Below are 114,001 nucleotides of genomic sequence, written 5' to 3'. Positions count from 1 at the left end.
AGGGGAGGGAGAGAGAGGGAGGGAGAGAGAGAGAGAGGGAGGGAGAGAGAGAGAGGGGGGGGCGTCGGGTCGGGTCAGTGGGGGGGGGGGGAGCGGGTGTCGGGTCTCGGGTCGGTGCGGGGGTGGGGGGGAGCGGGTGTCGGGTCTCGGGGCGGGGGGGGAGCGGGTGTCGGGTCTCGGGGCGGGGGGGCGGAGGGGAGCGGGTGTCGGGTCTCGGGTCGTCGGGGGGGGGGGAGGAGCGGGTGTCGGGTCGGGTCTGGTCGGGGGAGGTGGGGGGGGGAGCGGGTGTCGGGTCGGGTCTGGTCAGGCGGGGAGCAAGAGCTGGCCGTGGGAGGAGCCCCAGTGAGGCCATTCAGCCAGGGCTAGGGGCTGCGTGCTTCGGGCCCCTCCCACACAGTTCGGCGCCTGGAGCTACTGCACTTGCGTGCCGACTGTAGCGCGCATGTGCAGAGGTCCCGGCACTGTTTTCAGCGCCGGGACCTGGCTCCGCCCCCCCACAGCTCGTGCTGGCTGCGCCGAGGGCCAGAGGACCTGTAAGTAGGTGCAGACTACCGAGGATTTTTTTAGGCGCCGTTTTAGGCGCGAAAAACGGGCGCCCAGCTCGGAGGGGCGCCCGTTTTTTTTCTTGTGGAAACTTGGGCCCTATGGAGGGATTTATAAATAAGGATGAGACTTTTGAAATCGAGGCATTGCTTAACTGGGAGCCAATGTAGGTCAGCGAGTACAGAGCTAATGGGTGATTGGGATTTGGTGTGAGTTAGGATACGGGCTGCCTAGTTTTGGATGACCTCAAGTTTACGTAGGGTAGAATATGGAAGGCCAGCCAGGGGTGCGTTGGAGTAATCAAGTCTAGAGGTAACAAAGGCATGGATGAGGGTTTCAGCAGCAGATGAGCTGAAGCAGGACTGGAGGCAGGCAATGTTATGAAGGTGGAAATAGGCGGTTTTAGTTAAGCCCTTACCTTCCCCTCCTCCTGCTGAGCTCCTGACCTCCCCTTTCCCTATAATATGGCTATTATTAGATATTTTGGTGGGCGAGTACACTGACAATTCAAGGAAAGCATCTGCTGCTGATTGGACAGTTTAAAGAGGACTGGCTGCTGATTTCAAAGAGAGGCGAGAGTGTCACATTACAACAGTGACTACACTCCTAAAGTACTTCATTGGCTGTAAAGCACTTTGAGACGTCCGGTAGTCATGAAAGGCGCTATATAAATACAAGACTTTCTTTTCAATGCAGGAAGACGTTTAATGATCTCACATGAGTTGTCAAGGTGAGTTCATCTTCAAATGGCATATCCTACCATGGCTGAAGCGTTTGCAACCATTTTCAGCCAGAAGTGCCAAGGGGATGAAATATATCGGCCTCCTCTTGAGGTTACCACCATTACAGAAACCAGTCTTCAGCCAATTTGATTCACATCACGTGATATCAAGAAGCAGCTGAACGCACTGGATACAGCAAAGGCTATGGCTCCCGACAACATCCCGGCTGTTGTGATGAAGACTTGTGCTCCAGAACTAGATGCATCTCTAGCGAAGCTGTTTCAGTACAGCTACAACACTGGTATCTACCAACAATATGGATAAGTGCCCAGGTATGTCCTGTCCACAAAAAGCAGGACAAATCAAATCCGGCCAATTACCGCCCTATCAGTCTAATCTCAATCATCAGCAAAGTGATTGAAGGTGTCGTCGACAGTACTATCAAGTGGCACTTACTCACCATAACCTGCTCATCGATGCTCAATTTGGGTTCCGCCAGAACTACACAGCTCCAGACCTCATTACAGCCTTGGTCCAAATGACAGAGTGTGGCATCAAGGAGCCCTAATAAAATTGAAGTCAATGGGAATCAGGGGAAAACTTTTCACTGGCTGGAGTCATACCTAGCACAAAGGAAGATGGTTGTGGTTGTTGGAAGTCAATTGTCCAGCCTCAGGACAGTGAGGAACTTCAGCTTCAGCTGCTTCATCATAAGGTCAGAAGTGGGGATGTTTGCTGATGATTGCAGTGTTCAGTTCCATTAGCAATTCCTCATATAATGAAGCAGTCCATGCCCACATGCAGCAAGACCTGGACAACATTCAGGCTTGGGCTGATAAGTGGTAAGTAACATTTGCGCCACACAAGTGCCAGACAATGACCATCTCCAACAAGTGGCATCTAACCACCTCCCCATGATATTCAGTGGCAGTACCATCACCGAATCCCCCACCATCAACCTGGGGGTCACCACTGACTAGAAAGTTAACTGGACCAACCACATAAATACTGTGGCAACAAGAACGGGTCAGAGGCTGGAAGAGTGTAGCTCCAACAACACTCAAAAAGCTCGATACCATCCAGGACAAAGCAGCCCGCTTGATTGACACCCCATCCACCACCTTAAGTATTCACTCCCTCAACCACAGTGCACCGAGGCTGCGGTGTGAACCATCTATTAGATGCACTGCAGCAACTCACCACGGCTTCTTCGGCAGCTGTTCCCTACCACCTGGAAGGACAAGGGCAGCAGGCGCATGGGAGCACCATCAGCCTCCACCCTGACTTGGAAATACATCGCCATTCCTTCATTGCCGCTGGGTCAAAAACCTGGAATTCCCTCCCTAACAGCACTATGGGAGTACCTTCACAAGAACTGCAACAGTTCAAGAAGGCAGCTCACCACTACCTTCTCAAGGGCAAGTAGGTTAGTCGTGATGCTATCGAGCCACTTTAGGTGATAGGACATTGAAGTCCCCCACCCAGAGTACATTCTGTACCCTTGCTACCCTCGGTGCTTCTTCCAAGTGGTGTTCAACTGTTGCATGAATTGCAACAGTTATACATCCCTTTCTGGCGTAAAAACACAAAAGGAAAAGTGGCCCAATCATAACAAAAGAAATTAAGGATAGTATTAGATCCAAAGAGGAGTTATACAAAGTTGCCAGAAAAAGTAGCAAGCCTGATGATTAGGAGCAGTTTAGAGTTCATCAAAAAAGGACCAAGAGATTGATTAAGAGGGGAAAAATAGAATATGAGAGTAAACTTGCAAGGAACATAAAAACCCGAATGCAAAAGTTTCTACAAGTACGTAAAAAGAAAAAGATTAGTGAAGACAGATGGAGGTCCTTTACAGACAGAAACAGGAGAATTTGTAATGGGGAACAAGGAAATGGCAGAACAATTAAATAAATACTTAGGTCCTGTCTTCACGGAAGAGGACACAAATAAAGTCCCAGAAATGCTAGGAAACCAAGGGTCTAGTGAGCAAGAGGAATTGAAGGAAATGATTATTAGTAAGAAAATAGTGTTGGAGAAACTAATGGGACTGAAGGCAGATAAATCCCCAGGGCCTGATGATCTGCATCCCAGAGTACTAAAAGAGGTAGCCATGGAAATAGTAGATGTATTGGTTGTCATCTTCCAAAATTCTATAGATTATGGAACAGTTCCTGCAGATTGGAGGGTGGCAAATGTAACCCCACTATTTAAAAAAGGAGGGAGAGAGAAAAAGGGGAACTACAGACCGGTTAGCCTAACATCAGTAGTAGGGAAAATGCTGGAGTCTATTATAAAGGATGTGATAACGCCACACTTAAATAATATCAATGGGATTAAACAAAGTCAACATGGACTTATGAAAGGAAAATCACATTTGACAAACCTACTCGAGTTTTTTGAGGATGTAACTGATAGAATAGATAAGGGAGAACCAGTGGATGTAGTGTATTTGGATTTTCAGAAGGCCTTTGATAAAGTCCCACATAAGAGGTTAGTGTACAAAATTAAAGGATTGGGCGTAATGTATTGGCATGGATTGAAAATTGGTTAACTGATAGGAAATAGAGAGTAGGAATAAATGGATCTCTTTCGGGGTGGTGGACAGTGACTAGTGGGGTACCACAGAGATCAGTGCTTGGGCCCCATCTATTCACAATATCTATAACTGATTTGGATGAGGGAACCAAATGTAATAATTCCAAGTTTGCTGACGACACAAAACTAGGTGGGATTGTGAGTTGTGAGGAGGATGCAAAGACGTTGCAAAGCGATTTAAATAGGTTGAATGAGTGGGCAAACACATGGCAGATGCAGTATAACGTGGATAAATGTGAAGTTATCCACTTTGGCAGGAAAAACACAAGGACAAAGTATTATTTAAATGGTGATGGCTTGGGAGGTGTCAATGTACAGCGGGACCTGGGTGTCCTTGTACACCAGTCATTGAAAGCAAACATGCAGGTGCAGCAAGCAGTTAGGAAGGCAAATGGTATGTTGGCCTTTATCGCAAGAGGATTTGAGTACAGGAGCAAGGATGTCTTACTACAGTTATACAGGGCCTTGGTGAGACGGCACCTGGAGTATTGTGTGCAGTTTTGGTCTCCTTACCCAAGAAAGGATATACTTGCCATAGAGAGAGTGCAGCGAAGGTTCACCAGACTGATTCCTGGGATGGCAGGACTGTCGAATGAGGAGAGATTAGGTCGACTAGGCATGTATTCATTAGTTTAGAAGAATGAGAGGGGATCTTATTGAAACATATAACATTCTGACTGGGCTGGATAGACTGGATGCAGGGAGGATGTTTCCCCTGGCTGGGAAGTCTAGAACAAGAGGTCACAGTCTCAGGATACGGTATAGGAAATTTAGGACTGAGAGGAGGAGAATTTTTTTCACTCAGAGGGTGGTGAACCTGTAGAATTCTCTACCACAGAAGGTAGTGAATTCTACAGGTTCACTGGGGCATTGGAACCGGTTCTGGGGGAGGTGGGACCAGTACAAACCGGACGGTCTGCACCTGGGCAGGACCGGAACCAATGTCCTCGGAGGAGTGTTTGCTAGTGCTGTTGGGGAGGAGTTAAACTAATATGGCAGAGGGATGGGAACCAATGCAGGGAGACAGAGGGAAACAAAATGGAGACAGAAGCAAAAGACAGAAAGGAGATGAGTAAAAGTGGAGGGCAGAGAAACCCAAGGCAAAAAGCTAAAAGGGCCACTGTACAGCAAAATTCTAAAGGGTCAAAGTGTAATAAAAAGGCAAACCTGAAAGGTCGGTGCCTCAATGCGAGGAGTATTCGGAACCCAGGAGAGGGCTCTGAGCTAGTTAGAGTGGGTGAGAGTTCAGATGAACAGGACCCCAAGAAAGAATGCAAAAGGCAGGAGGAAACAGAGCAGAGTAGCACTGGGATAATTGTAAACCACAAGGTGATAGGAAGGGACAATATGTATGAATATAAAGGGGCTGCAGGAGGGGTCAAAACTAAAAATCATGGTTTAAAAACTAGTATTAAAACACTTTACCTAAACGCACGCAGCATTCGAAATAAAGTAAATGAGTTGATGGCACAAATCATTACAAATGGGTAGGATTTGGTGGCCATTACAGAAACGTGGCTGCAGGGTGGCCAAGACTGGGAATTAAACATACAGGGGTATCTGACAATTCGGAAGGATAGACAAGAAGGGAAAGGAGGTGGGGTAGCTCTGTTAATAAAGGATGATATCAGGGCAGGTGTGAGAGACGATATTGGCTCGAATGAACAAAATGTTGAATCATTGTGGGTGGAGATTAGAGATAGTAAGGGGAAAAAGTCACTGGTGGGCGTAGTTTATAGGCCCCCAAATAATAACTTCACGGTGGGGCGGACAATAATCAAGGGAATAATGGAGGCATGCGAAAAAGGAACGGCAGTAATCATGGGGGATTTTAACCTACATATTGATTGGTCAAATCAAATCGCACGGGGTAGCCTTGAGGAGGAATTCATAGAATGCATACAGGATTGTTTCTTAGAACAGTATGTTACAGAACCTACAAGGGAGCAAGCTATCTTAGATCTGGTCCTGTGTAATGAGACAGGAATAATAAACGATCTCCAAGTAAAAGATCCTCTCGGAATGAGTGATCACAGTATGGTTGAATTTGTAATACAGATTGAGGGTGAGGAAGTAGTGTCTCAAACGAGCGTACTATGCTTAAACAAAGGGGACTACAGTGGGATGAGGGCAGTGTTGGCTAAAGTAGACTGGGAACACAGACTAAACGGTGGCACAATTGAGGAACAGTGGAGAACTTTTAAGGAGCTCTTTCATAGTGCGCAACAAAAATACATTCCAGTGAAAAAGAAGGGCGGTAAGAGAAGGGATAACCAGCCGTGGATAACCAAGGAAATAAAGGAGAGTATCAAATTAAAAACCAATGCGTATAAGGTGGCCAAGGTTAGTTGGGAAACTAGAAGATTGGGAAAATTTTAAACGACAGCAAAGAATGACTAAGAAAGCAATAAAGAAAGGAAAGATAGATTACAAAGGTAAACTTGCGCAAAACATAAAAACAGATAGTAAAAGCTTTTACAGATATATAAAACGGAAAAGGGTGACTAAAGTAAATGTTGATCCCTTAGAAGATGAGAAGGGGGATTTAATAATGGGAACTGTGGAAATGGCTGAGACCTTAAACAATTATTTTGCTTCGGTCTTCACAGTGGAAGACACAAAAACCATGCCAAAAATTGCTGGTCACGGGAATGTGGGAAGGGAGGACCTTGAGACAATCACTATCACTAGGGAGGTAGTGCTGGACAGGCTAATGGGACTCAAGGTAGACAAGTCCCCTGGTCCTGATGAAATGCATCCCAGGGTATTAAAAGAGATGGTGGAAGTTATAGCAGATGCATTCGTTATAATCTACCAAAATTCTCTGGACTCTGGGGAGGTACCAGTGGATTGGAAAGCAGCTAATGTAATGCCTCTGTGTAAAAAAGGGGCAGACAAAAGGCAGGTAACTATAGGCCGGTTAGTTTAACATCTGTAATGGGGAAAATGCTTGAAACTATCATTAAGGAAGAAATAGCGGGACATCTAGATAGGAATAGTGCAATCAAGCAGACGCAACATGGATTCATGAAGGGGAAATCATGTTTAACTAATTTACTGGAATTCTTTGAGGATATAACGAGCATGGTGGATAGAGGTGTACCGATGGATGTGGTGTATTTAGATTTCCAAAAGGCATTCGATAAGGTGCCACACAAAAGGTTACTGCAGAAGATAAAGGTACGCGGAGTCAGAGGAAATGTATTAGCATGGATCGAAAATTGGCTGGCTAATAGAAAGCAGAGAGTCGGGATAAATGGGTCCTTTTTGGGTTGGAAATCGGTGGTTGGGGTGGTCTTGGACCTGGCCTGGAGAGGGCGAAGGTTGAACAGGTTCCCACTGGTTTTGTAATTTAGTTCCACTCCAGCGGGGAGCTTGTTGACTGTGAGGTGGAGCATGGCAGCGAGGAAGATTGAGAAGAGGGTTGTTCGGTGACGCAGCCACACTTGATCAGCTCCGCTGGGCAGGCCACGTTGTCCGCATGCCAGACACGAGACTTCCAAAGCAAGCGCTCTACTCGGAACTCCTTCATGGCAAACGAGCCAAAGGTGGACAGAGGAAACGTTACAGGGACACCCTCAAAGCCTATCTGATAAAGTGCGACTGACACCTGGGAGTCCCTGGCCAAAGACCGCCCTAAGTGGAGGAAGTGCATCTGAGCACCTCGAGTCCCATCGCCGAGAGCATGCAGAAATCAAGCGCAGACAGCGGAAAAAACATGCGGCAAACCTGGCCCACCCACCCTTCCCTTGGCGAATATCTGTCCCACCTGTGACAGGGACTGTGGTTCTCGTATTGGACTGTTCAGCCACCTAAGAACTCATGCTAAGAGTGGGAGCAAGTCTTCCTCGATTCCGAGGGACTGCCTATGATGAAGAATTCATGATCATTTTAAGTAGCGCTGGTGGGGGGTCGTTAAAGCGGTCCTTTAACGTTGCGTTCAGCTGTGTGAGGTTAAGCATGGCGTTAAAAAAAATAGTAGCGCTGGGGTCGATGAACGTTGCCCACTGACTGACGGTATAACTGCCGGCTCTGTGTGCTGCCGGCGGTTGTTCGGTATGCTCCAGTGCCAGCCCCTCTACCAACATGGCGTCTGGCACACTTCCCGTTGGAACTGCGCATGTGCATCTCATATGTTAGATTCGAGCCAGGAAGCAGATTGAGCCCAATTTTTGACGTGATCTTCCTGAAAATACCAACAAAAGAAAATCTTCATGAATGCGTTTGCAATGTCATTATACACAAGTACTAAAATTGTGAGCTCCTGCTACCAGTGCAAAGTCTTGCTCAACTGGAGTGAAGATCTGAAAATCGGGTGTGGAGTTCAATTGATTTTAATGGTTGGGCAATCAGCACAAGCCAAGCACACTCATCTCCACACCGGATTCTCCAGGCTCACAATCGTCAGTGCCGCAATTCCCCTCTGTCTTCTATACTCTTGAATGCCTTTTCACTGTGTACCTTACTCTTTCCTTTTCTTCTCACCTCCCAGGGAGACTTAAGCCAGACTCAGGACTTAGATCCTCTGATAGTTGCAGAAAGTGGTTGGAGTGGGGCTGGGAGGGTGGGGCATCTGAGGTCAGGGGGGAGCAGAAGGCAGGGGTGAAGACTTTATAGTGTAACTACATCTTCTGTCATGGTATAATACAGTGAAACCTTCACTAGCTAAAATAGAGCAAAACTCAGATTATAAAGTGAAACTAATGGACAAATACACTCATTATAGCCCGATAAGGAGCTCCAGAACAGGACAACATACATCATTTTATTAATAGTGAATGAAAGCAATAGAAAGTACTTGCATTATATATATATTTAGTTATATACACTAGAGGCGCAAGGTAAAGTAGGTTATTTGCTCATGTTGGTTCTCTTGCTACCTGCCGCAAGCCCAGTCTGGCAGGTATGTCCTTCAGGACGTCAATGGTAGCACTACTGAGCCACTCTTGGTAATGGACATTAAAGTCCTCCCACTCAGAGTATAGTCTGTGCCTTTGCTACCCTCAGCGTTGCCTCGAAAATGGTGTTCAACGTAGAAGAGTACTGATTCATTGGCTAAGGGAGGGCAGTAATCAGCAAGTTCTTGAAGTGTTAGTCTAGATTATATGCGTAATACTTGGAGTAGGGCTGATACCCACACCCGTCTGACTCAGAGACAAGGGTGCTTCCACTGAGCCATGGCTGACACTTGTGCATTGATATACATGCATTTGTTTGGATTTCTTGGTTCTACAAATGCAAGGTTAGCTGTTTACAATTGATAAATTTCAGTCATCCCAGGTTGATATAATACGACTTGGCAGCAGTTATTCATGTGATGCACAAAAATGGATGGGACAACCCCGTCTCTAAAAATCATCCTTCTGGTTGGTTAATATATATCACTATTGACTACAACTGTATAGCCCACAATGCAGACCAGCCAGCACGACAGTGAAGGAGTATTAAAAAATTCTGTACCGGCTTTTAATTTCATTTTAAAAATCTACTGTAGCTCATCAGAGTGAATGTAATGTAAACATGATTCTTATGTCTAAACTGTGTTGACTTCTGATTACATGAGTGGCAGTAGCTACTATTCATACGAGTCTTAATAAGAACATAAGAAATATGAACAGGAGTAGGCCATACGGCCCCTCGAGCTGCTCCGCCATTCAATAAGATCATGTCTGATCTGATCATGGACTCAGTTCCAATTCTCCACCTGCTCCCCATAACCCCTTATCATTTAAGGAACTATTTCTGTCTTAAATTTATTCAATGTCCCAGCTTCCATAGCTCTCCGAGGCAGCGAATACCACAGATTTACAACCCTCTAGAGAAGACATTTCTCCTCATCTGTTTTAAATGGGCAGCCCCTTATTCTAAGATCATGCCCTCTACTTCTAGTCTTGCCCATCAGTGGAAAACTTTTTCTCTGTATCCATCTTGTCAAGCTCCCTCATAATCTTACACATTTCAAAAAGATCACCTCTCATTCTTCTGAATTCCAATGAGTAGAGGCCCAACCTACTTAACCTTTCCTCGTAAGTCAACTCCGGAATCAACCTAGTGAACCTTCTCTGAACTGCCTCCAAAGCAAGTATATCCTTTCGTAAATATGGAAACCAAAACTGCACGCATTATTCCAGGTGTGGCCTCACCAATACCTTGTATAGCTGTAGCAAGACTTCCCTGCTTTTATACTCCACCCACTTTGCAATAAAGGCCAATTTTCCTGATCACTTGCTGTACCTGCATACTAACCTTTTGTGTTTCATGCACAAGTACCCCCAATCTTTTTCCATTTAAATAATAACTTACTCTTTGATTTTTTTCTGCCAAAGTGCTTAAGCTCTCACTTTCCAACTTTATACTCCATCTGCCAACTCACTTAGCCTATGTCCTTTTGTAGATTTTGTGTGTCCTCCTCACACATTGCTTTTCCTCCCATCTTTGTATCAGCAAACTTGGCTACGTTAAACTCAGTCCCTTCTTCCAAGTCGTTAATAATGACATCATCAAGCTACTTAACTGTCCGGGCATAACTATCAGACTCCTATCCATAATGGAAGTCTACTCATGGGCATTTCGAGAAAGCTGCTGGATAGCAATCAGGAACATGAATGGTGGCCAATTCCCCCTCCCTTCCCCAGAATTGTTAATTAAAGCAACCACGTCCTGGCAGCTGAAACTTTCCTAATTTGTTACGGCATAAACTTGAAGTGTCATTAGATGCCACAGTTTTGTGAAATTATAGACAACTGCCCTTGTTTTCTAAGGTTCCAGTACATATACTATTTTTTGTTAATTTTTCTCTTTAAAAAGCATTCCCTAAATAAATAATTAAAACACCTAGATTCATTTTCAAAGTCTATTTATTATTCAGCTCAATCTTTGCATTGTGTGTGTGCATTAGTGCATCCATACATGATGTCAATAGATGGAGATGATCCCATCATTCTTCACAACTGACCTTAATAGAATTATTTTGCTTATTGTTGACAATTATACAGATCATGCTGAATAGGTTTGAAATGTTCTAATACCAATTACTTCGGAGAAAAAGAACATGAAATAATGTTGTAAGATAGACTCTATAAATATCAGCTAATCACTGTGGGCCTACACTTCTGAATGTTTTTCTACCACTATGTAGAATCTCATCATCAGAATATAAAACCTGAAGCAAGAAAATAGCAATTGGGCCATCAAACCTCCTCCATCCAAAGCCCAGGTCCAGTTATATCTTCACAGATTTTTGTTCTTGCATCGCCTATTGATTTCCTAATGGAAGGGGGAAAATATTAAGCAGTGCTATTGATATTTCTAATCCTCAGTTCCTCTAGACATTGATCAAGATTCAGAATATTTCAAACTGTTATTGCATTGTCAATTCTGGACATACTGTAAAAGATGCAAAATCACATCAATTTAATCTGTCCATAATTATTCTGTATCAAAAAGTAATGGAAATTCTGATTCCAATAAGGAGCTTCAATACTATTTCTTGTGTCATTTCAATCCAGATACATATTCTATCTTTCCTCTGCATGAACTACACACACAAATGCTCAGCTAATCAGGGTAAGTGGACAAGGATTAAGAAATATCAAGCAATCCAATAGTTTGCTGTAACTCAATGTTACTTTGTAGTTTTCTGCATTGTTGCCTCATTCAGGACCTGAAAATAATACAAAACCAAATCGCTGAAAGGGAGCTAATATCTTGTTTACATAAAATGTGCATTTATATTTCTGAAACATTTAAAAGATGGCTATTTTCTATAGCAACTATGCACTGTTCCATCAAATGTTACACAGGATATATTAATTGGTCGTTCCCATTTTAAACTGAAAATCCCAATAACCGTTGGTTTAAAGAGCTTTCTCCCTGGCTATCCTCTTAACTAGAATATTAAAAGACTGGACTCTCAAATAGGAAACCCAAGTTAAAATGCAATTCTATCATCACATTTGGATTTCTGCAGGGAGTGATTCTGCCAGCTTTGGCTAAGGCATCTGGGAAAAGGAGGGAGTGAAATGGGAAACTTATCCCAAGAGCCATCTTTTCCTCAATTACCAAAGTACAACTTTAGTAGTAAAAACAGAAAATGTTGGAAATACTCAGCAGGTCAGGCAGTATCTGTGGCAAGAGAAAGAGTTAACGCTTCAGGTCGATGACCTTTTGTCAGAACTGGAAGAGATGTAACAGATATTAAGCAAGTCCAGGGTCAGGGAAGAGGAGGAAAGAACAAAAGGGAGTGTCTGTGCTAGGGTGGAAGGCAAGAGTGATTAAATGACAAAAGGTATGATTGTACAAAGCAAAAGGAGATGGTAATGGGACAAGTAAAGAAACAAAATATGGGTCTAGAAGAGGGTCAAATGGGAATAACAGAATCAGCAATAGCTGCCGTCCAAAAAAAATAGGGGCAGAGGTTATGGTCTGAAATTGTTGAACTCGATGTTAGAACTAGGAGCAGGCGTAAGCTACATGGCCTCTCGAGCCTGCTCCGACATTCAATAAGATCATGGCTGATCTTCCACCTCAACTCCACTTTACAGCCCTATTCCCATATCCCTTGATTACTTTGGAGTTCAAAAATCTATATCTCAGCCTTGAATATACTCAATGAACGAGCATCCACAGCATCTTGGGGCAGAGAATTCCAAAAATTCACAATCCTCTGAGTGAAGAAATTTCTCCTCATCTCAGTCTTAATAGGCCAGCCCCATGTCCTGAGACTGTGCCCCCTAGTTCTAGACTCTCCAGCCAGGGGAAACAATCTCTTGGCATTTATCTTGCTAATACTCCTCAGAATCTTGTATGTTTCAATGAGATCACCTCTCATTCCTCTAAACGTCAGAGTATAGGCACAATCTTGCCTCATGGGACAACCATCTCATCCCAGGAATCAATCTAGTGAAACTTCGTTGCACCACCTCGAAAGCAAGTATGTGCTTCCTTAAATAAGGAGACCAAAACTATGCACAGTACTCCAGGTGTGGTCTCACCAGAGGCTTGTACAATTGTAGCAAGACATTCTTACTCTTGTACCCCAACCCTCCAGCAATAAAGGCCAACATGCCATTTGCCTTCTTAATTGCTTGCTGTCCCTGCATGCTCTGTGCTTCTTCGTACCAGGACACCGAGGCTGAGAAATTGGCCTCCTTAGCACCTCCCATTATCACCTCCGGAGGGCGATAACAGGGCGCTCAGCACTTAGTGACCAGGCGCAGTGAGACGATCGACTCCCGCCATATTCGGCGGGAGATTTGCAGCGGTGGTATGGTATTGCGCCCCAATCTCCTTCATCTGCCGATCGTGACATTATCGGCGTGCGCATCACCTCGGACCTTTCTTCCGCCCCCTGCAGCATCACCGGACAAAAACACCGACAGCTGCAGGAAACGTTCATCGGGAGGCAAGGTGGCCCAGGTAAGTAAGAAAACATTTTCATACCTCTCTTGATTTTTTTGCCAGATCTTCTTTGCCCGCGATCGATCAGCCTGGATCGCGGCTGCCATCGGGGAGCAGGTAAGTTTTTATTTTGCAGAGCCCTTCCTTTAAGGGACGAAAGGAGCCTTCCAACACGGCAGCGCGGCACGGGCCCTTGTGCAGCGATGCCCACCTACCGTCCCCCGCCTGCTGCATTCCAGGAAGGAAGTAGAGTGCTTGATTTAGCGCTCTACTTCCTTCGTGGAGCGCAAACACCGAATTTTTTAAAAGTTAGAAAACACTAGCGCCTGCCGCTAATTTTTTCAACTTTTCAAAGTTAACGCCCCAAATGGGATGCTGCTGAATTTCTTTCCCCAAAGCTCTCTGAACACCAACATTTAGTTTCTTCCCATTTTAGTTTCTCTATTCTTCCCACCAAAGTGTACAACCTGACATTTCCCCACATTATACTCTACCTGCCCGCTTATTGTCCACTCACTTAACCTGTCTATATGCCTTTGCAGGCTATTTGCGTCCTCCTCACATCTTACTTTTCCACATAGCTTTGTATCGTCAGCAAATTTGGATACATTGCACTTGGCCCCATCTAAGTCACTATTATATAGATTGTAAATAGCTGAGGCCCAAGCACTGATCCTTGCGGCACCAGAGCCCATGTTGAGTTCAGAAGGCTCTAAAGTGGCTAAACGACGTTAGTAGGTTCATCAAGAGGTGACATTAATGGAGATATCAATAAGCCAGATTGTTCCACCCCTCCAATGTCAGCTTAGATCAAGGAAAAAAAAAACAATACAATATTTAAAATTGCATTTGCTCAGGCAATGGAATTCTGCAGATGATAAAGAAAAGTACGGTTACGGAATTAGGGTGATCAGGTGTTTTTTTTTGCTTTTACTTTTCCAAACACCTTAAAACAAAATATGGGAGGACAGTAGATTTGGTATTTTCAGAGATAGAAAAATTCCACAGGATTTGTACATGAAATGGATGCAAAATATAGACAAAAGATAAAACTGGTTACACCAGTTAATTGTTGGTCCATCATTAACAAGTCGATTCCACACATAACAATTTGAAAAATAAGCACAAATCTCATTCATATGTTTGAGTTTCTATGCAGATCTATCCATTTTGAAACTTCTAAAAGTTATTTAGAACACCCATGCAATCTTTCCATGATATACAGGGATCATAATGTACACAAAGGAAAGTATGAATCTAATACTTACAGCTGAAATGTAAACATTAGGTCAACATTTGTAGGCCCATTTAATATAAATTGAGAATGTAATACTTTTATACGCAATATGTTTAATGCTGAAATCATCCATTTTACGGTTACTGACAGTTCAGATCTTTTATTTCAAATTTCTGTTCACTGGTCCACATGAGAAAAAGAAAACTTAAGAAAGCTGTTCCAAATGAAATATATAATGTGCACAATTCTGCAGTTTTTCTTAAAATAAATATACTATATATAAAACCCTTGGTACATTGAAGTGTCATCGCTCCTTTTCTGTAGTTCCAGGCAGATGTGTTTCTGGATTTGGTCACATGATATAAGTACCATCTTTTAAATATTTTACAGCTTCCATTTGTTGTGTCATAGCGAGGATGTCCTGGAAACCTGCACTTAGGCCCGACATATGCTGGAAGTACGACTCCTTCTCCACCTGAACTGACAAGTTGTTTACGCCAACATCTTTTAAAGCAGCTGTCACCTGATTGCATTACAAACAAAGAAATATATAATCCATAAATTAAAATCTATTTTATAAAATAATTTTTCAAAGTTCCTTGCTAATCACTTTGTGTTTACTGCAAACACAACCAAAAATTTCTCAAAATTGAGGCCAATCCTATTATCCAACAGACTGAAGAGATTGTATTTATTCTCAGGATATGGGTGATGCTGACAAGGTTGCATTTATTATCCATAGTTGCCCTGAGGTGGTGGTACTGGGCCTTCTTGAACGACTGCAGTACTTGTGCCAATAGTACTCCCATGATTGTGTTAAGTAGGAAATTCTTGGATTTTGAGCCACGACAGTGAAGGCACAGTGATATTTGTCTGAGTGAACAACAACTTGCCTTTATAAAGTGCCTCTGATGTAGGAAAGAGGGAAGAGGAAGAGGGGGGCGCGGGAAGAGGAAGAGGGGGGCGCGGGAAGAGGAAGAGGGGGGCGCGGGAAGAGGAAGAGGGGGGCGCGGGAAGAGGAAGAGGGGGGCGCGGGAAGAGGAAGAGGGGGGCGCGGGAAGAGGAAGAGGGGGGCGCGGGAAGAGGAAGAGGGGGGCGCGGGAAGAGGAAGAAGGAGGCGCGGGAAGAGGAAGAAGGAGGCGCGGGAAGAGGAAGAGGGGGCGCGGGAAGAGGAAGAGGGGGCGCGGGAAGAGGAAGAGGGGGCGCGGGAAGAGGAAGGCGCGGGAAGAGGAAGAGGGGGGCGCGGGAAGAGGAAGAGGGGGGCGTGGGAAGAGGGGGGCGCGGGAAGAGGAAGAGGGGGGCGCGGGAAGAGGAAGAGGGGGGCGCGGGAAGAGGAAGAGGGGGGCGCGGGAAGAGGAAGAGGGGGGCGCGGGAAGAGGAAGAGGGGGGCGCGGGAAGAGGAAGAGGGGGGCGCGGGAAGAGGAAGAGGGGGGCGCGGGAAGAGGAAGAGGGGGGCGCGGGAAGAGGAAGAGGGGGGCGCGGGAAGAGGAAGAGGGGGGCGCGGGAAGAGGAAGAGGGGGGCGCGGGAAGAGGAAGAGGGGGGCGCGGGAAGAGGAAGAGGGGAGCGCGGGAAGAGGAAGAGGGGGGCGCGGGAAGAGGGGTGGGAAGAGAGAGGAAAGAGGGGGAAGAGAAAGATAGGGAGAAGGGTAGAAATATGTTTGTAGGGATCTGTTAGGGATTAAAGGTATATTTCCAGGGAGGTTGACTCATGTTGAAGCTTTTGCAGTTGGCTAGGTCCTGGAAGAAGTGTTAAATTTGCAAGTAGTGGTAGTGGTCATATTTGGGGAGGTGAATTTTTGTCTGCCAACTGCTTAAAGAGATAATCTGGCCTTTGTCAAGGGCCTTGCCTAACTTGGTGATGTTTGACTTGCGCTATGTTTAGAATGCACCCATGGTGAATTAGTTTGAGAAGAGAATCTCCTCTATTTGACTGGGTTGCAAGAGACTCAGGGGGCAATGACTTGGCCCCATAGGAGAGGCTGCTGCACATCCAACTCAGCTGAAAGCTTTGGGGTTACACATGATTATGCTTACCCTTCAAGAGTTCACTTGGAACTGTATTGACAATTTCAGTGAGTCATTGTATTCTGTAACTACCATGTAACAAGACTACAGTATCTTCACAGAATGCATGTAAAAAGTGATTTAAAAAAAACTGCTTTACACAGAAATAACTGAATATGTGGAGTGCACTACCCAAGGAGGTACTGGGAATAGTTAGTGTGCTCTTGACAGTCTTGGTATTCGTTGCTCGGACCACCCAGGTGGACTGCAGTTTCATTTAAAAAAAAATTAAGAGTCCTGTACTTTCTCATGTTCCTATTCATTCAAGGTACTAGTATAATATGCTATTAGATTTCTGTAGCAAGTTATAAGTTATTGGATATGTCATTAGATGTATTGTTTAAATTTACGCCACAGTCGGCCATGTGAAAAAAATAGCAAACTTAAATAGTCAATATAAAAGTGAGTGTACATTACATTGTTTTATATTAATACTTTCTTAAAACGTATGACACTAGAATAAAGCAGCACTATACCTGCTGTACAATTCTCTGCTCCACAACATCTGGCATGACCTGCACATGTATGGTTCCTGCTATCACGCTGGCTGAGTGGCGCCAGAAATGTGGATCTCGATAAGATAGAACACCTTCAATTTTCTGGATCTGAAATCATTTACAACATTCAGAAAACAAATTTATTTACTTCTTTTAAATATATTCAGAGTCTTCTGAAATGTTCAAAGCTTTCATACTTTGAAGAAACTACAGAAGTTGACAACACAGAAGAAAGCCATTTACCTCATCATACCCATTAAGACTCTTTGCTGGAACAATCCCAAACTAATCCCCATAGCCCTGTATCAGCTTCCAATATTTATTGACATTTCCCTTAAAAGTTACACTGGTCTTGGCCAAGATTATAGGTCATTCAGTTTCGAAGGCAGATTGAGGAAGCTAACTCTATTCTCATAAGTAGAGAGAGATATTATGGGCCTGATATTTAAAAAAAGGCAACCATTAAGGTGTATTTAGAAGCACGAAAAGAAATGAGAAGCAGAGAATAATTACAAGCTAAAGACAAAAAACTAAACGGAATAAATATCTTCTTTATATTTTTGAGTTGTCAACTTACAGAATGAACTGCCATCTAGTGTAATAAATGTTGAATGGATCAAGGCATTCAGAAGGAAATTGGATCAATTCGTAATTCAGTAATGTTGAGGAACGTGGGTTTAAAGTAGGGATAAGATTACCAAAAATTTGGCTAGTTATAAAAATGTGAAACAACTGGTAAAAGTCCAATAACAAGACTGCCTACAGTTTCTGTAAAAAAAAAATCTCTACATGCACTAAATCACTGCTGTGTAATTTGGCAACTCCACCTCTATTACATGCAGTCATACTGCCAGCAACTTTTAATCACCTTGGAATGTTGCATTCAGCAAGTATGGCTTTTTATGAAAAAATATAACATTTTCTGTAGTTGCATGCTGTGAAGTAAACAGATTCAGACCTTATTTAGGGCACTACTGAGTTGTTTCTCATGTTCTGGTGGGGTCCTTAGCAGCAACAACTGACAAGCATCTTTCATTAGTGGGATGACACTTAGAAATATTAATACAGCAATGAAGAGAGAACAAATAGGATCAGCAATAAGCCATCCAAATTGACGAATTAGAAGAGACGAGATGATCACTCCAACACTGCCCAGTGTATCCGCCAGCACATGCAGAAATACTCCTGCAACAGAAAATGTATTATTACACAGGAATGCACAGGAAGAGACCACTGAAGTCTATTTTGACAGTCCAATGGATGCAAAATATATCCCATGATACCTGTCTATCCTCTATCAACATTTTTTTGTTACTTATTCAACTGTTTTCAATCGGCTGATTAGCCCCACTGCAGTTCTTGGCAGACCTTTCCATACATTCACCGTCTGCACAAATCTTTTTCGTCCTTCCTCTTCTAAGTTTATGGTTATGCTCTTTTGTTGTAGAATGCGACCATTAAACATATTGATGTTTAGATTATACATTTCAGAAAAGACTTGTGCCTTTCATGATCTCAGGATGTCCAAACCGCTTTTACAGCCAATGAAGCACTTTTGAAGTATAGTCACTGTTGTAATGCAGCAGTCAATTTACGGACAGCAAGGTCCCACAAACAGAAATGTGATAATGACCAGATAATCAGTTTTAGTGATGTTGGTTGAGGGATAAGTATTGGCCAGGACACCAGGGAGAACGCCCTTGCTCTTCTTCAAAATAGTGCCATGGAATCTTTTATGTCCACCCAAGAGGGCAGACGAGGCCTCGGATTAATGTTGCATCCAAAGGATGGCATCTCTGACAGTGTTAGTCTAGATTTTGTGCTCAAGTCTCTGGAGTGAAACCGGAATCCAGAACCTACTGACTCAGATGAAAAGTGCTATCACTGGCTGATACCTTAAAGTTCAATGGCTTTATATATTCTTCCAAAATAATCAGTGACATCATCAAGCAATACTGAAATGATGGCATCAAACATTTTAAAAATAAATTTCTCACTTCCCAATGGCTTAGTGGATTAATCAATGAACATCTGAATTTTATGGACACTTTGGAAGAAGAAAAAAAAAAGAATTTTCATTGGAAACAGCCTCAGTGCATACCAAAGCACTTCAATTCCAATCAATTACTTCTGAAGCAGTCACTGCTATAACTCCTCAGCTCAGTGGTAAATAACACACTTTTACATTCTGATAATTTGTGGACTTTTTTTGATGGGCGAATCTCCCTCTAAAAGGGATTTATATTTTTCTCTTTACCAATAGCGGCGACCCCCCCCCCCCCATCGCATCAAGCCGCTCCCCGCTCTCCCCCCCCACCACAATAGGGGGCTCAGAGTCAGGCTAATGACCTATCCACATAACAGGATCTTAGTTACAGAAAAACCTAAAGCATGTTATGCTGGACATAAAAGCAGTGGTTGAAATGGGCTGTCTTATGTGCGCATGAGAGAAGTTGAGTTCTTGAAAAGATCTGAAGTCGTCTTTAAAACACACAAAAAAGGAGTCCAACAGATAATCTTGTGTTTAAACAAGAAATACTTGGTAATACATCCTTTTAGGAGCAGACATGAGAGTGGGACTAGGTAGCTTGTGGAGAAAACCAGCAAATGTCCTGTTTTGCTGCAACAAACTATGATTCATGGCTCTTAACTCGAGTGCTCTATCACACCAAACAACTTTATAAAAATAGAGTATAGCCTTTCAAGTGCATTATAATAGCACTTTAAGAATGTCTGTGTCTACATTACTACTATTTTTGTGGTTATATTCAGCAGAAACTTCTTCAATTGTACCAACACTTTACCTCTCATATTAGCATTCATTCCTCCTCCTGATGATCCATGAGAGTGACCATGGTTGTGGCTGTGACTGTGGCCATGTCCTCCATGTCCATGGTCGCTGTGTGAATGTCCATGTCCGTGGCCATGCTCATGTGAAGGACAGTTACTTCGAGAGCTGCCATGGGAATGGGCGTGGCTAAAGGCACAGATACCAATCAGGTTCACTATCAGACCCCCAATGGAGACTGGCTGTACAAGATGAAGAAAGATGCAACAGAATAAATTCAGTTAATTGCAATATTGGAATTAATTTCTGTTTGAATCTACAATGAAAGACATCAACTTCTGGAATAAATATGCTTTACACTGAAACTTATCACATTGCTACACAATATTCACTAGTATATATTAAATAGTCATCTTGAAATCAAGGATTAAATACCTCTTCTACTAAACTGATAAAGTAAAATTACAACATTAGTCATGCTTTTCCCAAGCTGGTTTTCCACCAAAACACTGCTGATACATACACACACATACATACACCCAAGAACTGTTAAGAAGGACCCACCGTTAACATTTCTGTGTCTATGTCTGGAGGATCAAAGACTCTTGCCACAGACTCAATAAAAACAAAAAATGCTATAACCATTAGGAAAAGTCCGTTAATAAATCCAGACAGAATTTCAAGGCGGCCGTATCTGCAGAGGGGAAAGGAAAAAATAGTTAAAATGTAATTAGTTTGATAAATCACTATCAAGATCAACAAGTATTGTAATTACAATACCAGAATCAAATACAGTATTCTACAATGTAGCTGCATCATAATATCATATAACACCTCATAACAATCTATTTTGAAATAGCAATTTACAGTTTTTCAAAAGTGAGCTTAGCAGGGGCAGCATACTAATGCTGCAACATGCTTTGCCAAAACACTATTTCAGTAAGTGGTCATTCATTGCTGCCGCATTTACCTACATAACAACAGTAACTGCACTTCAAAGTGCTTTGAGATCTATCGAGGGGAACCAAGGCACAATTATAAATGTAAATTTCTTCATTAACCATTTAAAAAAAAATGTAAAAACAGTACCACTCTTTTCTACACTTGTGCACATTAATGTTAAGAGGGAAAAAAAAATCAAAATTTGGAAAACTAACCCATAAGAGTAAATTCGAGTTGCCTTCCATCTGGTCATTAGGGCTGCAAAGAGGCCCAAGACTAATGCCGAGCAGTCAAATAGCATGTGGAAACCATCAGAGATAAGGCCAAGGCTGTTTGTCCACACACCATAGAACAATTCCACAAATGTAAAGGCCTAAAACAAAAAGAAAATGGCCTCTCAATGGAATGTTTTAGATCCAGCTTAACATGGAGAAAACTGCTCATTCTATGCATCACAATTTTAAATTTCTTACAAACAGAGCTAAATATGAGAAATATATCAAGAATGCATGAAGCACTTGGGCAAAAATGTCACAAAATGTGTGAAGAATCAAGGCACAACTACCAGAAGGTAGTCTTCTGTACATCACAAAGATTGTCTACTTCCATCTCCGTAACAATTACCTCCCTGCACCCAACGTTAGCCCTCTGCTGCCAAAACCCTCATATTTGTCTGTCACCTCCATATTCAATTACTCCAGTGTCCTCCTGGAGGACCTTCATCCTCCATCAATGCCTGCTACCTGTGTCCAATGCCACACCAAGCCCCACTTGTCCATCATCCCTGTGCTTGCTGATCTACATACAGGCTCCCGGTTCCCCAACACCTCAAATTTAAAATTCTCATCCTTATGTTTAATTCCCTTCGTGACCCCTTCCTATCTCTCCAACTGTACACCACCTCACCCCCTCCCAAATTCTTTATTTCTCTGATTCTGGTCCCTTCCCTCCCTTTGTTCCACCACTGATGGTTGTTCCTGCAGCAGTATAGGCCCCACGTTCTGGAATTCGCTCCATAAATCCCTTTGCCTTTCCCCTGCCCTCTCCTGGTTCAAAACTCTGTTTAAATCCATATCTATGACCCAGCTAATGCTCATCCCTGCTAATCGCTCAGTCTTCATTTTACTTTTGTTTTTTGTGACGGGCCGTGGGTGGTTTTCTAAGTTAAAGGTGTTACATAAATGCAAGTTTTGTTGTTGCTGCTGCTGTGTTTGTCCATTCTTCCCAATAAATAAGATCTCAAAAGGTTATTGGAGTCAGAAAATGCCTGAAGATCAGCTGAAGCAGCCTTTTTAAAAAAAACTGAAGCGCCTAGGTAGAGAACATAAGAGCATAAGAATTAGGAACAGGAGTAGGCCATCTAGCTCCTCAAGCCTGCTTCGCCATTCAACAAGATCATGGCTGATCTGGCAGTGGACTCAGCTCCACTTACCCGCCCGCTCCCGTAACCCTTAATTCCCTTATTGGTTAAATATCTATCTATCTGTGATTTTAAAACATTCAATGAGCTAGCCTCAACTGCTTCCTTGGGCAGAGAATTCCACAGATTCACAACCCTCTGGGAGAAGAAATTCCTTCTCAACTCGGTTTTAAATTGGCTCCCCCATATTTTGAGGCTGTGCCCCCTAGTTCTAGTCTCCCTGACCAGTGGAAACAACCTCTCTGCCTCTATTTTGTCTATCCCTTTCATTATTTGAAATGTTTCTATAAGATCACCCCTCATCCTTCTGAACTCCCAACGAGTAAAGACCCAATCTACTCAATCTATCATAAGGTAACCCCCTCATCTCCGGAATCAGCCTAGTGAATCGTCTCTGTACCCCCTCCAAAGCTAGTATATCCTTCCTTAAGTAAGGTGACCAAAACTGCATGCAGTACTCCAGGTGCGGCCTCACCAATACCCTGTACAGTTGCAGCAGGACCTCCCTGCTTTTGTACTCCATCCCTCTCGCAATGAAGGCCATCATTCCATTCGCCTTCCTGATTACCTGCTGCACCTGAAAACTAACTTTTTGGGATTCATGCACAAGGACCCCCAGGTCCCTCTGCACCGCAGCATGTTGTAATTTAAACTAATCCCATAGTGCATTATTGTTGAGAAGAAGTTAAGACAAAGTAAACTTGTATTTTTAAATTTGATCTTGGGATGTGGGCGATGCTGGAAAGGTAACATTTATTGCCTATTCCTAGTTGCCCCTAAGGCATTTGGAGTTAACTACAAATTTCTAGATACACTGAATAGAATTGCACAACTTGACATGATGGAATTTTAACTTGGATGAATCATAGTCCAGTACCGTATTCACCATACTACCATACCCCCAATAAGTGACATCAAGCTTGGGTGTCAGAAGCTTGAAAGGAAGAAAAGATTGAAAACTGCAAGCTCTTCTTCATACAAAGAGTGATTAACACATGGAATATAGTTGTGGCAAAAATATGGAATTATTTATGAAACAATTAGATGGTGCAATGGGGTGGGGGTGGGGGGGGGGAGGACTTTCGGGTTCTTTTGATGAATGAACTAAGATGGGTCGAATTAGTTTTCCTCATCCATAAATATCTGGTGATGGGGCTATGTATAGGATGTTAAACAAGTGAGGATCAATATAATGTGCACAATGAATGCTAATGTGATATCACAGCGAAGAAGTTGAAAAGAGCAAAGTCAATTTCTAAACTCAAGTTCTGTCACCCAAGCAATATTCTGGCTCATGCATTAGTATCTTAGTCGAAATTGCTTAATGACATCATCTTGCTCATAAAATAAAAACAAATGCTCTGCTATTTCAAGTGTGGAAAAGGAAACCACGTAAACATGAAATACTCACTAGGTTAAGGCAGAGAAAGTAGAAGATCTGTCTAGAGTCGTACTCTTCCAGGATTTGTTTTAAAGATTCTTTAATAAACCTGGGCAGTGACTGGGAAGTATGCTGCAAGGCATCGCCCATGAAGTTATACAGTGGAGTGCCTTCAGGTGAGTAACCAACTAGAGTCCCCTTCTGGCCTTTCTTGGAAGGTGAGGATAAGATGCTGGCAGCTGGGGAGAGAAAGATACAAGTGAGTTAAACAAAATCCTTTTGTATTCGACCTTTATGAAGGTTTGCATATTTGTCCTCCCCCCACCCCCTCCCCCAACTTTTCTAAAACTTGATCTTTCCTATTTCTGTGATCAACACCAAATATCCATAAAGGTGAGGTATAAAATAAGAAGTCTGAAAGCTCTTCAAATACAATGAATTACTTACGTGACTAGCAAGATCCCATAAACAATAATGAGATAAATGATCAGTTGATCTATTTTTGATGATGTTTGAGGGAGGAACATTGGCCAGGAATTCTGCATCTGACCACAATTATACTTGATTTTGGATCTGATGCATACATGGTGCAAAGGAAAACAAAAACTATTTTCCTGAAGTGAGATTCCTGAATTTCACTACATTTTTCCCCTAAAGAAAAACCTTTCCTGTGCAGTTACACAAACGGTTGCAATGAGCAGAAAAAATAAACAGATCATAGCAGTTAACTTACTATGAAACTAATGGCTTTTGTGCAAACATTTCACAACAATATATTAGATACACTAATTGATCTAATCCCCTTTGCAACTTTAAAAATAATAGGGAAATGCTTACAAATTGGAGATTTTTTTCATTGGAATAGGAATGGTCAAAGGGGATTTAATATCATTCAGAATCAGAAAGAGTTTTAAAAGGATAAACAGTGAATGATTGTTTCCACGGTTGCAATTCTCTGGGTAATGAGGACACAGGCGAAGGATGATTATTGAAGATGAAGAGGTAAGTTAGAAGAAACGATTTCAGACACAAGTTAATAGCACGTGAAATGCTTTTGATAATACATAGCTATTGAAGCTGGGACTATACCATCACTCAAAAGGGAATTGGCAAGTGTTGAAAAAGAAAATAAAAAAGGATACGAGGAAAGGGGAAGGAAATATAATTAGAATGAATAGCTCCGGTCAAAAACTTAGCAATGGCACAAGCACACATCGGACGAATAGCCTTGTTCTGTGCTGATTTTACGATATTTGAATACAAGAATACTCACCTAATATGAAGAAAATGGCACTAACCACCACTCCGCCAGACAATACATGCTCAGTGCTGTGCTGCAGGGTTTGTTTGTTGATTACTCGTAGCTGATCAGTTATTGGATGTGTCCAGAAATTAGCAAGAAGTAGGGCACCAAAAAAGACCAGAACTGAACCATATTGTGCACACTTTGAGGCTTCCATCTTAGCTGAACATATAGATTCCATGTAGAAGTCCAATATTAGCACACAGAAGATGACAGTCCCAAATGGTATTATAAGGGAAGACCAGGATTCTATTTTACTCTGTAATAATAAAGATAAAATATCTAATAAGGTGCGTGTAATGATGATTAACGATATTATAACAGGGCAATCTTATAGCCATAATTTACTGTATATTTCAATAGTGCAAAGCTATACAAGATTTTATAGAATCATGGAAATTAACAGCACGGTAGGAGGCATTTCGGTCTATCGTGTCCGCGCCGGCTGACCAAGAGCTATCCAGCCTAATGCCACTTTCCAGCTCTTGGTCTGTAGCCCTGTAGGTTATGGCACTTTAAGTGCACATCCAAGTATTTTTTAAATGCGGTGAGGGTTTCTGCCTCTATCACCCTTTCAGGCAGTGAATTCCAGACCCCCACTACCCTCTGGGTGAAGAAATTTACCCTCATATCACCTCTAAACCTCCCCCTCCTCCTCCTCCTCCTCCCCCCCGCAATTACTTTAAATCTGTGTCCCCTGGTTGTTGACCCCTCTGCCAAAGGAAACAAGTCCTTCCTATCCACTCTATCCAGGCCCCTCATAATTTTATACACCTCAATCAGGTCTCTCCTCAGCCTCCTCTGTTCCAAAGAAAGCAGACCCAGCATCTCCAATCTTTCCTCATAGTCAAAATTCTCCAGTCCAAGCAACATTCTTGTAAATCTCCTCTGCACCCTTCCCAGTGCAATCACATCTTTCCTGTAATGTGGTGACCAGAACTGCACACAGTACTCCAGCTGCAGCCTAACCAGTGTTTTATACAATTCAAGCATAACCTCCTTGCTCTTGTATTCCATGCCTCGACTAATAAAGGCAAGTATTCCATATGCCTTCTTAACCACCTTATCTACCTGGTTTGCTACCTTTAGGGATCTGTGGACCAGCATGCCAAGGTCCCTTTGTTCCTGTACACTTTTCTGTGTCGTACCATTTAATGTGTATTCCCTTGCCTTAGAAACATAGAAATCTACAGCACAGAAGGAGGCCATTTTGGCCCATCGTGCACGCACCGGCCGACAAAGAGCCACACGGCCCTCGGTCAACAGCCCTGAAGGTTACATGTAAACCTATGAACAATGAACAATGGCGGACAGGTAAAGAGCATCTGGCCCCACACAACTTCGACACTCCTTGCACTGCAACATTCTACACTCCACTCCAGCCAGAGCCATGCGATCTCCCTGAAGGGACAAAAAAAAGTAAAAACCAGGCTAATTGGGGAAAGAAATCTGGGAAAATTCCTCTCCGACCCATCCAGGCAATCGAAACTAGTCCAGGAGATCAACCTGGCTGTATTCGATTCCCTGCAGTACTTACCATCGTATCTGCGCCAGCCAACAAGAGGTTATCCAGTCTAATTCCACTTACCAGCTCTAGGTCCATAACCCTGCAGGTTACGGCACTTCAAGTGCCCATCCAAGCACCTTTTAAATGTGGTGAGGGTTTGTGCATCCACCACCCTTCCAGGCAGTGAGTTCCAGACCCCCACAACCCTCTGCGTGAAGAAGCTTGCCCTCAAATCCCCTCTGAACCTTCCACCAACTATGCCCCCTCGTAATTGACCCCTCCACCAAGGGAAATAGGCCCTTGCTATCCACTATATCCAGGTTCCTCAAAATTTTATACATCTCAATGAAGTCTCCTCTCGGCCTCCTCTGTTCCACTGAGAACAAACCCAGCCTATCCAATCTGTCCTCATAGCTAAGATTCTCCATTCCAGGCAGCATCCTAGTAAATCTCCTTTGCACCCTCTCTAGTGCAATCAGGTCCTTTCTATATTACAGCGACTAGAACTGCACGCAGTACTCCAGCTGTGGCCTAACCAGTGTATTATACAATTTAAGCACAGCCTCCCTGCTCTTGTATTCTATGCCTCGGCCAATAAAGGCAAGCATTCCATATGCTTTCTTAACCACATGGCCTGCTACTTTCAGGGATCTGTGGACAAGCACTCCAAGGTCCCTTTGTTCATCTACACTTCTAAGTGGTCTACCATTTAATGTGTATACCCTTTCCTTATTAGCCCTCCCACATTTCTCTGAATTAAATTCCATTTGCCACTGTTCTGCCCACCTGACAAGTAGATTGATATCCTCCTGAAATCCATGACTTTCCTCTTCATTATCAACCATACAGCCAATTTTAGTGTCATCTGCAAACTTCTTAATCATACTCCCTATATTCAAATCTAGATCATTGATGTATACCACAAAAAGCAAGGGACCCAGTACTGAGCCCTGCGGAACCCCATTGGAAACGTCCTTCCAGTCACAAAAACATCCAGCAATCATTACCCTTTGCTGCTTACCTCTAAGCCAATTTTGGATCCGACTTGCCACTTTGCCCTGGATCCCATCGGCTTTAACCTTCGTGACCAGTCTATCATGTGGGACCTTATCAAAAGCTTTGCTACACTACATTGTACGCACTACCCTCATCGACCCTCCTGGTTACCTCCTCGAAAAATTCAATCAGGTTAGCCAAACACGATCTTCCCTGAACAAATTCGTGCTGACTGTCCCTAATTAATCCTTGCCTTTCTAAATATAGACTTCTCCTGTCTTTCAGGACTTTTTCCAATAATTTTCCCACAACTGAGGTTAGGCTGACAGGCCTTATTAGACCTCCCCAAATGCATTACCTCACACTTATCCGGATTGAATTCCATTTGCCACTGTTCCGCCCACCTGACCAGTACATTGATATCTTCCTACAATCTGCAGCTTTCTTCTTCATTATCAACCACACAGCCTATTTTAGTGTCATCTGCAAGCTTCCTAATCATACCCCCAATTTTACTATTGAAAGTGTTTGAATTATCAATAGCTAAAACCATTTTCTCTAGTTTTTAGTTAGACTCTATGCTACATTGGCTAAATAATATTGAACATAAGAGATACAGTTTCAATACCTAAAGCAGATGAAGATAATTCCAAACCCCTAAATATTAGCAAACACTCATAACCTTGCTTATAGTGACAAGTGGAGGAAAAATTAAAAAATGTAATTTGATTCCTCTTCACCACTGTGAAACAAATTATATTGTAAAATTGAAACTTTTCGGTCCCCTTCAAATGTTTACAGGCAGATGTGCTGCAACTGAAGATTTAATTGATCTACCCAAGAAAAAGGTCTTAAAACATATCTTATTTCAACAGTACAAAAACTGCACTTGTGCCAACGTGCTTTTTAGAGTGTGTGCTGTTTGAAAATTTTCTTTAGATATGTTTTTTATATCACATCAGTCATTGAAGGTTGGCATGCAGGTACAGCAGGCGGTAAAGAAAGCAAATGGCATATTGGCCTTCATAGCGAGGGGATTTGAATACAGGGGCAGGGAGGTGTTGCTGCAGTTGTACGGGGCCTTGGTGAGGCCACACCTGGAGTATTGTGTACAGTTTTGGTCTCCTAACTTGAGGAAGGACATTCTTGCTATTGAGGGAGTGCAGCGAAGGTTCACCAGACTGATTCCCGGGATGGCGGGACTGACCTATCAAGAAAGATTGGATCAACTGGGCTTGTATTCACTGGAGTTCAGAAGAATGAGAGGGGACCTCATAGAAACGTTTAAAATTCTGACGGGTTTAGACAGGTTAGATGCAGAAAGAATGTTCCCAATGTTGGGGAAGTCCAGAACCAGGGGTCACAGTCTGAGGATAAGGGGTAAGCCATTTAGGACCGAGATGAGGAGAAACTTCTTCACCCAGAGAGTGGTGAACCTGTGGAATTCTCTACCACAGAAAGTAGTTGAGGCCAATTCACTAAATATATTCAAAAGGGAGTTAGATGAAGTCCTTACTACTCGGGGGATCAAGGGTTATGGCGAGAAAGCAGGAAGGGGGTACTGAAGTTTCATGTTCAGCCATGAACTCATTGAATGGCGGTGCAGGCTAGAAGGGCTGAATGGCCTGCTCCTGCACCTATTTTCTATGTTTCTATGTTTCTATATATAAAAGAGTACCACATCCCAAACGTGTATCGTTAAACCTATTTCAAGCTAGGTTTCATTTGGTGCCACACAATGTTCCCTCCAAGGTGCGTGGGTACGTGGTCACTCACCAATTGAGAAGTCCCACGCAGACTGCTCACCAGCTGTTGTTGCTGGAAAAGATGCCGTGCATGCGCGGCCGCACAGCAAATTTAAAGTGAACATTGGTGCCACAGTTCTCACTCCTCAAGGAAGAATAATCACTTGCACAGCCAAAATGGCCAGTTTAACTAATAGAAATGACTGCACTGATCTGTGTCTTACTCCACATCCAAGAACAGTGTAGACATTACTTTAGCTCCTGGACATTTACAACCAGTGAATTGTCAAAATATACACATCATTTCAATGACATTTCTTAATAGGATTGATGGGTATAAAAATACTACTAGATGGCCTTATGTGCAATTCCCAATTTGAGGTATCTAATGTGGTATCTTTCTTTTAAATTGTGATTATTGTATAGCATAGGATCGTAGGAAAGTACAGGACGTGAAATAACCCTGCAATTCACCTGGCCAGTCCCAAACACAGATACAAGTCAATCGTCCAGTCCCACAAATACCTATTGAATCCTTCGTTAAATGGTCTTCACCATCTCTGGGGCAGTCTATTCTCCATAACCTCATGCACTTGTATGCTGCCTTTAATATAGAAAAATGTCCCAAAGCAGTTAGCAGTAAAGAAAGGAATAGTGACCAAGCCATAAAGAGTTAGCTCAGTTGACAAGATAGGTTCTCGAGGAGAATTTTAAAGGTAGTGAACGATGTAGAAGGACGGAGGGAGTTCCAGAAAGTAGGACCAGTACAGTTAAAGGCTCTGCCGCCAATGGTGGAATGGATGGAGAAGAAATTCAAAGGCAGCCAGAGTCAGAGGGCAGGGGCGGGGATGATTGCTACGAAGAAGCCATGTAGAGATTCAGAAATGAGAATGAGGATTCTAAATTTGGTGTGTTGAGGTCTGAGGAACCAGTGTAGACCTGCAAGAAGGGTAATGGCCAAACGGGACTTATGATGAAATAGGATGTGGGACAGCAGAGTTTGAGACATTGTACTTTATGAAGAGAAGAGGTTGAAAGGCTGGCAAGTACGTTGGAGAAATCCAGTCTAAAGGTGAAAGTGTATATAAGGGATTTGACAGCAATAGGGGTGAGGTAGGGGCAGAAGCAGATGATGACGTGAAGGATGAAATAAGTGGTCTTGGTAATTTTATAGAATATGGGATAAAGCTTAGCCCTGGGTTAACAGGACACTGAGGTGGCGCACATCTTGTTCAGCCTGTGTGAAGTCACGGGGAGGGATGGAGTCAGTGACAAGGGAAGAGAGGTTTTGGTGCAGAAGGATGATGATATACAGTTTGCTTTAAGTCAAAAGGCAGCTTATTGTGCATAATTTGTTATGTGAACAAACCCTTTTCCCCATGCGTAAATGCATTCTACGCAGTATTACCTCTGTAGTTGCAGTCAATATGATCACCCATGGAAACAATAGGAGGGTTGAAGTTAGAGTAGATAACGTATGCAGGCGTTTGGCTCCACCAATGTCCACGGACAGCTTTCTAGAGGCTGTATGAAAACCAACTTTGAAACACAATGACATCACGAGTAATAAAACCCCACCCTAAAAGAGACAAAATAAAAGTTAATGAGATGGTGTATTCCATCGACACTGCTCTTTTAAAAAAGAAATGCAGGATGCAAATTAAAATCCCACAAACTGAATCTGGTTTTTATGTTTCAGCTTCAGAAACAACTTTAAAAATTTTATTTTTTGCCATCTATTTAGGTCTAGCACTTTGTGCATCAATCTCTGGCTGAGACAGTGGAGTAGCAACCTGGTCAGTCCTGACTTTTACCAATGTCATTCTTAACTGGCTGCTAGGAGAGCAAAGGTGACTTGTATTTGTGGAAAAACATTGAGGGTTCACTCAGTGTTTCCTCGGAATGAGATGGCCAAAATAGGTAACTCCTCACATGGGAAAATCAATGGCATCTGCATCCTATTGTTCTAAAATGGAGCATTGATTGCAAAACTATTTTACCTCACCAGGTAAATTCTTGTGCCGGAAAACTAGTCATATGAATGGCTGGAGAGAGCGACACATAGATATCACTGGATTCATTAAATGTTTTGGGACTGACCTGCTGCAGTCAACATTAGCATGGTCAATTATATTCTAACTGTGGTATGGCAAAATGGTCTCTGACCATAGATTGAATGCATTAGTTTCATACTCATGAAGATTAAACTGACTCATATTGAGTGAAATTGCTCTATTGTATCTATAGGTTATGCAGCTGGAGATCTAACTGAGCAGTATATAAGCTCTGACTCCATTAGTACAGAAATGGTTCTCAATTTGTAACGGTACTGGGAAAGAACAAGGAAAATAAATAATTTTTAAAAAAGTAAATAGGAAAAAAAACAGGCTGGCTACAATGCCCAGCAGACTTTACCCAAACTCTTTGAATATGCCATATACACTATGAACACCTAAATTACAAATGTGTAAAATGACAGTTGTTTAAAATGTTTCAGAATTGACTAAATTCGGATGACAGACCATTAATGTGAATGAATTGCAGTTGATGCCGGGCTTGCTATTACAAGAACATTACCTTATGGTCTGCTACCCCAAGAAGAGAGATGGCGGTGTATAGTGCGTGGGTTAAAGCGCTGTCATGATGTCCCTCAGCTACAAGGTTAGGTTAAGGAATTAAATATACTATGGATTTTAAATATTATCTAAATAAGTCAATCATATTTAGTTATCCAACAAGACAAAACATTTGCTGTCCAATTAATAGAAAATATATAAACATATTTTATACACAGATACACTCAACACAGTAGCTATTTAGGCAAAAAGGATACGGTGTTCAGCCATCTTGGCCATTAGGTCATCATTGTCAAACAATAACAAACAAATGACAGCAATAATGAAGAATGCAGCTCCTCTTGTCTATTGATGGGGGGGAAAAAAAAGTTTACATATTTAGATTAATAAAATATGAATTCCCCAGTTCAACTTTACTAGAAGCAATAGTTTAAACTAGCAGCTTTCAAACATTTTTGGCTGCAGGATCCTCTACAAACACTGGCACACTGCTAGAGATCCCTGACCCTAAAGACTTCCAAAACACAGCTACAATGGAGAAAACATTATTAATGTCCGTCAACTCAAATAATGTGTTCGTAAATTGATAATACAGAAAAATGCAGAAATCTTGACTGAGTTTATTGATGAGGTAACAGAGCGGGTTGATGAGGGCAATACAGTTGATGTGGTATACATGGATTTCCAAAAGGCATTTGATAAAGTGCCACATAATAGGCTTGCCAGAAAAGTTGAAGCCCATGGAATAAAAGGGACAGTGGCAGCATGGATACAAAATTGGCTAAGCGACAGGAAACAGAGAGTAGTGCTCAATGTTGTTTTTCGGACTGGAGGAAGGTATACGGTGGTGTTCCCCAGGCGTCGGCACTAGGACCATTGCTTTTATTGATGTATATTACTGACTTAAACTTGGGTGTATGGGGCACAATTTCAAAATTTGCAGATGACACAAAACTTGGAAGTATAGTGAACAGTGGGGAGGCTAGTGATGGACTTCAAGAGGACATAGCTTGAAATTTGATGAATTACACCCCATCTTACCCATTAACCAGGTTTTATTACATTATCCTCGATAGCAGCGAACTTAGTGCATGTATTTCAAAGAGAAAATGTAGTGTCATAGGACCGGTCAGATTTTGAATTTTGCACAACAGCCAAGGCATCTTCAGCAACTACTCATCATCATCATCATAGGCAGTCCCTCGGAATCGAGGAAGACTTGCTTCCACTCCTGAAGTGAGTTCTTTGGTGGCTGAACAATCCAATACGAGAGCCACAGACTCTGTCACAGGTGGGACAGATAGTCGTTGAGGGAAGGGGTGGGTGCGACTGGTTTGCCGCACGCTCGTTCCGCTGCCTGCGCTTGATTTCTGCATGCTCTTGGCGTTGAGACTCGAGGTGCTCAGCGCCCTCCCCGATGCACTTCCTCCACATAGGGCGGTCTTTGGCCAGCACTCCCAGGTGTCAGTGGGGATGTCACACTTTATCAGGGAGGCTTTGAGACGGTTCTTGTAATGTTTCCGCTGCCCACCTTTGGCTCGTTTGCCGTGAAGGAGCTCCATGTAGAGCACCTGCTTTGGGAGTCTCGTGTCTGGCATGCGAACTATGTGGCCTGCCCAGCAGAGCTGATCGAGTGTGATCAGTGCTTCAATGCTGGGGATGTTAGCCTGGACGAGGATGCTGATGTTGGTGCGCCTGTTCTCCCAGGGGATTTGTAGGATTTGCAGAGACATCGCTGGTGATATTTCTCCAGCGACCTGAGGTGTTTACTGTACATGGTCCATGTCTCTGAGCCATACAGGAGGGCGGGTATTACTACAGCCCTGTAGACCAAGAGCTTGGTGGCAGTTTTGAGGGCCTGGTCTTCAAACACTTTTCCTCAGGCAGCCAAAGGCTGCACTGGAGGCAGTGTTGGATCTCATTGTCGATGCATGCTCTTGTTGATAGGAGGCTCCCGAGATATGGGAAGTGGTCCACGGTTTCCAGGGCCGCGCCGTGGATCTTGATGACTGGGGGGACAGTGCTGTACGGTGAGGGCAGGCTGGTGGAGGACCTTTGTCTTACGGATGTTTAGTGCAAGGCCTATGCTTTCGCGTGCCTCAATAAATACGTCGACTATGTCCTGGAGTTCAGCCTCTGTATGTGCACAGACGCAGGTGTCATCCGCGTACTGTAGCTCGATGACAGAGGTTGGGATGGTCTTGGACCTGGCCTGGCGACGGTGCAGGTTGACCAGGTTCCCACTAGTTCGGTAGTTTAGTTCCACTCCAGCAGGGAGCTTGTTGACTGAGGTTGAGCATGGCGGCGAGAAAGATGGACAAGAGGGTTGGGGTGATGACGCACCCCTGTTTGACCCCGGTTCGGACGTGAATTGGGTCTGTGATGGATCCGTTGGTATGGATCACGGCCCTGGATGTCGTCGTGGAGCAGGTGGAGGATGTTGATGAACTCCATAGACCCGCGCGGTTGAGTGTCAAAGGCGGCCATGTATAAGGGCTGGCACTGTTCCCTGTATTTTTCCTGTAGCTGTCGTGCTGCAAAAATCATGCTCATTGTGCCCCGTAGGGGACGAAATCCGCACTGTGACTCCAGGAGGACTTCCTCGGCCATGGGAAGACGACGGTTGTGGAGGACTCTAGCAACGACCTTCCCAGTGGCTGATAGCAGGGAGATTCCTCTGTAGTTGCCGCAGTCGGACTTATCCCGTTTTTTTAAAGATGGTCACGATCACTGCATCTCTGAAATCCCCCGGCATGCTCTCCTCCCTCCAGATGAGAGAGATGAGGTTGTGTGTTCACGCCAGCATTGCCTCTCTGCCATATTTCAATGCCTCAGCTGGGATTCCATCTGCACCCGTAGCCTTGTTGTTTTTAAGCTGTCTTATGGCTTTTTCTACCTCGTGCAGTGTTGGGGTCTTACTGAGGTGGTGGCAGGTAGCATGTTGCAGGATGGAGTTGAGAACACTCGAGTCAAAGGCAGAATCTCTATTGAGGAGATCTTCGAAGTGCTCCTTCAGTGGGCCCGGACTGCCTCGGTGTCCTTGATGAGTGTTTCCCCGTTCTTGGCCAGCAGTGGGGTGGGGCCTTGGGTGTTTGGCCGGTAGGTGGCCTTGACTGTGATGAAGAATCATCGAACATCATGGCTGTCGGCCAGCTGCTGCAACGTCTGTGCTTTTTCCATACACCACCTGTTCTTTAGATCCTGGGTTTTTTGTTGGACCTCAGCCTCGAGCCGTCTGTAATGCTGCTTTGCTGCTCCCGTGTTGGGTTGTTGTTTAAGGCTCAGAAATAGTAATACTTTCAGCAACTACTACTGGACTGCTGTCTAACCAACCTCCTTTACATTGTTTGCCGCCTGAGCCTATATGCCACTGGATCCCTCATCCATGCCTTGTCACCTGCAGACTCAACTAATTCAATGCTCTCTTGGCTGGCCTCCCATCCTCCACCCTCTAAACTTCAGCTTATCCAAATCTCTGCTGCTCGTATGGTACCCTTCACCAAGTCCCGCTCACCCATCATGCCGAACCATTGTTGACCTACATTGGCTCCCAGTTCCCACGACTTTAAAATTCTTATCTTCGTATTTAAAGCCTTGCATGGCCTTGCCCATCGCCATCTCTATAACCTCTACCAGCCCCCAGACTTTTTCATTCCTCTAATCTTGGACTATTGTGCATCCTCTCCCCTCTCTTAGCCCCAACATTGGCAGCCATGACTTCAACCGCCTAGGTCCCATTCTTTGGAATTCCCTCTGCCTCTCTCTCTCTCTCTCTCTCTCTCTCTCACACACCTTTGAAGCCCTCCCTAAAACTATCGCTTTGACCAAGCTTTTCACTATCCTTCCATATCTCTTCTTTTTTTTAAAAATTACATCTCTGAAGTCTCTTGGAATGTTTTCTATATTAAACGCACTACATAAATGCAAGCTGTTGTTAAATTATTGACGGATTTATCACCCCGTGCATTTATTTTGTTTGCTCAGCTGGCAGCACACTCACCTCTTGGTCAGAAGGTAGTGGGTTCGAGCCCCACGCCAAGACTGGAGTGTATAATATAAGCACTGAGAGTCAAAGGTTTTATCCTTCGAATAAGATGTTAAATCATGAACCCTATGGCTCTATTCCAAAAAAAGGTCTGCCTCCCTCGACCAATACTACCAAAAAGAAGTAATGAAGAGCCGAGTGTGTTTTGATGCAGAAATAACACAGTACCCATAAATACAACTGTTAAACCTGCACTTGATGATTCACACAGTATATAATTGACCCCATCAAATAAGGAAGCTCTTCATACTGGAATATCCAAATAGAAAGTACAGGACACAGTAAAGGCAGTAATACAACTGCAGTGTTTGGATGATGCATGACTCAACCTTTGTTCATACACTTTAGGAGCTATCTGATTCTGTTACTTGTGATTTTAATGAAAATTATTCATGCTGAATTAATAGACTAATTAAAGTATAAACCATAGTATCACAATCAATGTAAGGTTTCATATTACAGCATAATATACTAGACCATTATGGCTATAAGTGGATAGACAATGATCTAATTATTAAGATGCAGCTACTGAACTTGCCCCAACACATTAAATGCTCACCCTGGTAGCCAATATGATTTCAAAGATTTAATAATTTAGCAATCTCACATAATTCCATTGACTTATCCATTATTCTACATTTTATCCTGGTCGCTAAACGGTTATGAATGATATCATTTCTCAAAACAAGTCAATCCATTGAAATTAACAAACATACTTTAATTGAAACAAATTCATTCACAGGTATTATACTAGTGCACTGTGCAAAATTCATTCTTACCAATGACAGATACTGATTAATGTGGCATTTATTTTTCTCAAAGGTCTAATTTAGGGCTGTTATCATATGACCATTTACATGAATTAAATGATGTAAATATTTGCACGCCTTGGTACACACATGATTAACACCCACCACTGGAATAAAATTCTTCAAAATGGCAGTTAAATTAAGTTAATGGGCATTTTTTTCTTTTAATGTATTTTCAGACCAAAATATTTGGTCCCACCAGTAAAAGTCAAATATTTTATCAAAAATAAAAGTTCTCCACTTTAAAAAAAAAAAATTAATGTTGGTTTTCTAACAATATATAAAGAAATTCTACCCTATGTAAAAAAAAAAGAGTAAAATACTGCAGATGCTGGAAATCTCAGCGTCTCTGCTCCTCCGGCGAGGTGATCCAAAACTCGGCCCATGTACTAACTCACAACCAGTCCCGCTCACCCATCACCTCTGTGCTCACTGACCTACATTGGCTCCCGGTTAAACAATGCCTCGATTTCAAAATTCTTATCCTTGTTTTCAAATCCATTCCTGGCCTTGCCCCTCTCTATCTCTGTAATCTCCTTTAGCCCCCCACCCAAAGATATCTGCACTTCTTTAATTCTGCCCTCGAGCATCCCCGATTATAATCACCTCAACCATGGGTGGCCATGCCTTCTGTTGCCTAGGCCCTATGCTCTGGAATTCCTTGCCCAAACCTCTCCATCTCTCTTTCCTCCTTTGACATTCCTTAAAACCTACCTCTTTGACCAAGCTTTTGGTCACCTGCCTCAATTTCTCCTTATGTGGCTTGGTGTCAATTTTTTTGTCTCATAATACTCCTGTGAAGCGCCTTAGGACATTCCACTACATTAAAGGCGCAATATAAATACAAGTTGTTGTTGTTGAAATAGTTCAACACAGACATTTATAAAGTTTCTAGAATCCTTTCACCACCACCAATGCATTTGCTGATTTAAAACAAACTCCAGGTACCAAAAACCCATTTTCTAGTATATACTACTTACTCTTTTCTGGTTATAAAAAAGAAATTTTAGACAACTGAAAAATCACCAAGTATTACCATCATTCAGAGACAATTAGCTAGGCTAAACCTAATGCAGTTGTGAAAATATTTAAGTAACATGTCTATTTATCTTATCAAATTTATCTGAAAAGTTACAGAATTTTACAAGGACAATATTCTCCACGTTTTTATAACAAGGGAAAATGCACAGAATGCATTATTTAGAGATACACAGTACCTTTGCTGGGCCTCCATCAGAGCTTGTAAACAGCACACCAAGCAGTGAAATGATAACAATGTCACTATGTTCAAACAGAAGTACTGTTCTGTCAAGAGAAAATACAAGGATGCACATTTTTCATACTCCAAGTCTTTCATTAACATTAATCAGAATAGAGCAGAACCACATCACACTGCTGCACCAATGCACTGTACTACAGAGCAGTGAAGCAGGTTCACATTCATATCATTCTCCAAAAAGTAAAGTCTGTGATTTCAGCTGAATTACCATAGGAAAGCAGCAAATGGATGCGAGGACACTTCCCCACAGGATGGAAAAGAAAGTCAACACACAAGTCAACCTAAAAAAAACACTTGCAAATTCCCTTGTGCCCTGCTAAACAAGAGGCATTTGTAAACGCCTGCAAGCAAGTCATCCTCCTAGGGCAGGGATAGATGCATGCTCGGACCTAGAACCAAGGACTGGGGAAGAAGAAACTTAAAAAAAAAGTGGCCAGCATCACAAAACTAGGAGAAATTCTAGTTTAACAAATTTGCAGCACTTCTTATAGCACTGCACTATTTCAAAACAGAAGATAATGGTTGCAGTTTCCCCACTAATGAACTTACCAGCCCACAATTTTCCTGTTCATTGAAAAGAATGGGAAGAAAACCAGACATTGGCAAGTTCACAAGTGGAAAACTCTGGGCTTTAATTCTAATGTTTAAGAATATGAATTAAGAATCAAAAGGTCACAATTGTATTCATTTACTAAAAGCAATGCTGAAATCTGCCATCCAGAAGCTGTACAACACAGAATGTGCTACAATATTTCAGAAGATGGATGCTCCATCTAAAAACACAGTTAAGAAGTGATACAATTAACCGGTTAAGTTCAGCAGATTCAAGTGACAGTCCATAAATTCAAACCTATGATTTTTTTGGCTAGCGATGAGCCAACTACAATTACTTACTTAATGCGTTTTTTATTCACAGGGTCATTAGAGAAATAATTCAAATTTGGGATAGATTCTAAATTACCATCCTGAATTATGACAATTTTTAAATTGGTCAATAAAACTTTATAAAAATGCAAAAAATCTGCCATTACAGTTATTGTCATTTTAATTTCTCATTGTCTCCTTTCTTGTTGCTCCCAGGCTACCCTCAAGCTCGCTCTGAACCATCTGCCAAAAGAAACTCAACAACATACCCACTGCTGACCCTCAATTCACATGGGAAAATCCTGCCCAGCATTGCGTCCTAATTACAGCGTTACAACAAAAACTGAATATTTTCTGTGAATATATATTTTTTTCCATTTACCTCAAAGGTCCACAAAGTGTGAGTCCAAAGAACCACAATAGCAAAATAATGCAACCACCAAGTGCATGTTTACCAATCTTGATCCACTGCAAAAAATAAAAATAAACATTTCAGAAACATAAAGGCTGTTGTGCATTTTCATTTAGCTCAGTCTGTATCAAAGTAGATTTTACATTTCTAATGGATCAATGATTACTTTATAAACCACTGCAATTGATTTATACTGCATCAGCTCTTTGACAGAAGGGGCTCAATTGTCCTCAATGACGTTTTTTGGCATATTACAAGACTTACGCCCGTTTTTCTTGGCCCCAACTACTCCAAAAAAAAACGTGCAAGTTTCCCCATTCTATTTTTTGAAATTGGTGCCGCGCAGCCTGTCCTTTAGCTTCGGGGCGGGGGTGGGAAATGTGGAGCCAAATGTTTGCGCCGAAAAAGCGATACCTACTCCTTCTGGGCACGTGCCCAGTTCAGCTCCTGGTCTGCATTTGGCCATTTTTAAAAGAGCCAGTTGTGTGTGAGAACTTTAATTCTCATTGGAAAAATCAGAGCTGCAATACAATATGCAATGCGGCTCAAGGACCAAGAATTTCTCACAGGACGAACTGGAGGCAATAAGTTACTGTAATTGAGGCCAGATGGACACCAGCAGAAGTCACATTAAAGTTTCACCAAAAGAAATGAAGAAATGCTGGAACCAACCTGCACAAGATCACTGTGCAATGGTGACCAGCCCGAGGTCCGGAGGCCAGTGCAAAAAGTGGCAGGACCTTGGTCAAGTAGTTAGTGTAAGTAATATTTTCATTTTTTCACTGAATTACAATTGTAAAAGTGACCATCTGTATGTCCCACCCAGCAGAACGACACCCTCTCTAAAAGGTTATACTTTCATCTTTGCAGAGGAAGGTGGCACACAACAATAGGGAAAGCACTCGAACAGGAGGCGGCCCGGCAAATCTGCAGCCACTGACACACTTGGAAGGCAGGGTCACTGCTTTGATGGGTCCTGCCTGGAGAAATGCAACCACCACTGCACAAGCTGGGCCCACACTCAAGGGAGAGGGCTAGTGCTGCAAATTCCAGAGTCTGGCTTTGCTAAATGTTAAGTACTGCGCGGGCTAGACATGCTTCGGTTCATGGGGATGTCTCCGTCAGCTACGCTTCGGTTGATGCAATGTGCTATCATTCATTGTGGTCCTTCAAATAAGCCTTATGCCTGCGCTGTGTGAACCTACTCATGCTGCTAACCATTTATCTGTTCTGTTATATTTTGCAGAACTTAAGGCCAACCCGGACGAGGCTGAAGCTGATGCAGAAGATTATTCAGATGCGGACGAGCCTGAAGAGGAGAACATCTTCCAATCCCAGACCAAGTATGGGGGTGAAGGGGAGGGGGAGGTTGAAGCCCCCCACTCTTGAGGAGGTGTAGGTGCCACCCATTGAGGTGCCAGCTTCTTTCTTGAGTGGTACGAGGGTTGGGACATTCCATGGTTTCTCACAGTCCAAAGCTGGGGATTCCAGTGGGATGTAGCGAGGCACATCCAGGGCCCCACCGTCCGAGGCTGCGAATCCCAGTGGGATGCAGCTAGGCACAAGCAGGGCCCCACCGCCCAAGGCTGCGGGTCCCAGTGGGATGCAGCGAGGCACACCCAGGGTGAGGAAGGGAAGGAGAGCTCAACAGCCCTCTCCTGAGATGCAAGATTGACCAGGTGTGGTTCATACGATGGCACTGAGTGCGAAGAGCATAGAGCTTACGCGCTCACTCCTGGACATCATCAGTGGGATGGGTGATGAGGTATTGGGACTGTCGGGAGAAGTGGAAACACTGTCCGGGCATATGAGGGAGGGAATGTCGCAGGCAGCTGATACACTGTCTGTGCAAATGAGGGAGGGAATGTTGCAGGTAATTGAGACACTGGCAGGGCACGAGGGAATGTCGGAGTTAGCTGCTGCAATAAGGGAACACGCCCAGACCCTGCGGCCATTGACAGAATCAACTGCCACTCCCATTCCAATCCCCAGACCAGCCTCTGAAGAGGCCCAAGCCAGGCCTTCCACATTACTGCCTGCCCAAGCGCTCCATCAAGAAGTGCGCATTACCCGAGATGTTCGAAAGAATAAGCTTGGTACCAACCAGAGAAACGCTGCGTCACTGCCTGCGGGCAGGGGTGAAGTCACCAAGACCAAGCGCAGCGGGCGGTCTTAGAATAAGGTGGAGGAGAGATGGGTGCAGCCTTTGTTTGCTGCTGCTGTTGTAGTTAGTTGTTATTATTATTGTTGTTACTGTTGTGCAGAGGGACCTGGGGGTCCTTGTGCATGAAACTCTTTATCCCAAAAGGTTAGTTTGCAGGTGCAGCAGGTAATCAGGAAGGCAAATGGAATGTTGGCCTTCATTGCGAAAGGGATGGAGTACAAAAGCAGGGAGGTGTTGCTGCAACTGTATAAGGTATTGGTGAGGCCGCACCTGGAGTACTGCGTGCAGTTTTGGTCACCTTACTTAAGGAAGGATATACTGGCTTTGGAAGGGGTACAGAGACGATTCACTAGGTTGATTCGAGAAATGAGGGGGTTACCTTATGATGATAGATTGAGTAGACTGGGTCTTTACTCCTTGGAGTTCAGAAGGATGAGGGGTGATCTTATAGAAACATTTAAAATCATGAAAGGGATAGACAAGATAGAGGCAGAGAGGTTGTTTCCATTGGTGGGGGAGACTAGAACTAGGGGGCACAGCCTCAAAATACGGAGGAGCCAATTTAAAACCGAGTTGAGAAAGAATTTCTTCTCCCAGAGGGTTGTGAATCTGTGGAATTCTCTGCCCAAGGAAGCAGTTGAGGCTAGCTCATTGAATGTTTTCAAGTCAAAGATAGATAGATTTTTAAGCAATAAGGGAATTAAGGGTTATGGGGAGAGGGCGGGTAAGTGGAGCTGAGTCCACGACCAGATCAGCCATGATCTTATTGAATGGCGAAGCAGGATCGAGGGGCTAGATGGCCTACTCCTGTTCCTAATTCTTATGTTCTTATGTTGTAACTGTTCTCAAATTAAAAGTTTTGTAAGTTATGAAAATTTACAAGTCTAAAAGTTTGTCAGTGATCTTAAAGTTTGTAAGTGATTTTAACTGAAAACTTTAAAGTTTGATAGAAGAATATTTTTGTAAAGTTAAGTACAAACAAGTGTTAAACTTTGGAATAAAATATATTTTAAATTATAACAATCATTTCCATTATTTGTTGCATTATTAACACAACTTTTTGAACAAAAGAATAATTATTTCCATTATTTGTTCCATTAACACAACACAACATTACGGAACAGGTCCAAACAGTAAACATGGTCCATTTGGAATAGTTGCCTTCAGGCAGCAAAGCTTTCATGGATGAGCTGCTGGCCAAGGCTCGAGCAATTGATAAAGGGGCAGAATAGCCCGCCCTCCTCCGCGTTCAGGTAGTTGCATGGCTTCCTCGTCCTCCTCATCATCTGCATCTTCCTCCTCATCATCAGCCACTCTCACCTCAGGTGGGTTTTCTACACCAGCTGCTGCTGCCTCATGATGGCTAAGTTAAGCAGCATGCAGCACACAACAGTGAACTGACCGACAATTTCAGGGGAGTATTGCAAGTAGCCTCCGGAATGGTCCAGGCATCGGAAATGCCGCTTCAAGATGCCAATGGTCCTCTCTATTATGCTGCATGTCGCAATGTGCGACATGTTGTAGTCCCGGTCAGCTTCCGTCCGGCTTGCGCGTAGGGGCGTCATGAGCCAATTGGCGAGGCCATACCCTTTGCCTCCCAGCAGCCAGACCTGCCCTTCTGGCTACTGCTGAAACATGACAGATATAACGCTCTTGCGTAGGATGAACGCATCATGGGTACTCCCAGGGTATCTCACATCAACTGACATGATGCGATGCATGTCATCACACACGGGCTGCACATTCACGGAGTGGAAACCTTTTCTGTTCCTGTATATCTCGGAATCCTCCAAAAGGCACTCACAAGGAGATGTGGGTACAATCAATGCAGCCCTGTATATTTGGAAAGCCAGCAATCCTAGAGAAGCCCACAGCCCTGTCACGCATTGCCTGGGTGGTCATTCCTCCGGGCGTATAGTGCAGCAGTCACTTGCCAAATGCAGATATGTGTTGCATGTTGAGAAATGGTGCACACATTCCCAATTGTGGCCTGGACTGATCCAGATGCATAAAATAAAAGTGCAGCTGTAACCTTCACTTCAACTGACAAAGCAGTCCTCCTGACGCTTCTAGGGTGCAGGTCCGCTTTTTTAACTCACAGATCTGTTACAACTTCTTTGCAGAAACGCAGCCTTCTGACACAGTCTGCATCACTCAAGTGCAGGTATGAACGCCTGTCTCAATATACCCGATGTGGGTAAGGCCTCCTGCCCATCATCCTATGTGCTCGGAGGTTCCTCATGCAATGATGTCGAATCAATTGTCTCTTCTGCAGCACCATCATGCAGAAGGCATGCATGAGGTATGGTATTGTAGCTTTGCAAGGAGCTCAAAACAGCAGGACAAAGGACTCGAGGCTTCTCTCTCTCTCTCCTCTCTCTCCCCCCCCCCCCCCCCCCCAAGGTCGACGCCCTAGTATGGACCACATCCTGGTCTGCGCATGCGTGATAGGCTTGCTTAGAATGGGAAGCTAGGCATTCAATAAAGACATTTGGGGCAACGAAGTCGAATGCAATTCTTTAATTTTTTCCAAGTACAACCCCATCATCGATCGAACGTCTCGTCACCGGGCTCGAGTGTCGGCTGGCAGAATCGCTCCCTCCCCCGGACACAGGAGCTCAGCGTCCATCACCACTCCCCCACCACCCGGGCTTCTTTTGAAGCTGATGTAAATGGGTTTTCACCCCTTCAGTTCAGCTTGTCCACTTCCCTGCCCGCTTTCAGTTAAGAAACTGTCTATCTCTGTCTTAAATTTATTCAATGTCCCAGCTTCCACTGCTCTCTGAGGCAGCGAATTTCACAGATCCACAACGCTCTGAGAAGAAATGTCTCCTCATCTCTGTTTTAAATGGGCGGCCCCTAATTCTAAGGTCATTCCCTCTAGTTCTAGTCTCCCCCATCAGGGGAAACTTCCTCTCTGCATCCACCTTGTCAAGCCCCCTCATAATCTTATACGTTTCGATAAGATCACCTCTCATTCTTCTGAATTCCAATGAGTAGAGGCCCAACCTACTCAACCTTTCCTCATAAGTCAACCCCCTCATCTTCGGAATCAACCTAGTGAACCTTCTCTGAACTGCCTCCAAAGCAAGTATATCCTTTCATAAATATGTCTAAGGCTTTCCATCCCTTCAGTTTGGCTTCCACTCCCCCCCACTCTCCCCGGGCTTCTTTTGAAGCTGAACCCCGGGTCCCAGTGTCCAGGCAAGGGAGTGATTCTGCTGGCCAACGCTCCAACCCTTGGACCCGGTAAGGAGACATTCGGTGCTGGCATGGTACTTTGAAAAAAATCTAAAATTAAAGAATTGCATTCAACTTCAATTTTCTCTGTTTTGACTTTGAAAAAATTAAGCTGCATGATGTATATTCTTTGTCTTCTTGACTCCCTCCAAAACTTTGCATAAGAAGAATGGCATCTTTGTATGCTGATTTGTTAATGTGCGCTGCTTTATCTTAAGTGCCCAGAAGGTTTTTCGGGAGTGGTCACATACACTGCCCTAGGAAAAATGTAAGTTGGCCAAACTTACTTAAATGTGAAAAACTAGCACAGACATCAGGCTATGACGCAAAAAAAAACTAACCTAAAAAACATCGTAATTGAGCTGGTGCAGAAACTTTGGGGAAACTTGGGTATTTTAATTTACGCAAAAAAAAGCGGCGAGCACCAAAAACACGGTGCAGATAACTGGGGAAAATTGAGCCCAACATCATGACTAGTTAATCTAACAACCAGAACTTGGCAGGCAAGCAGTTTTAAAAGGTCAAAATATGAGGTTTGCCTCAGGTGGAAAGTATTTGAAATCTTCCAGACCAGTGGAATTTTGCTAATGCTAAATCAAAATTTGATGCTTGCCTCAGGTGGAAAATATTTTGACACCGTTAGACCAATGATGTTACCGAAGGGTGAATCGGAACTTTGGATTTATTTGACGAGCGCAGCTCTCCAAAGGCAAAAAGACACCACTCAATTTTGCACAGGGAAGTCCCGGTTTCAAAAATATTAAGAAAAGTTTTCTGAGCTATTGGATATTCTTATAACACAGTTTCACTGTTAACATCCTATTTCATAGAGCTTTCCATGTACATACATGGCTTGAAAAAGGGCCCAGAAGGATCAAAATTTGCTGAAGATACCAAATTAGAGATATTGTAAAGAGTGAGGGTATAAGGATGTGTGCATATATGTGGCAAATAGGCAAATACAATTCTTGTAGATAAATGCGAAAAAGAATGAACAAACTTGTGTTTATATAGCGCCCATCATGTTCTAAGGATGATCCAATGGATTATTTTTAAACTGTATTTACTGTTGTAATGTCAACACAAGACAAAATACAGTGGGCAATTTGCACAAAGCGAGATCCCATAAACAATAAAGAGACAAACGACCAAATAATCCGTTTCTACTGGTGTTGCTTCTGAGATAAATATTGGCCTGGACACTGGGAGAACGACCCTGCTCTTCTTTGAATAGTGCCATGTGATCTGAACACTCAGATCTTTATGAAGAATGGCACCTCCAACAGTGCAGCACTGGAGTGTTGCCCAGATTATGTGCTCAAGTATCGAGGGTGGAGCTTGAACCAGTGACCTTCTGACTCAGAGCCAGCGCTGACAGCGTTACATTTTAGGAAGAGAGAGAATGGAAACAGATGCTAAACCACGGCCGTTTGTCCTTGTGGACTGGATAGGTGCATACCGTGGGACCTCGGGGGCCACATGCAAAATTCATACATTTCCATTAACTTGCATATATCTCAAGTTGCTCTAATTAACAGAGTTGGTATTCTGATTGAAGATTTATCCACTAATGAGGCAACAATCCTTAAAAACAGCCATTTACAAGCCACCAGGCCCACAAAATGCAAACATGACAAACCAGCAAATAAGAAATATAAATGCAAACAGGACTCAGTCGCCTGGACTTCGAGGACAGAACGCCATGATTTAGATTTCCACGACCTGGGACTACAGTTTGGAGAACACACAAATCTTATAGGAAAGAAGGTTGTACTGACATAGCAAATGACAGTGATATCTGGTATTTAGAGTAGTTGTTGCAAATATTAAGCGTACAGTAATAAGTTTGATGTGGTATTCATAAATGTACATTCGGCCCCAAGATTTCAGAAATATTTTGTCTGGAGTGGGGTAAGCGATAAAAATGAGAATATCTGACATATAGAGCTAAGAATCTAACAGGACTTTTTTGAGACCTGACATAACATTTGAAGATTTTTTCCCCTTCATCATATTAAGTCAGTTGTTAAAAATTATTTCTTAAAACTTTGCATTCACTTAAGTTTGTGGTCTTGAATAGTCTTTTGGGGCAGGTGAGGTTAATCATATCCATGTGACTAACGAACTCAATACAATCGCACTATTTCGAAGAAGAGCAGGGGAGTTGTCCCCAGCGTCCTGGCCGATATTTATCCCTCAAATCAACATCACAAAAACAGATTATCTGGTGATTATCACATTGCTATTTGTGGGAGCTTGCTCTGTATAAATTGGCTGCCACATTACATTTCCCACATTACAACAGTGACTATACTTCAAAAGTACTTCATCGGTTGTAAAGCGCTTTGGGACGTCCTGAGGTCGTGAAAGGCGCTATATAAATGCATCTTTCTTTTACATAAATCCATCAAACTTTACCTGATTACGCAATGTATTTTGGGTAAGACTTCAAAATTAAGTAATTGGGAAGTGCTTCAACTTTAAATTGAAAGTAAACCACATGTACGTGTCAGACCAGTTCTACATATAAAAATCAGTTGAAAAAAGGAAACTCCTGTTCCTCTTCGCACAGCGCTAGAGGATCTTTTACATCCACAGAACCATTGGAACAGGTAGATGGTTTAATGTCTCATTTTACTTCCTTCCGACTCAGAGGCAACAGTGCTACCAACTGAGCCAAACTGATACTCCTAGCTCCTATATTACAACATTATTATGCTGAAGTTAAATTAAATAAGGTAGTCAAGGAGAGTTCATGAATTAGCTTTGTGTGCGACACTCCTTGATAGTTTAGTGGTGGAAGAGCATCCGGGAGGGCGCTGAGCACCTTGAGTCTCGTCGCCGAGAGCATGCAGAAAACAAACGCAGGCAGCGAAAGGAGTGTGCGGCAAACCAGACTCTCCATTCACCCTTTCCTCCAACGACTGTCTGTCCCACCTGTGACAGAGACTGTAATTCCCATATTGGACTGTTCAGTCACCTGAGAACTAATTTTTGGAGTGGAAGCAAGTGTTCCTCGATTTCGAGGGACTACCTATGATGATGGTGAGTTTAGTGTCCTATAAACTATTATCTTTGGGGTCTCGGATTCCGTCCACTAAGGGGCACAACGGACATGATCTTCACTGCGCGACAAATCCAAGAAAAATGTAGGGAGCAGCATCAACCTCTGTATAGGGCTTTCTTTGACCTCACAAAGGCCTTTGATCTCAACCGCGAGGGATTATGGAGTGTTCTTCTCAAATTCGGCTGTCCTCAAAAAATTCGTCACCATCCTCTGTCCTCTGCCTGCTTCACAATGATATGCAAGCCATGATTCTTACCAATGGATCCACCACAGACCCAATACAACTGCAGACCGGGGTCAAGCAAGGCTGTGTCATTGCACCAACACTCTCTTCAATCTTCCTCACTGCAATGCTTCATCTCACCCTTAACAAGCTCCCCGCTGGAGTGGAGTTAACCCTCAGGACAAGCGTGAAATTGTTCAACCTCCGACGTCTCCAGTTCAGATCCAAGATTGCTCCAACCAGTCACTGAATTACAATATGCAGATGACGCTTGCGTTTGTGCACACACGGAATCCGAACTCCAAACCATCGTCGACACCTTCACTGAAGCGTACGAGAGTCTGGACCTTACATTAAACATCAGTAAGACAAAGGTTCTCTACCAACCAGCCCCCGCCACACAGTACAGCTCCCCGATTATCAAGATCTATGACGAGGCCTTGGACAATGTGAACCACTTTCCATACCTTGGGAGCCTACTATCAGCAAGGGCAGACATTGACGACGAAGTCCAACACCACCTTCAGTGTGCCGGTGCAGCCTTTGGTTGCCCGAGGAAAAGAGTGTTCAAAGACCAGGATTTCAAACCTGGCATCGAGCTCATGGTCTACAGAGCAGTAGTGATACCCACTCTCCTATATGCTTCAGAGACATGGACTATGTACAGTAGGCACCTCAAAGCACTGGAGAAGTACCACCAGCGCTGCCTCTGAAAAATACTGCAAATTCATTGGCAGGATAGGCGCACCAACGTCAGCGTTCTCTCTCAGGCCAACATCCCCAGCATTGAGGCATTGACCACGCTAGATCAGCTTTGATGGACGGGCCACATTGTCTGCATGCCCAATGCTAGACTCCCGAAACAAGCACTCTACTCCGAGCTACGTCACGGCAGGCGAGCTCCAGGAGTGCAGAGAAAATGCTTCAAGGACACCCTCAAAGCCTCCTTGGAAAAATGCAACATCCCCACCAACTCTTGGGAATCCCTGGCCCAAGACTGCTCAAAGTGGAGGAGGAGCATCCGAGAAGGCACTGAACATTTCGAGTCTCTTCGCCGGGAGTACGTGGAAGTGAAGTACAAACAGCAGAAGGAGCGTACGACAAATCAAGCATCCAATCCACCCGAACCTCCAACCACCGTCTGCCCCACCTGCAACAGAGACTGTAGATCCCATATTGATCTCATCAGTCAGCTTAGAACTCATTTTAGTGTGGAAGCAAATCATCCTCGACTCTGGAGGACTGCCTAAGAAGAAACTGTATTAACCACCAGTCTCCCTTGGTATTCTTGCATTCCTGTAAAACAGGAAACTAGTACTTGACTAAAGGGGAATGGCAGGCAGTGACTAGTGGGGTACCGCAAGGTTCTGTGCTGGGCCCCAGCTGTTTACATTGTACATTAATGATTTAGACGAGGGGATTAAATGTAGTGTCTCCAAATTTGCGGATGACACTAAGTTGGGTGGCAGTGTGAGCTGCGAGGAGGATGCTATGAGGCTGCAGAGCGACTTGGATAGGTTAGGTGAGTGGGCAAATGCATGGCAGATGAAGTATAATGTGGATAAATGTGAGGTTATCCACTTTGGTGGTAAAAACAATTATCTGAATGGTGACAGATTAGGAAAAGGGGAGGTGCAAAGAGACCTGGGTGTCATGGTACATCAGTCATTGAAGGTTGACATGCAGGTACAGCAGGCGGTTAAGAAAGCAAATGGCATGTTGGCCTTCATAGCGAGGGGATTTGAGTACAGGGGCAGGGAGGTGTTGCTACAGTTGTACAGGGCCTTGGTGAGGCCACACCTGGAGTATTGTGTACAGTTTTGGTCTCCTAGCCTGAGGAAGGACATTCTTGCTATTGAGGGAGTGCAGCAAAGGTTCACCAGACTGATTCCCGGGATGGCGGGACTGACCTATCAAGAAAGACTGGATCAACTGGGCTTGTATTTCACTGGAGTTCAGAAGAATGAGAGGGGACCTCAGAAACGTTTAAAATTCTGACGGGGTTAGACAGGTTAGATGCAAGAAGAATGTTCCCAATGTTGGGGAAGTCCAGAACCAGGGGACACAGTCTAAGGATAAGGGGTAAGCCTTTTAGGACCGATATGAGGAGGAATTTCTTCACCCAGAGAGTGGTGAACCTGTGGAATTCTCTACCACAGAAAGTTGTTGAGGCCAATTCACTAAATATATTCAAAAAGGAGTTAGATGAAGTCCTTACTACTAGGGGGATCAAGGGGTATGGCGAGAAAGCAGGAATGGGGTACTGAAGTTGCATGTTCAGCCATGAACTCATTGAATGGCGGTGCAGGCTGGAGGGGCCGAATGGCCTGCTCCTGCACCTATTTTCTATGTTTCTACGATTAGCACAATTTACACTGGGTTTCCCTGCTGGAAATAAGGCAAAAGGTTTACTGCAAACACCAGCTAAGAACAAATTTTATAAAGATTTTCAAAAACAAAGTCTCCTAGTACAACATAAATCCCAGATGTCTTCCAATGCAAGTCTCAGATGACTTTTCATTGCACATCAAAGTACAAGCATATAACATACATCAAAGGATTTGCCTATTTCTTTGCCCTACCATCCAAGTGTCTCATGGCATCGACTCAAAAATGTCCTTTTTGTTTATGTACATCCTTGAAATGGGACACACTGAAATCATGACTTGGATTGGGACAAAAAATGGCTTTGATTCTACAGCGCAAAAGATACAGCGCCAACATTATTTTGGCTTATTGAAAATTCAACCTAGAAATGGAAGTATTCAGTTTTATAAATGTGTAGGCAGGACTGACAAGCATTTGGAATTTGCAAAACAATGCTTCAGAGATTAATTAAACAAAGACAGTGTTGAAAAGAGAAATTTAAAGAGCTAATGATCTTAATCAGATCTACACACTACATAAAATAAATGAGCTTCTTCTAAAAATGACAAGGGCTTATACTCTACTGAAATAATATTAAAAAAAACACAATTTACTCACTATAAATATTTGTTAAAAGATATGATGCAAGCAAGACCAGTTGATTTGGCCATCTTTACTACAAATTTTAAACCCATGCTATTTCAAGGTAAAACCAACCTTTGCCTAGTTACCAAAGGAAATAACAGAATTACCTCACAGATGGGCTTCAGCGTTCACAATTCCCAAAATAAATTAGAAGCAAGTGTTTTTGTTTTCTGGGAGATAACCTATTTATTCTCTTTGAAGAGTCAAAAGTCCTCATCGACGACTCACTTTTAACAGCATTGTCTTTTTGGACTTAAAAATCAGTCAGAGGAAATACCTTATTTTTCATTGCCATACGCATCAACAGTTATGCCATTCTAGGAACAGACGGTAAACCGAGATCTGCTCTCAGGTGGACATAAAAGATCCCTTGGCACAATTTCAAAAAGAGCAGGGGAGTTCTCCCAGTGCTATGGCCAATATTTATCCCTCAATCAACATGACTAATACAGATTACCTGGCCATTACCACATTGCTGTTTGTGGGAGTTTACTGTACACAATTTGGCTGCCATGTATCCTACAATACAACAGTGACTATACTTCAAAAGTGCTTCATTGGCTGTAAAGTTTTTTGGGACGTCCTGAAAGGTGCTATATACGTGCAAAGTGATTATCTGCAGGAATATTTTTGTGTCCTTTTACGCATGCACATGGTCGGCCCTGCCCCCTTTTGCACATGTGCACCCCATCCCCATCTGTGCACGTGCGCTGTAACCGAGGTCTGGCCGCCCACACACACTACCCCACAGTTGTGGCTACAGCGCAGGGTGGCCCACACTTTGTTCAGCTCCGTGGGAGAAGGGGCCCGGGTGGAGAGAATCAGATGGGGAATCGGAGGGAGCTGAGGGGCGTGGGGGAAAGAGAGAGAGATGGGGGGGGGGGGGGAAATCGAATGGAGATACTGGAGGGGGGGGGGAAAGAGAGAGATTGAGGGGGGGAAATCGGATGGAGATTTCAGTGGATGCAGTACAGAAGGGCACTTTGACAGTATGCACATCACATTGGTTATATCTAACTTGCTGATCTCCATTTATTAACAGTATTTAAAAATGATAATTATGCATAGCATTTTGATTTTGCCCAGCTTTCTTTCCATCTTTTCTGAATGAGATTCATTGTGAGATTATAGTGTACTCTTAACTTATACTCACTAGTAAATGAACTGACATCACCTCAAATAGTTAAAATCTTTATGAACAGTCGATATTCATTCCATCAGTGGACTACATTTAAAGCTACGGCCCACCCAGAACAAGGACAGAGTCCTAAATTCACTTGGCCAACTGCTAGATATAAATCCACAGGAGGCTAAATCAAGTTATGGTTAATGACAGCTGCAGTTATCTTCTTGAAACACAATTTAACTCACCTGTCGTCTGGAGATTGGTTTGCCAGAAGAAAATGGTTTTTGAAATAAAACCAAGAATATCGCAGATCTGACAACAGAAAGAATAGAATGAGTGCTTAAGGATAGTCTTAATTTTCCAACTTGGATCAATAAATAGATAAATAAAACAGGAGATGGATGTGGGCTTCACCATCCTTCACTATCAGCTGAAAAGGTTAGTGGATACAGGGGGAATTCATTTAAGGGGAAGTTTTTGTTGTTGACATTTATCAACTACCTCTTAAATTAAATACCTCATATCCACTATCCTAGCTACAGTGTTGATGAATGAAGCCAGGGGTCTGCTTCAGCTTGATGGAATAAGTGCTCTCCACAGGTACCCTCCTTCCCATAGAAGACCTGGCAAACTTGTCCCTCTAGTAACCCCAGGTGCAAATATCAAGAATTTAATCCCAACCTCAAAAGACCATAAACAGCTTGATTTTATTCTATTTCCCACACTAATCAACCCTGGCTCTGCCAACTTAATGTAAAATTAGGAGCTTTACTTGTAGGATGGAGAATGCTAAACTAATTTTACAAAGGATCCTTATAGCCAGCAGACAGAGGATAGATACTGCCATCCCAGCAGAGTAATCGGAGGTAAAAAGCTGTCATCTAACCCACTGTGCCAGCCAATTGGTTTCTCCTTCTGATGAAAGGTCATCAACCTGAGACGTTAACTCTGTTTCTCTCTCCATAGATGCTGCCTGACCTGCTGAGTATTTCCAGCATTTTCTGTTTTTATTTCATATTTCCAGCATCTACTGTATTTTGCTTTTGTTTTCTAATTAGGCCAGGCACAATTTACTAGTTTATTCCCATTAAAAGATTTTAGTAAAAGCTGCAACAATATGATGGCAGATAACAGAAACAATATGATCCATAGCCTTTAAAAGTCAAGCAAACCCCCCTTATTCTGCCCCATGGCTCACAGATACAGAAATATACGCTCTTGAAAAGCAGGCTAAAATGTAAATAAATTATTTACAATGAGCAACATCTTTGTTTTAGCAGATATAATACAAAAATCATACACTGTATTACCAGAAGAATGACATATTAAACTGCTTCACTAACGTGAAGTTTCTTGGTTAAAAATTCAATTTTTCTTATTGGTAAAGTGAGGGAAACATTCCTGCATATTCAATGCAGATGAATTGGGATTTTGTTTGCGAGGGCAAAGGTAGAATGATGCCTAAAATAGGCACATAATTCGACCCGTCATTAGCGACAAAGTAGGAGGAAGGTGGAACTGAATAGGTTGGTCGGACTCTACCTTAATTCCTTAGAATTTTTAAATGTAACTTCAGGAAGGATAACAGGATGGTAAATTGCATTTTAAAAGAAATGTGACTCCTATAAAGTTATTATAAAATCAATAATGATTTAGAAATATCACATAATCCATTTTTCCCACTAAGTTCCGCATTCTTGTGCAGAATGCCAGATACTATGGGCCCAAGTTTCGAGCCGCGCCTAGAACGGCGCAGTCCCGACCTGGACGCCCGTTTTTCGCGCCACAAAGTGTGCCTAAAAAAAACCTCCGTATTCTCCACCTCCCTGCAGGTCCACTGGCCCTCGGCGCAGCGCAGCAGGGGATGTAGGGGGCGGAGCCAGGTCCCTGCGCTGAAAACAGTGCCGGGACCTCTGCACATGCGCGCTACACTGGGCGCGCATGTTCAGTAGCTCCAGGCGCCCAAAACTGTGTGGGAGGGGCCGAAACACGCAGCCCCTAGCCCTGGCCGAATGGCCTCACTGGGGCTGCGTGAATAAGGCTCCTCCCACGGCCAGCTCCTGCTTCCTCCCGACCCGACTCGACTCCCGCTTCCTGCCTCCGGACCGGACCCGACACCGACCTGACCCCCGCTCCCTGCTCCCCACCCCACCCCCCCGGACCCGACACCGACCTGACTCCCGCTTCCCCCCCGCCTCCAAACCGGACCCGACACCGACCCGACTCCCGCTTCCCCTCACCCCCCCCGCCTCCGGACCGGACCCGACACCGACCCGACTCCCGCTCCCCCCCACCCCCCCCCGCCTCCGGACCGGACCCGACACCGACCCCCGCTTCCCCCCACCCTCCCCCCTCCGGACTGGATCCGACCTGACCTCCCTCCCCCCCAACCCGAACCGAACCGAACCGACCTCCCTCCCTCCCGCCCGCCACCCCCCCGACCCGCGCTCCCCCCGACCCGACCCAACGCCACCTACCTGTAAATCTGGTGCTGGGGACGGGTCCTGCCCGAAGTCGCGGGCCCGGCCTGTTCAGCCTCCCTCCCCCTTCTCCTTCCCCCCCCCCCACAATCTCCTTCCCCCCCCCCCACAATCTCCTTCCCCCCCCCCACAATCTCCTTCCCCCCCCACAATCTCCTTTCTCCCCTTCTCCCCCCCTCCCCCATCCGCTCCCCCCCTCTCTCCCTCTACCCCCCTCCTCCCCCTCCCCTCGCTGTCAGAAACACAGACACTGACAGACAGAGAATGAGAGACACACACAGATAGAGAGATAGAGACACTGACAGAGACACACTGGGGGGGGGGGGGGATATCCCAGCACGCTGTTGGAGGGCTCCCGGTGCTGCAATCGGTAAGTAGAAAATGTTTTATTTATTGATTTAAAAAAAAATTATTTCTTATTAATTTTTTTGGATTGATTTATTGATGTATTGATCATTTATTATTGATGATGGCTCTTTATTTGTAAAACTGAATTGTTTAATGTTTGTAAACTTCCCTTTAAACCCCCCCTCCCCCACGCCTGATTTTCTAAAGTGTAGACAAGGTTTTTTTGAGCGTACAAAAATCTTCACTTACTCCATTCTAAGTTAGTTTGGAGTAAGTTTTCACTCACAAAACTTTGAAATCAGGCGTAAGTGGCTGGACACGCCCCCTTTTGAAAAAAAAAATTCTGTTCCAAAGTGAAACTGTTCTCACTGACTAGAACTGGAGCAAACTAAATGACGAGAATTCCGATTTCTAAGATACTCCATTCTACACCAGTTGTTCCTAAAAATCAGGAGCAAATCATGTGGAAACTTGGGGCCAAAATCACAATGAGTTCAAATTAAGAGAATTGTACTTTCTCTCCCTTCCGTCCTCTTTATTGTCATTATGAAAAATGATTGTGATGACATAGCAACAGAAAATCACAGACTTTCTAGAAAAGATTAGCTTTGTGAATTTCTACAATACTGTGATTACCAATAGAGATTAATACATTTTTAAACAACTGCAATGCTGCAGAATCGCACAATATATTCAACCAGTGTCAGGTCTTGTGTAAATAACTTGCAGTTTCTATAGAGTGATTTTGAATGATGTGCATATTCAATTCATAAACTTACCCCAGCTGGATTATGAAGACAAACTGGACAATATGGACAACTTTAAGGAGATCATATGATTCAAAAATTCCAATAACCTTAAGGAACTTAGCCAGGCACAGCAGTGTGATGTATCGAGTTAGCCTGCAGCAAAATGTCAAATATAGATTAGAATTTATTATACACCCTTGAATTAAATAAGACAAACGGGAAATCACAATAATGCTCGTAATTTTTGAACTGTGGGTACAGGTTCAGCATACAGACAGCATGTGCATTTACAAAGGCACTATCTGGCTTATTTTTATACCGCATCCCTCAATAGAAAGTTATTTTCTCCTCTTTCAAAATTTCACAAGCACAGTACTCTGCTTAGCATCATAGAATGATACTGAAGGAGGTCCTTTGGCCCATCGTTCCTGCTCTTTGAAAGAGCTATCCAATTAGTCCCACTCCCTGGCCCCATAGCCCTGCACAATGTCCCCCTTCAAGTATTTATCTAATTCCCTTTTGAAAGTTATTATTGAATCTGCTTCCACTACCCTTTCAGGCAGTACAGTCCATAACAACTTGCTGCGTAAAAGCAGTTCTCATCTCATCTCACCTCTGATTCTTTTTCTACTAATGCTCTGTTAGGGGATAAGGTACCTGTGGTCTTCACCTGTGGTGCTCTGCACATACTTGGGTGACTTGCATGCCAATTCTCTCCACCATTGTGGGGAGAGTCCTTTATTCTTCCACATGTCATCCCCCATTCTTGATAACTCAACTAGAATTAGGAAGGCCAGATAGGGACCTGTAGGGTTAACCCATAATCCACACAATATATTTAAATGTTTGTCAAAAGCCTAGAGTTCAAAAGTATTCTGCCCACACTGTCTTTGCAAGGTAGCACACTGAAATATATTGCACCAACCAGCCAACTCTGGTCCAGATTGATAAAGGCATTTTATTTGAATAGAACTGTTTAAACTAGATTAAAAGTTATTTTACTTTCCCAGCAATTGAACAGCAGAAATAGAACATGCAGAATTGGACCCTACCAAAATTTAATTTTTTTTTTTTTAAAAAGACCTGTAGAGAATATGAACCCAAGCATTCAAATATCAATGTATTAAAATAGGTGAGGAAATTGCAGATCTGCAAGTCATAATTTTCCAAAGCTTTCTAGATTTGGGAATTGTACCTTTAGATTGGAAAATACATTTAAGAAGGGAGAAACCAGGTGACTACAAACCAGTCAATTTATCAGAGGTAGGTACTGGAATCTATCATTAGGGACAGAACGACTGAGCACTTGGACAGGTATGAGCTGATCAGTGAGTCGTGGATTTATGAAGGGTAGGTCATGTCTAATCTAGTTGAATTTTTTTGAGGTCACTGCATGGTGGATAGGGGAGTGTCTATGGATGTTGTCCATATGGACTTTCAGAAGGTATTTGATAAGATCCCGCACAAGAGATTAGCAGCACATGGCATTGGATGCAACCTTCTGACATGGGCTGGTAATTAGTTGGGGGGTAGATGACAGAATAGGATAATGGAATGCTGTCTGATTGGCAGGATGTGACAAGAGGTATTTTAAAAAAGGAGGGAGAGAGAAAGCAGGGAATTATAGACCGGTCAGCCTGACCTCAGTAGTGGGTAAAATGATGGAATCAATTATTAAGGATGTCATACCAGCGCATTTGGAAAATGGTGACATGATAGGTCCAAGTCAGCATGGATTTGTGAAAGGGAGATCATGCTTGACAAATCTTCTGGAATTTTTTGAGGATGTTTCCAATAAAGTGGACAAAGGAGTACCAGTTGATGTGGTATATTTGGACTTTCAGAAGGCTTTCGACAAGGTCCCACACAGGAGATTAATGTGCAAAGTTAAAGCACATGGGATTGGGGGTAGTGTGCTGACGTGGATTGAGAACTGGTTGTCAGACAGGAAGCAAAGAGTAGGAGTAAATGGGGACTTTTCGGAATGGCAGGCAGTGACTAGTGGGGTACCGCAGGGTTTTGTGCTGGGCCCCAGCTGTTTACATTGTACATTAATGATTTAGACGAGGGGATTAAATGTAGTATCTCCAAATTTGCGGATGACACTAAGTTGGGTGGCAGTGTGAGCTGCGAGGAGGATGCTATGAGGCTGCAGAGTGACTTGGATAGATTAGGTGAGTGTGCAAATGCGTGGCAGATGAAGTATAATGTGGATAAATGTGAGGTTATCCACTTTGGTGGTAAAAACAGAGAGACAGACTATTATCTGAATGGTGACAGATTAGGAAAAGGGAAGGTGCAACGAGACCTGGGTGTCATGGTACATCAGTCATTGAAGGTTGGCATGCAGGTACAGCAGGCGGTTAAGAAAGCAAATGGCATGTTGGCCTTCATAGCGAGGGGATTTGAGTACAGGGGCAGGGAGGTGTTGCTACAGTTGTACAGGGCCTTGGTGAGGCCACACCTGGAGTATTGTGTACAGTTTTGGTCTCCTAACTTGAGGAAGGACATTCTTGCTATTGAGGGAGTGCAGCGAAGATTCACCAGACTGATTCCCGGGATGGTGGGACTGACCTATCAAGAAAGACTGGATCAACTGGGCTTGAATTCACTGGAGTTCAGAAGAGTGAGAGGGGACCTCATAGAAACGTTTAAAATTCTGACGGGTTTGGACAGGTTGGATGCAGGAAGAATGTTCCCAATGTTGGGGAAGTCCAGAACCAGGGGTCACAGTCTAAGGATAAGGGGTAAGCCATTTAGGACCGAGATAAGGAGAAACTTCTTCACCCAGAGAGTGGTGAACCTGTGGAATTCTCTACCACAGAAAGTAGTTGAGGCCAATTCACTAAATATATTCAAAAGAGAGTTAGATGAAGTCCTTACTACTCGGGGGATCAAGGGGTATGGCGTGAAAGCAGGAAGGGGGTACTGAAGTTTCATGTTCAGCCATGAACTCATTGAATGGCGGTGCAGGCTAGAAGGGCTGAATGGCCTGCTCCTGCACCTATTTTCTATGTTTCTATGTTTCTATTCCCTAGGGATCTGTACTGTGGTTTCAGCTTTTCACTATATATACACACACACACCAGTATCTCTCAATAACTTGAATGAAGGAATAGAGTTGCACATCCAAGTTTGTAGATGACAGTTAGGAAGGACAGTATGCTGCGTAGATAGGATCAGGAATTTTAAAAAAGATTAACTGAGTGGGGGCAAAGTTGTGACATAAGAACATAGGAATTAGCAGTAGGCCATACATCCCCTCGAGCCTGCTCCGCCATTCAATAAGATCATGGCTGATCTTCGACCTCAACTCCACTTTCCTGCCCAATCTCCATATCCCTTGATTCCCCTAGAGTCCGAACATCTATCTTGGCCTTGAATATACTCAACCCTCAGCATCCACAGCCCTTTGGAGGTAGAGAATGCCAAAGATGCACAACCCTGAGTGAAGGAATTCCTCCTCATCTCAGTCTAAAATGGCCGAGCCCTTACCCAAAATGATGCCTCCTAGTTTTGGACTCTCCAGCCAGGACTCAGCAGCTACCCTGTCAATCCCCTTCATAAATCTTACATGTTTCAATGAGATCACCTCTCACTCTTCTAAATTCCAGAGTAGAAGCCCAATCTACTCAATCTCTCCTCAAAAGACAACCCCCTCTCATCCCAGGGATCAATCTAGTGAACCCTTATTGCAGTTTGAGCTCAATGTGGAAAAGATTATCCACTTTGGATCTGAGAAAAACAAATATTACTCACTATTTTGAAAATGTGACCACATTTGTCATCATTAAGTGCAGCCCTGTATATTTAAATGGGTTTGCAATGTGTCACTCCAAATTTATATTTTTCTTCCAGATGTTGATCAAACTGCTGTGCAATAACAGTTTCTGTTTTTATTCCACGTTACTTTTTTTATTTTCTGAAGGTACTGACTCCTTACTGGTGTGCAGTCCACAAACACCAGGCATCCTACAATAACATATCCAGATGGCCATTCTTCAAGTGACGTCTCAGCAGTGAGTGTCAGCAAGCTACACAACTGTAGGGCCAATCACAGCTGATCCTGATCTTACCCAATAACCACACACACCTCTGGCAGAGACAAAGAACCCTACCTCATACAACAGGTAGGTATCGTATGACTTTATTCAAGGCCAGAGTGGTTTCCTGAACTACATCCGTGAGGCACTTTGGGGCGTCTCACTATATTAATGAATGCAAGTTTTGTTGATCAGGCAAGTGTGTCAGAGAGGAATTTTCCAGATTTCCCCCCTAATCGACTTGGGTTTTTAAGCATGAGAGGGAAGATAGGGCCTCGGTTTAACGTTTCATCCGAAAGACGGCACCTCCGACAGCGCAGTTCTTCCTTAGCACTGCACTGGAGTGTCAGCCTAGATTTATGTGCTCAAGTCCCGGGAGAGGGGACTTGAACCCACAACCTTCTGACTCAGAGGTGAGTGTGCTACCCAGTGGGCCACAGCTGACACAGTAATCAGTTGGAGCCCCAAATTCTGATAACCGGTGAATTAATTTGTTCAATAACTTGGATTTATATAGCGTTTACATGGTTTCCGGGTAGGATGGGGAGTGTATGGCCCCGATTTTAACTCCAGTTGGATTTCCCAGCTCAAGGTAGAGTTAAAATTATAATCTGGTCTCAATGATGACCGCAACATGCATATATAAAGGACCCTGCTGGCTCCGGGCGTGTGTTCTCGCTGCCTGATTGGGAGAGCGTTGTTAAAATTACAGATGTTGCGATTTCAGACAGGTAAGAGCCAGGGCGATTTTAACTGTCTACCCGCCAGGTTTCCACTGAGCGAGTAGGGTTAAAATCAACCCCCCATATATGTAATATGATGCACAAGACATCACCTGGGTGTGGGACAGGCTGAGTGGACCAGTGTTCTCGATGTTGGGGAAGTCCAGAACCAGGGGTCACAGTCTAAGGGTACGGGTAAGCCATTTAGGACCGAGATGAGGAGAAACTTCTTCACTCAAAGAATTGTGAACCTGTGGAATTCTTGATCACAGAAAGTTGTTGAGGCCAGTTCGTTAGATATATTCAAAAGGGAGTTAGATGTGGCCCTTACGGCTAAAGGGATCAAATGGTATGGAGAGAAAGCAGGAATGGGGTACTGAAGTTGCATGATCAGCCATGATCGTATTGAATGGTGGTGCAGGCTCAAAGGGCCGAATGGCCTACTCCTGCACCTATTTTCTATCATTCTAGTAGGGGAGCTGAGTCTATGATCAGATCAGCCATTATATTAAATGGCAGAGCAGGCTCGAGGGGCCAGGTGGTCTACTCCTATTTCTTATGTCTTTTGCTGACCTTTATTTTTCCATATCCTGATCCCCGGCCTCCCTCGATGTAATTCGGGACCTAGAATGTCAGGTCCCTCATTGAAACACCTGTGAACTCATCCCTTTTTGATGTGGAAGTGGGTCATCCTCGATATGAGGGACCGCCTGATGCTAATACTTAACCCAGAGGTGCTGAGGCCAATTGTAGACCCTTAGGACAAGCTAGTGAGAGGAACAGATTGGAGCTTGGACTTCCGCAATCCGCCACTGGAGCCGATTCTAATTCCACCAGCTTAAATGCTGGAAATACTCAGCAATATTTTGCTTTTGTGTTTCCACGAGTTTAAAAGGGGCCTTTGTAAACCGGCGCCAGCTGGATAGCTGACCGTCCCCAGAGACCTTTACCTGGAGCTGGGCGCGTCCACCGGGCCCAACCTGGCGCTGGAGATGATGTTGCTGCTGTATTTCTCCGCCATCGTGTCAGCCGGCGACACTTGCTGCGCTTTCCGCGGCCGGCTCCTCGCTACATCACCCCCTCCCTCCCCCGCGCTGCCGCCCTAGCGAGTCGCCATCCACATTAACAGGGGGCCCGGCCCCGGCTGACCAGGCCCGAAGCCTGCGGCTGGAGTCTGTCTCCGAGCGGGCCGCCTAGCGCGGGCTAGGTTCCTGGGCGGCCACGTCACGCGATGGGATCAGGTGCCGAGAGGGGCAGGGGGTGGAGTGGCGCTTCACACAGCCCGACTCAGCGGCAGGCCCACCCCTAGCAACGGGCTGGCGATAGCTGCCAGCCGGGCCCTCCCGAATAAACACACACACCCACCACTGCCGGCCGGCGCTTTCCGACCTCCGCCAATCCCGCCCCCTGCCGGCCGGCCCCTTCCGACCTCCGCCAATCCCGCCCCTGCCGGCCGGCCCCTTCCGACCTCCGCCAATCCCGCCCCCTGCCGGCCAGCGGTGCCTTCCGACCTCCGCCAATCCCGCCCCCTGCCGGCCAGCGGTGCCTTCCGACCTCCGCCAATCCCGCCCCCTGCCGGCCAGCGGTGCCTTCCGACCTCCGCCAATCCCGCCCCCTGCCGGCCAGCGGTGCCTTCCGACCTCCGCCAATCCCGCCCCCTGCCGGGCAGGCGCCTTCCACTGGCCTGCGCCTCCTGATGAAGGGGGATTCCAGGCCTCCCCACACAAGGCCTCCTTGCCAACTGGCTCTAACCAGTACATCATTCTCTTCCTATACCCTGCAACACAGGGCGGTGACATTAGTTTAGGTCTGTGGTGCATCTGTTGTTCAGGATCATAGAAAATAGGAGCAGTAGTAGGCCATTCGGCTCTTCGAGTCAGCACCGCCATTCAGTATGATAATGGCTGATCCTCAATCTCAACACCATATTCCCACTTTTTCCCCATACCCCTTGATGCTTTTTGTTTCTAGAAATCTATCTCTCTCTTAAATATATTAAGTGACTTGGCCTCCCCAGCCTTCTGTGGTAGAGAATTCCACAAGTTCACCACCCTCTGAGTGAAAAAAATGTCTCCTCATCTCGGTCCTAAATTTCCTATCCTGTATCCTGAGACTGTGACCCCTTGTTCTAGATTTCCCAGACAGGGGAAACATCCTCCCCGCATCCAGTCTATCTAACCCAGTCAGAATTTTACACGTTTCAATGAGATCCCCTCTCATTGTTCTAAACTCTAGTGGATACAGCCCTAGACGACCCAATCTCTCCTCATACGACAGTCCTGCCATCCCAGGAATCAGTCTGGTGAACCTTCACTGCACTCCCTCTATGGCAAGTATATCCTTTCTTAGGTAAGGAGATCAAAACTGCACACAAAACCCCAGGTGCAGACTTACTAAGCCCTGTATAACTGTAGTAAGACATCCTTGTTCCTGTACTCAAATCCCGGTTTGCATGTTGTCGTGGAGCAGGTGGAGGATGGTGACAAATTTTGAGGCAGCCGAAACGGAGGAGGACGCTCCATAATCCCTCACAGTTGACAGTGTCAAAGGCCTTTGTGAGGTCAAAGAAGGCCATGTGCAAGGGTTGATGCTGTTCCCTACATTTCCCCTCTAGTTGTCGTGTGGTGAAGATCATGTCCGTTGTACCCCTTAGTGGACGGAATCCGCATTGTGACTCTGGGAGGAGCTCTTCAGCCACAGGGAGAAGTGTAACATCCCCACCAGCACCTGGGAATCCCTGGCCCAAGACCGCCCTAAGTGGAGGAAGAGCATCCGGGAGGGCGCTGAGCACCTCGAGTCTCGTTGCCGAGAGCATGCAGAAACCAAACGCAGACAGCAGAAGGAGCGTGCGCAAAACACCCACCCTTTCCTTCAACGACTGTCTGTCCCATCTGTGACAGAAACTGTAATTCCCGTATTGGACTGTACAGAGTGGAAGCAAGTCTTCCTCGATTTCGAGGGACTGCCTATGATGATGATGATTGCTCCAACAAAGAGCCACGAAGGCCAAAGCAAAATACTGCAGATACTGGAAATAAAAACAGAAAACGCTGGAAATACAAATTTAACGAGAGTTAATGGTTCAGGCCGATGACTTTTTGTCAGAACACAAAGGGCCTCCTTCAATGCCATTAACTCATATGGTTCTCAGGGTGTCAGCTGTGGCTCAGTGGGTAGCACGCTTGGCTCTGACTCAGAAGGTTGTGGGTTCGAGTCCCACTCCAAGGATTTGAGCACAAAAATTTAGGCTGATACTCCAGTGCAGTGCTGAGGGAGTGCTGCATTGTGGGAGGTGCTGTCTTTCAGATGTGACGTTAAACCGAGGCCCCATCTGCTTTCTCAGGTGGACATAAAAAACCCCATGGCACTATTTTGAAGAAGAGTAGGAGAGTTATCCCTAGTGTCCTGGCCAATATATATCCCTCAATCAACATAATAAAAACAGATTATCTGGTCATTATTGTAGTGTATGGAGTCAGACAGAACATTGTGAGCGCAAAGTAAAGTGTGACCTTAGTTTTTTATTGCACATCTCCAGAGTTCCTCTCCAACCTGTGAAGCCTCTTTATATACCTGTGCTCCCAAGGGATTATGGGATCCCTTTGGGACTCCAGGGAATGAGCCCTCTGGTGGCTGTACAGAGTAAATACAAGTTCACATATATAACAACACTTCCCACCCCCCCGCCCCCCCAAAGTCAACAGTGTAACTATTTACAATGTGAGTCGATCTGGGGCCCTTCTTGCCCTGGTTGATCGTCTCGGTGTGAAAGCTGGTGTTGTTGAATCATTTGTTGGTCCCTCGCTGGGCTGCTGCGCAGCTGGCCTTGCTGGGCTGCCTGGTGTGTTGGGTCCTGCAGGGCTGCTGTGGATGATGGGTTCTGTTTCGTGTTCAACCGTGGTGCCGGTTGCCACTGGTGTGTATGTTAGGGGATCAAAAAAGGTAGGGTCCAAGGTGCGTTGCTCAGGATAGTCCGTGAATCTGAGTTTGATTTGGTCCAAGTGTTTCTGGTGAATGCGTCCATTTGAAAGTTTGACCCCGAAACACCCTGCACCCCCTCTTTGGCCACGACAGTGTTGCGAAGCCATTTGGGACTGTAAAGTCCTTACTCTATAGTATGAAACCACACAAGGCACATTCTGGGGACAAGATCACTCTATGACCTTAACTCTTTATTCACAGGACTCCAAAGACAATGACCCTGCGTGGGACCTCCCTTTTTATACCTGTGTGATCAGGTCTCCCACAAGTTCACCCTGTGTGGTCAAGGTGTGCATCTAGGTTGAGTGTATACGGTAATACAGTGGTGTTACATTGTGGTTATATACATGACATCACCTTCCCCCCCATTGGGATCATAGGTTTAGTCTTTCAGGTGGCCTACGCTCCCTCGTGAAGCGCCGCAATTGGGGCTGTGGTTGTTGGACACTGACTTGAGTGTCTGTCACCTGTGGTGATTCCGGCCTGTCCGGCTGACCGCAGGGATTGCGCATTCTTCTGATTGCTCTTGTTGCTCGTTCACTGGCGGTGTTGTGAGCTCCATCTCATGGTCTTTTTCAGGTTCCTCTGTGTCGATGCTGAACCTTTTTTTTTTTACTCGGTCCAGATGCTTACAGCATATCTGACCATTATTGAATTTTACCACGATGACCCTATTCCCCTCTTCCTCAAGCCATTTGGGCCCCATGGCGTGATTGAGGATGAATACAGGATCATTTATTTCTATACATCTCCCCCTCGAATTACGGTCATGGTACTCGTTTTGTGACTTGCGCTTGCCCTCAACTATGTCGGCGCAGCCCTGACGTGGTTGATGCCATTGCCTGACATAAACTCCTGGAATTCATAGCTCGTGAAATGGGTTGCAAAGATCGCATATATTCAAAAAGGAGTTAGATGAAGTCCTTACTACTAGGGGGATCAAGGGGTATGGCGAGAAAGCAGGAATGGGGTACTGAAGTTGCATGTTCAGCCATGAACTCATTGAATGGCGGTGCAGGCTAGAAGGGCCGAATGGCCTACTCCTGCACCTATTTTCTATGTTTCTATGTTTCTATCGCACGTAAGCTTTCCACGGTGGTGGATGACATGCATGAATTCAGGATGATGCATTCGATCCATTTCGAGTACACATCTACTACAATGAGGAACATCTTCCCCATGAACGAGCCCACGTAGTCAACGTGAATGTGTGACCACGGCTTGGTGGGCCAGGGCCACGGGCTGAGTGGGGCCTCCCTGGGGGCATTACCCAGCTGAGCACACATCGTGCACCTGCGAACACAGTGTTCCAGGTCTGAATCAATTCCAGGCCACAAAACGTGTGATCGGGCAATGGCCTTCATCAGCACAATGCCTGGGTGCTCGCTGTGGAGTTCCCTGATGAATGCCTCCCTGCCCTTCTGGGGTATAACTACCTGGCTGCCCCATAGTAGGCAGTCGGCTTGGATGGAGAGCTCATCCACCCGTCTGTGGAATGGTCTGACCTCCTCAGGGCATGCTCCGTGTGCGGGCGCCCAATCCCCAGTCAGGATACATTTCTTAATCAGGGATAGGAGGGGATCTCTGTTTGTCCAGATTTTGATCTGGAGGGCTGTGATGGGGGAGCCTGCGCTGTCAAAGGCTTCGACAGCCATGACCATCTCGGCACTTTGCTCCGCTGCCCCCTCGGTGGTGGCCAGTGGAAGCCTGCTGAGCGCGCCAGTGCAATTTTCAGTGCCAGGCCGGTGCCGGATGGAGTAGTCATAAGCAGCCAGCGTGAGAGCCCATCGTTGTGTGCGAACTGATGCGTTGGCATTGATAGCCTTGCTGTCTGACAACAGGGATGTTAATGGCTTGTGGTCCGTCTCTAATTCAAACTTCCTACCAAAGAGGTACTGATGCATTTTTTTTACATCATAGACACATGCAAGCGCTTCCTTCTCGACCATCCCATATCCCCGTTCTGCTTGAGAGAGAGACCTGGAGGCATAAGCCACAGGTTGTAGTTGACTCTCAGATCTGCTGCAACACGCACCCAACCCCATAGGACGATGCATCACATGTCAGAACCAATTTTTTACACGGGTCGTACAGGGTCAACAACTTGTTTGAACAAAGTAGGTTTCGCGCCCGATCAAAAGCCCGTTCCTGACAGTCCCCCCAAAACCAATCGCAACCTTTACACAGGAGCACGTGTAGCGGCTCCAACAACGTGCTCAAGTTCGGCAGAAAGTTCCCGAAATAGTTCAACAGTCCCAGGAATGAACACATCTCCGATGTGTTGCAGGGCCTGGGTGCTCGTCGAATCGCCTCTGTTTTGGATTCGGTGGGTCGAATCCTATCTGCAGCAACCCTCCTGCCCAGAAACTCAACCTCAGGATCTAAGAATACACATTTAGACTTTTTGAGTCACAGGCCTAGCCGGTCCAGTCGGCGTAGCACCTCCTCCAGGTTGTGGAGGTGTTCCTCGGTGTCTCGACCCGTGATGAGGATGTCATCCTGGAATACGATCGTTCCAGGAATGGATTTGAGCAGGCTTTCCATGTTTCGTTGAAATATCGTGGCCGCTGATCGAATGCCAAACGGGCACCTGTTATAAACGAACAGTCCCTTGTGCGTGGTGATGGTGGTCAGTAGTTTAGATTCGTCGGCCAGTTCCTGGGTCATATAGGCTGAAGTGGGGTCCAACTTGGTGAACAGCTTGCCGCCTGCCAGCGTGGCAAAGAGGTCCTCCGCTCTCGGGAGTGGGTATTGATCTTGTAGGAACACCCGATTGATGGTGGCCTTTTAGTCGCCACAAATCCTGACAGAGCCATTCGCTTTTAGGACGGGAATGATGAGGCTCGCCCAGTCGCTGAATTCAACAGGCGAGATGATGCCCTCTCTCAACAGCAGGTCCAATTCGCTCTCGATCTTTTCCCGCATCACATACGGCACTGCTCTGGCTTTGTGGTGCACTGGCCTGACGTCCGGGGTGATGTGTATCATTACTTTAGTGCCTTTGAAAGTACCGACGCCAGGTTGGAATAGTGAATCGAATTGTTGTAGGACTTGTGAGCACGAACTTTGCTCCACAGATGACATTGCGTGAACATCCCCCCATTTCCAGTTCATCTCGGCTAACCAGCTCCTCCCCAACAATGCGGGACCATTGCCCGGGACAATCCAGAGCGGCAGCCGATTCACTAACCCATTATGTGTGACAGCCAACATTGCACTGCCTAGCACCGGAATGATTTCTTTAGTATAAGTCCGTAATTGTGTCTCAATACGTGCTAATTTGGGTCTACTGGCTTTAAGTGGCCATAGTTTCTCAAATTGCTCAACGCCCATGAGTGACTGGCTGGCCCCAGTGTCCAGCTCCATGCGTACTGGGATACTGTTTAATAAAACCCTCATCATCATTGGTGGTGTTTTGGTGTATGAACTGTGAATATTTGCCACATGGACCCACTGAACCTCGGCGTCCATCGATTTGCCCCAAAAGTCATCCTGCCTCAAAGAACCCTCTTCTGATCCATCCACCTCATTTATTATTCTGGTTGCAGACTTCCAGCACATTCGAGCTAAGTGGCCACTGAGATTGCAGGTCCTGCAGACAAACTGTTGAAATCTGCAAGATCTAGCTGAGTGTTTTCCCCCACACCTCCAGCATGAGTTAAAGTTTCCATTGTTGGGAACAAAGGGACTATGGCCAGGCATTCTGCGCTGACTGTCCCTTTGACTGCTCTTAAGTACCCTATTAGTGGGTGTCAATGGCCCCATCCCGGGCCGCATTGTCCACGGTGATGGTGTGAATGTCCGTTCAGCCTGCCATTGTCTCTGTTGAAGTCCTACTCTGGGGTCTATTGCTGCCTGGGGAGTGTCGGACTGCCCCTGCCTGCCTGCAGGGCTCTGAGTCGCATTGATGATGTTGACTCCCTGATCCATCACCGCGCTAGAGGCACAATTGCGCGTGTATATTATTTTCGTCTCTTTCTCCCCCACCATGAAAGTTTGAGCTATCAACGCCGCCGCTTCCAAGGTCAAATCCTTGGTTTCAATTAATTTGCAGAAAATTCCCGTATGACCGATGCCCTCGATAAAGAAGTCCCTTAGCATCTCCACCCTGCAGCCATCTGTGAACTTACAGAGGCTGGCCAAACGCCGGAGATCCGCTACAAAGTCCGGTATGCTCTGTCCTTCACGACATCGATGGGTGTAGAATCTGTGTCGGGCCATGTGTATGCTACTCACCGGTTTGAGGTGCTCCCCGATCAATTTGTTAAGTTCTTCAAAGGTTTTGTCCGCCGGCTTTTCGGATGCTAGTAAGTCCTTCATGAGCGCGTAAGTCTTTGGTCCGCAGCTGGTCAAAAGATGAGCCCTTTGCTTGTTGGCCGCTGCATCCCCCAGCCATTCTTTCATAACGAAGCTTTGCTGAAGCCTCTCGACAAAATCGTCTCAGTGTTCTCCAACACAGTACCGTTCCTCTGTGCTACCGGTGGCCATTCTCGTGGGTCGTGAATTCCCCTTTCTCGTCGCAAATGTAAAGTCCTTACTCTACAATATGAAACCACACAAGGCATATTCTGGGGACAAGGTCACTCTGTGACTCTTTATTCATAGTACTCCAAAGACGATGACCCTGCGTGGGACCTCCCTTTTTATACCTGTGTGATCAGCTAAGGAGTGTCTGCCACAAGTTCACCCCTTGTGGTCAAGGTGTGCATCTCGGTTGAGTGTATACAGTAATACAGTGGTGTTACATTGTGGTTACACACATGACAGGGACTTTGTCCATAATTTAAAACAAATACAGGATCATTGATTTCAATCTCGCGTGACACATTTGCGCTATCATGGTATGCACTTTGTTGAAGCCGCCTGCTCTCGACCTGTTCATGTAGATCAGGGTGAATTAATGAGAGCCTTGTCTTAAGTGCTCTTTTCATGAGCAGTTCAGCAGGTGAGATCCCAGTGAGTGAGTGGGATCTCGTGTGGTAGCTAAGCAGGACTCGGGATAGGCGAGTCTGCAGTGAGCCTTCAGTTACCCTCTTCAAGCCTTGCTTGATGGTTTGCACTACTCTCTCTGCCTGACCATTGGATGCTGTGGATGTGACATGTTTGATCCCGTTGCGGGTCATGAATTCTTTGAAAAAACATGGCCTGTTGTCACTCACCAGGACATCGGGTAAGCCATGTGTGGCAAAAATGGCCCGCAGGCTTTCAGTGGTGGCAGCGGATGTGCTAGCCGACATTATCTCACATTCAATCCACTTGGAGTACGCGTCTACAACCACAGGGAACATTTTACCCAAGAACTGGCCTGCATAGTCGACGTGTACCCTGGACTACGGTTTGGAGGGCCAAGACCATAAACTTAGTGGCGCCTCCCTGGGTGCATTGCTTAACTGCGAGCATGTATTACATCTGTGAACGCAGGAATCTAAGTCCGCATCGATACCGGGCCACCATACGTGCGATCTGGTGATCGCTTTCATCATTACGATGCCTGGGTGGGTACTGTGGAGCTCACTGATGAAGGTGTCTCTGCCCTTCTTGGGGACCACTACTCGATTGCCCCACAGAAGGCAGTCTGCATGTATAGACATTTCATCTTTGTGCTGCTGGAACGGCTTTATCTCTTCCTGCATTTCCACTGGGACACTGCACCAGTTCCCGTGAAGCACACAGCTTTTGACTCGAGATAATAATGGGTCATGGCTTGTTCAGGTTTTGATCTGCTGGGCAGTGACAGGTGATTGCTCACTCTCAAAATGCTTCCATAATCATGGCTAGATCTGCGGGCTGCACCATTTCCACCCCCGTGGTGGACAATGGCAGCCTACTGAGAGCATCGGCGCAGTTTTCTGTGCCTGGCCTGTGGCGGATGGCGTAGTTGTATGCGGACAATGTGAGCGCTCATCTCTGGATGCGGGCCGATGCGTTGGTATTTATTCCTTTACTCTCGGAAAACAGGGATATAAATGGCTTTTGGTCAGGCATAAGCAATTTTTTTGAGCATAACAATTTTCTCGCTTTTACAAAGGCATTTTCTTGGCTTTTGCCCCAAATTCATTCGCCCCCTTTTCATAGTAAGACATGTAGTGGTTCTAACAGTGTGCTGAGACCCGGTAAGAAGTTACCAAAGTAGTTCAAGAGTCCCAGAATGACCGCAGCGCCGTCACGTTCTGTGGCCTCGGTGCATTCTCGATTGCTTCCGTCTTCGCGTTGGTGGGCCTGATGCCGTCCGCCGCAATCCTCCTTCCCAAGAACTCCACTTCAGGTGTCAGGAAAACACACTTCGAGCATTTTAACCTGAGCCCCACGCGGTTGAGTCGACTAAGAACCTCCTCCAGGTTCTGCAGATACTCGGCTGTGTTCCGACCTGTGACCAAGATGTCGTCCTGGAAGACCACGTGTATGGGACCAACTTCAGTAAACTTTCCATGTTTCTCTGGAATATCGCCGCCGCTAATTGGATTCACAACGGGCACCTGTTATAAACAAAAAGACCTTTATGCATGTTGATTCAGGTGAGAGCCTTCGATGATTCCTCCAGTTCCTGCGTCATGTAGGCTGAAGTCAGATCCAGCTTTGTGAACGTTTATCCTCCTGCCAGCATTGCAAAGAGGTCGTCGGCTTTTGGTAGTGGTTATTGGTCCTGCAGGGAGAGACGATTGATAGTTACTTTGTAATCGCCACAGATTCTGACGGTGCCATCTCCCTTAAGGACTTCGACAATAGGACTGGCCCACTCGCTGAACTCGATCGGCGAAACGATGCCTTCTCATTGCAGCCGGTCTAGCTCGATCTCTACCCTTTCTCTCATCATGTATGGTATTGTTCTCGCCTTGTGATAGATGGTCACGCCCTCGGAGTTAGGTGGATCTGCACTTTTACTCCTTGGAATTTCCCGATGCCTGGTTCGAACAGCAAAGAAAATTTGTTTAAGACCTGAGCACACGAAGTGTCATCAGTGGGCGATAGCGCTTGGACGTCGTCCCAGTTCCAGCGTATCTTTCCCAGCCAGCTCCTGCCGAGCAGCGTGAGACCATCGCCCGGTACCACCCAGAATGGTAGTTTCGAAGGAGACCTTTATGGTAGCACTGCCAATTACAGAACTGGGGTTAAGACTGGCCTTGAGGCCTTGTTGCACCACAACCTTTCGAAAGTCAATTTGCCCATGATAGACTGGCTCGTGTCTGTGTCCAGCTCCATTGACACCGGGAGTCCATTTAGTTCAACATTCAGCATTATCGAGAGACAATTCGTGGTGAATGTGTGCACCCCATGTACCTCTGCCTCCTCTATCTGAGGCTCTGGTTCGTACTGATCCTCCATGGATCTGTCCTCCTCCGAAACGTGGTGGTTTGCAGGTTTAACAGGCTTAGCAGCTTGCCTGCACACTCGTTGGAGGTGTCCCATTGTTCCACAGCCCTTGCAAACGTATCCTTTGAATCGGCCTGAATGGAAACGATGAATGATCACCCCTGCAGCGCCAACAAGGTGTTAATGACCTTGCATTCATCACCCTTGATGGTGGACTTTGACATCTGCGGACGTGTAGCTGCAGGTATGTGTGACCTGCCCTGTTCGTTGTGATTCGAAAACAACATTACTTTGTTCACAGTATTTGTAGCAGCACTTGTGTGCTGAGAGATTTATTTAATATTGTCACTTGTGGCAATGAACGCCTGGGCTATCGCTATGACCTGACTCAATGTTGGGGTCTCTACAGTCAATAAAAACATAAGAACGTAAGAATTAGGAACAGGAGTACGCCATCTAGCCCCTCGAGCCTGCTCCGCCATTCAAAAAAATCATGGCTGATCTGACCGTGGACTCAGCTCCACTTACCTGCCCTCTCCCCGCAACCCTTAATTCCCTTATTGGTTAAAAATCTATCTATCTGTGACTTAAATACATTCAATGAGCTAGCCTCAACTGCTTCCTTGGGCAGAGAATTCCACAGATTCACAACCCTCTGGGAGAAGAAATTCCTTCTCAACTCGGTTTTAAATTGGCTCCCCTGTATTTTGAGGCTGTGTCCCCTAGTTCTAGTCTCCCCTACCAGTGGAAACAACCTCTCTGCCTCTATCTTGTCTATCCCTTTCATGATTTTAAATGTTTCTATAAGATCACCCCTCATCCTTCTGAACTCCAACGAGTAAAGACCCAGTCTACTCAATCTATCATCATAAGGTAACCCCCTCATCTCCGGAATCAGCCGAGTGAATCGTCTCTGTACCCCCTCCAAAGTCAGTATATCCTTCCTTAAGTAAGGTGCACGCAGTACTCCAGGTGCGGCCTCACCAATACTCTGTACCATTGCAACAGGTCCTCCCTGCTTTTGTACTCCATCCCTCTCGCAATGAAGGCCAACATTCCATTCACCTTCCTGATTACCTGCTGCACCTGCAAACTAACTTTTTGGGATTCATGCACAAGGACCCCCAGGTCCCTCTGCACCTCAGCATGTTGTAATTTCTCCCCATTCAAATAATATTCCCTTTTACTGTTTTTTTTTCCCAAGGTGGATGACCTCACACTTTCCGACATTGTATTCCATCTGCCAAACCTTAGCCCATTCGCTTAACCTATCTAAATCTCTTTGCAGCCTCTGTGTCCTCTACACAACCCGCTTTCCCACTAATCTTTGTGTCATCTGCAAATTTTGTTACACTACACTCTGTCCCCTCTTCCAGGTCATCTATGTATATTGTAAACAGTTGTGGCCCCAGCACCGATCCCTGTGGCACACCACTAACCACCGATTTCCAACCTGAAAAGGACCCATTTATCCCGACTCTCTGCTTTCTGATCGCCAGCCAATTCTCTATCCATGCAAATACATTTCCTCTGACTCCGCGTACCTCTATCTTCTGCAGTAACCGTTTGTGTGGCACCTTATCGAATGCCTTTTGGAAATCTAAATACACCACATCCATCGGTACACCTCTATCCACCATGCTCGTTATATCCTCAAAGAATTCCAGTAAATTAGTTAAACATGATTTCCCCTTCATGAATCCATGCTGCGTCTGCTTGATTGCACTATTATTATCTAGATGTCCCGCCATTTCTTCCTTAATGATAGTTTCAAGCATTTTCCCCACTACAGATGTTAAACTAACCGGCCTATAGTTACCTGCCTTTTGTCTGCCCCCTTTTTTAAACAGAGGCGTTACATTAGCTGCTTTCCAATCCGCTGGTACCTCCCCAGAGTCCAGAGAATTTTGGTAGATTATAACGAATGCATCTGCTATAACTTCCGCCATCTCTTTTAATACCCTGAGATGCATTTCATCAGGAGCAGGGGACTTATCTACCTTGAGTCCCATTAGCCTGTCCAGCACTACCCTCCTAGTGATAGTGATTGTCTCAAGGTCCTCCCTTCCCACATTTCTGTGACCAGCAATTTTTGGCATGGTTTTTGTGTCTTGCATTGTGAAGACCGAAGCAAAATAATTGTTTAAGGTCTCAGCCCTTTCCACATTTCCCATTATCAAATCCCCCTTCTCATCTTCTAAGGGACCAACATTTACCTTAGTCACTCTTTTCCGTTTTATATATCTGTAAAAGTATTTACTATCTGTTTTTATGTTTTGCGCAAGTTTACCTTCGTAATCTATCTTTCCTTTCTTTATTGCTTTTTTAGTCATTGTTTGCTGTTGTTTAAAATTTTCCCAATCCTCTGGTTTCCCACTAACCTTGACCACCTTATACGCATTTGTTTTTAATTTGATACTCTCCTTTATTTCCTTGGTTATCCACGGCTGGTTATCCCTTCTCTTACCGCCCTTCTTTTTCACTGGAATGTATTTTTGTTGCGCACTATGAAAGAGCTCCTTAAAAGTCCTCCACTGTTCCTCAATTGTGCCACCATTTAGTCTGTGTTTCCAGTCTACTTTAGCCAACTCTGCCCTCATCCCACTGTAGTCCCCTTTGTTTAAGCATAGTACGCTCGTTTCTGATACAACTTCCTCACCCTCAATCTGTATTACAAATTCAACCATACTGTGATCACTCATTCGAGAGGATCTTTTACTAGGAGATCGTTTATTTTTCCTGTCTCATTACACAGGACCAGATCTAAGATAGCTTGCTCCCTTGTAGGTTCTGTTACATACTGTTCTAAGAAACAATCCCGTATGCATTCTATGAATTCTTCCTCAAGGCTACCCCTTGTGATTTGTGTTGACCAATCGATATGTAGATTAAAATCCTCCATGACTACTGCCATTCCTTTTTCACATGCCTCCATTATTCCCTTGATTATTGCCCGCCCCACCGTGAAGTTATTATTTGGGGGCCTATAAACTATGCCCAGCAGTGACTTTTTCCCCTTAATATCTCTAATCTCCACCCACAATGATTCAACATTTTGTTCATTAGAGCCAATATCGTCTCTCACAACTGCCCTGATATCATCCTTTATTAACAGAGCTACCCCACCTCCTTTCCCTTCTTGTCTATCTTTCCGAATCGTCAAAAACCCCGGTATGTTTAATTCCCAGTCTTGGCCACCCTGTAACCATGTTTCTGTAATGGCCACCAAATCATACCCATTTGTAATGATTTGTGCCGTCAACTCATTTACTTTATTTTGAATGCTGCGTGCATTTAGGTAGAGTGTTTTAATCCTAGTTTTTAAACCATGATTTTTAGTTTTGACCCCTCCTGCAGCCCCTTTACATTCCGTGGCTCTTTTTGTTTTTTGCCTTGGGTTTCTCTGCCCTCCACTTTTACTCATCTCCTTTCTGTCTTTTGCTTTTGTCTCCTTTTTGTTTCCCTCTGTCTCCCTGCATTAGTTCCCATCCCCCTGCCATATTAGTTTAACTCCTCCCCAACAGCACTAGCAAACACTCCCCCTAGGACGTTTGTTCCAGTCCTGCCCAGGTGCAGACCGTCCGGTCTGTGCTGGTCCCACCTCCCCCAGAACCTGTTCCAATGCCCCAGGAATTTGAATCCCTCCCTGCTGCACCACTGCTCAAGCCACGTATTCATCTGCGCTATCCTGCGAATCCTACTCTGACTAGCATGTGGCACTGGTAGCAATCCCGAGATTACTACTTTTGAGGTCCGACTTTTTAATTTAGCTCCTAGCTCCTTAAATTCGTATTGTAGGACCTCATCCCTTTTTTTTTTTTACCTATGTCGTTGGTACCAATGTGCAGCACGACAACTGGCTGTTCTCCCTCCCTTTTTAGAATGTCCTGTGAAGTATGGTTTCGTGGCAAATGCCAAGTACGAAAAAGTCTCTGAGCATGTGCTCCAAATGTCCTTCAAATTCGCAATGTCCTGCAAGGCGTCTAAGCTCGGCGACATAACTCGCCACTTCCTGTACTTCAGACCTTTGTCGGTGTAGAACCGGTACCTCGCCATCAGAACCCTCTCCTTCGGATTCAAATGCACTCTGACCAGTGTGCACAAATCATCGTTCGATTTCTCTGTGGGTTTCGCTGGAGTGAGCAGATTCTTTATGAGGCCATACGTTGGTGCCCCACAGACGGTGAGGAGGATCGCTCTACGTTTGGCAGCACTCTCTTTCCCATCTAGCTCGTTGGCCACGAAGTATTAGTCGAGTCGCTCCACAAAAGTTTCGCAATCCTCTCCCTCCGAAAATTTAACCAGGATGCCGACTGTTCTCTGCATCTTTGGGTTCGCTATCTGTATCTTGTCGCCAATTGTAGTGTATGGATAAAGAGTCAGGCTGAACACTGAGCTCAAAGTAAAGTGTGACCGTAGTCTTTTATTGCAGGTGACCAGAGTGCCTCTCCAACCTGTGAATCCTCTTTATATACCTGTGCTCCCAAGCAATTATGGGATCCCTTGGGACTCCAGGCGATGAGTCCCCTGGTGGCTGTACAGAGTAAATGCAAGTATACATATATAACAACACTCCCCCACCCAAAGTCAATAGTGTAACTATTTATAATGTGAGTCGATCTGGGGCCCTTCTTGCCCTGGTTGATCATCTCGGTGTGAAAGCTGGTGTTGTTGAATCATTTGTTGGACCATCCCTGGGCTGCTGTGCAGCTGGCCTTGCTGGGCTGATTGATGTGTTGGGCCCTGCAGGGCTGCTGTGGATGATGGGTTCTGCTTCGTGATCAACCGTGGTGTTGCCTGCCACTGGTGTGTATGTTGGGGGATGAAAAAAAGGTAGGGCCCAAGGTGGGTTGCTCAGGATAGTCCATGAATCTGAGTTTGATTTGGTCCAAGTGTTTCCGGTGAATGAGTCCATTTGAAAGTTTGACCTGAAACACCCTGCTCTCTTCTTTGGCCACGACAGTGCCGGGAAGCCACTTGGGACCTTGTCCATAATTTAATACAAATACAGGATCATTGATTTCAATCTCGCATGACACATTTGCGCTATCATGGTATGCACTTTGTTGAAGCTGCCTGCTCTCTACCTGTTCATGTAGATCAGGGTGAACTAACGAGAGCCTTGTCTTAAGTGCTCTTTTCATGAGCAGTTCAGCAGGTGGGATCCCAGTGAGTGAGAGTGTCTCGTGCGGTAGCTAAGTAGGACTCGGGATAGGTGAGTCTTCAGTGAGCCTTCAGTTACCCTCTTCAAGCCTTGCTTGATGGTTTGCACTGCTCTCTCTGCCTGACCACTGGACGCTGGTTTAAATGGGGCAGATGTGACATGTTTGATCCCATTGCGGATCATGAATTCTTTGAACTCAACACTGGTGAAATATGGCCCATTGTCGCTCACCAGTACATCAGGTAAGCCGTGTGTGGCAAACATGGCCCGCAGGCTTTCATTGATGGCAGCGGATGTGCTAGCCGACATTATCTCACATTCAATCCATCTACAACCACAAGGAACATTTTACCCAAGAATGGGCCTGCATAGTCGATGTGTACCCTAGACCACGGTTTGTAGGGCCAAAACCATAAACTTAGCATCGCCTCTCTGGGTGCATTGCTTAACTGCGAGCATGTATTACATCTGTGAACACAGGACTCTAAGTCCGCATCGATACTGGGCCACCACACGTGGGATCTGGCTATTGCTTTCATCATTACGATGCCTGGGTGGGGACTATGGAGGTCATTGATGAAGGTGTTTCTGCCCTTCTTGAGGACCACTACTCGATTGCCTCACAGAAGGCAGTCTGCCTGTATAGACATTTCATCTTTGCGCCGCTGGAACAGCTCTATCTCTTCCTGCATTTCCACTGGGACACTGGACCAGCCCCCGTGAAGCACACAGCTTTTGACTAGAGATAATAAAGGGTCCTGGCTTGTCCAGGTTTTGATCTGCCGGGCAGTGATGGGTGATTGCTCACTCTCAAATGCTTCCATAACCATGGCTAGATCTGCGGGATGCGCCGTTTCCACCCCTGTAGTGGGCAGTGGCAGCCTACTGAAAGCATCAGCTCAGTTTTCTGTGCCTGGCCTGTGGCGAATGGCATAGTTGTATGCAGACAACGTGAGCGCCCATCTCTGGATGTGGGCCGATGCGTTGGTATTTATCCCTTTACTCTCGGAGAACAGGGATATAAGTGGCTTATGGTCAGTTTCCAATTCGAATTTTAGCCCAAACAGGTATTGATGCATTTTCTTTAACCCATAGACACACGCTAACGCTTCTTTCTCAATCATGCTGTAGACTCTCTCAGCCTTAGACAGACTCCTGGATGCCTAAGCAACCGGTTGCTGTTTCCCGAAATCATTAGCTTGTTGCAATACACACCCGACGCCATATGACGACGCATCACATGCTAGTACAAAATGCTTAAATGGATCATGCGACACAAGCAATTTGTTTGAGCAAAACAATTTTCTCGCTTTTACAAAGGCATTTTCTTGGCTTTTGCCCCAAACCCATTCACCTCCTTTTCGTAGTAAGACATGCAGTGGTTCTAAGTGTGCTGAGACCCGGTAAGAAGTTACCAAAGTAGTTCAAGAGTCCCAGAAACGATCGCAACTCCATTACGTTCTGTGGCCTCAGTGCATTCTCGATTGCCTCCGTCTTCGCGTTGGGGGCCTGAGGCCATCCGGCGCAATCCTCCTTCCCAGGAACTCCACTTCAGGCGCCAAGAAAACGCACTTCAAGCGTTTTAATCTGAGCCCCACATGGTTGAATCGACTAAGAACCTCCTCAAGGTTCTGCAGATGCTCGGCTGTGTTCCGACCTGTGACCAAGATATCGTCCTGGAAGACCTCGGTGTGCGGGACCAACTTCAGTAAACTTTCCATATTTCTCTGGAATATCGCTGCCGCTGATCGGATTCCAAATGGGCACCTGTTATAAACAAAAAGACCTTTATGCGTGTTGATGCAGGTGAGAGCCTCCAATGATTCCTCCAGTTCCTGCGTCATGTAGGCTGAAGTCAGATCCAGCTTCGTGAACGTCTTTCCTCCTGCCAGCGTTGCAAAGAGGTCGTCGGCTTTTGGCAGTGGATATTGGCCCTGCAGGGAGAGACTATTGATAATTACTTTGTAATCGCCACAGATTCTGATGGTGCCATCTCCCTTGAGGACTGGGACAATAGGACTGGCCCACTCGCTGAACTCGATCAGTGAAATGATGCCTTCTTGTTGTAGCCGGTCTAGCTCGATCTCTACCCTTTCTCTCGCCTTGTGATAGATGGATCACGCCCCCGAAGTTAGGTGGATCTGCACTTTTGTTCCTTGGAATTTCCTGATGCCTGGTTCGAACAACGAAATAAATTTGTTTAAGACCTGGGCACACGAAGTATCGTCAGCGGGCGATAGTGCTCGGATGTCGTCCCAGTTCCAGCGTATCTTTCCCAGCCAGCTTCTGCCGAGCAGCATGGGACCATTGCCCGGTACCACCCAGAGTGGTAGTTTCTGCACCACTCCATCGTAGGAGACCTTTACGGTAGCACTGCCAATTACAAGAATCAGTTCTTTAGTGTAAATTCTTAGTCTTGTGCGAGCTGGGGTTAAGACTGGCCTTGAAGCCTTGTTGCACCACAACCTTTTGAAAGTCTTTTTGCCCATGATGGACTGGCTCGTGTCTGTGTCCAGCTCCATTGACACCAGGAGTCCATTTAGTTCAACATTCAGCATTATCGGGGGACAATTTGTGGTGAATGTGTGCACCACATGTACCTCTGCCTCCTCTATCTGAGGCTCTGGTACGTAGTGATCCTCTGTGGATCTGTCCTCCTCTGCAACGTGGTAGTTTGCAGGTTTAACAGGCTTAGCAGCTTGCCTGCACACTCATTGGAGGTGTCCCATTGTTCCACAGCCCTTGCAAACGTATCCTTTGAATCGCATGAATGGAAACGTGATCACCCCCGCAGCGCCAACAAGGTGTTAATGACCTTGCATTCATCACCCTTGATGGTGGACTCTGACATCTGCGGACGTGTAGCTGCAGGTATGTGTGACTTGCCCTGTACGTTACGATTCGAAAACAACATCACTTTGTTCACAGTACTTATAGCAGCACTGTGCTGAGAGATTTGCTTAATATTGTCACTGGTGGCAATGAACGCCTGGGTTATCGCTATGACCTTACTCAAGGTTGGGATCTCTACAGTCAAAAGCTTGTGAAGTATGGTTTCGTGGCCATGCTAAGTACGAAAAAGTCTCGGAGCATGTGCTCCAAATGTCCTTCAAATTCGCAATGTCCTGTAAGGCATCTCAGCTCGGCGACATAATTCGCCACTTCCTGGCCTTCAGACCTTTTGTAGGTGTAGAACCGGTACCTCGCAATCAGAACGCTTTCCTTCGGGTTCAAATGCTCTCTGACCAGTGTGCACAAATCATCGTACGATTTCTCCGTGGGTTTCGCTGGAGTGAGCAGATTCTTTATGAGGCCATACGTCGGTGCCCCACAGACGGTGAGGAGGATCACCCTATGTTTGGCAGCGCTCTCTTTCCCATCTAGCTCGTTGGCCATGAAGTATTGGTCCAGTCGCTCCACAATCATCTCCTCCGAAAATTTCTCCAGGATGTCCACTGTTGTCTGCATCTTTGGTTTCGCTATCTGTATCTCGTCGCCAGTTGTAGTGTATGGATAAAGAGTCAGGCTGAACATTGTGAGCTCAAAGTAAAGTGTGACCGTAGTCTTTTATTGCAGGTCTCCAGAGTGCTTCTCCAACCTGTGAAGCCTCTTTATATACCTGTGCTCCCAAGGGATTATGGGATCCCTTGGGACTCCAGGGGATGAGCCCTCTGGTGGCTGTATAGAGTAAATGCAAGTATACATATATAACAATTATCTCATTGCTGTTTGTGGGAGCTTTGCTGTGCGCAAATTGGCTGCGCAAATTCATTCCCTGCTTCCCCTATCAATGGCCCTCTCCCTCAGTATCGGTGAATGAATTGCAGCTTCATGCAACGCATTCACCCATACTGCCCTCCAAAAGGCATCTCATTCACCTTTGCAGCAATGTAACCTAAAGGCAACCTTGTTCCCATGACTTTTACAGTCATAAAAGTATGACTATTGTCTTCCACAATTCCCTGTTCTCCACATCGTTACGCCAACTTATTTACTTTTAAAATAAAAAGCAGAAAACTCCCACTATGAAAGATATTACAACAACTTGTATTTATATAGCACCTTTAACATAGTGAAACGTGCCACGGCACTTCATAGGAGCAATTATCAAACACATTTTGACACCGAGCCATATAAGGAGATATTAGGGCAGGTGACCAAAAGCTTAGTCAAAGAGGTAGATTTTAAGAAGCATCTTAGAGGAGGAGAGAGAGATAGAGATGGAAAAAGGTTTAGCGAGAGAATTCCAGAGCTTAGGGCCTAGGCAGCTGAAGCCAAGGCTGCCAATGGTGGAGCAAAGATAATCGGGGCTGCGCAAGAGGCCAGAAGTGGAAGAGTGCAGAGATCTCTGAAGGTTGTAGGGCCAGAAACGATTGCAGGGATAGGGAGGGGTGAGACCACAGAGGGATTTGAAAACAAGGATGAGATTTTTTAAATCGATGCATTGCTGGACCGGGAGGCAACATAGGTCAGCGAGCAGAGGGGTGATGGGTGAACGGGACTTGGTATGAGTTAGGATACGGACAGCAGAGTTTTGGATGAGCTCAAGTTTATGGAGGGTGTATGGTGGGAGGCCGGCCAGGAGTAGTCAAGTCTAGAGGTAAAAAAGGCATAGATGAGAGTTTCAGCAGCACTTGAGCTGAGGCAGGAGCAGAGCCGGACGATGTTATGGAGGTAGAAGTAGGCGATCTTGGTGATAGAGAGGATATTGGGTCGGAAGCTCAGCTCAGGGTCAAATAGGATGCCAAGGCTGCGAACAGTCTGGTTCAGCCTCGGACAGTGGCCTGGGAGAAGGAGGTGGAGTTTGTGGCGAGGGCCGAAGACAATGGCTTCGGTCTTCCCAAACTTTCTGCTCATTCAATTCTGGATGCCGGAGAAGCAGTGTAACAAATCAAAGGCAGTGGAGGAGTCGAGAGAAGTGATGGTGAGGTAGAGCTGGGTGTTGTCAGCATACATGTGTAACCAGATGTTGTGTTTTCAGATGATGTCACCTAGGGGCAGCATGTAGATGAGTAGCATTTAGAAAGGAACAGGACAAAGGGAAGGGGGAGGAAAATATACACACATGGGAAAATAAATAGAATGACTTGTAAAGTAAAGTGGAAAACAGGAGATGGTTAAATGGCAGAAATGATATTAGCAGAAGACAATAAGAGGCATAATGAGAGACAATGAAAGAGTGGTTGACACTTAACAGCTCTCTGAAGTGGCCTAGCAAGCCACTCAGTCAAGGCAACTGGGCATGGCAATAAATGCTAGCCTTGCCAGCAACGCCCACATCCCGAGAATTCATAAAAAAATGAAAGAAATCAAGGAAATTAATTGTTACCTCTAAACTTGACAGTTAGAGACAGAGAGAATGTGTGAATATGTCAGGGTGTGGGGGATAAGACAGGCAGAAACAGAAGCACAAAAAACTGGCTTTTACTATTTCCCCTACGGAATAATTGCATCTTCAGACAGCTTGCACCTTAATCTCCTGTGTTACCTACAAACAATCTGCTTCCCGAAGTTCCTAACACAAGTTTGGGAGGGAATAAGTAGTTTTGGTACAAGTCTCCTACCTAAATATTTTTTCCATGAAATTGTACTAACGTGTTCGGAGAAATCCTCAACCCATCCACATTTTAATTCCTTTTCTCATCCTCATGGCAATCGAATATTTTGGTTTACAGAGGTTGCCAGAGAGCTCTCAACCCATAATTTCTGCACTATTAAATATATATTTGTCAGATGCTGAATTATAAAATGACAGATAGCGTTGGATCAGCATTCTAGAACTGAAAACATTCTGTCCTAATGAGTCTGTATTTGCTAACACCCCTTTTACACAATCGCACAAAATCAGTCTCCACAATGCAATGGGGAAAGAGCTAAAAATGGGAAATTAATATACTTTTATTTGGTAGATGGCTGATGGTAGAATATCAATGTTAGTGAGTTTACCCCAAGCATAGTATTCTTTTGATTTAATATTTGGTTCTTTCAATTGCCTATGTACTTCTAATAGAGATTATTTCAAACATAAACATATTATAAGATAATAATACAATTATAAGGTTCTGATGATTTTGTAAACAGTGAGGTTTATGAATTTCAGCAGAGTCCTGAGATTGGATTGTTGCTGTAAATACACTGCCAGATATTTATCACTAAGCTTACCCTCTCCTCTCATTTTTGGTCATCCTTGCACAGAGCACCATTACCCTGCTACAAAGATGTACCAGTGACCCACACTAAAGCTTCTGTAATTGTTGCTGAAATGATGGCAGATTGGTGTGACTTGGTCATTGGGTTTTCCTCATATCCAATGGGGAAATGCTTTAGTCTCTATTTAGCAATTCCACCCAGTCAAGATCCAGAAGATGGAGGGGGAAGACAAGAACCCACATCTTATTATTTCATGAAAAAGTAATAATGGTTCTGTTAAACTCATAATAAAGTAATGCAACTGAGTACTGTAAACAATGAGTAAGTGTGACCTTAGCTCCTTTAATTAAACTCCAGAGTGCTGGTACAGCATGGGAGGCCTGCTTATATACAGTGCTCCCAAGGGATGCTGGGACCCCTTGAGACTCCAACAGGTATGCCCTCTGGTGGCGGTATGATACAGGGTTGCCTAGAATTACATACATAACATCATTCCCTCCCAAAGTCAATATTACACTTATTTACAGGGTGCGATGATCTGGGGCCTTTCGCTCCCTTGTCGATCGTCTCAGTAAAAATGCAGGTGTGGGTGAGTTGGTTGGTTCTTCGCTGGGCTGCTGGGCAGCTGGCCTTGCCGGGCTGCTGGGGATGGTGAGTTCAGCTTCGTGGTCGACCGTGATGTTGGTTGCCACTTGTGTGTGTGTTGGAGGGTCAAAGTTGGTGGTGTCCTCTTCGGGTTACTCGTGGCTGTTTGTGAATCGCAGTTTGGTTTGGTCCAAATGCTTTCTGCAAGTTAGTCCATTAGCAAGTTTGACCTGAAACATCCTACTCCCTTCTTTGGCTATGACGGTGCCAGCAAGCCATTTGGGACCATGTCCATAGTTTAGTACAAATACAGGGTCATTGATTTCAATATCGCGTGATAAGTTTGCGTGATCATGGTACATGCTTTGTTGATGCCGCCTGCCCTCGATGTGATAATGAAGATCAGGGTGGTCAAAAGAGAGCCTTGTTTTGAGCGCCCTTTTCATAAACAGCTCGGCTGGGGGAACCCCGGTGAGTGAGTGGGGTCTGGTGCGGTAGCTGAGCAGGACTCGGGACAGGCGGGTCTGCAGGGAGCCTTCCGACACATGTTTCAAGCTTTGCTTGATGGTTTGGACTGCCGGTTCTGCCTGGCCATTGGATGCGGGCTTGAACGGGGCAGATGTAATGTGTTTGATCCCATTGCGGGTCATGAATTCCTTGAATTCAGCACCGGTGAAGCATGGCCCGTTATCGCTGACAAGGATATCATGCAGGCCGTGCATGGCGAACATGGCTTGTAGGCTTTTGATGGTGGCAGTGGACGTGTTTACAGACATTATTACACATTCAAACCATTTTGAATAAGCATCCACAACAACCAAAAACATTTTGCCTAGAAACGGGCCTGCAAAGTCAACGTGGATCCGAGACCACGGTTTGGAGGGCCATGACCACAAGCTTAGCGGTGCCTCTCTGGGTGCATTGCTCAGTTGAGAGCAAGTGTTGCGTTGGCGCACGCAAGACTCCAAATCTGAGTCGATGCCGGGCCACCACACATGGGATCTGCCTATGGCGTTCATCATTACTATGCCTGGGTAGGTACTGTGTAGGTCGTGTATGAACGTTTACCTGCCTTTCTTAGGCAAAACCACGCAGTTGCCTCACAAAAGACAGTCCGCCTGTATGGACATTTTGTCTTTGCGCCGCTGGAACGGCTTGATCTCTTCATGCACCTCCGCTGGGACGCTGGACCAGCTCCCATGGAGGACACAGTTTTTTTTACAAGGGACAGTAGAGGATCCTGGCTGGTCCAGGTCCTGATTTTACGGGCCGTAACGGGTGATTTTCGTTTTCAAATGCACCCATCACCAAGAGCACGTCTGCAGGCTGTGACATTTCCACCCCGGTGGTGGGCAATGGTAGCCAACTGAGAGTATCAGCGCAGTTCTCTGCGTCTGGTCTGTGGCGGATTACATAGTTGTATGCAGACAGCGTGAGTGCCCATCTTTGGATGTGGGCAGAGGCATTGGTATTAATACCTTTACTCTCTGAGAGTAGCGATATGAGCAGTTTATGGTCAGTTTCTAACTCAAACTTAAGACCAAACAGATACTGGTGCATTTTTTTCAACCCGTAAACACATGCCAGAGCTCCTTTTTAATCATGCTGTAGGCCCTTTCGGCCTTGGACAAACTCCTGGATGCATAGGCGACTGGTTGCAATGTTCCCGATTCGTTTGCTTGTTGTAACACACACCCAACCCCGTACAAAGATGCACTGCAAGCTAGCACTAAACGTTTACATGAGTTATACAGAACAAGCAGTTTTTTGGAACAGAACAAATTTTTGGCTTTCTCAAACATAGAAACATAGAAACATAGAAAATAGGTGCAGGAGTAGGCCATTCGGCCCTTCGAGCCTGCACCACCATTCAATAAGATCATGGCTGATCATTCCCTCAGTACCCCTTTCCTGCTTTCTCTTCATACCCCTTGATCCCCTTAGCCGTAAGGGCCATATCTAACTCCCTCTTGAATATATCCAATGAACTGGTATCAACAATTCTCTGCGGCAGGGAATTCTACAGCTTAATAACTCTCTGAATGAAGAAATTTCTCCTCATCTCAGTCCTAAATGGCCTACCCCTTATCCTAAGTCCCCTGGTTCTGGACTTCCCCAACATCGGGAACAATCTACCTGCATCTAACCTGTCCCATTCCGTCAGAATCTTATACGTTTCTATGAGATCCCCTCTCATCCTTCTAAACTCCAATGTATAAAGGCCCAGTTGATTCAGTCTCTCCTCATATGTCAGTCCAGCCATCCCGGGAATCAGTCTGGTAAACCTTCGCTGCACTCCCTCAATAGCAAGAACATCCTTCCTCAGGTTAGGAGATCAAAACTGAACACAATATTCCAGCTGAGGCATCACCAAGGCCCTGTACAACTGCAAAAAGACCTCCCTGCTCCTATACTCAAATCCCCTAGCTATGAAGGCCAGCATACCATTTGCCTTCTTCACCGCCTGCTGTATCAGTATGTCAACTTTCAATGACTGATGAACCATGACACCCAGGTCTCATTGCACCTCCCCTTTTCCTAATCTGCCACCATTCAGATAATATTCTGTCTTCGCGTTTTTGCCCCCAAAGTGGATAATCTCACATTTATCCACAATATACTGCATCTGCCATGCATTTGCCCACTCACCTAACCTGTCCAAGTCACCCTGTAGCCTCTTAGCATCCCCCTCACAGCTCACACCGCCACCCAGTTTAGTGTCATCTGCAAGCTTGGAGATATTACACTCAATTCCTTCATCCAAATCATTGATATATAATGAAAAGAGCTGGGGTCCCAGCACTGAGCCCTGCAGCACTCCACTAGTCACTGCCTGCCATTCTGAAAAGGACCCGTTTATCCCGACTCTCTGCTTCCTGTCTGCCAACCAGTTCTCTATCCACGTCAGTACATTACCCCCAATACCATGTGCTTTGATTTTGCACACCAATCTCTTGTGTGGGATCTTGTCAAAAGCCTTTTGAAAGTCCAAATATATCACATCTACTGGTTCTCCCTTGTTCCCTCTACTAGTTATATCCTCAAAACATTCCAGAAGATTCGTCAAGCATGATTTCCCCTTCATAAATCCATGCTGACTTTGACCGATCCTATCACTGCTTTTCAAATGCGCTGCTATTTCATCTTTAATAATTGATTCCAACATTTTCCCCACCATTGATGTCAGGCTCACCAGTCTATAATTACCCACTTTTTCTCTCCCTCCTTTTATAAAAATTGGTGTTACATTAGCTACCCTCCAGTCCATAGGAACTGATCCAGAGTCGATAGACTGTTGGAAAATGATCACCAATGCATCCAGTATTTCTAGGGCCACTTCCTTCAGTACTCTGGGATGCAGACTATCAGGCCCCAGGGATTTATCGGCCTTCAATCCCATCAATTTCCCTAACACAATTTCCCACCTAATAAGGATATCCTTCAGTTCCTCCTTCTCACTAGACCCTCGGTCCCCTAGTACTTCCGGAAAGTTATTTGTGTCTCCCTTCGTGAAGACAGAACCAAAGTATTTGTTCAATTGGTCTGCCATTTCTTTGTTCCCCATTATACATTCATCTGAATCCGACTGCAAGTGACCTACGTTTGTCTTCACTAATCTTTTTCTCTTCACATATCTGTAGAAGCTTTTGCAGTCAGTTTTTATTGTCCTGGCAAGCTTCTTCTCGTACTCTATTTTCCCCCTCTTAATTAAACCCTTTGTCCTCCTCTGCTGAATTCTAAATTTCTCCCAGTCCTCAGGTTTGCTGCTTTTTCTGGCCAATTAATATGCCTCTTCCTTGGATTTAACACTAACCTTAATTTCCCTTGTAAGCCATGGTTGAGCCACCTTCTCCATTTTATTTTTACTCCAGACAGGGATGTACAATTGCTGAAGTTCATCCATGTGATCTTTAAATGTTCGCCATTGCCTATCCACCGTCAACCCTTTAAGAATCATTTGCCAGTCTATTCTAGCCAATTCACACCTCAAACCATCAAAGTTACCTTTCCTTAAGTTCAGGACCCTAGTTTCTGATTAAACTGTGTCACTCTCCATCCTAATAAAGAATTCTACCATGTTATGGTCACTCTTCTCCAAGGGGTCTCGCACAACAAGATTGTTAATTGGTCCTTTCTCATTACACAGCACTCAGTCTAGGATGGCCAGCTCCCTGGTTGGTTCCTCGACATATTGGTCTAGAAAACCATCCCTAATACACTCCAGGAAATCCTCCACCACATTGCTACCAGTTAGGTTAGCCCAATCTATATGTAAATTAAAGTCGCCCATGATAACTGCTGTACCTTTATTGCATGTGTTGTGCATCTGTAAAGCATGCACTCCCATGTTCCGCCACCAGGGAGCGCATCCCCTGTAGTCCCAATGAATCTCAGCATCCCTTGGGAGCACTGTATATAAGCCGGCCCCTAAGGCCGGTTCCTCACTCTGGTGTGTCTCATTAAAGACTGAGGTCACTGTTACTTTAACCTCCCTGTGTGCAGTCTCATCTGTGTTAGGAACACAATAACTGGCGACGAGTATACGAATCCAACGCAAAGATGCAGCAAACTGTGGGCATCCTGGAGAAGTTCTCGGAGGGTGAGGACTGGGAAGCCTATGTCGAACGGCTAGACCAGTACTTTGTAGCCAACGAGCTGGACGGAGAAGGAAGTGCTGCAAAAAGAGGAGCGGTCCTCCTCACGGTCTGCGGGGTACCGACCGACAGCCTCATGAAGAATCTTCTGGCTCCGGTGAAACCCACAGATAAGTCATATGAGGAGCTGTGTACACTGGTTCGGGAGCATCTTAACCCGAGAGAGAGCGTGCTGATGGTGAGGTATCGGTTCTACACGTGCCAGCGATCTGAAGATCAGGATGTGGCGAGTTATGTCGCCGAGCTAAGGTGACTTGCAGGACAATGTGAGTTTGATGGCTACCTGGAGCAGATGCTCAGAGACTTTTTTGTACTGGGCATTGGCCATGAGACTATCCAATGAAAACTTTTGACTGCAGAGACACTGACCCTCAGTAAGGCCATTGCGATAGCACAGACGTTTATGTCCACCAGTGATAACACCAAACAAATCTCTCAGCACACAAGTGCTAGCAATGTTCATAAATTAACTGGAACTGTGTTTGTGAGCAGAAATGTACAGGACAGAAACCACGAGTCTGGAACTGCCAGCAGGCCTCAGGTGATTCAGATGATTTAGAGTCTGCAACAAAGGATGAATGCAAGGCAATTCACACCTTGTTATCTTTGTGCAGGCTTCCATTCAGCCTATTCATGCTGCTTCAAAGGGTATGTTTGAAAGAGCTGTGGAACAATGGGGCCCTCGAACGAGCTTGCAGACGAGCTGCAAGCTCTGCAAAACCTGCTAACCACCACGTGGCAGAGGAAGATCGGTCCATGGTGGATCAAAGTAATTTTGAGCCTCAGAGAGAGGAGGCAGATGCTGAAGTACACGGGGTGCACACATTTTCGACGAAATGTCCACCTATAATGCTAAATGTAAAATTGAATGACTTACCCGTAGCCATGGAACTGGACACTGGTGCTAGCCAATCCATCATGAGTAGAAAGATGTTTGAGAGACTGTGGTGCAACAAGGCACTCAGACCAGTCCTGAGCTCCATCCACACGAAACTGAGAACGTACACCAAAGAGCTTATCACTGTCCAGGCAGCGCCATGGTGAAGGTCAGCTACGAGGGCACGGTGCACGAACTGCCACTCTGGATTGTCCCGGGCGATGGCCCCACACTGCTTGGAAGGAGCTGGCTGGGTAAAATCCGTTGGAACTGGGATGACATCCGAGCGCTATCACATGTCAATGAGGCCTCATGTACCCAGGTTCTTAACAAATTTCCTTCCCTTTTTGAGCCAGGCATTGGAAACTTTTCTGGGGTGAAGGTACGGATCCACTTGGTCCCAGAGGCACGACCCATTCACCGCAAGGCGCGAGCGGTACCTCACATGATGAGGGAGAGAGTGGAAATCGAGCTGGACAGGCTGCAACACGAGGGCATCATCTCCCAGTGGAATTCAGTGAGTGGGCCAGCCCGATTGTTCCAGTACTCAAAAGTGATGGCACGGTCAGGATTTGCGGCGATTATAAAGTAACTATTAATCGTTTCTCGCTACATAACCAATACCTGCTACCTAAGGCAGATGACCGATTTGCGACGTTGGCAGGAGGCAAGACGTTCACCAAGCTCGACCTGACTTTGGCCTACATGACGCAGGAGCTGGAAGAGTCTTCGAAGGGCCTCACCTGCATCAACACGCACAAGGGACTGTTCATCTACAACAGATGCCCGTTTGGAATTTGGTCGGCTGCAGCGATCTTCCAGAGAAAAATGGAGAGCCTACTCAAGTCGGTACCATGCACGGTGGTTTTTCAGGACGACATATTGGTCACGGATCGGGATACCGTCGAGCACCTGCAAAACTTGGAGGAGGTCCTCCAGCGACTGGATCTGAAGAAGTCGAAATGCGTCTTCATGGCAACAGAAGTGGAGTTTTTGGGGAGAAAGATCGCGGCGGATGGCATTCGGCTCACAGACACCAAGACAGAGGCTATCAGGAACGCGCCCAGGCCACAGAACATCACGGAGCTGCGGTCATTCCTGGGACTCCTCAACAATTTTGGTCACTTCCTAACGGGGTTAAGCACCCTCTTCGAGCCCCTACATGTGTTATTGCGTAACGGTGAGAACTGGGTATGGGGAAAAAAACAAGTACCGTATATACTCGCGTAACATGCGACTTTTGAAGACCTAAATTGTAACCTAAATTTGGGGGGTAGCATGATACGCGAGATACAAAATTTGCGGGTGTGAAGTGCTGGCCAAGATTAGGCTGTTAGGCTGTTAAGCAGACCGTATCCACGCTGAATCTCGGCAGGTATCTCCTGGGCTGGATTGCAGCCTCTATTGTCACTTGTACTGTATCTTTGCTGTGGTCTAGAGATCGCCACCCACAACTCCCTCTGAAGTTTGCTGCATTATTAGAGGCTTTAACAATCAAATCTCCATCTATCTCAGCCCATGCTTCTTTTACCCGCAAACACAGTAGAGGCAAATCCGGAGCCTTCATATTCCCTCCCTTCGTAAATGATTTCTCTCCTTCCATCATCCAGTCATTCCATTTCTTTCTTATATTGTCTTTAAATGGCTTATTAATGGATACGTCAAGTGGCTGAACGACGCTAGTCAAGCCAGCTGGAATGATTGCTATATCGGTGTTCGATTCGCGAACAGCTTTCACAACAGAATCCACTCGATGTTTCATGATTCGGTTGTTAAAGTCTGTATTCGATCGTTGTTATGTGTTAGGGTACTTGTTACGTGTTGGGTACTTGTTAAACTTGTTTGAAAGCCTAGCCTAGTGGCATCTGGTATCTCAAAAAAGTGACTCGCATGATACATGAAATATATGATAAAATCATGTTTTGGGGACGAAAATTTAGGGGTCGCATGATACGTGAGATCGTAGGATACGCGAGTATATACGGTAATTGCTTTTGAGAAAGCCAGAAACATTTTATGCTCCAACAAGCTGCTTGTATTGTATAACCCGTGTAAAAGACTTGTGCTAGCATGTGATGCGTCGTCGTACGGAGTCGGGTGTGTATTACAACAAGCTAACGTTGCGGGGAAGTTACAATCTGTCGCCTATGCCTCCAGGAGCTTGTCTAAGGCCGAGAGGGCCTACAGCATGATTGAGAAAGAGGCATTAGCGTGTGTGTTCAGGGTAAAGAAGATGCATCAGTACCTGTTTGGCCTCAACTTTGAGCTGGAAACCGATCACAAGCCCCTCATATCCCTGTTCGCTGAAACCAAGGGGATAAATACTAATGCCTCAGCCTGCATAGAAAGGTGGACACTCGTGCTATCAGCATATAACTATACCATCCGCCACAGGCCAGGCACCGAGAAATGTGCGGATGCTCTCAGTCGGCTACCATTGTCCACCACGGGGGTGGAAATGGTGCAGCCTGCAAACTTGTTGATGGTGGCGCAGCCCGCAGACTTGTTGATGGTCATGGAAGCATTTGAAAATGATAAATCACCTGTCACGGCCCGCCAGATTAGGATTTGGACCAGCCGAGATCCTCTGCTATCCCTAGTAAAAAACTGTGTACTACATGGGAGCTGGGCCAGCATCCCCGTTGAAATGCAACAGCTAATCAAGCCGTTCCAGCGGCGAAAGGACAAGCTGTCCATTCAGGCAGACTGCCTGTTGTGGGGTAACCGCGTAGTGCTACCCAAAAAGGGCAGGGAGATGTGCATCTCGGATCGCCACAGCACACACCCGGGTATAGTAATGATGAAAGCGATAGCCAGATCCCACGTGTGGTGGCCCGGTATCGACTCTGACTTAGAGTCCTGTGTACGGCAATGCAGCGTGTGTGCTCAGTTGAGCAATGCGCCCAGAGAGGCACCACTAAGTTTGTGGTCCTGGCCCTCCAGACCATGGTCGAGGATCCAAGTCGATTATGTGGGCCCGTTTCTCGGTAAACTGTTCCTGGTGGTGGTGGATGCTTTTTCAAAATGGATTGAATGTGAAATAATGTCGGGAAGCACTGCCACCGCCACCATTAAAAGCCTGAGGGCCATGTTTGCCACCCACGGCCTGCCTAACATACTGGTCAGTGCCGAATTTAAAGAATTCATGATCCGCAATGGGATCAAATATGTCACCTCGGCCCCGTTTAAATCAGCCTCCAATGGGCAGGCAGAGCAGGCAGTACAAACAATCAAACAGAGCCTTAAACGAGTCACAGAAGGCTCACTCCAAACCCGCCTGTCCTGAGTACTACTCAGCTACCGCACGAGACCCCACTCGCTCACAGGGGTGCCCCCGGCTGAGCTACTCATGAAAAGGACACTTAAAACCAGACTCTCGCTGGTTCACCCCAACCTGTATGAACAGGTAGAGAGCAGGCGGCAGCAACAAAATGTAAATGATGGTCGCGCCACTGTGTCACGGGAAATTGACTTGAATGACCCTGTGTATGTGCTAAACTATGGACATGGTCCCAAGTGGATCGCGGGCACGGAGATAGCTAAAGAAGGGAGTAGGGTGTTTGTAGTCAAACTAGACAATGGACAAATTTGCAGAAAGCACCTGGACCAAACGAGGCTGCGGTTCACAGACTGCCCTGAACAACCCACAGCAGACACCACCTTTTTCGAGCCCACAACACACATCCAAAGGATCAACGACACTACGCCAGACCAGGAAATCAAACCCATCACACCCAACAGCCCAGCAAGGCCAGGCTCACCCAGCAGCCCTGCATGGCCAACAACACACCAGCCCAGCGAGGGCACAGCCAACACACCAGAACAGACATTTGTACCAAGGCGGTCCACCAGGGAAAGAAAGTCTTCCGACTGCCTCACCTTGTAAATAGTTTTTACTTTGACTTTGCGGGGGAGTGATGTTGTGTAGCTGTAAAGCATGCACTCCCATGTTCCGCCACCAGGGAGTGCATCCCCTGTAGTCCCAAGGGATCCCAGCATCCCTTGGGAGCATTGTATATAAGCCGGCCCCTAAGGCCTGTTCCTCACTCTGGAGTGTCTTAATAAAGACTGAGGTCACTGTTACTTTAACCTCCCTGTGTGCAGTCTCATCTGTGTTAGGAACACAATAGCATGCATCCCTAATTTTTTGTTTGATGCTGCCCCCAACCTCACTACTACTGTTTGGTGGTCTATACACAGCTCCCACTAGCGTTTTCTGCCCCTTGGTATTCCGTAGCTCCACCCATACCGATTCCACATCATCCAAGCTAATGTCCTTTCTTACTAATGCATTAATTTCCTCTTTAACCAGCAATGCCACCCTGTCTCCTTTTCCTTTCTGTCTATCCTTCCTAAATGTTGAATACCCCTGGATGTTGAGTTTCCAGCCTTGGTCACCCTGGAGCCATGTCTCCGTGATGCCAATTACATCATTCCCGTTAACTACTATCTGCCTAGTTAATTCGTCCACCTTATTCCAAATACTCCTTGCATTGAGGCACAGAATGTTCAGGCTTGTCTTTCTAACACACTGTCCCTTTAGAATTTTGCTGTCATGTGGCCCTTTTTGCTTTTTGCATTAGGTTTCTTTGCTCTCCACTTTTACTTTTCTTCTTTCTATCTTTTGCTTCTGCCCCCGTTCTACTTCCCTCTGTCTCCCTGCATAGGTTTCCATCCTCCTGCCATATTAGTTTAACACCTCCCCAACAACACTAGCAAACACTCCCCCTAGGACATTGGTTCCGGTCCTGCCCAGGTGCAGACCATCCGGTTTGTACTGGTCCCACCTCCCCCAGAACCGGTTCCAATGTCCCAGGAATTTGAATCCCTCCCTCCTGTACCACTCCTCAAGCTACGTTTTCATCTGAGCTATCCTGTGATTCCTACTCTTACTGGTAGCAATCCTGAGATTACTACTTTTGAGGTCGTACTTTTTAATTTAACTCCTAGCTCCCTAAATTCATCTTGTAGGACCTCATCCTGTTTATTACCAATATCGTTGGTACCTATATGCATCACGATAACTGACTGTTCACCCTCCCTTTTCAGAATGCCCTGCACCCGCTCCGAGACATCCTTGACCCTTGCACCAGGGAGGCAACATACCATCCTGGAGTCTCGGTTGCGGCCACAGAAACGTCTATCTACTCCCCTTACAATTGAATCCCCTATCACTATAGCTCTCCCACTCTTTTTTCTGCCCTCCTGTGCAGCAGAGCCACCCACGGTGCCATGAACTTGGCTGCTGCTGCCCTCCCTTGATGAGTCATCCCCTTCAACAGTACCCAAAGCGGTGTATCTGTTTTGCAGGGGGATGACCGCAGGGGACCCCTGCACTACCTTCCTTGCACTGCTCTTCCTGTTGGTCACTCATTCCCTATCTGGCTCTGTACCCTTTACCTGCGGTAAGACCAACTCACTAAACATGCTATTCACGTCATTCTCAGCATTCTGCATACTCCAGAGTCAATCCACCCGCAGCTCCAGTGCCGCAATGCGGTCCGTCAGGAGCTGCAGCCAGACACACTTCCCGCACACGTAGTTGTCAGGGACACCGGAAGCGCCCCTGACTTCCCACATAGTACAGGAGGAGCATAACACGTGTAGGAGCTCTCCTGCCATGACTTAACCCCTTGACAAACTTAATTTGGCAACAACAATACTAAAGGTTACTGACTGGTAAATAGAAAAAGAAAAATTACTTACCAATCACCAGCCAATCACTTACCCCATTGGCTGTGACGTCACCTTTTGATTTCTTTCTACTTCTTTTTTGTCTCCCTTCTGCAGCTGTAGCAGCTGGCCTTTATAGGCCTCCTCGACGTCCCGCTGGCCTCTCCGATCTGCCGACGCTCCTGTTGGGCCTTTATAGGCCTCCTCGACATCCCACTCCACCTCCTCGACTCCCCGCTGGCCTCTCCGATCTGCCGACGTTCCTATTGGGCCTTTATAGGCCTCCTCGATGTCCCGCTCCACTTCCTCGACTTCCTGCTGGCCTCTCCAATCTGCCGATGCTCCTGTTGGGCCTTTATAGGCCTCCTCGACGTCCCGCTCCGCCACCACGACTCCCCGCTGGCCTCTTGGTGATTTCCCCCGTACCCAGTCATCTCCCTTGCATAGCAGCACATGTAAGGGTTCTAGCAAGGTGTTTAACCCAGGTAGGAAATTACCAAAATAGTTGAGGAGACCCAGGAATGACCACAGCTCCGTCACGTTCTGTGGTCTCAGCGTTTTCTTGATGGCCTCCGTCTTGGCGTCGGTGGGTCTGATGCCGTCTGCCGCGATTCATTTCCCTAAGAACTCGACCTCTGGCATCAGGAAAACACACTTCGAGCATTTCAACCTGAGTCCCATGCGATCTAGCCGACTTAGAACCTCTTCCAGGTTCTTCAAGCGTTCGATAGTGTCCCAACCTGTGACCAGTGTGTCGTCCTGGAAAACCATGGTGCGCGGAACCGAGTTTAGCAGGCTCTCCATGTTCCTTTGGAAAATTGCCGTGGCCGATCGAATCCCAAACGGGCATCTATTGTAGATGAACAGACCTTCGTGCGTGTTGATGCAGGTGAGGCCTTTCGAAGATTCCGCCAGCTCCTGCGTCATGTAGGCCGAGGTCAGGTCCAACTTGGTGAATGTCAGGATTGCAAACCTGCCTTGGGTATCAGGTACTGGTCCTGTAGCGAAAAATGGTTGATCATTACTTTATAGTCCCCACAAATTCTGACCATGCCATCGACTTTGAGTATCGGAACAATCGGACTGGTCCACTCGTTGAACTCCACCGGCGCGATGATACCTTCTTGCTGCAACCTGTCCAGCTCAATTTCCACTTTCTCTCGCATCATAAATGGCACTGCCTGTGCCTTGTGGTGGATTGGTCATGTACCAGGAACCAAGTGGATCTGCACCTTCGCCCCCGAGAAACTTCTGATGCCTGGCTCAGAACCTGGGCACATGAGGCGTCGTCAACGGACGAAAGTGCTTGGATGTCATCCCAGTTCCTGTGGATTTTTCCCAGCCAGCTTCTACCGAACAGTGTGGGGCCATCTCCTGGTACAATCCATAGTGGGAGTTTGTGCACTGCTCCATCATAGGAGACTTTTACTGCCGCGTTGTCAATTACAGGGATCAGCTCTTTAGTGTAAGTTCTTAGCTTGGTGTGAATGGGGCTAAGCTTGGGCCTGTGTGCCTTGTTGCACCACAGCCTGTCGAAGGCCTTTTTGCTCATTATAGACTGACTCACACCCGTGCCCAATTCCATGGATACTGGAATTCCGTCCAATTCGACTTTCAGCATGATTGGTGGATATTTTGTGGTGAAGGTGTGTACCGCATACACTTCTGTCTCCTTGGTTCGAGTCTCTAGTTCAGCCTGATCCGCCATGGATCGATCCTCCTCTGTAACGTGGTGGTTTGCAGGGTTTGCAGCTTGTCTGTGCATTCGCTGGAGGTGTCCCATTATTCCACAGCCTTTGCACAAGTAGTGTTTGAAGCGGCATTGATGGGCTCGATGATCACCTCCGCAGCGCCAACAAGGTGTTAACTGCCTCGCATTAACGTTTGATGGCGGACTCTGGGTCATCTGAAGTCGTGCAGCTGCAGGCATGTACGTTCTTCCATACGCATTCCTGCCTGAAAACGACGTTCCTTTGTGTACAGTACTTGCCGAAACCACTTTATGCTGCAAAATTTGTTTGGTGTTATCGCTGATGGACATAAATGCCTGGGCTATCGTTATGGCTTTGCTCAGGTTCGGTGTTTCAACAGTCAATAGTTTGCGATGGATAACCTCATGGCCAATGCCAAGCACAAAGAAGTCTCTTAGCATTTGCTCAAGGAATCCATTGAATTAGCAATGTCCTGCAAAGCGCCTTAGTTCGACGACATAGCTCGCCACTTCCTGGCCTTCAGACCGTTGACATGTGTAAAATCGATACCTTGCCATCAGAACGTTTTCCTTCGGATTTAGGTGCTCCCGGACCAGCGTACACAGTTCTTCATACGATTTGGTTGTTGGTTTCACCGGAGCTAGAAGATTCTTCATGAGGCCATAGGTTTTTGCCCCACAGACGGTGAGGAGGATCGCCCTTCGGCAGCATTCTCGTCCCCTTCCAGCTTGTTAGCCACGAAGTATTGGTCGAGTTGCTCCACGAAGGCCTCCCAATCATCCCTTTCTGAGAATTTCTCCAGGATACCAACAGTTCTCTGCATTTTCACATGATTGTTCGTTATCTCATCAGCAGTTGTTAAGCTCATAATAAAGTAATGCAATTGAGTACTGTGGACAATGAGTAAGTGTGACCTTAGTTCCTTTAATTAAACTCCAGAGTGCTGGTACAGCATGGGAGGTCTGCTTATATACAGTGCTCCCAAGGGATGCTGGGATCCCTTGGGACTCCAACAGGTATGCCCTCTGGTGGCGGTATGATACAGGTTGCCTAGGGTTACATACATAACAGGTTCAATGTGATAAACTGTTATATAAAAATGAATAATATTTAAGTTAAGTGCAACAACAATTTGCATTTCTTTCATTCTCCTCACGTACAGGAAGATGTTATCAAAGTGCTTTACATTGAGGACTAAAGAGTAAACACTGCAAAAGGGAGAAATGATCCAATATCCACTATTACATATGTTAGTTCTAATAGTAGATTTCATGCAATGTTGCTCCTGATAAGCTGGATGATGCACTGCTATAGTGTACAGTCAGGGAACACAGAGAATGCAGAGCGCATTATTCTATGCTGAGTCGGCACTCTGTTTAAGGTGTCCTTTGGAGACCACAAAATCTAATTATTGTTAGTAAATACGGCTTGATGCAAATCAGAATTTAATTGTAAATTTCCGACTCTAGGTCAGGAAAAAAACAACATGCAATGACTGTCTTTCTTTCTCTTTCTATAGACTTTTGGTGCATCATGTCTGAAGTGTGACATTTGAAGTGTGATATGGATACTCTCAAAATGTTTCTATCGCTAGATTAGTATATACATGCATGTTTAAAGAATTGATTAGTGTCCGCATGGTACCAAGTCACATGCTGGTAGTGCTAACATTTACATTCAGTGAATCACGGTGAGAAATATTAATGCTGGAGGATGGAGCACTCTTCTACTTTTGGCAGCCAATGTCATATTAAGAGCTCTTGGATCAGGAATACATAGTCCAGATTTATCATAGAGCTCCCTCTAGTGTTACCCAAAACTGTGCCTTCAGTTTGGATTCAAACCTAAATCTCAGAGGTGAAAGGATGGTGCACTAACTCACTGTGCCACACAATCCTCCACTTATTTCAATTGCTGCTAACGTAGGGGACCAATAGACAGAAAATTAGAAATTTAAATAACTACTTGACAAATGATTGAAGCCTGCTCTTGCCCTGAAATAGAAAATGTCATTCACTTTGCATCCAATTTCCACCCTTCCCTCACCTTCACATGGTCCATCTCCAACTCTTCCCCTCCCTTCCTCGACTTCTCGGTCTCCATTTCTGGGGATAGACTATTGGCAAACATTCACTCTAAGCCCACTGACTCCCACAGCTATCTGGACTATACTTCCTTCCAGTCGCATCCTGTAAGGACGCCATTCCATTCTCCCAGTTTCTCCATCTCTGTCGCATCTGTTCTGATGATGCCACCTTCCATACTAGTGCCTCTGACATGTTTTCCTTTTTCCTCAACCAAGGATTCCCCTCCGCCGTGGTTAACATGGTCCTCGACCGTGTCCATTTTATTTCTGCTCTCACCCCTTTCCCTCCCTCTTAGAATCACGACAGGGTTCCCCTTGTTTTCACCGTTCACCCCACCAGCCTCCACGTTCAACGGATCATCCTCCGCCATTTCCGCCACCTCCAGCGTGATCCCACCACCAATCACATCTTCCCCTCCCCTCCCCTCTCAGCGTTCCGAAGGGACCGCACCCTCCGTGACACCCTGGTCCACCCCCAGCAACCCCTCCCCTTCCCATGGAACCTTCTTGTGTAAGCACAAGAAATGCAACACCTGCCCTTTTACCTCTTCCCTTCCCACTATCCAGCGCTCCAAACAATCCTTCCAGGTGAAACAGTGATTTACTTGTACTTCTTTCAATTTAGTATATTGTAATCGCTGCTCATGATGTGGTCTCCTCTACATTGGGGAGACCAAATGCAGATTGGGTGACCGCTTTGCAGAACACCTCCATTCAGTCCGTAAGCGTGACCTGAGCTTCCGGTCACCTGTCACTTTAATTCTCCGCTCCACTCCCACTCTGACCTCTCTGTCCTCGGCCTCCTACACTGTTCCAGTGAAGCTCAACGCAAGCTTGAGGAAGAACACCTCATCTTTCGTTTAGGCACTTTATAGCCTTCAGGACTCAACATCGAGTTCAAGAATTTCAGACCATAACCTCTTTCCATATTTTGTTCCCTTTCCTCCCTTTCTTTTTACAACCCCCCCCCCACACCATTTTATTTTTAATTTTTTTCTCTGTTTCTCCTGGCAGCTGGTAATTATTCCACTATTCACATCATATCTAGACTCATCTTTTGTTTCTTAACTTGTGCCATTACCATTTCAATTCGGCCCATCATCCCTTTTGTCTCTCTAATCTCGCCTGCCTTCCACCCTACCACAGACCTTCCCCTTTGTTCTTTCCTCCTCTCCCCCTTTCAGTGCCCCTGCATTTCCTTAAGAATATGTTAAATTTCGAACTTTTGCCAGTTCTGACGAAGGGCCATCGACCTGAAATGTGTCTCTCCACAGGCCTCTGCACTACTAGTTCAGTAACATAACCACTATGCCACCGTTCCTATTGAGGTCAGAGATCAGCCATGATCTTATTGAATGGCGGAGTAGGCTCGAGGGGCCGTATGGCCTACTCCAGCTCCTAATTCTTACGTTCTTATATAATTTTAATACATGGAAATGGGATGTTCAAAAGAGTTAAAAGTGACACCTCGAGAGAGAAAAAAGCTGATTCACATGAAGACATATGGAGGCTAAAATTGGCCTTGGACAGTAGTGCCAAACGGGCGATAGCGAATCAGCCGGCATTTTTACACCCCATTTTGCATTGACTGCAAAGGAACATAAAATTGGGCAGGGTATAAAATGGGTGGCTGATTCCCTCTCACCCGGTTTTGCATTACTGCCCAAGCCCAATTGCAGCCCAGGATCAATGTTCCCTCTAAGCTGCGCGTGTGCCTGGCTGCGCAGTAATCGGCTTTTACATTGTACATACCGCGCAGGTGCAAACATTTAAATATTTCTGCCGCCCATCGAAAGAAACAGGCTGTGCAGAACAAAACGCAATTTACAGGGAACATTGCCCAGGAGGTAGCAAAAGGGTCCTCAAAGTTCACAGCAGTATTTATTAAAAATAAAATGAACAGTTGTAAAATCAAATATTACACTGATGTCATGTTTTGTATAACAGCTGTACAGCAAACTAAATACTTAATGGTAAGCCATTGGGTAAGGCTGACCCCACACAACTCATTTGTTCTGAATGTGAGGCTGGTGAGCTTTTCAAGCTCTTGCTATCGTTTTTACATTCAGCAGCTTGTGGTTTGGGACTCCAGCTGCAACTGAAGCATGCTATTAATGGATGTTTTAAAAAAAAAACTTCAACAATCGATGTAGGCAGAGTTACTGTGAAGGTGCCAGTGTCACCCACTGATCTCTCAGGTTATTCCCTAAAAAAAAGTGCCCTTCACAACAGACAAGTTCATTCAGTGGGCAGTTTAATGCAAAATGTATACTGAAATATTTTTCTTTCCGCCCACAAGCTGAAAGTGCTGTTATTGGCTAGTATTGGATTTACGGTCAGCAAAACCACCAAAGATAAACACGCTACTACAAGCCCTGAGGAAAATTGCGCCCATTGTGTCCTTGTTTTAGATATAAAATGGATTCATCTTTGAGCAGCCATAACCGACCAGCTCAGCAGTTTTTATATTTCTGCCGCCCTTACCTGGTCTGGCCTACATGTGACTCCAGACCCACAGTAATGTGGTTGACTCTTAACTGCCCTCTGAAATGGCAGCTCACTACTGCCTTCCCAAGGGTAATTAGTGATGGGCAATAAATGCCGGCTTTGCCAGCAACGCCCACACCCCATGAACAAATAAATAAATTAAAAATTCTTGTTAAAAAAAAATTGCAAAACTGAAGCCCATGAAGATAAAAATGAATTGTTGTGGAACTGTGACACCCGTGGATTCATTGATATAAATTTGATAGATTGTTGGGAATAATTGTAGATGTTTTGCCAGTTTGATCGGTAATAATTCAATCAAAGTACTGAAAGGACCGAATGGTGCAAAGCACAAACATAATAATATATAACAGATGTGCCAACTCTGCAGCAGTCTGTTCCTATTTTGTCTCGGGGCCTGCCAGGAGATATATTTCAACATTGTGGGATTTAACCGCCTTCGTCCTACATCTCAAAATTCCATGCAGGATTTTCCTCCATGTGCCAGAGACCTTTTTTTTTTGAAAAATGCAGTTGAAGGGCCAAAGCCTATGGTGCAGAATATCATTAGCAACAACTTGCATTTATATAGCATCCAGAATGTAGAAAAATATCCAAAGGTTCTTCACAGAAGCATAATCAGACAAAAAAGGATTCCGAGTCAAAGAAGGAGATATTAGGTGGGCGGGGGGTGGTGGAGGTGACAAGGTGGATTTTAAGGAGGGTCTTAAAGGAAGAGAGGGAGGTAGGGAGGCAGGGAGTAGTTTAGGAAGGAAATTCAAAGCTTGGGGCCTAGATGGCTAAAAGCATGGCTGACAATGGTCGGCCGAAAGGAGAGGAGATGCACAAGAGGGTAGAGTCGGACGATTAGAGAGTTTGGGGAAGCTTGTATGTCTGGAGGAGGTTACACAGATAGGGGCCAGAAAGAGAAGTTGGGTGGTCTACGCTTTAGTGGGACTGGGGTCAAGGAAACAGGAGATGAGTCTCATGGACAAGATGAGTTCAGAGAGGGCATGAGTGGAGATAGGAAAGAAACTAGAAAGAGATGTAAGGTCAGGACTAGGGCAGGGGTGATCCTTATTGGGCAAGGAGAAGGGGGGCAGGAAACAAAGGCAGATGAATGCATGGTCTCTATCTTAGTGATAAGGAATTCCTGGAGGTCTTCACAGTTGTGTTTGGAGATGAGGTTAGAGAGGGCAGGTGAGAAGGGTTTAAAGAGATGGTTGGTAATGGTTAAAAAAAAAACTGAGGGTAATTTTTAACCTCCAGGATGATTCTTTAGTAGTGGGTGGTTTTGTAGGAAGAGCGTGAAGCCTGATAGTGCTCGATGTGGTCCAGCTAGATCTGGTGATGGATGATTGTATGCGAGATACACTCCTGTGTGCCCTCCTTGGCATTGATGGACCAAAGATGGAGGCCATACCAAGGGGATTGACAGGGATGGGAGAGAGTGAAGGTTTATCTGGGGACAGGGAATGGTTGAGCAGATCGATGGCTGCAGAAGTATCATGGCGAATGGGGAGCCAAAGTAGAGATAGAGGATGCAGTTAACAATTTGCAGAGGATTTCGATGCAATTGGGCAGACAAATGTCAAATTAAAATTTAATAGTGACAAATGAAAAATATTGCATATTAGAACAAAGAATGAGCAACACAGGGGTTATAAATAGCACAGGAGACTTTGAAAAAGATCTGAGACAGCAGTAGATTTGCCACTTTCTACATCAAAGCAATGTAAAAAAGCAAATAAAATGTTAGAATACATAGCCCGATCTTACTGGGGTACTATGTGCAATTCTGGCCACTACGGGGGTCTTGGGCAGTAGTACAAAATGGGTACTAGCCAATCAGCAGATTGTTGGACACCCAGCCTGATTCTCTTTTCCATTGAAGTTGTTGGAATCAAAGACGTTAGAGAGTTGCAGATACAGGTGCTAGGCTGAGTGAGTTTGGCTAGTCAGTTTTTTTCCATTCCTGCACTCCATCTTACAGAAGCGTTACTATTTACAGATCTAGATGCCAGCCAAGAGTCACAGTGAACCTGTGTGCCAGGAATTCAAACCAGGTCTTTAACCTTTCCGTCTGCTTCCGAATCATGCGTCTCTAGACCAAGCCATATGTTTTTGCACATAACTGTAAATATTTGTGGAATACACCGAGTGTAGCATAGATATCTTGATAATTGAGTAGTCTTCCTAGGGGCTAACTTCTAGGTATGAGGGTGTAGCTGTACTAAAGGTTTGAAATCAGTAGTGTTTAGAATGATATGGAGCTGGCAGACCCAAGTCATACTGCGGAGTCTGCATCAGTCTCTAGTCAAATGTGTTAATTTTTAACTGAAGGCAATGGAGTGTAAAGTCGGGCTGGGTGTAAATTGGGCATCTACCCTGTTCTTGCTGAGCGTTTAGGTTAAAATTGGGTTTTAGACTGGGCTAGAAATTTGGTAGCGTGCTAATTCTTGAAATCTTGAAAAATTAGTGCCAGGCTGTAATGATTCTGTGCTTCCACTAAATTGGCTGTTCGCACTCCAGGAAAGAAATGGAGTGCTAAATCAAGCACCAATGACTTCACTAAGGCGCGACAGGGGCACTACCAGCAGAGCGATAATGAATTTCAGGTGCAATGCAATCGGCAATGATCCTTCACACTGGCTCCTTTCAGCTCTTAAAGAGGAGTTTCCATCATTGTGCAGATCCTCATTATCATTGCTAGATGTGAAGGTGAACTGCAACCAACGAAATCCCCTGATCGTAATGACTGATCCCACTCCCAGGGAGGGAGCTCGTCGTTTCAGTGACCAGGCATTAGAGGCACTGGTCACGGGAGTGGAATGAAGGATGGCAGTTCTGTTCATGGCCACTGGAAGGAGGCCATTGCCCCAGGTCTTCAGGGCAATGTGGTGGGAAGTGGCGCAGGAGGTTTCGGCCTGTAGTGTGGTCGTCCGGTGCCTGACACAGTGCCAGAAGAAATTCAACGACCTCACTCGGATAGTCAAGGTGAGTACATGCTTCAATAGGTCCTACATACCAGCATCTGAACCTCAGTCTGTACACGCTGCACAAACCACCCCACCCCCACCACTCACCCACCAAGTATCGCCACCTACTCAAACTCACATCTGCATCTCACGCCTTGCCTACAATTACAGCTATTCAACTATGGCATGCATATCTCCCAGACACAAAGCTGCACTCTCACTCACACACATTCGCTTCTCTTGCAGGCCAAGATGGCCCACAATAGGAAGGAGCATTGACAGTGAGGATTTGCTGTGTGTGGTCACACACCAACTGCGCATTAAGTGAATGGTTGCCTTTGTGGTTATGGAATACCTCAGGATTGTTATGTGGTGCTCACAAAGTGACGTGGATGCAGTCAATGATGCCCTGCACCATGGGGAAGCCCGCTGTCCTGGCAAAGCCACATGCACGTTCGTGCTGCTTCTCTCTGGTGATGAGGAAGGAAATGTAGTCCTTTTCCTTCTGCAGAGAGCATCTGTGACCTCATGGATGCAGCAATAAATGGTTAACTGCGATAAGTTAGATATGTCTCCTGTTGCACACTGGAAGGATCTGCTGGCATAGAAATTGAGGGTGCCGGTGACTTTGACTGCCACTGAGAGAGCCATGCTCGCCCTGATCTGAGGCTGGAGATCTGGCTGCAGGAGGTGGCAGAGCTCTGTGACTACGTCCTTGGTGAATCAGAGCCTTCGAACACACTGTTCCTCAGTGAAGTTGATGTAGAAGAACTGCTGCCGGAACACCCTGGGAGGGTAAGGCTTCCTGTTGAGAGCCTTGTTGCCCTCTTCCCTCTGGCCACATCTTGCAATCTTTCTCTCTGCCTCCGCTGCCTCCGATGTTGACCATAGAGGGTGAGGTCCAGTGCCAGGACAGTCCCCATTAACGTAAGGAAATATTGTACTTCTAAATCTCACCTAAATGAAAGTGAACAATTTTTCTGAGGCAGAAGGCTCCTAAAAGTGAAAAATGCTGAAATTGCTCAAAATGCCTGTTTGCCTATCTCAAACTGACAAGGCAGCATTCTTTGCTGACTTAAACTAAACCGTATGTTGACGCCTTTAAATACCGCTCCTCCAGCGGCCAATCCGACTGCATGCTGCCTCCTCTTCGGCAGGCACTCAGACAGGGGGCAAGAGGGTATTTCTGATCTGGGGCCGTAATGGGGCGCTGCGCACCAGATGACATCACCATCACCAGTGCGAAACCGGCAGGGAAGTTCGTGGTCATCATTCAATTTACCGCGATCAGTCACAAATCCATTTGCGCCCCGTTATCACCCCCCGCCCCCCGAGGCGCGAATGGGAGGCACGAAGGAGGTCAATTTCTCCCCCTGTCTTTTCCGCCTGTCTCATTTCTCTAAGGATCACACTGTTGAATGACTTTTCTGTGGCATTCCGCCTGATCATTTTCAGTGAAAGTATTATGTGTTTTTTTTTTACTCATAGAAAGAATAACACCTGCAGAAAAGCTAAGAGCTATATTTTCCTCCCTGTGGTAATTTTTTTGGAAAAGAAGTAGATGTGAGTAAACAGCTGAGCATGACTTGGAGAAAGTGGGAACGGACTTGTCATCTGATTCTACTGCTCTTCTGTCCTACCTCATCTCAAAATATATGAAGGAAATAAGGGGCCGAAATTCGGTATCCCCCCATTTGGGGGCGGTAACCAAGACAAGGCGGGATTTCCTGTGCCCGGTGCAGAAGTCCCGCACTGGCCGAGAAATTGGGGTTACCGCTCCCGAGAGGAAGTGGAGTGTAATGTCGGGCGCTCCACTTCCTCTCAGGGGTGGGACCAGTGCGGTAGCCGTGCAAATTTTCCAGCGCTGGCACGAGCACAGGCCCCACCTCTTCCGTTAAAGGAGAGGTGTAATGTAATTGCTTCATAGAAACATAGAAACATAGAAAATATGTGCAGGAGTAGGCCATTCGGCCCTTCGAGCCTGCACCACCATTCAATGAGATCATGGCTGATCATTCCTTCAGTACCCCTTTCCTACTTTCTCTCCATACCCCTTGATCCCTTTAGCTGTAAGGGCCATATCTAACTCTCTCTTGAATATATCCAATGAACTGGCATCAACAACTCTCTGTGGCAGGGAATTCCACAGGTTAACAACTCTCTGAGTGAAGAAGTTTCTCCTCATCTCAGTCCTAAATGGCCTACCCCTTATCCTAAGACTGTGTCCCCTGGTTCTGAACTTCCCCAACATCGGGAACATTCTTTCCGCATCTAACCTGTCCAGTCCCGTCAGAATCTTATATGTTTCTATGAGGTCCCCTCTCATTCTTCTAAACTCCAGTGTATAAAGGCCCAGTTGATCTAGACTCTCCTCATATGTCAGTCCAGCCATCCCTGGAATCAATCTGGTGAACCTTCGCTGCACTCCCTCAATAGAAAAAACATCCTTCCTCAGATTAGGAGACCAAAACTGAACACAATATTCCAGGTGAGGCCTCACCAAGGCCCTGTACAACTGCAGTAAGACTTCCTTGCTCCTATACTCAAATCCCCTAGCTATGAAGGCCAACATATCATTTGCCTTCTTCACCGCCTGCTGTACCTGCATGCCAGCTTTCAATGACTGATGAACTATGACACCCAGGTCTTACTGCACCTCCCCTTTTCCTAATCTGCCGCCATTCAGATAATATTCTGCCTTTGTGTTTTTGCCCCAAAGTGGATAACCTCACATTTATCCACATTATACTGCATCTGCCATGCATTTGCCCACTCACCTAACCTGTCCAAGTCACCCTGCAGCCTCTTAGCGTCCTCCTCACAGCTCACACCACCACCCAGTTTAGTGTCATCTGCAAACTTGGAGAAATTACACTCAATTCCATCATCTAATTCATTAATGTATATTGTAAAGAGCTGGGGTCCCAGCACTGAGCCCTGCGGCACTCCACTAGTCACTGCATGCCATTCTGAAAAGGACCCTTTTATCCCGACTCTCTGCTTCCTGTCTGCCAACCAGTTCTCTATCCACGTCAGTACATTACCCCCAATACCATGTGCTTTGATTTTGCACACCAATCTCTTGTGTGGGACCTTGTCAAAAGCCTTTTGAAAGTCCAAATACACCACATCCACTGGTTCTCCCTTGTCCACTCTACTAGTTACATCCTCAAAAAATTCCAGAAGATTTGTCAAACATGATTTCCCTTTCATAAATCCATGCTGACTTGGACCAATCCTGTTTCCAAATCTGCTGCTATTTCATCCTTAATGATTGATTCCAACATTTTCCCCACTACTGATGTCAGGCTAACCGGTCTATAATTACCCATTTTCTCTCTCCCTCCTTTTTTAAAAAAGTGGTGTTACATTAGCAACCCTCCAGTCCATAGGAACTGATCCAGAGTCGATAGACTGTTGGAAAATGATCACCAATGCATCCACTATTTCTAGGGCCACTTCCTTAAGTACTCTGGGATGTAGACTATCAGGCCCCGGGGATTTATCGGCCTTCAATCCCATCAATTTCCCTAACACAATTTCCCGCCTAATAAAGATATCCTTCAGTTCCTCCTTCTCACTAGATCCTCGTTCCCCTAGTACATCCGGAAGATTATTTGTGTCTTCCTTCGTGAAAACTGGACTGCCATTTCTTTGTTCCCCATTATAAATTCATCAAATCCGACTACAAGGGACCTACGTTTGTCTTCACTAATCTTTTTCTCTTCACATATCTATAGAAGCTTTTGCAGTCAGTTTTTATGTTCCCGGCAAGCTTCCTCTCATACTCTATTTCCCCCCTCTTAATTAAACCCTTTGTCCTCCTCTGCTGAATTCTAAATTTCTCCCAGTCCTCAGGTTTGCTGCTTTTTCTGGCTATTTTATATGCCTCTTCCTTGGATTTAGCACTATCCTTAATTTCCCTTGTTAGCCACGGTTGAGCCACCTTCCCCGTTTTATTTTTACTCCAGACAGGGATGTACAATTGTTGAAGTTCATCCATATGATCTTTAAAGGTTTGCCATTGCCTATCCACCGTCAACCCTTTAAGTATCATTGGCCAATCTAATCTAGCCAATTTGCGCCTCATACCGACAAAGTTACCTTTCCTTAAGTTCAGAACCCTAGTTTCTGAATTAACTGTGTCACTCTCCATCTTAATAAGGAATTCTACCATGCTATGGTCACTCTTCCCCAAGGGGCCTCGCACAACAAGATTGCTAATTAGTCCCTTCTCATTACACGAGGCCCCTTGGGGAAGAGTGACCATAGCATGGTAGAATTCCTTATTACACATCACCCTGTCTAGGATGGCCAGCTCTCTGGTTGGTTCCTCGACATATTAGTCTCGAAAACCATCCCTAATACACTCCAGGAAATCCTCCTCCACCACATTGCTACCAGTTAGGTTAGCCCAATCAATATGTAGATTAAAGTCGCCCATGATTACTGCTGTACCTTTATTGCACACATCCCTTATTTCTTGTTTGATGCTGTCCCCAACCTCACTACTACTATTTGGTGGCCTGTACACAACTCCCACTAGCGTTTTCTGCCCTTTGGTATTCCGTAGCTCCACCCATACCGATTCCACATCATCCAAGCTAATGTCCTTCCTTACAATTGCATTAATTTCCTCCTTAACCAGCAATGCCACCCCGCCTCCTTTTCCTTTCTGTCTATCCTTCCTAAATGTTGAGTACCCCTGGATGTTGAGTTCCCAGTCTTGGTCACCCTTGAGCCATGTCTTCATGATGCCAATTATATCACATCCGTTAACTGCTATCTGCGCAATTAATTCGTCCACCTTATTCCGAATACTCCTCGCATTGAGGCACAGAGCCTTCAGGCTTGTCTTTTTAACACACTTTGCCCCTTTAGAATTTTGCTGTAATGTGGCCCTTTTTGTTTTTTGCCTTGGGTTTCTCTGCCCTCCACTTTTACTATTCTCCTTTCTATCTTTTGCTTCTGACTCCATTTTATTTCCCTCTGTCTCCCTGCATAGGTTCCCATCCCCCTGCCTTTTTGGTTTAACTCCTCCCCAACAGCACTAGCAAACACTCCCCCTAGGACATTGGTTCCGGTCCTGCCCAGGTGCAGACCGTCCGGTTTGCACTGGTCCCACCTACCCCAGAACCGGTTCAAGGGCTCTTTGTTTAAGAATTCATGGCAACACATTGCTATTAAGAAGCAGTTGGTTTATTAGCAAAGGTTTGACAATCACACTACACATTATCAGTTCATCCACGTGGCTCACATCCACCTACCTGCCTCATTGTGGATCTCCTGAACCCAACTGGCTGGGGTTTTATTGAGTCTTGTGAACATCATGTGACTGGCTAAGCCACTCTCAACTCAACAGTTCTACACTATTTTAAGTAAAACTATAAATCAAGTGCCCCCACTTAAAAGGGGCACTAGAACCGACAACTTAACGAATGAAAATTTTTATGGTAACTTCAATCAAATTAGAATTTATTTGCCAGGGATGATGATGTACTCCAGTCCCTCTGGTGCCCACCTCTCACAGAAAACCGCGAGCGTACCGGTGGACACTGCGTGCTCCATCTCCATGGACATCCTGGCGCGAATGTAAGCGCGGAAGAGAGGCAGGCAGTCAGGCTGAACAGCCTCCTCGACCACCCGCTGCCTGGAGCGGTTAATGGCCACCTTGGCCAGGCCCAGGAGCAGTCCCACTAGGAGGCTCTCCGACTTGCCAGCTCCCCTCCGCAAGATCAAGAGCGTGGGACTGAAGTGCAGCCAAAATTTAAGGAGCAGCCCCTTTAAATAATTGAAGTCTACACATGGAACACGGAGTCCTCCAGACCGCAGAAATTACAGGCGGTCTGGGAGCCGGTGAACCTACTTAAAAACCTATTGCACAGGACTGCACCGTGCAACACCCTCCACGCCAAGTCCCCAATAAATAAAGGGAAGACTCCTGCGTAGAGATCTCTACAAATCTGTGAGTGTTGTGTTCTTAGATGCTCTAACAATGACTCCATGAGGCAGTATGTTGTACTTGAACTGTAGTGACCTTAGTCCTTTATTAGTTAACTCCAGAGTGAGGATCACACCCGATGGCCTGCCTTTTATACAAGGCCAGGCACACCTGTACAGGTAACCTACAAGTCTCCCGCTGCTGTGCCCTCTGATGGCAAACCTTGATATAGTACCAACAGTGGTCATGTAAGATACATGACATCACTCCCCCCTGAACCCTCAGTGCAAATCGCCTCTGCATTAACTATTCTCTGGGCTTAGCTCTATATGGGTTCTGTCTGATGGACCTCTAGTGGGCTGGCTCAACCTTGGGTGGGTCGTTGATGCGGTTGAGTGCTAGTGGTTGCTGTTTGTGTGTGTGTGTTCCTGACCACTCCATTCTCCCCACCCCCCCCTCCCACGTTGGTGTGGCGGGGGCTCCTGGCATTCATGTACATACAAATTCAGGTAAGGGGGTTTTGCACTTTTTTTTGTGTTTCCGTGGTGTGACAAGAGCGTTAGGTGCCTTATCGATGCGGTGACCAGTGCATAAGGACAAGCTAGTTCCGGAGCTGCTGGCAGATGTCCTTGTAGTCCGGTGGCGGTTCAGTGCCCGATGCTGGCAGTGGGAAGCCGGTTAGCTTGCGTAGCCTACTCTCGGGGCTGTTGCTGTGGTTCCTAGCGTCAGGCAGATTCACAGATGTCTGTGAACCTCACTCTGTCCTTTCTTTCCGCCTGGGTCCCAGCTGCTCCCTGAGGAGTTGTTGTCTCGCAGTGCACAGGGAACCGCTGACTCGCTGGCCTGAGCGTCGCTTGGTTTGCGATCCTGGCTGGTGCTTGTTTCCTCAGGGGAAACAGTGGTGGGTGATCCTACATCTAGGGGTATGGCCTTAGTGCAGCTCCATCAGGCTCGTGGCAGTTGGTGCCATCGATTGCCTGAGAGATGGAGCTGACCCAGGGCATGATATTGCTACCGGTGCCTTTGCCCTGCTGAGGTGGCTTGCTTCGCAGCTTGTGTGTGTTGGCTGCTTGTGGCCACACTTCGTGGTGCATGACTCTGGTCCCTGGGATGCAGGCTACTGCATTGGGTAGCTTGCTGTGTGCACCCGATGGGTGTCTGCCAGCTGCATTGGCTGCATGCAGCGGGAATCCTGCATCACACAGGATGGACACTCTAGGGGTCCGATCACGATCGCGCGACTTTTCCTCGCTGGTTGCATATGCACAGTTCAAATCATCAATTACACATTCTACATAATTGCGCGACTTTTCCTCGCTGGTTGCATGTATACAATTCCGTTATCAGTTACACACTTTAAATAATCCATTACACCTTTAGTCTCTAACTTACAATTCTTCTTACATTGCTTATGTTATATATGTGGACTTGTATTTACTCTGTATAGCCACCAGAGGGCTTATTCCCCAGAGTCCCAAGGGATTTCATCATCCCTTGGGAGCACAGGTATTTAAGAAGGCTTCGCAGGTTGGAGAGGCACTCTGGAGAGCTGCAATAAAAGACTAAGGTCACACTCTACTTTGAGCTCACAGTGTTGAGTCTGACTCTTTCTCCATACACAACAACTGGCAACGAGATACAGATAGCGAACCCAAAGATGCAAAGAACAGTGGACATCCTGGAGAAATTCTCGGAGGGAGATGATTGGGAATCTTTTGTGGAGCGACTCAACCAATACTTCGTGGCCAACGAGCTAGATGGGGAAGAGAGCGCTGCCAAACATAGAGTGATCCTCCTCACCATCTGTGGGGCACCAACGTATGGCCTCAGGAAAAATCTGCTCACTCCAGCGAAACCCACGGAGAAATCGTACGACGATTTGTGCACACTGGTCCGAGAGCATTTGAACCCGAAGGAAAGCGTTCTGATGGCGAGGTACCGGTTCTACACCTACAAAAGGTCTGAAGGCCAGGAAGTGGCGAGTTATGTCACCGAGCTGAGACGCCTTGCAGGACATTGTGAATTTGAAGGACATTTGGAGCACATGCTCAGAGACTTTTTCGTACTTGGCATTGGCCATGAAACCATACTTCACAAGCTTTTGACTGAGAGACCCCAACCTTGAGTAAGGCCATAACGCTAGACCAGGCATTCATTGGCACCTGTGACAATACTAAGCAAATCTCTCAGCACACAAGTGCTGCTACAAGTACTGTGAATAAAGTGATGTTGTTTTCGAATCGTAACATACAGGGCACGTCACACATACCTGCAGCTACACTTCTCAGCGTCCACCATCAAGGGTGATGAATGCAAGGCCATTAACACCTTGTTGGCACTGCGGGGGTGATCATCGTTTCCATTCATGCTGATTCAAAGGATACGTTTGCAAGAGCTGTGGAACAATGGGACACCTCCAACGAGTGTGCAGGCGAGCTGCTAAGCCTGTTAAACCTGCAAACCACCATGTTGCAGAGGAGGACAGATCTACAGAGGATCACTGCGAACCAGAGCCTCAGATAGAGGAGGCAGAGGGACATGGGGTGCACACATTCACCATGAATTGTCCCCTGATAATGCTGAATGTTGAACTAAATGGACTCCCGGTGTCAATGGAGCTGGACACGGGCGCGAGCCAGTCCATCATGGGCAAAAAGACTTTCGAAAGGTTGTGGTGCAACAAGGCCTCAAGGCCAGTCTTAACTCCAGTTCGCACGAAACTAAGAACTTACACTAAAGAACTGATTCCTGTAATCGCCAGTGCTCCTGCAAAGGTCTCCTACGATGGAGCGGTGCACAAGCTACCAATCTGGGTGGTACCAGGCGATGGTCCCACGCTGCTCAGCAGGAGCTGGCTGGGAAAGATACACTGGAACTGGGACGACGTCTGAACGCTATCGCCCGTTGACGACACTTCGTGAGCCCAGGTCTTAAACAAATTTCTTTCGCTGTTCGAACCAGGCATCGGGAAATTCCAAGGAGCATAAGTGCAGATCCACCTAATTCCCGGGGCGTGACCCATCCATCACAAGGCGAGAGCAGTACCGTACATGATGAGAGAAAGGGTAGAGATCGAGCTAGACCGGCTGCAACGAGAGGGCATCATTTCACCGATCGAGTTCAGCGAGTGGGCCAGTCCTATTGTCCCAGACCTCAAGGGAGATGGCACCATCAGAATCTGTGGCAATTACAAAGTAACTATCAATTGTTTCTCCCTGCAGGACCAATACCCACTACCAAAAGCCGACAACTTCTTTGCAACGCTGGCGGGAGGAAAGATGTTCACGAAGCTAGATCTGACTTCAGCCTACATGACGCAGGAACTGGAGGAATCATCGAAGGCTCTCACCTGCATCAACACGCACAAAAGTCTTTTTGTTTATAACTGATGCCCATTTGGAATCCGATCAGCGGCGGCGGTATTCCAGAGAAACATGGAAAGTTTACTGAAGTCGGTCCCGCACACCGTGGTCTTTCAGGACGACATCTTGGTCACAAGTCGGAATGCAGTTGAGCATCTGCAGAACCTGGAGGAGGTTCTTAGTCGACTCAACCGCATGGGGCTCAGGTTAAAACGCTCGAAGTGTGCTTTCCTGGTGCCTGAAGTGGAGGTCCTGGGAAGGAGGATTGCGGCGGACGGCATCAGTCCCACCAACCCGAAGACGGAGGCAATCGAAAACGCACCGAGGCCATAGAACGTGATGGAGTGGGTTGCCAGCCTCCTTTAAGAGAGCCTTGCTTGCTTTATCCCAATCCACTTCTCCGTTTGGTGCCACGTGTTGCTCCATCAGCGCTGCACCTCGTGGTCTGGCCGCGGTCATCTTTGTCTTCAGCGCATCGCCTCGTGGTGTGGGCGCCATCTTTTCTTCGTCCACTATGTCGACTGCGGTGATCCTCTTCTCCCTGGGTTCTGCCTCCGCAGTTGGGAAGTCGCTGCTGGATCCGATTTTTTTCCCTTCTGAGTCCTGCCATTGGAGTCTGGAAGGTGGGCTCAGCTGGATCATCTCCACGCAGTCGTGCTGAGCGGTCTGTGTCTCGGGTGCTGTGGTGGTCAGCTCATCGGTGCCGGGTCCACCTTCAGGTGAGGGTTAGCTTTGCCTCTG

The 114,001-nt window shown here is 45.7% G+C and overlaps 1 protein-coding gene across 1 annotated transcript; it reads right to left on the bottom strand.

Moving 5' to 3' along the window:
• Window positions 1-14,640: 14,640 nt before the first annotated feature.
• On the bottom strand, window positions 14,641-61,699 carry slc30a5 (solute carrier family 30 member 5). Its single transcript, XM_070879608.1, has 16 exons — window positions 61,249-61,699; window positions 55,564-55,686; window positions 52,202-52,268; window positions 39,095-39,180; window positions 37,787-37,874; window positions 31,973-32,060; window positions 31,717-31,793; window positions 30,548-30,718; window positions 24,862-25,150; window positions 23,619-23,827; window positions 21,003-21,160; window positions 20,410-20,539; window positions 19,862-20,087; window positions 18,016-18,242; window positions 17,037-17,165; window positions 14,641-15,019 (listed from the first exon to the last, which is right to left on the bottom strand). The coding sequence occupies exons 1-16, from the start codon at window positions 61,317-61,319 to the stop codon at window positions 14,849-14,851; spliced, it is 2,310 nt and encodes a 769-aa protein (XP_070735709.1). The 5' UTR covers window positions 61,320-61,699; the 3' UTR covers window positions 14,641-14,848.
• Between the last annotated feature and the right edge of the window lie 52,302 nt (window positions 61,700-114,001).

Source organism: Pristiophorus japonicus, chromosome 1 (assembly GCF_044704955.1).
Source record: "Pristiophorus japonicus isolate sPriJap1 chromosome 1, sPriJap1.hap1, whole genome shotgun sequence".
NCBI lineage: Eukaryota > Metazoa > Chordata > Chondrichthyes > Pristiophoridae > Pristiophorus > Pristiophorus japonicus.
The sequence above is the reverse complement of the archived record's forward strand: the minus strand, read 5'-3'. Positions and strand labels throughout refer to the sequence as shown.

Excerpts from the sequence above, each read along its gene's own strand:
- slc30a5 (XM_070879608.1), bottom strand. The coding sequence starts at position 61,319 with ATGGCGGAGAAATACAGCAGCAACATCATCTCCAGCGCCAGGTTGGGC. Across the intron at positions 32,061-37,786 it reads CTGATGGAGGCCCAGCAAAG|ACAAGAGGAGCTGCATTCTT; the intron begins GTACTGTGTATC and ends CCCCATCAATAG. Across the intron at positions 21,161-23,618 it reads ACTTTCTCTGCCTTAACCTA|GCCTTTACATTTGTGGAATT; the intron begins GTGAGTATTTCA and ends TTTTTGTTTTAG.